The sequence below is a fragment of the Triticum aestivum genome, chromosome 7B (genome assembly GCF_018294505.1).
Source record: "Triticum aestivum cultivar Chinese Spring chromosome 7B, IWGSC CS RefSeq v2.1, whole genome shotgun sequence".
Taxonomy (NCBI): Eukaryota; Viridiplantae; Streptophyta; class Magnoliopsida; order Poales; family Poaceae; genus Triticum; species Triticum aestivum.
Window position 1 is genome coordinate 384,467,852 of NC_057813.1, and position 144,179 is coordinate 384,612,030.

Sequence of the window (144,179 nt, forward strand, 5' to 3'; positions counted from 1 at the left end):
CCCTCCTCGTCTTGAAAGATTTCCGGTCCAGCAGGACGTAGAAAAGCAAGTAGGCCTACGTTGGTTATTCTGCAAAAAACAAAATAGCTGAGCTAGCCATTTTCAGAAAGGAAAAAAACTAGGTTGGTCATGTGGTAAACATATGAAATAAAAGCCTGGGCTAGACGGGCCACAACTCCCACACAACCCAGTTGATACCCTTCTCCATCCCAAAAAAAGAAAAAAATACTGCGCGCGCTGCTGGGTCTCGGGTGTCTGCCGCTCCTTGTGCAGTTATCTCGCTTATTGACTACATTGATAGTGGCGTGCGACCCAGTTGTCAGGAAACCATTAGGAGGAACCCTTTTTTTTCTTGTAATAAAGGAGGCACTTGCTTGGCTACTTCCATGATCCTGGAGGGTCCCTACTGTCATCTGTCATCCTCACCATGTACATTCATCTCCTTATTTCTCTCAATTGTTGACCATGTTCACAACACCGGAGGCGGTGCTGCGACGAATGAACCAAGGTGGAGGATGATGATGAGGCCTCGGACAGGAATGAACAAGAGCTGGGGAAGATGCACAGAGTTTTGGGGTGCGATGCGACCATGATGCATGCGCGGCAGCACAACCAGCCGTGCGAGGCGGGAGCAGGCAGTCCCGTCGGTGCTGGTTTGGCTTTGGCGACTGGAGGAAGAAGAGACCGAAGAAACACGCCAGACGTTGAATGTCAAACCAATGGTCAAGGTTGGCACAATCGTTTGTTGACTAAGCCGACACCAAGTAGCATACTTTTTTATATATAGGAAGAAAAGAAAAACTGGGTTCGTTCGCCAGATAACATTCCCGAAGTTGCAACTGTTTGATCTTGTGTCGCAACTAAAACTGTGAGGAAAATGCGTTTGTCTACCGCCCTCCTCCCAGGGAACATTCGCCACATAAGTGACTAGCACCCTTGGTCTTCAACCGAGAGGTCTTGGGTTCGAGTCCTAGGAACAGTCAATTTTGTGCTCCTTCCTTCCTCGCAGAAAAAAAATCGACTTGAGAAGGCATACAGAACAAGCTAGTGTACCAGTAAAGAGGCATTGCTGAGTTTTTGAAAAAACAGAGACGTGCTCCTGTAGCTGGTTCGAATCCAAACCTAGACTATGACTATATATGGTGCTATGCTACTCTGCAATTAATAAAATGACATATCTACCGTTCGCTTCTCCTCTTCTCTACTTACTCTGCCTAGCATCAGAAGCTCTGGCCGTAGCAACCATGTCCGCTCGCGGCTCATCCACCTACTCTTCAACAGGCAACAACCAGATATGCACCAAGTCACCACCCGTACCATCGCCTGTGGGTCTCATCACACCCCGTCGGCGCACGCACCATAGGCAGTTGCTCATCACAACCTACTGCCGTTGGTGTGGTGCCACTGCTGCAAATCATGCAGAGTCATCCATCGCGTCTCAACCACAATCCTCAACCCTAGCCGAGTCTTCTAGAAATGCCCGAATCATGGGGTAATAATATGTTTAAGTGTTTTTCCGTTGCTTTCAGTTGCTGATTTTTTTAATAGTTTGGTTGATGATCTTCCAATTTGATTCGTGCAGAAATGGGAAGATTCGTGTGATTTTTATTTTTGGGAAGTTTCTGATGTGGGGAATGCAAGTATGCTGATTATTTGGTTAGCTGAGGAATCCCAATACCAGCGGGTTGGGGTGTTGGACAAGTAACTGAAGGAACGACAGAAGAGGAAGATGTAGAGCAGAAGGTTAAAGATGTAGTTCCTCCGATCATGGCCAAGCAACAGCTGTTGAACGACCTCGACAGCAATGAGGAGATGAAAGAGCTTGTGAAGATAATGGTCAAAATCAATGTGCTCTGTAGGATAATTGTCTCTTTATTTGCAGTGTATGTAGCACTCGTGATGTATTCAGTGGCTATGACATGAGCACTTTGCTGAAACTAGTAATGAATGAAACCTGTTTAGCAGACTGGGCATAGTGTTGTGAACATCTAATGATTTCTATTAATGGAAATCGGGGGTATCCCCTTTTGCTCATAAATAAATAAATAGAAGAGGCCCTTTTGCTAATAAATAAATAAATTAGCAGAGGCCATGTCGGGTTAGCTTCATTCCCATTTGAAGACGTCGAGCAAATTGCAGTCCAACAGCAAACTATGTCATCAAATACAAGTTTCACAGCCAAATATGAGTACAACTAAACAATAACGTCGTCAGGTTTTAGTCGTCATACAATCACCAAACACAAATCAACATACATAACAAGTGATGTTCTCACAGCAAAAAGCTAAACAACAAGTTCATCAGGTTTCAGTTGTCATAGCAAACACAATTTCACATAGTAGATAAAAAAACGTCTTCTGACAAGCAAATACAACAAAAGCAATCTAATCATCATTCGCAGTAGCAGTGCCAACTTCCTCGCCTTGTGTGTCAGTCTGAATCGTAATGCCCCGCCAGTGTCATCTTCTTCTTCATCCTCAACGTCTCGAATATTGGCGTCTTATTGATCAACTCTCGTATGTCCACAGCCTGACAGGCAATATTTTCGCCAGCGTCATTGACGTGATGGTTCTCAAAGATATTAGGAACATATGTGAAATCTTCTACATCTGGAGCAGTATAAGTATCTTCGTGTTGTGCAACTTTACTAAAAGAATTCCTCTGCTCAAACCTTTGCAATACTCTCCAGTCATCGCTACGTGCAAATGTGTCTTCCAAGAAAGAATTTCTGTGTTGCTTGATTTGCCAAAATAAAAGGCCCGTAGGTCTGGTACGCCGCCCATTGATGGATTTGAAATAATCATCAACTCTAGGCTTTGCGATCCTGGAAAATAGGTTATACCAATGACAGTACAACAGAACCACACACCAATGAGCCTCGACACTGGAGATATAATGCAACTGAACAATGTCTGTTATGTTAGCATACATTTCACTTGTCTCTTCATCGTACTTATCCGTGCTCATTATGGCACTATTTTGTGCCTTCCTGCCTTCGTCGTGTGCAAGGGTGTTGTAGCGCACATCTCCAACAACGCAAGATTCATAATGTCTTACCCAAGTATCAGTACCCATTGCTAGTGCGTAAAGTGCATCATTAAGTGCATGCCCATTCCCTTGCATCTTCTTAACATATGGTTAGAAAATAGACAAGCTGATCATCTTATGTTCTCAATATATTAAAAAACTGAGAATGCAATTCAAAAGCTTACATGGCTCTTGAACCATTTCGCAAATCCTGCCATAACCCGTTTGTCAATTTTTCTTTGATTTTGTGGCAGTAACTCCTTTTTGTAGATGCTGCACAACATAGTGATCGCGTCAAACATCTAAATATATAAGAATGTGCTACAAGTTTAGTAGATTACGATGTATAGGCTGCAGTACTTAGCACTTACTCAATATAAGGTAGAATCTCAGGACAATTATTCACCACATACCAAACCATTTTGTCCAAATCTTTAGGTTTGTCGTCTTGTCGACTCTTCCCTGTAACTCGAACAGAACAATTGAAAACATTGAGCCCGAGATTGTCTTGACCCACCTCTTTGCTAAGCTGATCAGCTATTTCAATGTATTTTGAGCAGAATGTCAACGCTTCTGTAGCAATGTAGGCCTTTGCAATGGAACCCTCAGGTTAGCTCTGTTCCTAACATAGCCCTTGAAAGTGCCTAGCCACCTTTCAATAGGGTACATCCAACCATACTGTATTGGACCCCTAAGTAGTGCCTCGTCAGGTAGATGAACATCCAAATGCACCATAACATCAAACAAGGTTGGAGGATATATCTTCTCAAGGTCGCATAGGATAGTTGGTATCTTGTCTGTAAGACGCTCCAAAGCATCTATCCTAATATTTCTACCGCAGAGTTCCCTAAAGAATTGTACCAACTCTGCAATTGCTCTGTATAAGTCAAGGTGGCCCAATCCTCTAAGGATAACAGGTAAAACCCTTTGAAGTAGGATGTGGCAGTCATGAGTTTTCAACCCTTGTACCTTGTTTCCATCTGCACTGACTCTCCTTTCAGGGTTGGAAGCAAATCTATGTGGGAATCTCACACGTGACATGACCTCGCATAATTCTTTTGTTTTTACCTTCTCCAAGACGTACACAACTGGTGCCATATCCCGTGGTTTACCTTCATCTTCCACCTGCAAATCCTTTTTGATACTCAGGTGTGTCAAATCAATCCTAGATTTTAAGGTACCTTTCGTCTTGCCTTCAATATTAAGAAGTGTGCCGATAATGCTGTCACATATATTTTTCCATCAAGATTATGCCGCATATCCAAATATTTCAAATACTCCAAGTCCCACAAAGTGGACCTGTGGGTAGACAATAATCTCTCTTCTGCCCTGCCACGCATCCTTTTCCCGCTACCATTACCAGGATGGTTTCCTGGTGTAATATGCCCGACCTTCTCTAATTCCACTTGCATCTCATCGGCGGTGAGCCTCTTTGGTGCATCACGATTTTCATGCTTTGCATTGAACACATGTATTCGGTATTTGGTAGCACTACAAAAAAATACACTTATGTGATGATACTGTTTGTCACAATAGGTCACGTTTTCTGTCATGCATGTACATCCATGATGATTTTATGACAGAATCAAGACAGTCATACATGTGCTGTCGTAGAAGTGTTCCATGACATTACCAAAATTATCATCACGGAAGTGTCCACTTCCATGACGATAAATCATGCGTCACAGAAGTGCTTTCGTCAAGGGTGACCGACACGTTGCATCCACCGGAATGGAAGGACGTTAAGCTATCAGGTCTGGTTTTATCCGATAACCCGTTAGCAGCCGGGACCAATGGGGATTTTCCATGTGTAAAATCATCATTGGCCGGAGGAAACACATGTTGCCTCACCATTGGGACGGATGTCATCCACTCATTAGACAGGAGGCGCCTATGATAGGTCGACACGTGGCATGGCCCAACAGTGGCCCATTCAGGTGAAAAAGGCCGGCCCAGTAAAAATTAGTAGGCCGACCCATATAAGGCCTACTTGTGTCAGGTCCATTCAAGCCCACGGCCCATACGAGATGTGGCAATTCGGCCTATCAACGACCCGTTAAACATTTGACACCATTGCAGCTCATCATCAGTTCGGGCCCATTAATAGCCCGCTATATATTTGGGCTCAATATTGGCCCAATGAGATTTTGGCCTATTAACGGCCCATTCAAGGGATGGGCCAATTTTCAGGATGTACATCTTTTGGCCTTTTAGCAACCCATTTAAGTGTTGGGCTAATTTCCGGCTGATGTATCTTTCAGCCTGTTGACGGCCCATAAATCAGTTGGGCCATTTGTAGTCGGACCTGGTTTTGTCCTTTTAGCGACCCATTTAAGTGTTGGGCCAATTCCCGGCCCCGTGTGTCTTTCAGCCTGTTGACGACCCATAAATGAGTTGGGCCATTTGTAGTCGGACCTGAGTTTTGGCCTTTTAACAGCCCATGCCCTTCATGATCCAATACCAGCCCGGTTTCTCTTTCGGCCTGCTAAAGGCCCACAACACAGTTGGGCCATTTACAATACGACCTGACTTTCGGCCTCTTAGCGGCCCATGATCTTCATGGTCCAGTACAAGCCTGTTGTCTCTTTCGGCCTGCTAAAGGCCCACAGTATAGTTGGGCCATATGTAGCCTGACCTTAGTAACGACCTGTTAACGGCCCGTGAAATCTAATGGGCCCACCTGTTGCCCGCTTTGATGTCGGCCTATTAACGACCCGGGAGGTAAGAGGGTCGACCATTAATTTTTGGCCTGGTAACGGCCCATTAACTTAATGGGCCAACTAAAGTTGGTAGATGTCTTTAGGCCAAATTAGATAATTTGAGCCCATTACGACGAGAAATTATGCACAGGACCAAAACCGATCAAGCAAAGGTATGACATACAAGGAAAAACATTGCACATCCAACATATATTACAGGAAATTACATCCATTGGGCTATCAAAGATTGATGCCAGTGCAAATAAATGAACAAAACCTAACGATCGAGAATGTCACAATGTGCAACCTCAACACGGATGACGCCCATAAGCATGTGGGCAAGTACTTGCTGCTTTGCTACACTGTCTCTGAAAACATTGATCAGTCGTTGTTGCACACGAATCTGCACCTCTGATTCCTCCACCATTTCCATCATTGCTTCAGCCATTAATTGGTTCACAAACATACATTTTTCCATTGCATTCGAGATAGAGGAAACTGAACAGATTCAGATGGCGATTTTGGCAGGCTTGTATTATTGATAGTGGAGAGTGTCTCGACAACTGCATCATAACATAAATTAGGAGGGGAGCCAAACAGATTAATGATGAGTTATTGCCATATTTCATGGCCTAGATTTATTGGAAAGAAACAATGGGGTTGCCTTGCTGTTTTTAGAGTTTGTCTTCTTATCTTCAGCAGCCCGCACCAAATTAACACACTAGCATTGCTATCATTGGCCAAGTCAGATAATGGGAAAGCAACATTGACACAACGAACCTTTAGGCAACTAGCCTACACCAAATTAACACAATATGGAACAGCTATCATGATCCAGGTAAGGTAATATGAAAGCAACATTGACGCAATGAATGAATGGGCAACCAGAGCAGCACTACAATTCAGTAATGTGCATGATATGAGATAGTACACTCATGCAACTCAGTATGCAAAACTACCAGGCAGTTTTCCTTACAAAAATCAACATTGGCGCCTTTAACATTTTGCTACAACTAATTTTAGATCAGATAAAGGTTGGATTCATGCCGATTAACAAAATACACGTTGATGTAAAAATATAGTGATATACAATAGGTACTTACATCAGCATTGGAGCATAGAGAATTCCTGCAAGATATTTTCCTCGAATACAATCCCAATGGAGGAAGTCTTCTATCATTTAACCTTATTTTCTAAAAGAGAGATGGGTAAGATACATGTAGAAAATATGATCAGAATGCTATAAAATTTCATGATGCAAGGATACGCACACGCTTCTTAGAATGGAGTTGACATTCTTTTGCTGGACTGGAGCTGACTAGTTCTTTGGCCACTGGAATCTGCTTATTATCAGTGAGAGTTGGGTTTCTCTGTGCTAGAGCAGTATCTATGAAAAATGGAGTTGGTTTATTATCTCCTGGCGTTTGGATCTTTTGCAAAGACCTGGTTTGTAACCCTTCAGATTCTAACATAGTCGTCTTCCCCTTGCATGCCTTATATAGAAGAATGGTGCTTCAACTATAAAACATGCTATAGCAGAGATGGAATAGGTACCGAAGAAAAGAAAGGCATGACATATTGACATGTATTCCCTCCATCTGGAAATAAATGGATGGGTCTAGGCGTATTTCAGTTCTAGATACATCCAATTTTATCCATTTTTGTGACATGTAATTCGGACGAGGGGAGCATGATGTAAGAGCTAGGGATACGACATGACAACATAGTAAAAAACACTGAAAACCCACTGCAGAACCAAAGTATTCAAACCCAATGATATGAGATAGTACACTCATGCAGCTCAGGATGCAAAACTACCAGGCAATTTTCCTTACAAAAATCAACATTGTGGCCTTTAATCATATATTTTGTTATAACTAAATTTAGATCAGATAAAGGTTGGATTCACGCCGATTAACAAAATACATGTTGATGTAAAAATATAGTGATATACAACATGTACTTACATCTGCATTGGAGCACAGAGAATTCCTGCAAGAATCTTTCCTCATAGATGATACCAGTGTAGAAATTCTTCTATCTATTAAGCTTATTTTCTAAAAGAGAGATGGGTAAGAAACATGTAGAAAATATGACCAGCATGCTATAAAATTTCATGATGCAAGGATACGCACACGCTTCTTAGAATGGAGTTGACATATTTTTGCTGGATTGGAGCGGACTAGTTCTTTGGCCACTGGAATGTGCTTATTATCAGTAGGAGTTGGGTTTCTCTGTGCTGGAGCAGTATCTATAAAAACTGGAGTTGGTTTACTATCTCCTGGCATTTGGATCTTTTCCAAAGACCTTGTTTGTAACCCTTCAGATTCTAACATAGTCATCTTCCCCTTGCATGCCTTGTATAGAAGAATGGTGCTTCAATTATAAAACATGCTACAGCAGAGAGATGGAATAGGTACTGAAGAATAGAAAGGCATGACATATTGACATGTATTCCCTCCATCCGGAAAAAAAATGGATGGGTCTAGGCGTATTTCAGTTCTAGATACATCCTTTTTTATCCATTTTGGCAACATGTAATCCGGACGGAGGGAGTATGGTGTAAGATCTAGGGATACGATAGGACAACACGGTAAAAAACACTAGTTGAATGTAAAAATGTATGCTAGTGGAATACGTACAGAAAAAACTAAGGCAACATACAGGTGTATGATTGGGAAACTAAGATGGCATTGTAACAGAGCACTAGAACAACACTTCAATGTAAAAAAGCATGAATAACAATGCACAAGATATTCAGAAGCAGGATGTACAAATTAAGCAGATGGCATTGCGATAGAGTAGAATGATAGTACTTGAATTTGAAAACATGTTATCATGAATTGAATAGCTACTAAAAAACGGGAAGGCATGACATATTTACATGCATGATCAGCTTGGTAAGCACATGGCATTGCAACAGAGTAGATACACTCCAAGACATTATATGCATGTTGTACCCATATCATGGGCCAAGTTAGAGCAAGGACCTTGTGGGGTGTAGAGGATTCATCATCTTTCTACAAGTCTTCTGAAGAACTGCCTTTACATGTTCCATCATATTGGGTATCATTGACATCAAGTTTATTGTCCTTTACATTGCTACGTGAGGTTCTTGTTGATATATCAGTGTGTGCAATTATATCTGACATGCATGGAAGACAACTAGTAGTTAGATTTATGTAATGAGTGCCTGTAGGAGACGACATAAATAGTAGGACTGGGGTTAACTAGAAGCAACAGGTCTCAAAAACTAAAGGGAGAACACAGATGAAAGCTACAGAAGATGTATCGTTTGTACTGGATATTAACTAGATGGCACACAAAAGTATTGAAGAACAACATAGGTAATACTAGAAGTGGTATAATACTATAATCACTAGCTTGTGGGATATCATTGTCTGATGGATGATAACTATGGAACAACGTTACCTAAAGAACAAGTCTCTTAGCTGAACTATGGAACAACTTTAACTCCTGAACAAGACCCGTAGGAGATCAGCATGAATATACAGTGAAATGTGATAATCTATTTTCCATGCTTAGATGAATAGCAAAGACATAAATTGTTGCACACAAGTAATATGAGGGTACAACCTATCTGGCCTCCATCCATAGGAGTGAGCATCACGTGCTAACTTGTCGATGGCCCTGCAGTTGTTGTGGCTGTCCATGTCGGGCATGCGCATTCGATGCAGGGAACTGTTGAGTGGGGACTATAGCTCCCTTCTGGTGTATGCTTCCCTTGTTGGAGCAGTTGCGGTGAGTCAGAAGACAGTGTGGCTAAAGATGCAATAAACGCATAATGTTAAGAACAACACATCACTTTGATCTAAAGAAATACCCTAAGAGATCAACAACAAGGTACGAGAGTGGTCACACGTCTGTTGACTGAAGACTAAATTGGGGTCACACGATTTTATTTTATTTTGGTATTGTCCGATCTACGCCGGATGGCTTGATGGCCGTCTTGTGCCTCCCGGCTGACACTATTTGGAATCTTCCCCGAAGAGCCAGCGACCAATGGCAGAGCAGCCTGCCTCCGTCGTCCGTGCCCCTGACCAAAACCCCTCTCCCCGCCCCACCGCACTGCCGTGGTTGTGCCGCCCCCGGGCCAATCCACAAAGAGTCGCCGTTATCCAGATCTGGCGGCGGCAGTACCTTCAACCCACACAACTCTAAGATAGCCATGTAAGCGTTGCTTCCGCGACGAACTTGCGCCCCACACCCTTATGTTAGACACCAGCCAACCGGCAGCTTAGGAGCTCCGCCGCCTCGAGGGGTGCTGCTTCCCATTGGGAATCGATTGGCCCAGAATAAAAATTCAGATAACTGATGCCTAAATAAAGTGATTTGAGATGAGGGTGCGACCTATCTGGCGGCACGGTGAAGTAGGCAGCTCCAACTGCCGAGTCAGTGAGGCCGGCGCGGTTGCGATGGCGACCAGCGGCAGGGAAGTGGAGATGTCGCGGCAGTTGATGGCTACGGGGAAGCAGCACCGGGACTCTGGACAGATCCGAAGTTGGAGTCGCTCCAGCGCCGTGAACAATGGCGGGGTGAATCAGCTCCGGTATGGTTCACACGTCCGTCATCGAGGCAGCTCCATCATCACGGAGTAAGAGCCACACGGCCCAGTGCACGATGGCAAATGGACAACGTCTCCAGCATTAGGGAGGATGGCGGCTGTGAAATTGGTGCGGTGGGGGCGCCATGGAGGAGGGGCTGAGGTTTCGCGGCTCGGGAGAAGGGAGCTTCCAGGGAGAAGGTGATTTGCTGCCCACGAGGTATGAATGGGGAGGGAATTGGGAGGGGAGTGGAACCATGTCTTACGGACGCATTTGTCTGAAATGTGTGTGTGTGTGGGGGGGGGGGGAGGTTACAATTCTACCCCTGCCTTTAGGCTTCTCGGCTTGGGTCTGTGTACTGAGGGTCGGGGATAGTAGAGTAACTTTTCTTCTCCCCAAATAGTGGGCGGGAGCAATTTCGGGCGAGGAGGGCGTGTTTTGAAATATAGTGGGCGCGAGCGATTTCGGGCAAGGAGAGCGTGTTTTGAAATAGTGGGCGCGAGCTATTTCGGGCGAGAAGAGGGTGTTTTGCCGACCATGGTTTATGAATTATTCGGCACATGTCATTTCGGCCGAGAAGGCACGCTTGGATGAAGTTACGAACCTACCCTCGATGTACAATGGGCCAATTGATGCGTGTCCCACATAGGCCGGTAATTTCGCGTCTCCCATTTATTTGCTCGGGCAAATTCCACCGAGTAGAGGGTGTTTAACGGTTCGTTCAAATTTTGGGAGAACGAGCATCCACGTCTACCTTACCAAGTCGATTCGAATCAATTTTTGAAATATTAGCTTGCCACTTCTTTTTTAGATGGAGAGATGATGCTCGGGAGTAATGTGTTTTTACATGCTCGTTGCTAGTGATTTACTATATGACAAATAGTTGACCCACTAAAAAACGGGAATCAAACCCAAAATGAAGTATCTCAATTCAATGAAATAGCTCGTTCACCAGGTCAAAATAGTGAACTAAATCCAAAATTGAACACCTCAATCGAGTAGCATGTTGTACAGTATTATAGTACTCCATGAACATGTTGAAAGTCAAATTAATGAACTTGTTTGATATACGCATATCTCCGTTCATGTGTGGATTGCAGACAACATGTTCTCCAATTAAAATATTTGAATGCAAGTTTATATCGAAACATGGTTTATATCAGTATTTGATGCATAAAACGCGACCTCCCCCTCTCCGGGACTCCTCTCTCTCTCTCTCTCTCTCTCTCTCTCTCTCTCTCTCTCTCCCTCTCTCTCTCTCTCTCTCTCTCTCTCTCTCTCTCTCTCTCTCGCGCGCGCGCGCGTGCCGACAATCTTCAATTCTGTCGCACGCATCCAACTCACAAACCTTGTTGGTCCCTCTCCATCTCTCTCTCTGTGTGTGTGTGTGGGGGGGGGGTCTTTGTAGTTCGCATGCATATATACTCCATCTATAGTCCAAGCTAGATATCTTGGGTGCACTCATCGTACGCACACAAATTCCTTGGCTCGTTGCCCGTAACTTCTCACGCGCCACTCTGTCGTCTCAGAGCTCTTCCCTCTCTCTCTCAAACTCTCCATCTACCTAGGTCACACATACACATGCATATCTCACTCGCACTCGATAGACCCATCTAAAACTCTATTTCTCTCCCTCGTTCTCTCTCCATCTCACACGCACACACACACACAATCTCATTCCTAGTTAGCCAAGTATGATGGTCTCTCACTTAATTATAGGCACACGCAGTCCCCCCTATATGTATATGACTGGCCAATCTTAGTCCCCATCACAAACATGTGCATGGTCTATCTCGATTTCTCTCAGACCATCTTTCTATCGTGCACGCACCTCCCTCGATCTCCAACCCATATAGTCCCCTCACGATCTCAAGGGGATATCTCTATCACAAACACACCCTCTCTCCCTCCCCATGCGTCCATGTTCTCCATGTGTCCCTCTCAACCTTTGTTCCTTGTTGGCCAGACCTCTATTGGACATGTGTTATAAGGGTGTCCTTCTCCGTTGCAAACAATCACGCACTAGCTATCTTCGTGTATCTCCTCGCCTCGCTTTTCTATCTCGGAGATGCATGCGCGATATGTTTGCATAAGAAACGAAAACACACACACTCTCTCTAATTTACCATTTGTTGTCACTTTCTCTTTCACACGCATACTCTTTTTTGCACACTCACTCATTCTCCTTCACACGCCCTTGATCTCTCTCGACTTAGGCACTCTCTTCGGTCCATAGCATATAGATTTATTGAAAAGTCAAACATCACAAAGTTTGACCATGTACATGGAGAAAAACAATGACATCTAGAATGGCAAACATATACCATTAGATTCACCATGAGATGTAGTTTCGTATGATGTATATTTGGTAGTGTAGATATAAATAACATTTGCGTAAACCTGATCAAAGTTTCCAAAGTTTGACTTCTAAAAAATTTACATGCACTGCATTATCGAGCAGATGGAATATCTCTTTCCCCCTCTTAGCTATCTGACTCACCACTCAGCCTTATCAGGGCTCCTTTATCTCTCTCAAACTTTATATCTCCCTGGTTCACACATACACATGTCTTGCTCGCGCTATACATATAGACCCATCCAACACTCTCCGCCCTTATTCTCTCTCTATGTGACACTCACCCCCCCTAAGTACCATAATCCCTCACTCCATCATAGGCGCAAGCACTCCCCCCTAAGTATGGTTATCTCTCACTAGCCATCAGGAACACACGTATTGTCTCCTTCCATCCATACATCTATCTCGATATCTCTCGGGGTATCTTCTATCGTGCACACACCTTGTCACTCGATCTCCCATCCATGTAGTCCCATCACGATCTCCATGGGATCTCTATATGACAAACATACACTTTCTCCTCCCCATGTCTGCATTTTCTCCGTACGTCTCTCTTGACCTCTCTCCCTTGTTTGTCAGACCCCTCTTGGCCACTTGCTAGGGTCTTTCTCTCTCGGTTTCAAACAACCACACACTATCTCCTCACCTTGCTTCCGTTGTTGAAGATGCATGTGTGATATGTTTGCATAAGACACACACGCTTTTTCTCTACTTTTATCGTGTGTTGTCCATGTCTATTTCACACACGCACACACACTTTTTTCGCTCACTCTTTCTATTTCACACACACACCACTCTCTCTCTCTCTAGTTAGGGACTCTCTCACGTCCATAAGCATATGGATGTTTTCAAAAGTCAAACCTCAGAAAAGTTTGACCATGTATATGTGGATAAAAACATTTACATCTGGAACGATCATTAGACTCATCACAACATGTACTTACTTCATACTATCATTTATCTTTGGTATTGTAGATATAAGTAATTTCTTTATAAACTTGGTCAAAGTTTCAAAAGTTTGACTTTAAAAAAATGTTGGAACTACATTATCGAACGGAGGGAGTAGCTCTTTCTCTCTCTCTCTCTCTCTCTCTCTCACGGGCCTCCCCTCTCACTCGAACTCTCTATACCGATGGATTATCTGCTCACTGTGTCAGCGTATAGCTCCGTATATTGTTTAGTTGACTGGTCAACTAGTCCACATGCTGCCTTGTCAGCTCGTGTTCTCTATCTTCGTGTGCTGGCCCATGTGGCAGTGGGTCAAAATAAGTAAACTAACGGCCCATCTGACACGCGGTGAAGTAAACAAAGTTGAAACCACTCGGGGTAGCACCCCTCATGCTAGTAAATTGAGGGCGCATTGAGGAGACACTTCTTCCGCGTGAAGGACGCATTCGTGCACAATTCACCACTGCGCGGCGGCATGCACAGAAGGACGCACTCGCACAAACCCAGCACACAACACACACCGGCACATGTGTACACCAGCGTTGCCGCCGGTTGAGATGGACGGCGAGGTAGCCAACAAGCGGAGGCGGCTCGAGTCAAAACCACATCCGGCGAGCCTGGACTTCATCAGCAGCCTCTCCGATGACATGCTCCTCATCATCATCGGCCTCCTCCCCACCAAATCTGCCGTGCGGACCGCCCTGCTCTCTCGGCGGTGGCACCCCCTCTGGCGCCTCATCCCCCCCAACCTCAGCATCGACAACTGCCTTTGTGACGGGGATTGCAAACGCATGCCCGTAGTCTCCAAGATCCTTTCATCGCACCCTGGGCCCGCCAGACGCCTTGACATCCGCATGTTTAGTACCAACTGCAAGGTCCAAGCCAAGTTCGACGAGTGGTTCTTATTCCCCTCCCTAGATCAGCTCGAGGAGCTCAGCTTTGAAGCTAGACAATGTCGCTCTCTGTCGCCGTCCGCGGTCCACCGCACGCCAACGCTGCGCCGCGCCAGCTTCAGCTCCTGCTATCTTCCCCAGATTAATGTTGCGCCCGCCCTTCTTCTCCCTCAACTCAATCAGCTCGACCTCTTCGACGTTGTCATCTCGAAGAAGGCTATGGAGCACTTGCTCCACAGCTGTACTGCGCTCGAGTACCTTCGTCTTGAGCAGATCCACGGTTTCATTAGCCTCCACATCGCCTCGACGAATCTCTGATGGATTTATGTGTCTTGCTGGCCCTGCAACAAGACATCAATTGGGAAGAGATCACTCTATCTGTTCCACATTATGGTCATTGAGAATGCGTCTTTCATTGAGAGATTGCTTGTATCGGATCTAGAAGGTCCAACAAAAATCAGGGTCATTGATAGCGTTGGTGTACTTGTCTGCCAAATTCTTTGAACTCTTTATTCGATCCATAATCGTTCAGGTACAACACTCATCTTCTTTTCCGTCTTCTTGAAATTCACATTTTTAAATTTCTTCTTGATGTATTTAAGACCATCTTCTAGAAAATGATTCCCACAAGCTTGACCCAGTCTATGCGCACAGTGAAGATCTTGGCAATAAAATCTATCGTCCCCAATTTGGATCAAGTTGTTGGATTCCTTACATGCTTTCCGTGCACGGAGAAGCTACTCATCGAGGTGAAACTTCTTTCCTATTAGTAAACGGTAATCACAACGTAGCTCAATTTTTTCGTAATTTTCCCAAATTACGATGACAAGTGTAGTGTTCAAAACTGCATCTATGCACTGCACCGAAAGAAATGTTTTTAGTATTTTTTGCTCACGTGATCACCTGCATCATTTTGTTGTTGTACTACTATAGTAGCCTAGGTTAGTCATAGTGGAAAGTAACTTAGACTAGTGACTCTATGGTTACCCTAAGAGCAAGTACTACCTCCGTCCTGGTTTACTCTACCTATTTTGTAGTATCAAAATCTGACCATAGATTTAACTGACAAAATTTTAATGCATGTCACTAAGAACTATATCATTGGATTTGTATTTGAACATAATTTCAAATGGTATAATTTTTAGTGACATGCATTGGAATTTTCTTAGGTAAATCTATGGTCAAAATTTTATACTAAATACGAGGTAGTACAAAAGTGGGCTATAACGGCCCTCCACTATGTAGGCCAAAACATGTGACAAATTCACTTGTGATGCATTTGGCATCGATGCCCCTCCATTGCTCACATGGTGCCCCAATCTGGATCACCTACTTTCCTCTGGTGCCAAATTAACTCACGCAGTGAAAAAACACTTGCGTGGGAGAGAGAGAGGACTGAGGTAATACAAAAACACTTGTTTGGGAGAGGGAGAGCCTGGTGTAGTTGGTTTGATTGATTTGTTTATACATGTGGGTGTGTGTGCACAGCGGTTCCAACTCTCTCACATTGCGAGAGCGGTGCCAAAATCTTTTGATTTGACATCGATGCGTATTATGTGGCATACTTTTGAGAAATATGGCATCGACCACATAGGGAAGGCAACAAATGCCCAAGCTCTTCACGTGCTCCTAGGTAAATGAGAGGAAAGAGAAAGAGATAGAGAGTGAAAAAATATCACTAGCTAGCCAACCCTATTGTATGAGCGAATGATATTGGTACCTCTTGATGACACGGCAATCTTATATAGCCAGCTGCTCTAGTATGTTCTCTTCTTTTGCAGATAAAAAAAGACCCGAAAGTGAAAATGTGCTGCACTATAACAATCTCATCGAATGCCTTGATCTCCATCTTACAAAAATTGATTTGATCGACTATCGAGGCAGCACATCTGAGATTAAAGTGGCCAGGTTCTTTGTTCTGGAGGCAAGTGTGCTCAAGGTAATGAGGTTTGGCGTTCTCTGCCACAACAATGAATGGCGTGCAGATCACCGCAAGCGTCTAAGCTTAAATGACAAAGTCTCCATGGAAGCTGAGTTTGTTTTTCAAACATCAAGTGGCCAGAGACTCGAAAACTTATTTGCCCATTAGTGACTTGTCAGGGCGGTGGATTTTAGTTTGTATGATAATATTGCATCCACCTAAAGTAACAAAAGTTCTTACGTAAACTTCCTAGTAATTCCCTCTTCATAGGTGCAGCATTACTCCTAACATTTGTAATATCAGTTTGAAACTTGTAATATTGTCGTGTCCTATTCCTCATTTTCAAAATCCTGTGAATCAAACAGGTCCTGAGTTGGTGATGATGTTGTGCCTGCCATCTTTCACCAATAGCCGTCGGATCTAGATCTGACGCATACAAACCAAAGTTCTTTAGTTTTGCAAAAAGATGCCCGCACTTGTTCCCTATTTTCAAACAAATCCTTGTCTCTCACAATCAGCCTTATCTCCTCCCCACCACATCTAGAAGGCCATGGAAAAATCTGGCGCGATGACCGCTGCCGGCGCCGTCCACCCCCAATCTTGGCGTTCCTTGCAATGCACGGACATCTACGCACGGGAAATTATGTCGAACACGGCTAGTTTTAAGCAGGCTAGCTCCACAACCATGATGATAGTGACTGCAGATGGTGAGGCTGACTATGGTATGCCGAACATGACGCTTATACTCAGGTGTCATCTCCGGTGCAGGTTCTTGTCACTTCACTATGAGGAGTAGCACGTAATAATTTGACCAATGGGTAGTACAGTGCTACTACATTGGTAGTACTACTACTAGTACTAGCACCACCGCCAGGATTTAGTAGTACTACCACGTTCATCTAGATTTTAGTATTTGACTAGTAATATCTAGTAATGCATGTCACAAAAAATGTACTACTCCCTCTGTAAACAAATACATGGTGTATTGTTTTATTCCTATCGGTGAGAGAACTTAATGTCTTTTTGCTAATTAATAGGATTACATGCAATGAACTAACCACTGCATGTCATGTTGGGTTGTCTCAAGTCATTGAAAGCATGCACGACCCACATCTCTCTATTGGTTGATATGTCACGAAATAAGAAACGAGGAGGGAGTTAATGTACCATGCCTAAGTGTTTTGGGATTATTTGGTTTTCGTAAGGTGACTGACACAACATTTTTTGTTACATGCATTAACATTTTATTAGTTAAATCAAAGGTCAAAACTTGGTGCGAAATGCAAAGGGGACCAATAAACCAGTAAACATCAAAGTTCTCTCGTTTGGCCCCAACTAGAGGTCCGGTGAGATGAGTATACTGCACTGGCACGGAGGGGGATGCAGCTTCATTGACTTAGTATACCTGCCTTTGGCTGCATGACACGTGGGCCCAATGGGTGGCTGGCCCACCTGTCATACAGCCAAAGGCAGGTGCAGTAGAGGGCCGAGGAGTAGATGGCCAACATGCATGTGAATTCAACGTAGTCTACACTTCTCATATAAAGTCTCCCGCTAGTCCAATCTAGTATGAAATCCTACGCACCTACACATGCTAACCAAGGGCAAGGGTGATCACTTGAATCGCAAGATCAGTTGACTAGAAGCTAAGCTAGACCCATGGAGGCGATGAGTGCGAGCATCAGCCGGCTGTGCCAGATGGTCCACAACGCCGGCCTGCGGCTCGACACCGAGGAACGCCTCCAGGTAGTGCTTGAGACTGCCAGGGCGAGGGGCCACCTAGACGACTCATCTCCTTGTTTGACGACGTCCTCATCGGCTTCCTTGACAAGTTCACCATCGTCAAGAAGCTCGTGGACGACCTTGCCGTACGCCTCCAGCCCACGCGCCCAGGCTCTGCGATGCCCACCACCCTCAACGGCCACTATGGTGACAACCTCTTCGACGCACTGGTGGCCCTGCGACTACCCGCCGTCGCGCCGGAAGATGTCCACCTCGAGGTCACGCTTGCCACGCAGCACCTGGCGCAGCAAGACACCATCTACATAATCACCCACGTCTACACGCAAACCGTCCACAAGGACTACTACATGCGAGAGGAGGATGATAGGACGCTAGCCTTCTTGGACCGTAGGGCAACCTTGGACGACATTGTTCAGAAGCACGTTGAGCTCGCCGCCAACGCCGCTGCTCCTCACACGTCGGTTGATGACCCGGCGCACTAGGGTGTGAGGATGTCGTTGATGGATCCATATGTATTTTTACCTTTCCGTCAAATCCATGTAGTAGTATATGGCACTAATTGTAAATATCTTACCTTTCGCATCAATTTCATAATTTTCATACGTACTCCATGCATGAACTGCGCCAGAACCAAACTCCTCATTACTCTAGGGAAAATCGTTATTTCCATCTATCGGTCGCGTCATGGAGCAGAATCAAATTTTACAAGTTACAAGTTCATAAGGAAAAGCCTGCCGTGTTCGCGTCACACCCCCACACGGTTGGTTTGGCACGCCTCTCAAGGGGGGAATGCGTGTTGTGTTGCATTTTTCCTTACAAGTGGGACCGCAGTTGAGCAAACCGACTATCGGCAAACCCCCACCCCGCCCACCGCGTGATGGCTGAGAAAACATGAGGGAGAAGAGATGGCTGTAGCATGGACTCCAAGAAAATTGGTGTCGGATGGGACTCGTGTGGGTGGCATGTGCCGTACTGCTAGACATGAATGCTAGTTATGGCCCATGCCACCGCACTATATCAAGCCTATATAGAGGTGTTGGTTACGTAGAACAAATTTCCTGGAGTCCATGCTCATCCCCCCTCTATCTCTCTTCTCAGTCAGCCAGCAGACGCATGGAGCCCATCGTCTGTTTGCTCATCTGCGGTCCCACATGTCAGTGAAAATGCAAGAGGACCCACCAAACCTGCACATCTTTCACATCGACGTGCTGGTGATGAAAAACAAATCCAATAAAGATCTTCAACTACCACTCAAGAGTAGTAAGATTCTATTTATAGTTTAACCCAAGATGCACATCACGTGGCTTCAACTACCACTCCATTTTCTTGCATGACACGACCTAGATGCTGGGTGTCTCACGTGTCGGCAAAAGGAGGAAGACCTCGACCAAATCTTCGTTTGTGCTATCGTATTAGACTAGTTGTGCGAACTTAAAATTTTATTGTGTAGAATGGATGCAAGTTTTGGTATTGGGAAGAAGAGTACATCGATATATTGATAGAGCGCAATTTAGTAGATATTCTAGCACTTTTAGCTAGCATAGAGGCTAGAGATGAGACTAGTGCACTTGTTGATAGAATAGAGGCTAGACATGAGACTATATGTGAGGAAGCAACATCTACTTCTTTACACTCGAAGAAGAAAGAAGCACGCAAGATCGAGCCTCCGCAGATCAACAATGAAAGTAGCAAGAAGGCACCAATCCAACTTACAGGAGCAGTTATGGAAGTTGGATATCTTCTAAAATGTATTCTTGTGGTTCTTGTTTCCTTTGGTCTTGCTTTTCTAGTCAAATTTTGGTGATGTATTTCCATGTACCCAAAATCAATGAAGAAAAAAAGATATGTGTTTGCAAAGAAAAATGTACGCGGCCGGGATGCGTCCGCGCATTCACTACCAGGGAAAAGCTTATACACAGGCGCTTACTACTAGCATGGGTTTATACCCCTCACTACTGCTACTTACTAGTAGTGCGGGTTTTTATCCCTCTCTACTACTAAGTTGATAGTAGTAGCGCGGGTTTTTAACCCTCTCTACTACTAAGCGGTCTCTACCGTGCCCCCGGGACATGCCATAGTAATAGCGAGGGTTATAAACCCGCGCTACTACTAAGTTGATAGTAGTAGCACGGGTTGTTACCCCTCGCTACTACTAAGCGGCCTCTACCGTGCCCCCCGGGACATGCCATAGTAGTAGCGAGGGGTAAAAACCCGCGCTACTACTAAGTACTGGGTTTTTTAACAGCCCTGAAATCCCCATCTCCTCGTCCAAATCAGTCCTCTCCCCCAACCCTCACCTCCTCTCTCTCTCTCCATGGTGCTCTGCTACGTCTTGAGCTTGCGTTGGTTTTCCTTGAAGAGGAAAGGGTGATGCAGCAAAGTAGCGTAAGTATTTCCCTCAGTTTTTGAGAACCAAGGTATCAATCCAGTAGGAGGCTCCTCAAAAGTCCCACGCACCTACACAAACAAACAAAGAACTCGCAACCAACTCAATAAAGGGGTTGTCAATCCCTTCACGGGAACTTGCGAAAGTGGGATCTAATAGAGATAGTAAGATAAGATAAATATATTTTTGGTATTTTATAATATAGATGCAAAAAGTAAAGATGCAAATAAAAGTAGATTGGAAGCAAATATGATAAGAGATAGACCCGGGGGCCATAGGTTTCACTAGTGGCTTCTCTCAAGATAGCATAAGTATTACAATGGGTGAACAAATTACTATCGAGCAATTGATGGAAAAGCGAACAATTATGAGATTATCTAGGCATGATCATGTATATAGGCATCACGTCCGTGACAAGTAGACCGACTCCTGCCTGCATCTACTACTATTACTCCACACATCGACCGACTCCTGCCTGCATCTAGAGTATTAAGTTCATAAGAACAGAGTCCAACACCTGCTTTAGTTTCTGTTTGTGGTGACATAAGTCCCTCCCTATAACTCTTGAATTAAGAATTCTCACAATAACAGGGTCTACTCGATGTTAATTAGGCGTATATGAAACTTTAGCAAAAATCTCGTCAAACAATTCGAAATTTACAATTTTGTAATGGGACCTTCCCCTTTTGCTATTTGCAACTTTAGAACATATACTAACTCATATCTCTTTCTCAACAATTTCAATTGGATTAGATATAAATAGATTTAAATGAGAAACCCTTCTATATATTTTATATTATTAAAAAACAAGTATAAAATATATAAAGAAAAAATGTTAAAAAATTCTAACGCATTAAGCAAGATGACATGATGTAGAGGGATAAACTCAAGCAATATGATATAAATCCCATCTTATTATCCTCGATGGAAACAATACAATACGTGCCTTGCAACCCTTTCTGTCACTGGGTAAGGACACCGCAAGATTGAACCCAAAGCCAAGCACTTCTCCCATGGCAAGAAAGATCAATCTAGTAGGCCAAACCAAACTGATAATTCAAAGAGACTTGCAAAGATAACTCAATCATACAGAAAAGAATTCAGAGAAGATTCAAATATTATTCATAGATAAACTTGATCATAAACCCACAATTCATCGGATCTCGACAAACACACCGCAAAAAGAGTTTACATCGAATAGATCTCCACAAGAGAGGGGGAGAACATTGTATTGAGATCCAAAAAGAGAGAAGAAACCATCTAGCTAATAACTATGGACCCGTAGGTCTGTGGTAAACTACTCACAACTCATCGGAGGGGCTATGCTGTTGATGTAGAAGCCCTCCATGGTCGATTCCCCCTCCGGCAGAGTGACAGTGAAGGCTCCAAGATGAGATCTCACGGATATAGAAGGTTACAGTTGTGGAAATTGTGTTTCGTCTGCTCCCTAGATGTTTTTGGGGTACATAGGCTTATATAGGAGGAAGAAGTACGTCGATGGACGCCCCAGGGGCCCACGAGACAGGGGGCACGCCCTATAGGGGGGGCCCTCCTATCTCGTGGAGGCCTCGGCTGCTTCTTGACTTGCACTCCAAGTCCTCTGGATCACGCTCGTTCCAAAAATCACGCTCCCGAAGGTTTCATTCCGTTTGGACTCCGTTTGATATTCCTTTTCTTCGAAATACTGAAATAGGCAAAAAAACAGCAATACGGGCTGGGCCTCCGGTTAGTAGGTTAGTCCCAAAAATGATATAAATGTGTAAAATAAAGCGCATAAACATCCAAAAGGGGTAATATAATAGCATGGAACAATAAAAAATTATAGATACGTTGGAGACGTATCAAACATCCCCAAGCTTAATTCCTGCTCGTCCTCGAGTAGGTAAATGATAAAAAGAGAATTTTTGATGTGGAATGCTACCTAGCATAATTCTCAATGTAATTTTCTTTATTGTGGCATGAATGTTCAGATCCAAATGATTCAAAATAAAAGTTCATATTGATAAAAGAAATAGTAACACTTCAAGCATACTAATCAAAGTAATCATGTCTTCTCAAAATAATCATGGCAAAAGAAAGTTCATCCCTACAAAATCATATAGTTAGGCTATGCTTCATTTTCGTCACACAAAGATGTTCCCAACTTCTATACCCCCGATGACAAGCCAAGCAATTGTTTCATACTTAAATAATCTCAAAAAAAATTCAACCTTCACGCAGTACATGAGCGTGAGCCATGGATATAGAACTATGGGTGGAATAGAATATGATGATGGGGATTGTGTGGAGAAGACAAAAAAGAAGAAAGTCTCACATTGACGAGGATAATCAACGGGCTATGGAGATGCCCATCAATTGATGTCAACATGAGGAGTAGGGATTGCCATGCAACGGATGCACTAGAGCTATAAATGAATGCTCAACAAAAGAAAACTAGTGGGTGTGCATCCAACTTGCTTGCTCACGAAGACCTAGGGCATTTGAGGAAGCCCATCATAGGAATATACAAGCCAAGTTCTATAATGAAAAATTGCCACTGGTATGAAAAAGACAACTTACGAGACTCACTATATGAAAAACATGGTGCTACTTTGAAGCACAATATATGAGACTCACTACATGAAGAACAAGGTGCTATTTTGAAGCACAAGTGTGGAAAAAGAGATAGTAACATTGCCCTTTTATTTATTTTCTTTCTTTTTCTTTTTTTCTTTTCTTTTTTTTTGGGCCTTTATTTTTTTGGCCTTTCTTCTTTTCTTTTTCTTTGGGCAATTCTCTAATAATGATGATCATGACACTTCTATTGATTACAACATATGAATTTCAACTCGAAACTAGAACAAGATATGACTCTATACGAATGCCTCCAGCGGTGTACCGGGATGGTGCAATGAATCAAGAGTGACATGTATGAAAAATAATGCATGGTGGCTTTGCCACAAATACGATGTCAACTACATGATCATGCAATGGCATTACGACAAAAGTAAAGTATGTCATGATGATAATGAACGGAACGGTGGAAAGTTGCATGGCAATATATCTCGGAATGGCTATGGAAATGCCATAATATGTAGGTATGGTGGCTGTTTTGAGGAAGATATAAGGAGGTTTATGTGTGATAGAGTGTATCGTATCACGGGATTTTGATGCACCGGCGAAGTTTGCACCAACTCTCAAGGTGAGAAAGGGCAATGCACGGTACCGAAGAGGCTAGCAATGGCGGAAAGGTAAAAGTACGTATAATCCATGGACTCAACATTAGTCAAAAGAACTCATATACTTATTGCAAAAATTTAGAAGTCATCGAAAATCAAGTACTACGCGCATGCTCCTAGGGGGATAGATTGGTAGGAAAAGACCATCGCTCATCCTCGACCGCCACTCATAAGGATGCACAAGCTAGGTACACTTCATGTTTCAAATTTTTTACACAACTTTAACCATACGTGCATGCTACATGACTTGCTAACTTCAACACAAGCATTCTTTAAGTTCATAATCACCCAACTAGCATGACTTTAATATCACTACCTCCATATCTCAAAACAATTATCAGGTATCAAATTGATCATAGCATCCAATTCACTTCCTATGATAGTTTTTATTATACCCAACTTGGATGCCTACCATTCTAGGACCAATTTTATAACCATAGAAAATACCATGCTGTTCTAAAAGACTCTCAATATAATATACATGAAGCATGAGAGACTAGAAATTTCTTCAAAATTGAGACACCACCGTGCTCTAAAAGATATAAGTGAAGCACTAGAGCAAAAACTATCAATCTCAAAAGATATAAGTGAAGCACATAGAGTATTCTAGCAAATTCTAATCAAGTAGGCTTCTCCCAAAAGGTGTGTACAGCAAGGATGATTGTGGTAAACTAAAAAGCAAAGACTAATATAATACACGACGCTCCAAGCAAAATACATATCATGTGGCGAATAAAAATATAGCTCCAAGTAAAATTACCAATGAACGAAGACGAAAGAGGGGATGCCTTCCCGGGGCATCCCCAAGCTTAGGCTTTTGGCTATCCTTGAATATCTTGTAGTGCCTTGGGCATCCCCAAGCTTAGGATCTTGCCACTCCTTATTCCATAGTCCATAAAAGCTTTACCCAAAACTTGAAAACTTCACAACAGAAAACTCAACAGGAAATCTTATAAGCTCCGTTAGTGAAAGAAAACAAAAACCACCACATAAGGTACTGTAATGAACTCATTCTTTATTTATTTTGGTGTTAAACCTACTGTAATCCAACTTATCTATGGTTTATAAACTATTTTACTAGCCATAGATGCATCAAAATAAGCAAACAACACACGAAAAACAGAATCTGTCAAAAACAGAACAGTCTGTAGCAATCTGTAACTAACGCAAACTTCTTGAACTCTAAAAATCCTACAAAAATAGGAAGTCCTGGAAAATATGTTTATTGAGAAGAATAAAAAAGAATCAATGCAAAATCACGTTTCTGTGATTTAACAAAACTAAATTCATGCGCGAAAAGTTTCTGTTTTTCAGCAGAATCAAACCAACTTTCATCATAGGTTATCCTATAGGTTCTACTTGGCACAAACACTAATTAAAAGATAAAAACACATATAAAAAGAACGTAGATGCAAGATTTATTACTAAACAGGAACAAAAACAAAAAACATAAAGAAAATTGGGTTGCCTCCCAACTAGCGCTATCGTTTAACGCCCCTAGCTAGGCATAAAAGCGAAGATAGATCTAACGGGTGCCATCTTTAGCACTAAATTCATAAGTAGCCCGCATGATAGATTCATAAGGTAATTTGCCTTTCTTTCTTGGAAAGTGCTCCATGCCTTTCTTTAATGGAAATTGGAATCTAATATTCCCTTTCTTCATAGCAATAATCATGCCAATCGTTCTAAGGAAAGGTCTACCAAGAATAATAGGGCAAGAAAGATTGCAATCTATATCAAGAACGATAAAATCCACGGGCACCAAATTTCTATTTGCAACAATGAGAACATCATTGATCCTTCCCATTGGATTTTTAATGGTGGAATCCGCAAGGTGCAAATTTAAAGAGCAATCATCAAGATCATGGAAACCTAGAATATCACATAAAGTTTTCGGAATGGTGGAAACACTAGCACCCAAATCACACAAAGCAAAACACTCATGATCTTTAATTCTAATATTTATAGTAGATTCCCATTCATCATTAAGATTTCTAGGTATAGAAACTTCCAAATTAAGTTTTTCATCATAAGATTGCATCAAGGCATCAACGATATGTTTGGTAAAAGCTTTATTTTCACTATAAGCATGAGGAGAATTAACAACGGATTGCAACAAGGAAATACAACCTTCTAAAGAACAATTATCATAATCAAAATCCTTGAAATCCGAGATAGTGGGTTCAATGATATTTAAAGTTGTGACCTCTCCAATCCCACTTTTACCTAATTTAGCATCAAGATCTAAAAACTCTGAATTCTTGGGATGCCTTCTAGGTAAAGTTGACTCATCATCAGTCCCATAATTATCAGGATTCATATTGCAAAACATAGATCTAATAGGAGACTCATCAATAACTTTAAGATCTTCATCATTATTTTCATGGAAACTACAAGAACACGCCTTTACAAATCTATCTTTTTTAGCACGCCATCTAGCGGTTCTTTCCTTGCACTCGTCAATGGAAATTCTCATTACTTTGAGAGACTCATTGATATCATGCTTAGGAGGAGAAGATCTAAGTTTAAGAGAATCAACATCAAGCGAAAGTCTATCAACGTTCCTAGCCAAATCATCAATTTTGAGCAATTTTTCTTCAAGCAAAGCATTAAAATTATTTTGAGAAATCATAAATTCTTTCACACTATTCTCAAAATTAGAGGGCATCTTATTAAAATTACCATAAGAATTATTGTAGGAATTTCCATAATTATTAGAGGAATTACTAGGGAACGGTCTAGCATTAAAGTTTCCTCTATAAGCATTCTTTCCAAAACTATTCCTACCAACAAAATTCACATCCATAGATTCACTATTATTCTCAATCAAAGAAGACAAAGGCATATCATTGGGATCAAGAGGAGTATTTTTAGTAGCAAACAACTTCATAAGTTGATCCACCTTTCCACTCAAAACATTGATTTCTTCTATAGCATGCACTTTTTTACTAGTAGATCTTTCGGTGTGCCATTGAGAATAATTAGCCATAATATTATTAAGAAGTTTTGTAGCATCTCCTAACGTGATTTCCATAAACATGCCTCCCGCGGCCGAATATAAGAGATTTCTAGAAGCAAAGTTCAAACCGGCATAAAATTTTTGTATGATCATCCATAAATTCAAACCATGAGTAGGGCAATTGCGAAGCATCAATTTCATTCTTTCCCAAGATTGGGCAACATGCTCATGATCAAGTTGTTTCAAATTCATAATATCGTTCCTAAGAGTGATAATCTTAGCAGGAGGAAAATACTTAGAGATAAAAGCATCTTTGCACTTGTTCCAAGAATCAATACTATTTTTAGGCAAAGATGAAAACCAAACTTAGCACGATCTCTAAGTGAAAACGGAAATAACTTCAATTTAACAATATTGTTATCCGTATCTTTCTTCTTTTGCATATCACACAAATCAACAAAGTTGTTTAGATGAGTAGCGACATCTTCACTAGGAAGACCGGTGAATTGATCTTTCATAACAAGATTCAGCAAAGCAGTATTGATTTCACAAGACTCAACATCATTAAGAGGAGCAATCGGAGTACTAAGGAAATCATTATTATTGGTATTTGAGAAATCACACAACTTGGTATTATCTTGCGCCATGGCAACAAGTAATCCAACACACAAGCAAACAGAAAAAGGCAAGCGCAAAGAGATGAGGAGATTGGGAAAAAGAAGGCGAATAAAACGGCAAGGGTGAAGTGGGGGAGAGGAAGACGAGAGGCAAATGGAAAATAATGTAAATTCGAGGGTGATGAGTTTGTGATGGGTACTTGGTATGTCTTGACTTGAGCGAAGACCTCCCCGGCAACGGCGCCAGAAATCCTTCTTGCTACGTCATGAGCTTGCGTTGGTTTTCCTTGAAGAGGAAAGGGTGATGCAACAAAGTAGCATAAGTATTTCTCTTAGTTTTTGAGAACCAAGGTATCAATCCAGTAGGAGGCTCCTCAAAAGTCCCACACACCTACACAAACAAACAAAGAACTCGCAACCAACGCAATAAAGGGGTTGTCAATCCCTTCACGGCCACTTGCGAAAGTGAGATCTAATAGAGATAGTAAGATAAGATAAATATATTTTTGGTATATTATAATATAGATGCAAAAAGTAAAGATGCAAATAAAAGTAGATTGGAAGCAAATATGATAAGAGATAGACTCGGGGGCCATAGGTTTCACTAGTGGCTTCTCTCAAGATAGCATAAGTATTACAGTGGGTGAAAAAATTACTGTCGAGCAATTGATAGAAAAGCGAATAATTATGAGATTATCTAGGCATGATCATGTATATAGGCATCACGTCCGTGACAACTAGACCGACTCCTGCCTACATCTACTACTATTACTCCACACATCGACCGACTCCTGCCTGCATCTAGAGTATTAAATTCATAAGAACAGAGTAACGCATTAAGCAAGATGACATGATGTAGAGGGATAAACTCAAGCAATATGATATAAATCCCATCTTGTTATCCTCGATGGCAACAATACAATACGTGCCTTGCAATCCTTTCTGTCAGTGGGTAAGGACACCGCAAGATTGAACCCAAAGCTAAGCACTTCTCCCATGGCAAGAAAGATCAATCTAGTAGGCCAAACCAAACTGATAATTCGAAGAGACTTGCAAAGATAACTCAATCATACATAAAAGAATTCATAGAAGATTCAAATATTATTCATAGATAAACTTGATCATAAACCCACAATTCATTGAATCTCGACAAACACACCGCAAAAAGAGTTTACATCGAATAGATCTCCACAAGAGAGGGGGAGAACATTGTATTGAGATCCAAAAAGAGACAAGAAGCCATCTAGCTAATAACTATGGACCCGTAGGTCTGTGGTAAACTACTCACAACTCATCGGAAGGTCTATGGTGTTGATGTAGAAGCCCTCCATGGTCGATTCCCCCTCCGGCAGAGTGCCGGCGAAGGCTCCAAGATGAGATCTCGCGGATATAGTAGGTTACGGTGGTGGTAATTGTGTTTCGTCTGCTCCCTGGATGTTTTCGGGGTACGTAGGCTTATATAGGAGGAAGAAGTACGTCGGTGGACGCCCGAGGGGCCCACGAGACAGGGGGGCGCGCTCTATAGGGGGGCGCGCCCTCCTATCTCGTGGAGGCCTCAACTGCTTCTTGACTTGCACTACAAGTCCTCTGGATCACGTTCGTTCCAAAAATCACGCTCCCAATGGTTTCATTCTGTTTGGACTCCATTTGATATTCCTTTTCTTCGAAATACTGAAATAGGCAAAAAACAGCAATACGGGCTGGGCGTCCAGTTAGTAGGTTAGTCCCAAAAATGATATAAATGTGTAAAATAAAGCCCATAAACATCCAAAAGGGGTAATATAATAGCGTGGAACAATCAAAAATTATAGATACGTTGGAGACGTATCACGCTCCTGCGCATGCGCGTCTCCTCCTTGATGGCAACTGTCGGCCTTGCGCCGCGACGTCTCCCTCAAATCCGGCGACCTCCTCTTCCACCATAGCCCCTCCTTCCTGCTCCTCCTCCTCCGCTGCTGGAAGGAGAGGAATATCCAACAGAGCGCCGCCCATGATGATGGCCAGATCTTTGATGGACGCAACCCATGGCGTCATCTAGGGTTTCGGCTCCAACTCCGGCGGCCACTGGTGAGTTACTGCACCTACTCCTCTCTATCTCTCTCTTCCTCTTCTAATTCTTGTCTCTTTTTTTGTAGCAGCAACAAAGGAGAGGTGTGGAGAAGAGTTGGATGGGGAAGCACCATCTCCATGGACGACTTCATCCCCTCCAGGATCAGCATCGGCCATGGATGAAGAGGACGATGACGCCTAGCAGCAGCAGCCATGGCTGGAATTTATCTTTTTATTTCCTAATTAGTTAGTAGCAGCGAGGGTCCAGAACCACGCTACTACTAGTTAGTACTAGCGTGGGTGGTATCCACGCTACTACTAATGGACATAGTAGTAGTGCGGGTGGCACCCGTGCTACTACTACCTGTTAGCTGTAGCGCCATATCAGTAGCGCGGGGCACCCGCGCTACTGATATACCTTCACAAGTTCCCACTCACAATTGTACCCAATATAAACAAACCAATCTCCATTAGCGCCAGCCCAGGCCTTACCCTTAAGCGATGGCATGTTGACATCACACGTATTATTATCAAGCAGCATCAACTTGCACAAGGCGAGGCCTCCGTCGTCTGCGTCCATGCGAACAGGCTTATAGCGAAGAAGATAAGGGAGATCAAACCGCTCCTGGACCCTTGGGTTCCTTGTAATGATGTTATTAGTTGAGTCGAGAATGATCTTGAACGAACCTACCGTGCTAGCCGAGGTGATGACGTTGCACTGACCAATGAGTTCCTCCACCATGTCATCTTTCAGATCGGGGCAAGAATAACTGGGTCGTTTCTGGCTTGTTCCCCCCATGGAGACAGTAGAACAATGGCAGAAGGAAGGGTGAAGGCAAATGGAGGAGGGAGGAAGAGCGTGCGACAGCATTTCCAAATCAAGAGGGGAAGGCGAAGAGGTGGTGGACGGTTGCCACGGTACACGAAGAGGCGCCCCGGCCTACATAGACGTCCGTTCGGAAATTGTACAAAAGGACTCACCATCGTCTCACTGACATGTTGGAATGGGACCACTAGGGATGGCAACGGGGCCCCATACCCGCCAAACCCATGGGGATTTCATCTATTAGGGGGTGGGGATGGGCGAAAAACATCCCCATGGGGATATTTACCAAACTATTTTATTCCCCACAGGGTACAACGGGGATGGGGACAATATCCTATTCCCCAGACCCAATACCCATCGGGGACCCGGTTAGTAACTGTGATACTACGGTCAACCTTAAAATATTCACAAACAAACTTGCGAAAACAAAAAAAGCTCTAAAAAACCTTAAACCTATCTCACATCATCACCTCAGCTGCCACCATGACCAAGAAGTCAATACAACCTAGATAGGCATTAGCAGGACAAGGACAACACCATGTATGTATGTTGATTATAGGGTGTCATATTATGTATATGAGTATTTGTTTATGGGGATGGGGACCCTAATGGGGCCCCGTTCCCCAGTGGGGCATGGGTATGGGGAAATTTCATCCCCAGTCATGTAAACGAGGATGGGGATGGGATGATAGGAAATAGATGGGGATGGGGATGTTCTAGGTATCCCCATAGGGGATTATCCCCATTGCCATCCCTAGGGACCACATGTCAACAAAACATGGTGTGTCATTTCTCGTGCAAAATGTGATCTGGTCGCGTTGGCTCGAAGTGCCGCATTATTTCTTGACTTTATTTTTTTAATGGCGTGCCATTCAGTTTTGAAGCACGACTAATTGGTACTATATGCAGAGAAAATATAAACTACTCTACCACTACTCCACCTATAGTACTAGTAGTATAAAAAATATATATAGGCTGGAGTTTCAGCGCTTTCTTGCTAAGGGCTGCCCACTTGCTTCTCACACTATCACCCTCTCTCTAGATCTAAAAAAGACGGCCTCTCTCTCTCCCCCTCCTCACTGGTGGTCACAGATCCGCTGGAGAAGAAAAGGACATGCAGCATTGACGCACTCGTCATCAGCGAGCGAGGTCACGCACTGACGACAAGGCCGTCCTCAGCGCCCGCGCGGGATGGCCTCCATCCCCAAGCTCGCTGCCATAGTGTGTGTGGAGGGTGACGACCACGAGCGAAGCCACTACCCGCCGACCCTCAGGTATGCTACCTCTTTTTGAACCATACCCTTGTTCTATTGCCTCTTCTTCCACGTCACTGCATGTGGATCTTTTTCCACTCCACCATCTTCCCAATTTGTTATCCTCTGCTCTGCTGGTGATGCAGACGAAAACCTTAATTTGCACTATAAAAGGAAACCCCACTTCATGCAGACTAATCCATGTATGGGTTGAATAAGGAAAGGAAGGGAGACTGTACTGTCCAAGAGAGTAGGCATCGAACCCGCATCTAGGTTGAAAAGGGGAAAATCAGTAGCTAAGGAACGAGTCTCGTGTTTCTTGGTTGAAGAAGGGTAGAAAGGAATGACAACGCAATAGAGAATGACCAGGTCGATTGGTTTGTTGTCCTCACATAGGGAAAAGGTGGCTAAAGAGAACAAAAATGGGACATAATCCACATATGCTGCCTGGATATTTGTTGCTCTGGGCAACCTTACCTCCCTCACCATTCTATGCATCCGTGGAGGTACATCGTACTGGTGCGACCACTGTCCGAATGGGCCTCCCATGCTCTTATTGCCACTTTTTTGCTATTAGTATAACGCTAGCAGTCAAGTCAAGCAATGCTACTACTAAAGTGATGCCACATTTAACTAATGCTGCACTTAGTGTAATGCCACCGATAAATTTAAGCAATGCCATTTAATGTCACTGGACTATTTTAGGGTTAGCTGTTGATTGTTGATGTATTAAAGATTTTTCAGCTAAGGCATTCTAATGTTGTTGCACAGCCAGTATACCAACAATGAATCTTGTTACTACCTTCAGATTTTTGCACTGTTAATGCTTATAGATTACATACCACTTTCATGAGATAAGTCAATTGTTTTTGTACAGTGTCAAGAGGAAAGGTCAAGACTGGGCACCTCCTCCTCCGGCTGTTCTCTTGATTCGTTCGATCAAGTTTTTATGTTTGACCGATTATCAAGATTGGGATAGCAATTTTTAGGCCCCCTCGAGTTCGAAATGATATTTACCTTGAAGGTACATGGTTTGCAATTTTTTATACTGTCATTAGTTAATAACGCTAGTTACCTTCAGACTTTTGTATTTGGTTTAATGCTCATGCATAGCTAGTACACCAATGTTGAAACTTGTTACCTTTACATTTTGTATTGTTAATTCTTATAGAAATCTTCCAGTGCTAGAGTTTATTGAAATCTGTTCAGTAAAACCATTGTACTGTACCCTGTAATAAAATAACTACTCTACTATTGCACTAGCCACTGGATTAGTGTATATTTGTACTATTCGAATGGTGTTGCATTAGCATTTGGACATAAATAAAGTGTGGCAAGCTTTCCCAGATATGTGCTCAAGAAAACTACTACCTGTTTTTCTAAATACTACACGTTTGGGTACTTTAAATTGAACTGTGAAAACGTCTTATATTAAGGAACAAACGGTGTAGAGTTCACTCAAATTATCCCGGTAGATCTAGTCACACCTTTGTTAAAATTAATGTTCATTATGTTATCGGAGGAGATTTGTATGTTTGTCTCTAATGCCTGTCGTCTACATACCTGACATCATGATGTAATGTTAATTCATTTCCTTTTGTACAGTGTCCCTGAATTGTCAAGGTGGTGATGGCATTTTGTTTTAGTTGAACTGTAAAAAATATGCTTAAAAGAAGAGGAAAGGTCAGGAATCGATCATTTTTCAGAAAGAACTATATATGCCTTCCTGACATCAGCCATTGTTGCCTTATTTATTCCTTCAAACGGGTGGTTAGAAACAGTCTTGCTACCTTTTCCCATTAAGAAATTGGAATGCTTATATTTGTGAGTCTATGCTTCAACTAGTGCCACTTTTATAGTAATCACACTTTCAATATCTATGCAAACATGGATGCTCGATTTTAGTGGAACTGCACAAAAGGTCCAAATGGTTCAACATTAGGAGCATGTTTTCTTCCAAACCTTTATATCCGATTGGTGGCACTATGAGTTGTTCATTATGAAGGTACATGGTTTGCTACTATCTTGCTACTCTTTTTGTACTGTCATTAGATAGTAATACTAGTGGTTTGCATGTGAATTTATTGGCAGGGTGGACCTACATTGGAGGTGCTGGACTGGATTCAATGATTGGATGCTCAATTTTGGTTGTATCGATTTCACCTCTTCCATCACTGTGAACATGGATATCCTTGGCCTGATGAAGAATAGGCACTATATTTCTGCTCTGAACCAACAAATCAATTCAGTATGAAGTTATCCAGGGCAAAACATGACTGTATCAAATTGTACAGTGCAAAACATGACATATGCTAAGCGGAAGAGACGTGTTTAAACCGAAAATACAAGGTGGGGTATATGTTTACTAGCTGCTTGATATTTGTGCAGACAGAGATGTCTGCCTATTGCTATTTGGCAAACAAACAAAGTGATCGCAATTTTGGTTGAATTGGACAAGAGAATAGTATAGTCATTGCATGCAGTGCCATTTGAAAATATACAAAAAAAGATTGGATAGTCACTTCATGGACTGTAGAAAAGTAGTACTATACTATTTATTGGCCAACACTAGGTGCTTCATTGCTTTGGTCTGATTATACAAAGGGCATCATTTTGCCTAAGTTAAAGTTTTTATTCTGAAAATAGTCTCGCCATGTGATTGAGAGAAGACCAAATCATATTGCAGTGGATGTTCCTCCATCATGTGTGGTTCATTCTCATGGTTCCAGCTGTTGGTGAAACCACTTACGTTTGCAAGAGGAATTTTAGACTTCACAAACAAATTTGTCTTTCAGTCTATACTGAATGTTGGCCAAGAGAAGCATCCATGTTGGTAGGAAGAACATATGTTTTTTCTAGATCTTTTCTTTTGGAGCTACATATTTGTATATTATCTGTGAATCATTGAGATGCATTAACATGTTAATCTTATGTATGGGAATCGTACTAGTTGGTTTTGAATTTGGGCTACTAATGTGAACATATTACAATGCCAGGCCTGTGAGTCTCGTGTGAACATTTCGAACGGATCGACTCTTACTGCTGTGCACAGCATGATCCTTATTTTTGTGTTCTCAGTGTTTACAAGTTACTAACAGTTCCTTATTTCTGTTCGCTCAGTGTTTACAAGTTACTAATCAATCACTAGCTAGCCTACTAATGCGCTCATGGCAGTTTTAGTTGCGACGCAAGATCCAAAGTGGCAGTTTTTTGAATAAAAATGCCTACCTCTGAAGAAACTGACAAGCTGCTCTGAAGAAAATGCCATGCAAATCTGAAGAAACTGCCAGCAAAAACGTTCACAAATGCCTTATCTCCTAGCTAACGTTCATCGGCTAATGCGATCGTACATGTACACCATCCGACCTACTCGATCCTACACGTACACTATCCGACCTACTCGATCCTACACGGATAAATAGCGAATCACGCACGTACTACCTCCTTTTTGGTTTGCAGGGCTCAATTCAAGAAATGACCTACTCGATCCTACATGAATAAATAGCGGATCACACACGTACTAGTACCTCCTTTCCGGTTTGCAGGGCTTAATTCAAAAATCTCACCAACCAAGGTACTCCCTCCGTCCAGGTTTATTAGTCCCGTGAGCCAAAGTAGCAAGACCAAGGCATGGCAATAATTAGCTGCATGCAGAAGTTTAAGCCTAATTAATTCCAGCGATTTAAGTGGCTGCATGTGTGCCCTCGGCTACGACTCGTTGCATGCTGCTCCGTGTACTGGCTGCGAGTGATTCTGAGTGGCTGCATGCAGACGGCCGTAATTAAGGCAGCTAACTAATGTGAAAAAAGATGTGCTTTCATTGTTGTGGGCCTTTTAAATCCGTGGAATCATTATTGACAAGGAGGGAGTACCTCATCTAGATGATTCGAGTGCACCCGTTTGACCTCATGCCGGCGTGCGACTCAGCACAAATGAGACGGGACGGGACGACACAGTCATAATTTCAGTTTTTCTAGTTTTCCACGGCAAGCTGGCGTGCTAAGCCATGCCTTCTTATGCATTGAATTCTGATGACCGTCACGCTACCTTTCGCCTATAAGTACTGTTTCCCGGCCTTCTCCGGTGGCACCATGACCCAACTCGCCCTATCCTCATAAGCCCCCACCGGCCCGATGTCGCTCGCAACTTATCCTCGCTCTCGCCACGTCCGCCATGCCCCCGCCCGTCCGCGATAGGCGACCCCGGAGGCGGTCACCACCGGAACTAGTGTTCGGTTTTTCACCGGAAGGCAGACGGGGGGAGGAGGCATTCTATCGGTGTTTAGATGGCAATATGGAGTATGAGGAGTTGCTGGAGCGTGACCGCCTGGTAGAGGAGCAGGAGTTCTTGGAGCGCGGCTGCCTGGCGGGGGAGCAGCGTATCACCGATTTGTGCCGCCAGCGGGACATGGAGTAGTAGCGCACCAACGCTCTGAGTCGCGAGTAGAGCACCCGCAACTGGGCCGACTACGTGGAGCCGACGCCCGGCAAATAGCCTTGGAGGCTATTGGGCATGCACGCTTTGCGACACCAATTTTTACCACCAGCTCATCAAGTGGGTTCCCCGCTTAGAATCCGGAGCTTCGGTGGACCACGCCAGCATGGAAAGGGCCAAAGCGTGCGAGCAACGCGCCCTATCACACCTCTGGAAAGTCCGAGGCGAGGCGGAGGATGCCGGTGCCGGCGTTTAGCGTGTACCGTAGATGGCGCTGGCATCATCTAGTTAGCTAAGAGTAAGTTGGTACTTGTATGGTACTAGATTATTAGTGGGAGTAGATAGTTAACTTGGCTATGATGGTTGTCAACATGGAAGTTCAGTACTATATATCTGGATCAGACCTGTTACTTTGCTCTGAATGTTGAACTTTCCGTTTGAACATATGGAATGGGCTGTTATTTTTTAAATGGGTTGTATTTGTCCGCCACGGGTTTAGAGGCTGACTTGTGGGCCTACCAGGTTGACGCGTACACAATCATGAGATGATTGTACATGGAGAGGATGACAGCAGGGACCCAGCAAGGTCATGGCAGTACGCAAGCAAGTGCCTCCTTATTTCAAGCCAATAAAAAATGGCTCCTCCTAATGGATTTCTGACATCTGGGTCCCAGACCATTGTCAACTTAGTCAATAAACGAGAGAATTGCACAACGAGCAGCTGACAACAGGGACCCAGCAGCTCGCCCAATTATTTTTGTTTTGGGTTAGTTTGATAAGTGCCACTCCAAATCTGGTGATTCCGAGAAATGCCACTGTAATTACCAAACTTTGAAAAATGCCATTTCATGCAATTTCCAGTGGCATTTTTCGAAGTCTGGAGTGGAATTTTTCAAAGTTTGCAAATTGCAGTGGCATTTTCAAAGTTTGCAAAAATTGCATTGGCATTTTTCAAAGTTTGGAAATTGCAGTGGCATTTTTATGAATCGCCATAATTGGAGTGGCATTTATCTAATTTGTTTTTGAGATAGAAGCAGGGTGTCAACTGGGCTGTGCGGGGCACTCTAGCCTGTCTAGACAACCTTTTCTTTTATGTTTACCACAGACCAGCCAAGTAGTTTTTTTTTTTCTGAAAATGGCTAGCCTAGATTTTTGTGATTTGTCAAGTAAGTCGCTTTGTGAGGCCTGTTGGGCTGCAAATCTTTCAAGACGAGGAGAGCTTCATTTGGTTGGCCGAGAAAATGGCCTATCAGTAATGAGAAATGGCTTGTACATTTTTAGAACACATCAAGCCGCCAATTAGTTTCAAATTTCTTTTTTTCATATCGAGGTTTTAAATTGCATTGATTTTTATGCATGGACAATTTGTTGGATTTTATATTGATATAAATTTATTTTTAAGATCAGTTTGAATGTGACTCGATATTTCGGGATTAAATACAGTTTGGACCGCACCGAAATATGCAAAATTTCATATAATTTTTTAATCGTGGCCACAATTGGGGATGTAATGCTAACAAAAAGAATATGGGCTCCAAAAAAACCTTAAGAATTAGCAAATGGGCTGTAAATTATTAGAAATAATGGCAGATGGGATGTATGATGTTTTCCACAGATTTGAGGCTTTCCTAAAAAAAGGTTGACGCACAAGCAGTGACTGTTTGATGTCCATCCAACGGCCGTCGTGCTTCTACAATCTCTGCTCTTCCTGCTCCACCCGCTCAAACAAGCGCCGGCGGGACTGCCTGCTCCCTCCTCCTGCGGCCGGCTGTGCTGTCGCGTAGGCCTCACCGCCTCACCATACTCCCATCGCTGGCCTAGCCATCCCTCTACTCGCCCACACCTGCTATTATTCTCCGTGACGGCAGACAAACCAGTAACCCCTCATATAGTCGTACTCCCCTCCACATGGGAAATAACTGTCGACTCTTCCCTGTCTCCGTGTTGTTCCCTTTCTAGGCCTTGCGGTTGTCCACCGCCCTAGTGCTCTCGGCGCGGTGTGGTCAATGTGGTCAACGACCAAGATGCATCTGAAGTGTACTATACGTGGAGAGGCTGACAGCTGGGTCCACGGCCGCACGCAAGGAAATGCCTCCTTATTACGCGCAAAATAATGATTCCTCCACCTGACATCTAGGACCCACCGAAAGGGCCTCTGTATTTTGTGAAAAAAATGTTACCACCGCTGATAGCTTGGACCCACCAGCTATATCTTCGCACGCAAGGAAGTGCCTCCTTATTACGCACAAAATATGAATACTCCCCCGGCTAGCTGGGACCCAGTATAATGGGAGGCTGACTTGTGGGCCTACTAAGTTGACGGGGACGGAGAGCTTTGTCAACTTAGTTAATATGAACGATTCTAACTCCAATGACCGTACGATGTCCATCCAACGGACGTAGTGCTTCTTCAACCTCTGGTCTTCTTGATCCAGCCTCCCAAAGCAGCGCCGGTCGTGCTGTCTACTCCTGCCTTCCGTGGTCGGATGTGCTGCCGCGGAGTCCTCATCACCCCCTACTACTCCCACCGCTGGCCAGGCCATCCCTCCACTCACTCACAGCCCCTGTTATTCTGCAGCGACAGCAGCCTCACACCGCAGCCGAACCAGTGAACCCTCGTACTCCTCTTCGCTTAGCCAGCCACTGCCGCGTCTTCCCCGGCTCTGCGTCGTCCCCTTCATAGGCCTCGTCGTCGTCCACCGCCGTGGTGCTCTCGGCGCGGATGGTCAATGTGGTCAACGACCGACTTCCATCGGAAGAGTACTGTACGTGGAGAGGCTGACAGCTGGGTCCATGGCAGCCGCAAGGAAGTGCCTCCTTATTATGCACAAAATAATTATTCCTCGACCTGACAACAGGGACCCATCGGACGGGCCACCGTATTTCATGAAAAAAAAGTTTTCCCCCTGACTGTTGGGACTCACCGGCTACATCTTCGCACGCAAGGAAGTGCGTCCGGGCAAAAAAACGATTCGCCCCCCTGACTGCTGGGACCCACCAGGTACATCTTCGCAAGCAAGGAAGTGCCTGATAGTCGGGACCCATCTAGTCGAAGCGTATGTAGCATTGTCATTCTGTTCGTGAATATGTACGTAGTCAATGTAGAGGTGCGCACGTGTCGTAGTAAAGGCCCGCACGTAGCATGTACATGTACGTACATCAGCCAGGGTGCAAGAAAGTAAATAAGGCCACGTACGTACATATGGGCGGGGTCTCGAACGCCTACTCGCGCATACGTACGGCCAGGGCTCGTGTACATGGCTGGGTCGGAAAGGAGAAACTGCGTCGTCGTCGTGTTCACGGGAAGCCAACCGGCTGGGTCGGAACGGAATGCGTCGTCGTGTTCATCGGGAGGGCTTGGATGGAACAGCCAATGGAAACAAGGCCTAGCGTATCGGAGAACGGAGGAAACGGCCTTGTGTTCGACTGGCCATAGTCGAAACGGGATCCTGTTCATCGGGAGGGGTCTGGCGTACCGCAAAACGGAGGAAACGGACTTCTGTTGGACCTCCTACGGTCGAAACAGGGTCATGTTGATTGGGAGGGGTGTGGCGTGCCGCAAAACAGAGGAAACGGACTTGTGTTGGAGAGCTACGGTCGAAACGGGGGTCCTGTTCATCAGGAGGGGTGTGACGTACCGCAAAATAGGACTCCACGGGATACTGTTCATCTCCACCGTCGACCTCCTCTAGCCTCCATGGGCTACTATTCATCCACCATCGACCTCCTCCAGCCTCCACCTCCGACTGGTCATCCACGGGCTTGTGTTCATCCAACCTCCACCGCGCGCTCCTCCATCGGCTACCGTTCAACCAGCCCTCTCCACGGGGTCCTGTTCAACCACCCCTCCACGGGCTATTGTTCATCCAGCCCTCCACAGGCTACTGTTCATCCAGCCCTCCACCGGCTATTGTTCAACCTTCCCTCCACGGGGTCCTGTTCATCCACGCCCAACCGGCTCGATCGATCGGGGTCCTGTTCATCCAGCGGGAACACCACGGGGTCCTGTTCATCCACCCCACAGGGAACTGTTCATCCCCCCCCCCACACAATGCTCACTGTTCATCAAGGGAAGAGGCAGCAGGGTTCGATCGACTTCAGTTAGCAGAAGTAGCAAAGGAATCACTCGGGTTCAGTAAGGTAGCTAGTCCAATCACTCGGGTTCAGTTAGAGCCCAACGCCTCGCTCGGGTTCAGTTAGAGCCCAACACGTAGACACGCGCATACGTGTACGAGAGAAACGCGCATCGCTCGGCCCCCGACCACCCACCGTAACCGGGAACTCCCTGAAATTTTCCTCGCCCTCGCTTCTATCACGGTTTTTTCCGTCATGGACGGCCCAAAGAATGTCATGCAACTCCATCTCCAGCCCACCCAAGACGAAAAGCCCATTTTCTATCATGATTTTTTGTCATAGAAGTAGGAGCCCACCGAAGGGGAGCCTTGGAGCAGTGGTAAAGCTGCTGCCTTGTGACCATGAGGTCATGGGTTCAAGTCCTGGAAACAGCCTCTTACAGAAATGTAGGGAAAGGCTACATACTATAGACCCAAAGTGGTCGGACCCTTCCCTGGACCCTACGCAAGCGGGAGCTACATGCACCAGGTTGCCCTTTTTTTTAAGTAGGAGCCCACCACATCTATGATGATACCGAGTTTTGTCACAATTATCGTCATCGAAGTGTCATAAGTATGACAGATTTTTTTTTCGTTCGGCCCAAAATGTCACGGATGTGACCTTTTTTTGTATTGTAGGACATGGCTTGTCCCTGGCAAGGAAATGAAGGTGTCCAATGTAACAGATTTTGCTAAGTATTGCGTATGACAGCGGATTCTTGTCATAGCATACACATGCATTGTAACCATGTGTCGTTTGGCCTGACATAGTGCCCAAAGCCGGATAATCATGGATGCACTAAATTATAACAACACACAAAAAGAAATCACCTGGTGGTCTGCTATATAGATCTCGAGTGAGAACACCCCTCCATAGCTATTGATGTTCCTCCACAAGAGGCTCCATGAATAAATCAAAATCCTTTCCAGGACTTTTTGGACCTAGATGAGCAAGGCTATCATGTAGTTTGATTATTTGGTGCAGACATTTGGAGGCATGTTGTAAGGGATAACAAGCACTGGACACATGCTATATGTGGCGCTGTGGTGGCCAAATGGGTTAGGTCCATCTGAAGCTAAGCCAAGTCTAATGTTTCTCGGGTCAGCAGCAAATTTTTGTGTTTCTAATTGAAGCTTTTCCAGTCACTACTAGGAGATGGATGGCTCATTACATTCTGATCTCTATACTCCTGGTTCCTAGAATGCCATAGTACATCCTCTCTTGTTTCAGCATCATGAAACAACCTCTGAAATCTTGGTATAATTGGAAAATGTCTTAGAACATTACGAGGAATCCTCTTCACAACATCGCCATCTTTCCATCTTGATGATTTGCATTTTGGGCATTCACTTAAGTTGGCATAATTCTTCCGGAACAGAACACAAATATTCTTACAAACATGGATCATATCATATCCAATTCCAACTGCATGAAGGAAATTCTTCATTTTACTGTAGGTGTGTGGAAGCTCAGACGCATCAGGGAAAGATTTGCGGAAAGCAGCCAACATCGCATCGAATGATTTCTTGGTCATCCACTCAGATGTCCTCCCCTGAAGAAAGGTGACCATAGCTGAGAATACTGATAGCTTATTTCCTTGGGTGACAGCCACGTTGCATTGTTCCAACATGCAGACCCACCATTTTTCTTCTGCAGGTGAAAGTTCACGAAATGCGCGAGCATTTCGTAGAATTGTTTCAATGTTGGTTAAACTCACAGGCTTCGCCACCACCACCTCATCATCCTCTTCCACCTGAGCATCAGGCATATCAAGATGGTGATCTGCTGCTTCCGCATAGTTAGTAACATTGACGTTCACAGCTTCATCATGATGAACCCATCTAGTATATGTGACCGACATCCCATACAAGTGTAGATGATGTTGCATAGACTGGGGTCTTGTAACTGAATTCATACAACTGCTACACGGTTGGAGCAAATCTGATTTCGGACCATCGTACTCAGCTTCGATAAAGTTCATGAAGTTTTCAACCCGCTCAACATATGCAGCGGGGAATCTTCGAGCAGAAGTTATCCAAGTCCTATGCATCTATTAGACATACAAATTAGTTCTTCTACTAGATATTATCGGAAAAACATATATGCTTTTTTATGAAGTCTAGAAAAAAATACCTAGGTCAATGTCTAATGCTATGGCAAGATATTTGGACAAGCAGATCTAAGTAACGAAATATATGTAAAGCTAATTCAGCAAAAAGATTTGAGTGGTAAATTATGGCAGGCTGTTTTAGCAGTTAGTGAGGCCAAGAACACAGCCATCGGAGGCCATCTCAACAACAAAGATCGAGTATAAAATGTTGTAGAGCTATTTCACCTAACAGATTGTCTACTAGACCATGGCAATCTATGTCACAATAAATATATGGCAGGATATTTTAGCAACTAATCGGGCATGGCATGCCATCTCAGCTAAGCATATTGAGTACAGAACATGGAAAGGAAGCTTCTTAAGCAAAGCATATTGACTGCAAACTACTTCGGCAAACAGTGAGATTAACTGTGTCTATCGGCTAACATTCAGCGCTACTCCGACATGCACGGGGCCTCACTCTAGAATGCGCGTACCGTGGGAGAGCTGACTGCCATGCGTCTCCACCACAATGTCGCCAGCAGTGGTGGCGCGGCTAGAGGACGATAGTCTACGAGAGCGTACCATGGGAGCGAGAGGATCGCCATGTGTCCCCTTGATGAACCGTGGCGCCGATGTATCGGTGCGGCGGGGAGGGTGGCTTTGGTAGTGCGAATGAAGTGGAGGGGGCCAGGGGGGAGGGGTTTTGGGGAATATTGTTGGCTGGTTTGTCGAAGGGCGGTTGAATTTGGGATTTGGGGGGAATTTCGCGCGATGGGCGGGTGAGTTTGGGCATGGTCGGTTTCTCCAAGTGCGGTCTCACGTGTCAGTGAAGAGGCAAGCCGAAGTGAACCGACTGTATGAGGGGTTCAATGCGATCTCAACAGGTGTGATGTGAGTGTATAGCCTTTTTTACTTTTAAACTTGGTGCTTCGCGCGATCCATCGATACTACTACTAGTAATACGGTAATCCCGACTAAAACGGCGCGGCCGGGTCTTTTCCTGCACGATATGCTGGGTGGTTGGCTTAGTTGGTTTTTTTAGGACGAGTAAAGCTACACCTATGTAATCCCAGTTATGTAATTAACGTAATGTGAAATGTGTGGGCTATTGATTGGAGATTGGGGAAGGGAGGGGCCCACCATGATGAAAATCAGGGGGAGAGAGAGAGAGAGGCAATTTATGTTAACCCTTTCATAGGTTCCCATAGATGTAAAATATGTGAAATGCGTGAATGGTAGTGGACGTATTATTGGAGTACCTAAGATAAATTGTGAATGTAGACCCCATGTGTTTATTTACTTCGCATGTTAGCTTTTTCTCGGGTCAGACCTTCTAAGTTTATACACACAAAAATGAATCATCATTCCATATATTTTCATACTAATACAATATGTCTTACTATTATTGTGAAAGTTCATATACACCGGATGAGATTCATGCAAACACGGTAGATTTTCATTACATTTCGAACTTTTATAGGACAGAAAAATAAAAGAAACCCGACCCTAAACCTATTCTATGGCGGCGATCGACGCCCTCCATCTACCATCTCCATGTACGGGGGCGGGGTTCAAGACCCGTGAAGTGAAGGTGCAGTCTCCGGCGAGGAAAAGTAGAACACGGGAGATGAACCGGTCAGTTGGCACAGCATGCCCTGCCGCCTCCCATGCCATACTCATCCTTCGAGGAGTCCCCGACCTCGGCGGTGCCGGTGGATGTGAGGTCGATGATGATGGACGTGGACGGTCTGCCGCTTCACCTGCCACATTCACCACCATATGTTGGACGGCGGCAAGTAGGACGTGTGGCTGACGGTGTGGCCACCGCTTGTGCGGTCGCGTCCACATCCTGCTACGCCGCTATTGTGTTGCGAGCGGCGACTTGAGCGAGGGCGGTGACCTCGAGCTTCATCCCCGAAGACAAGCTCTCCCGCAAAGCGTTTGCCCTCGCGGCCATGGCAGATGTGGTGCCAGGTAGCAGGAGGATGAGCTATGGTGTGGAGTTTAGTTGGGCGTTGCCGCTTTAAGTAGCGCATTCCGGTGAGGCCAAGCGTCCGGCTGCGTCATTAAGTCACCGGAGTTGGTTCCTTGGGCACCGAGCCTCTTAATGACAGCATACAGATGGGCGACATGAATGCAGGCAGCTGGCGCCGGCTGGGAACGCACCGCGCGACGTTGCAAGGGACGTGAGTTTTGAGTGTGCCAGGGTAGTCAGCTGCGGTCGTGGCAACGTTGGAGATGCCCTTTGCTCACATGCGATCCCCACATGTCATTGAACAAGCAAGACGACCTGGCATGGTCTTAGGTCCTGGGGATGCAGTTGGCCGTGCTAGAACACTCTGCGGACGCGTCACGGCACGCGCACACTTTGGTGCCCCGTGCATCCTCGACGAGCCGGGTGTTGATCTGCTAGTTGTGCCATAGCGCTAATGCCACCATCGGAACCCTAAAGCCGAGCGTGTCCAGCGACGATGAACGTGTCTCTTACCACGGTCGCCGTGTCCAAAGGCGGTGCGGGAGTTGCGCCACATTGCTGGCCCCCACAACCCACATGAATGGTTGCTGGTGGCATGGAGGTCATGGGCCAGCTCCTCCATTGGACTAGTCTGCGCCACGTCATCCCGACAGGTGTGCCCCACATGTCGGTTTCCCTGTTTTCTCGGCAAAATTCGAGCGTCAGTGCTCCGCTTTGCGCATTAGGCATAGAACATGTGGTTTTTGTGCCCTGGTTCAAATGTGGTACAATACCAAGTTGTTACCCTAGCCCTAAGTGTGGTGGTTTTGGGTACGGTACCACCCTTTTCCTTTTCAACTAGTGAAGTGTAACACTTGATTAAGTAGCCAAATGGTGTGCTAATGTAGGTGTCCGGCTGTTTGAAGGAATAATTGAAGTGTGCCTGGTCCGTGCCCGCATTTAGGGGTCCAACATACCATGTTCCGGCAGTAGTAACTATACTAGTCCCTGTGTACTCCCACTGTTTTTATTTACTCCGCATTTTAGCTTTGCTCAAAGTCAACTTTGTAAACTTTGACAAAGTTTATAGAAAGAAATAATAACATATACAATAACAAATCAATACCATTAGATTCATTATTGAATATACTTTCACATCATATAGATTTGCTATTGTAAATGTTCACATTTTTTTCTCAATTTGGTCAAATTTTATGAAGTTTGACTTCAGCCAAACCTAATATGCAGAGTAAATAAAAACGGAGGGAGTATCTTACTCTGTGACCAAGACGGAAGGGAAAACGAGACAACTTATTGTTAATTTAGCCGTTCAAGTATAATCATGTGGCGTTGCTTATTTCTCGTTCCTCTCCAACCCTCTTCTCCATCGATCATGCCGCCCTCCGGTCGAGTCGATCCTCCTGCATGCCTCATTTGAACATTCCACCGAGTATCATTCGCATGTGGGCCTAGACCATGCTTGTATCCAATGTTGTAATTTGTCCGACATGCATACAGACAAATGGTCCGTTTAAAGTTTCACTTTGCCTCCACTCGTGTCGCTTCCCATCTTAGTTTTGACATCCCATTCGGTTCATGCCCCGACACATCTTGATGAGATCGATTCATGTTGAGAGATCAAGTGCGTGTCGTGCAAGGAGATAAAGGTTTGTTGTGTTTCTATGATAGAAATGACCCCGAGGGTCTGTGGGGATCGAAGGGAGTACATTGTAAGTTCAAAAGAGAAACGAACATACTGTACCCACCCTAGTCCTCTTTCAATCGATCTCCGGACCCTGAGATGAAACCAATAGATAACGAGTGGGTGCATCTGTGATACCTAAGGCAGATTCAAAATTTTGAACCGGTGATCATAACATCAACAAATCATATATAAAGGGTATTCAATGTTCATTTCTCTTTTGAACATACAATATACTCCCGCCAATCCTTTCTAATTTACATATAAGTTTTATTTGTAGTCAAAGTATCTCTACTTTGATCAAACTTATAGAAAAAGGTATCAACATTCAACAACGCCCAATCAATATTGTTAGATTCGTACGTACTCCTAGATTTGTATTCAAACAGAGATGGTTTCCAATTTGTTTTTAAACATGTGAATCTTCTTGTTCTCGCGCATGCTCTTCCTACTAGGTTTCACCATGTATAGTTAGTCCAATAGTGCATTTTTAAGGTCCATGTCCAATAGTACTAGTGGAGTACTTACAACATCTGCAGTAGAGTAGGCAGTGCTCATAGTACTAGTAGTATACTCCCTCTGTTTTTATTTACTCCGCATAAAATGGAGGGAGTACTAGTAACACTCGGCCGACCTCTCTCTCTTCTAGTAGTCAGTTTGCTCTCAACTGCGGTCCCACAAGCGAGCGAAAACGCAAGACGAAGCGTGTTCCATTCGTTGAGCGACGTGGAGGGTCCAGCGTGCCGGGGTGCAACGCGAATGCGACAAGAGTAATGTACAGTCAAAACCGATTAACCGGTCGTCAGCAAAACCACTATTCACACCAGAACCTTCGCTGCTCGGCCTACACCAGCTACTTGCCGGCCGGTCACCACTGCCCCAAAACTACACCTCCTCTCCGGCCCATTTCCCCACCTTTCGATCCCCTAGCCCGCATAACCGTCCCCTAGTTCGCCGGAAAGCCATGGTGCGCCGCAAGATCATGTACTACAAGATGCTGACGCCGAAGCGCGGCGAAGAAACTACGGTGGTGGTCGGCGCCACAGACCTCCATTCCCAAGATCGCTTTGCGGTGGGCCAATCCCCGAGTTCTCTGGAGCCAAGCTCCAGGAGGAGGAAGCCGATCCAATGTTCATGGCGGAGGTTGCAGTGTAGAAGGCCCCCGATGCATATGAGACGATGGACGTCGACTTCGTGCCGGCATCCGGGTCCACCATGGTGCAGGCAGACCTGCGGTTCAACCTGGCGATCCTAAAGGAGGACCGAGAGGCGAAGGCTCAACTCGACGCGGAGCGCGCGGATGCTCCTGCCATCGAGGCCCTCTTGGAGGCGGAACTAGATGTCATGGATGTGAACCGGGCGGTGGAGGCTCAACTTGAGGCAGAGCACGTGGATGCCGCTGCCACCGAGGCCCTCCTAGAGGCGGAACCGGACGTCCTACACTTGAACCGGCTGGTGGAGGCTCAACTCGACGCGGAGCGCGCAGATGATGCTGCCATCGAGGCCCTCCCGCAGGCGGAACCAGACATCCTGGACTTGAACCGGGCGTTGCTCGCGTCCATGCAGAGCGCTCGCATGCTCCGCGTGAACGAGTAGCTGGAGGCCGAGGACAACAACGGTGAGGAGATACACGTCGGCTGCTACGGCTGGTTTGTGCCTGCAGCAAAAGATGACAAGGCCGTCTCGTTCCGCGAGCAGTGATAGTTTTTCTTTATGTTGTTGTTTTTAGGGATCTTTTGTTGTGTAAAAATGTATATTTATGCAAGTCGCCTGACTTTCATCATTTGGGTTAGTCGTCCATTTCAGGCGGTTGGATGAATATCCTACATCTCCTAACTCTTCTTCTTCTTCCCCAGCAGACCACCACACGGGCCGTACGGATCTTCCCCAACATGCGGTTGGATAGACATACTGTATGAACAAAAATTATGTGTCAGCGGTAGGATGGCTGAGTTTGGTTTGATCACATGCGGTAGCACGTGTCAGTGAGGGTGCGTTCCCTTGGTTGGGTTTGCGACATGCAGGAGTGACTGTGTGAGGGTGCGGTACGACCGCGACAGCCGTGGGCAAGTGTACCTCCTTTTCATTTTGAAAACTTTAGGCAAGCTTGGCAAAAATGTGTGGTGAAGTATGGCAATGCAAGGCCTAGACCCTAACAGGATACAAGTACGTACGTACTACTTGTGTTAAAAAAAGAAAGGCGGGGTTTCCTTCACGGGATTGATTGATACAAATCCTCGTTTGACGTGTCAATTAATGCATTTTTTTCTTCAACGCCTAAAGAGCTAACCATCTCACTCCTCATCGCTTGATTAATGCAGTGCCATGCAGACCAACCTTCTCACTTCCGCATGCACGCAAGGGTATACTAATGCCCTTGGTTGCTAGTACGAGGCAAACCCCATCAATTTTTCCTTTATTAGTGTTAGTGGCCTTTTGTGAATTGTAATTTTGATACTGGCCTTGTGTATAAAAAAATGGGGGTAGTAACTATTTGACTTCCTTCCCCAATGCGGTGACGTTGATGATATCTCGAATGTTGTGGTTTGGCGAAGTGCGTTCGACGGAGAACACCATTGAGGGGGACCACGGTAAGTCATTCGCAAGTGTCGCCTGCAAGCTGAGACAACCGCCTTCTTTGCATCCAGGAAGTCTGTTGAACCAAAGGATGCGTAAATGTACTCCTTCTATTTCTTTTTAGTTTGCATATAAGATTTGCTCAAAGTCAAACTTTGTAAAGTTTGACTAGCTTTGTAGGAAAAGATATCAACATTCACATTATGAAATCAATATTATTAGATGCATGATGAAATTAATTTTCATAACGTATAAATTTAGTATTGTAGATGTTGATATATTTTTCTATAAAGTTAGTCAAACTTTATAAGGTTTGACTTTCACCAATTCTTATAAGCAAACTAAAAATAAACAGAAGTAGTACTAGTACTACACAATAGCATCGTCCGTCCAGCTTAGTGCGGTAAGGTGGTTTCCCGAAGAAGATGATGGAGAAGCGGAGTCAGCGAAGAGTGAAATGATGGTTGCTTTGTCCGTGCTTTGTAATTTGACGCCTCACTACTTTGTGATTTGTGATAGAAGGGACACGGGAGTAGACTCTGTGCTCTATACTGTACATGCGTCCAAGCACGGGAGAAAGAGGAGAAAGGTTGCATTTTTCTATTCCTTCAATCAATCAATTAGGGAGCTTTGGTTCCATCTTTTTGGCTTTGGCAGCACCGTCCACAATGGTTCCCATCAATGCCAAAAGCTATTTTCACATTTGGATACACATTGTGGATGCCATTAACCGTAGCACTTGGTTTTGCTCCTATGTGCTATCTATACAAATCTCGATTATATTGATCTAAAAATTTATAGTACCAGGATTAGTAAAAAGGAGGTTATTTTGCCGCGTGGAAGGCGGGGGATGTTTCTTATTTTTAGAGGACGTTGGCATGGAGGTTTGCTAACATGCCGTCCCATGTGTCAGTGCTTTACCAAGCTGGTCCGCATCCCACATGAGGCAGAACAACGGTAGAAGCAACACGTGGTTAACTTGAAGAAGATGAGGGGGAAGCGGATTCAACAACGAGTGAAATGATGGTTGCTTCGTCCGTCCAACTTCTTTTTTTAGCATTACTTCGTCCCTCCAACTTAACTGCGGGAAAGGTGCAACTTTGTGATTTGACGCCTCATTGCTCATTACTACGTCGGCGTCATGATTGGGGTGCTTCACCCCTGCTGCTCTGCACTATTATTTCGGTATGGCACGTGGACCCGGTTGCTTGATGTCCCACATGTCGGCTAAGGGACTATAACATTTATGAAAGCGAGCGCTCCACTCTTACGATGTAGGAGTACACGACACGGCGGCCCAGTGAACTGTATTGTACTGTAGTGCTACTATAGTATTGTTGTTTTGCACGATCCATCGACACAAACCCGATTAAACAGGCAAGGGCGGGATTTTTCTCACGCGGTAGGTGATACTAGTCATGCATTTCAAAGGCAATTTTAATGTATGCAAACTAAATAATTAAGTACCAATATGAGATCTAGTAAAACTAAGAACACATATAATTTATTGTGTTAGAGTGTAGTAGTAGTGTTGTATTGCATAGTTGTTATATGTAACATGCAAGAACGTGTAGAGATATACTTTTGGAGGGCCTACAGAGAGAAATTGGGCCTAAAGTGGATTCAAATATTTGTATTCGTCCTCATAGCATTTGTAACTCATATCTACAGTTTGTACAGTAGACGTGAATGCTTGTTCGCTCTTAGGAAACCAGTACAACAATAATGGGGTGGCGGGCGCCAATTTAGGGACTGGCACGTTGGCCAACTCGGCTCCATAGAGAGAGCGAGAGAAGAGATAAATACACGGGCGGTCAGTGTATTTGAAGCGAAAAGCGCAATACGGTCACTGGACTTCAGAATACACTCATTACGGTCGCTATATACGTTTTGCGGTGATTATATGGTCACTTGCTCACCGTTTAGCATCGGATTGCACTCTATTGACCGGCCAAATAGTCTACGTGGCACTATGTTGACTAGTTAAATTGGCCACGTTCCTTGTGGGTCCCACCTGTCAGTTCAGATAGGAAAAAGGTCAGATAAATTTACGCAGGCGCGACAAGACTCCACCCCGTGCGCGGGAACCACCTGGTTGTGTATGTGTCTATCACGGCCTGATGTGTGCGCATGCACGTGTAGGTTGAGCACTTGAGCATGAGAGTGTGTGGTGGTCGTGTGGTGTGTGCATGCATGCGTGCGCGTGTGCATGTGAGTGTTGCGTGTGTGCATGGCTATGTGTGTACGTGTGAGTGTTGCATGCATGCGTGGTTGCGTGTGTTCATGTGAGTGTTGTGTGCATGCAGTTCATGTGCATGCGTGCATGTGTGTATAATCACCACACCCACTCCTGTGTGTTAAAACAGATGGCTCAGCATACCAATACAAGGCCACCTTGTCCGTTGTGCCCGCGGTCATGACTTCGAACCACCGTCCAATATTTTTTCACCATTTGTTTTCATTCTTATACACGCCGTCAGGTGGGCCCAATGGTAGTGAGATAATGTGATGCAACACTAGAGGTGCCACGTGGAGCATTTAACTAGTCAACTAGTCATGTCTTGAGCAAATACAAAGCTGTACGGTGAGCCCGTGACTATATAATAACCACAAAATGTGAATGGTGACCGTAATGAGTGGATTCTGAAGTCCAATGTACGTATTATGCTTTCGCTTCAAATACAATGATCGTCACTGTATATATCACGAGAGACAGATGAAACATGTGTGAATGTGCTGGGGGCGTACTTTTAGAGGACCTGGAGATAGTTTGTGTGCGTACATGAAAGGAACATAGAGGGGGTGTATGTGATGGAGAGAGAGATGCTCTTCATTTCTCTTTATTATAACTAACTTTATATATAGTGTAAAATATTAAAATTCACAGTGCGGAATAAATATCATTAAGTGCACCATGCAATGCAAATTAACGTTCATACTCCTCCATATAACTTTGTAATGTTGTATATATGTAGAAATTCTAAAATAATTTTTTGGCCACACTTTGTGTGGTTTTATTCAAAAGGAATGTTGTATGCAAAATAAACGTGAAGAGAGGGCTTTTTAGATCAATGGGGTACGTGATGTAACATGTGCAAAGGTGTAGCTGACGTATTTGGCAGGGCCTACAGAGGTACGTGTTTGCATTACATATTCGAGAGAGGCATGGATAGAGGGGCCGACAGGGGACGTGGGATAGATAGCATCAGAAATGAGAGTGGTCTAGAGAGAGAGAGAGAGACGAATAGGATGTCACGGCAAGAGATGCCCTTTAGTGTGTATATGCAAGCGGGAGGGGATAGAGGCACGAGGAGAAATTTTTTTGTGTGGTGTCTGTGTTGGTATGTGTGGGTGTGAGAAGATAATGAGACTTGGGGGCAGAAGGTGTGTTACCGCATGAGGTCTGGTGGGCTGAGGTGAGGCACTTGGTTCGGTTCCGTCCTACGCCACATTGGTTGGCCCGTGACGCATGTAGGGAGACCCATGGAGGACTAGTCGTATAAGAAAAATATAACAGAGTAGTGAAGGAATCTGTGTCCATTGACAAAGCCGGCTAGGATTTGTAATCCTAGGTCCTCGGACTAGGTAACCCCTTATCTCTGATATTACCATTCATCCAATATAACTTTAAGGGGCATCCTACAGAATGCTCTGGAATCACACTCGTCAATTAGGAAGAGAGGTGGAGACAATGCGTGAGAGACATGCCTAAAGATAATGTGCGTGCGGGAGACACGTAGGCATGTCTATGTGTATAGAAAGGGTCGATGGGGATTGTGCATGTGTATTCTTGTGAGAGGAAGAGTACTTGTGATAAGGGTTAGTGAAAACAGTCATAAATGGTTGCGAGAGGGAGGGAGGGTTATATCGAGAGCATGTCTGCGAGAAAGACACCTCGGGAGAGAGTGTATGAGCATGTGTGAGAGACCACCGATGGTTATACACCGTGTGCGCGTATGTGTGAGAGACAAAGTCAGTGTGTGTGTGTGTGAGGAGGGGCCTATGGAGAATGAAACTACACGTAAAAGACTGATGTACACATTGATTAAAAATATAAATTGTATCCAAATATTAGGATGGGATCATGATATTTGTAATTCGCGTAAGGAACGGTCATTGATCCATCAGACACCTATATTCTATCAAATTTGAGTATGTCTATGTTATTATTCGACATAATTGATCCACAGAGTTAGTATTTTGAACTCCAGACAATGCATCTCTTTAGCAATCGAATATAAATGTGAGTATACATTGGTACCATATAGTGCTATGCAAACCGTTTTTACCCCCTTCCGCGATGGCATTTGGAACTATCGCCAAGTGAGTGTGGGCGATAGGGGGGGTCCTTCCCACATGACCCAGAAATCATCGGGGATGGGCGAGCGGCTACTGAAGATCACCATAGAATAAACGTATGACAAGCCTCCCCAGTCCCACACGTTACATCTTGACATTACGTTTCTGATCAGAGAGACGTCCCAAACGATTACGCCGCTATAGTTGTGTGAAAAAGGTGGACATCAACATTTAATCTGCCGATGTGTTTGTGATAGGTATGTTATCGCACACGGTTCAAGAATATAAAATGTGTGCGGTGCCTCTACTAACACCAACGTGTACATTTTCATAACTGTGTGCGATTAGTATTCCTATCACACATGCACACTAGTTTGAAACATTTGTCGTATTACCATGAATCGCACATGCATATGAGACAAAACCGTGTGTGCATCCGTCGGGATCGCAAACGTTTCACGTCAAAGAACCGTCTTTTTTCTTTTTTCATCGCACACGCTGTTTTCTTTCTAACCGTGTGCACATCATTTTATTCGCTCCTGTACAATTTTTTGCTGTAATTTATTATTCGAATTGGAAATTTTGAAATATGAAACGTGCAATTCAAATTCTCAGCACACAATGGTTCAACCACGAATCCATAAAGAAAATTGTCAGCACAATATGTTCAGTAATTAGAGGATTAGATAACAATTAACTATGATGAACCACAATATTTACAGGATGTAGAGGTGAAGAGACAAGTGTAAATCATTTCGACTGCTGATGGTGTTGAAGAAGCAGAATGCCCATAATGTGCCTTCCTGTATGCCATAGGCACGAACAACTTTTGTCTAGCCCCTTGTGATGATTGTCCGCCCATCCTTCACCGCCTTTAGGAAGGCTTCTAGAGCATTATCATGGTAGCATGAATTATATACGTTAACTCTTAGTTGCCTCCACTCTGGTCATGTAGTTTGCAAGGTAATCATCAGTAAATAGCTTCGAAAACCACTGAAAAGAGAAAAATATCAGATCATGAGGTCTAATAGAGTAACTTGTTGTGGGCAGGGGGAAAAGGCAACACATTATGTACCATCGTAAAGTTCACTGTTGTCTTGGACAAGGTGTAAATAAAGAGCTTAATTCCCGTCACCCGTTTCTTTCGCCTAGCAATCTTTCTTAGTTTCCTCACTTGACACTTGTTCAAGAATGTCCCATTGTCCCATACACAAAAGGGATTGAAGCGTGGATCAGCAACCAGTAAATGTTAGAAGCTAAACTGAGATTGCACAAATGATGTAAAATACAACTACCTGCATTCCTAAGTACAAGTATTTTTAGAGATTCCAATGAACTACAAATGGATGTATATAGAATTATAGATATAGTTTAGATTAGAATCTAGATCCACTCATTTTGCTCCTTATGTAGTCTATTATTGGAATCTCTAAAAATACTTAAATTTAGGAATAGATGGTGTATAAGACATGGGATGCAGCTAACCTCAACGGCAAACAACAACCTCGCCCATTGTAGCCCTGTGTAAATACATGGAAAGCCAATGTTAACGACAACAGGGTTAACATCCACCAAAAATAGCAAATGGTAATAAAACGGCAGCATCTGTAGCGATATCTTCATTGCAAAATAGTAGCACGGTAGCAAAGGGATGGATTAAAAAATGGATATGAATGTTAATTGCAACAGGCTTAAAGCATCCTAATTCATGTTTTGTAAGTTTGTAGCCATTGAAATACAACTGTTTAAAAATGGATTCAATTGTTAATTCCAACAGGATTAATGGCCATTGAAACCGGTACTGATAAAAATGCAATTGGCAGAGTTAAACATCACAAGGCAGGTGCTGCCAGAGCAGATAATACCCAGTTGTCTATAAAAATGTAGGGAAAATAGCTAAAACGTGCTAGGCATGTTTACTACAAGATGCTTAAGACATCAACCATACAAAACATAGCCATTAATTGCAACTGGTGTTGGTAAGATTGAACTGATGAGTTCATACTTGGTAAGTCCTGAGAGGTAGTTGCTGGGGCAATTCATCTTGGCCAAAGCATGCCCAAAGTCAGCGGCGGCGGAGGCGAACTCTTCCTCCGGGTCGAAGCATGGATCAGTGCCCCCGACATGTGTACCTACAAGAAGCGGGTAAATTTCAGAAGCCAAACTACAATTGCACAAATGATGTAAAATACTATAAGACATGGGATGCAGCTAACCATGATGACAAACAATAGCATCGCCCGTTATGGCCCTATACAACTACATGGATAGGCATGTTAAGTACAACAGGGTTAGCATCCACCAAAAATAGCAAATGGGCAGCACCTCCAGTATACCTTCATTGCGGAGAGTAGCACGGGCAGCAAAGGGACAGGTTAAAAAATGGATACAACTGTTAATAGCAACAGGCTTAAGCATCCTAAGTCATATTTTGTAAGTGTGTAGCCATTGAAATACAACTGTTTAAAAATGGATTCAACTGTTAATTGCAACAGGCTTCAGAGCCATTGAAACCGGTACTAATAAAAATGCAATTGGCAGAGTTAAACATCACAAGGCAGGTGCTGCCAAAGCAGATAATGGCCTAGTCACTACAAAAAAAGACACATCTGTGACATTTTGGCCGAAATGATTTTTTTTTTGTCATGCTTATGACACTTCTATGACGATAATTGTGACAAAAACCGGTATCATCATAGATGTGGTGGGCTCCTATTTCTATGACAAAAAATGGGCTTTTAGTCCTGGGCGAGCTGGAGACGCAGCTGCATGAAATTCTTTGGGCCATCCATGACAGAAAAAACCTTGGTAGAAGCGAGGGCGATGAAAATTTCGGGGAGTTCCCAGTTACGGTGGGTGGTCGGGGGCTGAGTGATGTGTGTTTCTCTTGTACACAGACACGCGTGTGTGCGAGGCATTGGGCTCTAACTGAACCCAAGCAAGGCGTTGGGCTCTAACTGAACCCGAGCGATTGCACTAGCTACGTTACTGAACCCGAGCGATCAATCCCTTGTTGTTAACTGAACCCAAGTAATTCCTTTGCTACTGCTGCTAATTGAAGCCGATCGAACCCTGCTGCCTCCTTCCCTTGATGAACAGTGAGCATGGTTGGGGGGTTTTGGATGAATAGTTCCCGGTGGGGATGGATGAACAGGACCCCGTGGTGTTGCCTCTGGATGAATAGCACCCCGATCGAGCCGGTTGGGGGTGGATGAATAGGACCCCGTGGAGGGCTGGATGAACAGGATGACCCCGTGGATGGCTAGTTGAACAGTAGCCGGTGGAGGGCTGGATGAACAGTAGCCCTTGGAGGGGTGGTTGAACAGGACCCCGTGGAGAGGGCTGGTTGAACAATAGTCGGTGGAGGAGCGCGCGGTGGAGGCTGGATGAGCAGGATCCCATGGATGAACAATCGCAGGTGGAGGCTGGAGGAGGTCGATGGTGGATGAACAGTAGCACGTAGAGGCTGGAGGAGGTCGATGGTGGAGATGAACAGTATCCCATGAAGTCCCATTTTGCGGTAGACCACACCCCTCCCGATGAACAGGACCCCCGTTTTGACTGTAGCGCTCCAACACAAGTCCGTTTCCTCCGTTTTACGGTACGTCACACCCCTCTCGATCAACAGGACCCTGTTTCGACCATAGGATGTCCAACAGAAGTCTGTTTCCTCTGTTTTGCGGTACGCCGGACCCCTCCCGACGAACAGGATCTCGTTTCGACCATGGCCGGTCGAACACAAGGCCGTTTCCTCCGTTCTGCAGTACGCATGCCTCGTTTCCATCGGTTGTTCCGTCCAAGCCCTCTTGATGAACACGATGACGCATTCCGTTTCGACCCAACCGGTTGGCTCCCCATGAACACGATAACGACGCAGTTTCTCCGTTCCAACCCAGCCATGTACACGAGCCCTGGCTGTACGTATGTGCGAGTAGGCGTTCGAGACCCCGTCCGTATGTACGTACGTGGCCATATTTACTTTCTTGCACCCTGGCCGTTGTACGTACATGTACATGCTACGTGCGCGCCTCTACTACGACACGTGCGCGCCTCTACTACGACATGTGCCCGCCTCTACTACGACATGTGCGCGCCTCTACATCGACCAGTATGTACGTACACGTTCGCGACCAAAATGACAATTCTACATACGCTTCGACCAGTGGGTCCTGACTGTCAGGCACTTCCTTGCATGCGAAGATGTAGGTGGTGGGTCCCAGCAGTCAGGGGGCGAATCATTTTTTTGCCCGTAATATGGACGCACTTTCTTGCGTGCGAAGATGTAGCTGGTGGGTCCCAACAGTCAGGGAGGAAACATTTTTTTCACGAAATACGGTCGCCCGCCCGGTGGGTCCCTACTGTCAGGTGGAAGAATCATTATTTTCCATGTAATAAGGAGGCACTTCCTTGCTGCGGCCATGGACCCAGCTGTCAGCCTCTCCACGTACAGTAATCTTCCAAATGGAAGTCGTTCATTGACCACATTGACCATGCCGCGCCGAGAGCACCAAGGCGGTGGACGATGGCGAGGCCTAGGAAGGGGACGACACAGAGCCGGAGAAGACGCGGCGGTGAGGATGCCCACGCGGAGAGGAGTGCGAGGGTTCACTAGTTCGGCTATGGTGTGAGGCTGCCGTCGCTGCAGGGCCTGGCCAGTGGTGGGAATAATAGGGGGCAGTGAGGCCTCCGCGCCAGCACAGCCGGCCTCGAGAGGCAGGAGCATGCGACATGATCGGCGCTGCTTTGGGCGGCTGGAGCAAGAAGACCAGATGTTGAAGAAGCACTACGGCCGTTGGATGGACATCGTATGGTCACTAGAACTAGACTCGTTCATATTGACTAAGTTGACAAAGCCCTCCGTTTCTGTCAATTTAGTAGGCCCACAAGTCAGCCACACACTATGGTGGGTCCCAGCTAGTAGGGGGAGTATTCATTTTTTTTGTGTAATAAGGAGGCACTTCCTTGCGTGCAGAGATATAGCTGGTGGGTCCGAGCTGACAACGGGGGGAATGGTTTTTTCGCGAAATACAGAGGACCTCCCGGTGGGTCCAAGCTGTCAGGTGGAGGAATCATTATTTTGCGCGTAATAAGGAGGCATTTCCTTGTGTGGGCCCCTACTGTCAGCCTCTTCTGATGGTTGTTGTTTGTTGACTATGTTGACCTCGCCGCGCCGAGAGCACAAATGTGGTGGACGAGGGCGAGGCCCAGGAAGGGAACGACCCAGAGCTGGCGAAGCCACCGCAGCGGATGCCCACGCTGAGGGGAGTACGAGCGCTGATTGGTCGGCTGCGGGGTCAGACTGACGTTGCCGAAAAATAACAGGATGTGTGCATGGGTAGAGGGATGGCCTGGCGGCAGCACAGCCAGCCACGGGAGGAGGGAGCAGGCAGTCCCACCGGCACTGGTTTGGGCGGCTGGAGCAGGAAGATCAGAGATTGAAGAAGCACGACGGCCATTGGATGGATATCCAACAGTCACTGCTCTGTGTTGACTAAGTTGACAAAGCCTTGTGTACGCGTCAATTTTTTTTGACGACAGCATCATCATCAACCTAGTAGGCCCAGAAGTCAGCCACCAAATCTGTGGAAAACAACATAAAACCCATTAGCCATTTTTTCAATAATTTACAGCCAATTTGCTAATTCTTAAGGATATTTGAAGTCCATATTGTTTTTATTAGCATTACACACCATATACTCTAGGCAGTGCTAAGAAATTCAATGAAATTTTGCATATTTCAGTGGGGTCCAAACTCTTTTAATCATGATTTTGAGTCACGTTAAAAATAATTTTCAAAAAAATTTATATCGAAATAAAATTCAAAAAAAAATCAGCAAAAAATGAATGAAATTTAAAATCTTAACTAGCAAGATGCCCGTTCGTTGCACGGAACATGAAGATGCATTTGTATGAGTAGTTTATCTTGTGGGAGAAAAGATGATATTTTAATGTAATTGCCAGCTCGCTTTGGTTTTTATAAGAGTAGAGAGTAGAGAAATCCAAAAAAATGATATTTTAATGTAATTGCCAGTTGGCTTTGGTTTAAAAATTTACAGCCCATTTCTTACAACTTATAGCCCATTTTCTGGGGAAGCCCATTTCTTACTACTTACATCCCTCCTCGTCTTGAAAGATTTGCAGCCCAGCGGGGCTGAGAAAAGCAAGTAGGCCTCGGTTTTGGTATTCTAAAAAAAGAGTTGGGCTAGCCATTTTCAGAAAGAAAAAATATATCAACTGGGCTCGTCATGTGCTTCAATAAAAGTGTAAGCGTGGGCTAGACAGGCCATAGCCCACGCATAGCGCGAAGTTGAGCTCTGTCTCTGAAACTAAAAAAAACTGGACGAGCTGCTGGGTCCCTGGTGTTATCCGCTCATTGTGTAATTTTCTTGTTTATTGACTACATTGACAATGGCGTGGGACCTAGTTGTCAAACAATTAGGAGGAAGTATTTTTTGGCTTGTAATAACGAGGCACCTGCTTGCGTAATGACGAACCGGACGTCCCCGTAGATGGCGCAAGCCTCCATGCAGCCCAGTGTGTGCGCATGCATGTGTTATTCACGTGCATTCTATGGCCGAGTGTGTGTGCATGCATGTGTTGTGTGCGTGCATTGTGTGCTCCATGTTGTGCGTGTATGTGCATGAGTTGGATCGGAATGAGTTAGTGCGTTGGAGTGTGTACATGCGTGGATGCATGCGTCCTGTACATGCATGGCTTCTTGCGTGGTTATCAATATAAACTATAAAACATCTTCAACTTAGCATCCTGATGTATCATCTCTAGTGGTTAGCGAAGAGTTCATGTTATTTTATTTGTTTATAGGTGGGCAAGCGGCAAAAAACAGGGGAAAACGTGCAAGGTTCCTTGCAGACGCTCCACCGCGAGGTTCCTTGCTCCTTCTCGATCATCGGGAATCTATGTTCTTCAACTCTTTTTTTACGTGAGCTTTCTTCATCCTTTTGCCAACACGCGAGACATCTAGCATCAAGGTGCACGTGTCATGCAAGAAAATGGAGAATTGGATAAGCGGTGCGTAAGTGAGTCATGCACTTTGATGGCACCTACTACGCCATATTTTTTTCTCCTCGATGGCACGTGAATAGTGCACGTACTCAACGATGGAGCACGGGATGGTAGCCAAGACATGGTCAACCCTTTTTTGGAGAGAGTACATACTAAATAACTTTGATGTGTCCCGTGAACTCGCAGAATGACGAGAAACTTGCTTACTATGCCTTCTCCCTCGCCAACGTGTGCGCGGTGGCTCGCAGCACGTGGAGAAACTTTTGCTTACAAGCGATGGACGTGCAGAAGTTCATTTGGTGTCAGACTGCCAGAAGTATTACTGTAGAACCATCATTATTGTTCGACTTTCGGAAGAGGCAAAGAGCCAAGCGCAAGGTCACCTACTAACCTTGGGATAGGCATAGTGGGAGAAACATAAGTAGGGGTACCGCCTTTTTTTATTCTAGAAACAACCACATGCGAATATTGGACTGTAGCAGCACAACAACTGAAGCTGAAATAGCCCTAAAGTATCCAAGCATGAGGGTTAAAGTGGAGCAAGTTGCACCGAACCCACCAAACAAAACTATCCCACCCAAGACGTGCTAATATGAGATAGTTCTCATTGGGCCAACTGAAAAATCACTTTTCTCTCTCCATCAAGTGCACTTATTGTCAATCTAACCCTGTCACTCAAACACCTCTTTGGCTACGGTTAGTTTAGGGTTAGTCATGAGTTAGTCTAACCTCTAACTAAGTTAGAGTATCCAGACAGGAGCAGTATAGGACATGCAAGTTGCCCAAAGCATACAGTCAAATTCATACATGAAAGGATCTTTTTTTAAACAGAACATGAAAGGATCTTCGAATGATATAATTTTCAAATTATATAAAATCTTATCAATAGTCAAAGGCATCCTCGAAGAATACATTAGGCCCTATATAAAATCTTATCAATAGTCAAAACCAAGTGTTCTAAATGAGTTCAAAACGAGAAATTGGACCCACTCACGGCACGACACGCCTGCCTCATTTGGTTTGTCTGTCAAAGCTCTTCCACTTCTTAGCATAACAATAGAGTACAATATATTTTTAGAATGTTCTTGGCATGTCGCTAACATGTGATGAGTTAACCGACCTCAATAGACGACAAAAACGCCAGCCCGCCACACTTTGAGAGAGACGAGGAGCGAGCGATACGGGCTGCTGGATTACAAGAGCTAGTTGTCGCACGGAAGCCAAGAAATATGGTGATAGCGTGGGTTATCCATGTAGTATGATGTAACTACACTAGGTTGTCGTGTTTCGTACTCTTCCAGTCCACTGTGGAGATGATTGGTTGATTTTATATCGCTGAATAATATAAAATATTATGAGTGCAGACGCTCCACCACGAGGTTCCTTGCTCCTTTTCGGTTGTCGGGAATCTATATTCTTCCACTCTTTTTTTTGACATGAGCTTTGTTCATCCTTTTTCCAACACGCGAGACATCTAACAGCAAGGTGCACGTGTCATGCAAGAAAATGGAGATAATCAGATAAGCAGTGCGTAAGTGAGTCGTTCACTTCAATGGCACCTACTAAGCAATATTTTTTCTCCTCGATGGCACATGAATAGTGCATGTACTCAACGACGGAGCACTGGATGGTAGCCATGACATGGTCAGCCCTTTTTTGGAGAGCGTACGTACTAAATAACTTTGATGTGTCCCGTCAACTCGCAAAACGACGAGAAACTTTGATTTGTTAATATGTACGCATAATTTTAATGAAATTGTACAGTGATGCTATGAAGGTTTCAACTTTGGTTTCCGCAGGAAAAAAAGGTTTCAACTTAGGATTCATGTCTCTTGCCTCATGATTATCTTGTTACAACATTCCATCAAATACAAATGAAACTACCATGGCTGCTAATGCATCTCAATGGTTCGCAGATCAGCGCCAATATTCACATCACAACTAAAGACAAAGTTGTGAGAAGGTGTACAAACAAAGAAAAATATAAAATTGATCGATGTTGTTCGTAAGCATGGCTCCATTTCCTTGGCACCGTGTTCATTGCTTGGCAGCTAGTTTCACCCAGCTCTTTAGACAAAAAAGAGGTGTATGGAGGATACCACAATCCGATAATTTTGTGCAGCTCCACTAAAATCGAGCGGACCATCCCTGTTTGCAAAGATATCCAGTCAGTGTCATTACAATAATAGTGGAACTAGATGATGAAACATAACACACACAAATAGAAGCCGATCACCTCTACGATCTCTCTTTTACACTAACTACTTGTTGGAGAAGATTAGGCACGAAGTTGGATGAGGAGGATAGAAAAACCAATCTCCCTTTTTGCAGTCCCACAGAAATGTAAAAACGTTGCCCGTGTGACATTTTGGCGGAATTGCACAAAACAATCTTAAGAAAAAAGTGATTTGTGCAGTTCACCAAAAGGTTGCAATAGCAATGAGGTGAAAATGGATAGCCCTATTTGCAAAAGGAGGTAGAAAGGAAACAATTACTGCCCAATAACATGAGTTGAATACACATACACCGACAAAAAAGAAGCATATTCCATGTAATAAGGGAAAGATAGCACATGGTGGTTTATCCAAAATGGTTTGAGGATGAGATTGCAAGATGGAAAGTACGCCGGCCGAGATACGTTTTAAGCAAACAACTAAAGAAGATCCACATGTAGCAACATGGGAAGATGGACAGTGGAGCAAGGTCAGAGGAAGTTGTACCTGAGGGTCGTTGGGATGTTACTAGGAGGGCGTCGGCGGCCGGGATCTGCCCATACTACGGCAGCGAGCAAGTGGCGAAGGCCCTACCACGCCAGAGCTTGGTCAGAGAGAACGATGGGTACCACAAATTGGGATGTGCTGCCTCAACACCGTCGAATGGAGAAACGATGCACATCCTCCCTTTCCGCCGGCGGACGGGATGCGGCCAGATCACTGACCAACGGTGAGAGAGAGAGGCCACTGCTGCCTTGTGTGAGATGGTGTAACGAGAGACAAACCCATTTTTCCATTTTCCCCACGGCAATCGTTTTATATTCTGTACGTGCCATTGAGGAATATACAACTTTATTTGATACTAACATGTCAAGTCGAACTTTGTTCTGTCTAGGCGTGGTACCCGACCCTCCTTCGAGTAAACAACCGCTACACGCATCAAATTATCACGTGGGATGCCTTTTCATATAGAAACGAGCTCCACCGTGTACCCGCGCGGGTGTGGCCGAGAACAAGACGTGAGTACGTGCGTCCTGTGTGCACCTGTTCTTTAGGTGCAAGTACGTACATGGGTGGGTGTGTGAGAGATGGTTTGTGTGAAACAGAGGCAATGTGTCGATGATATCTCAAACAAAAAAATAACATATGCAATGTGTGTGAAACGGAGTCATGGACGTGAGATATCGATAGAATTGAAAACATGGATGAAGTGTGTGGTTGCACGATCGATAAAGAGAGCCATCGAATTGGTGTTTGCCCACGTCAAAGCTACAGGGCGACTAGCCTACTGGAATTTGAGAGTGTAGAGGTGCAGTTTTTCTCTGTGGCATGGATACCTACCTACAATATTCGACTAGCGGTGTGTGGGGGGGAGGGGGCAGCGATCGATCGACTAGTATATGTGTGGGGAAGGAGAGAGACCTAGCTATGTATTGAGGGAGATCGATTAGCATCCATGGATATGTGTAGCGGAGGAATAAGGTTGGGAGAAAGACAAAGGTAGAGTGTCGGAGGGTTGGTGGTGGAGTGGCATCTCACAAATTGTGGGAGAGGCCTTCTAGACAAACGGAGGGTACGAGTGCAATATCAATAAGAGAGGGCGGGGGATGTCTATCTGTCTATGCACGTGCGTGTGAGAGACGGGTCGGGAGGTATGCAAGGATAATGATGGGAGACGATATGGTTGTGGTGAGTATATGTAACTACATAGGAAGATCAACTGTCATGTGTCCGAGAAAGGGAGAGACATAACTAGCGAGGTAAGTGTATCGGTGCATGGGGAAAACAAATTATAGTCGACCTGGCTATATGTAGGGAGATCGGTATGTATACATGCATGCATGTGTTAGAAGCAAATAAGGTCCGGAGAGATAGACAGGGGGAGAGGGGTGCGGCTAGGAGGTGGTGCGAGAGGCCTACCATGTCGAGGGGGAGGAGTGTGCGACTGTGAGATCAATGAAAAGAGGGGCAGGAGTGTGCACCTGCGTGGAACCGTATTTGACACAGGGGGAATGGACGGTGAGAAGAGAAGAGGGGAAGTATGTATGTGTTTGTGGTAGGCACACTTGGCTAGAGAGGTATATTGACCGGTGTGTGCCGGAAAGAAGGAGCTGGGGGGCCTACACACACCGCGGGTGAACGACCTAAAGAGAAATAACGAATGTGCGTGATGGAGGGGACGCTGAGGGAGGGTGAGAGGGGGTCGGGCATGTGCATGCATGATAGAAACTTAGCGCTATCCAACTACAAATAGAAGAGGATCGTGAAGGTGTAGAAGACGAACAAAGATCATAATTCATTATAAAAAAGTGGATACAGATACTTGAAGAAGATATTATAATGTAGAACATTGATTATAATTTGGGCTAATGTGTGGCTTTTGCAGCTCAGTGCTAAATACTTGTCATAATGTAGGGGGCGGGGCACTATACTTTGTGTGATAAATACGGTGTACATATGCAACATGGTTTAGATTATGAATATATAGTTAGTACATCAAATATACTATTATTTGGAATCAACATCAAGTGTATTCAAAAAATAGAATTCGAGTTCATATAGTACACATAGTTCATATCTATCTCTATAGTAATCATGTGGTGTGTTATTAAGGTAATACATGAATGATGGTTGAAGTTGGCAACAATCATGATTGTAGATTCTTATTGAAATAGAGAAACGAATTCAAATTCAGTTCGAATTGCAGTAGTAGTTTAGACATTTGGAATGCACTAAAATGTTGGTATGAGTAGGTTACATGTCACATCCTAGTTAGCCATGCATTAGAGTGTTGCATCATGTTTACTCTTTCATCAGAAACTTGAAATGGGGATCTGTGAAACCCTCAGAATCATTTTGAAAATGACCCAAATAAAAATTTCTCCAAAAGGGTCCAAAAAATGCTCATGATGCCCTCTGAAAATATTGGACAGAGATAAAAATCAAACCAATATTTTTAGTGGCTCATGGACATTTATTTTGGGCATTTGGAATTAATGCATAAATAATTGCATTGGAAATATATTAATTATATATATTAATATATGTCCAAATATTATGCCAATTATAAAAGAGCTCTGGAATAATATATATAGCTCCTGCAAAAATTGGCATAAGTTAAATAAATGATTTAATATATTATTTAAATCAAAACAAATGTCAGAAATTAGAAAACAGAAAAATAAATATCAGGAGGAGCTTACCTGGGCTCCTCCACTGTGCGGCCCAGCCAGCTGGCTGGCCCAGCCAGCAGCCGGCCCATCCCACCTCCCTCCTCTGTCGTCTTCGTCCCGACAGAGGGAGGGGAGTGTGGCCGGCGCGCGCGCGCCACCGCGCCACGCCACCTCTCTCCCTGCCTGCCTGCCCTCCCTCTCCTCGCCTCAATGCCCTGGACGACGCCACGCCTCCCCCCCTGCTCTCTCTCACTCTCCCCCGGCTCTCCCCTCCTCTCCCTCGCTCTCTCTCTCACACGGCCGAACACCACCGTCGCCGCCGTTCGCCACAGCAGCCGTCTCCGGCCACCCCTCGCTCCCCCGACTAGCTCAGAAGCTCCGCCACGACCCCCTCTTCCTCCCCACCGCTCCACGGTCCTCCGGAAGCCCTGCATCGCCGCCACGTCGCCGTTCCCCTCTTCGGGATCCGACCATCGTCGCCGTCGAATTCGTCGTCTCCAGCGCGTCCCCGAGCCCGCTAACCATCCCTGCAGCTCCGCGATGAGCCCCCGGATCGTTTCCCCCTTCTTCCCTAGTCTCTCCCGACCTCTAGGCCCTAGCCCCACCTTGGCCGAGAGCTCCACGCCGCCGGCGATGTCGCCGTCGTGGCCACGGTCACCGTAGCACCCAAACGAGCACACTATCGTGCTCCACACCTCACCAGGAGCACGTAGCACGCACCAACACCTCCCCTAACCCCCTGCAACATCGATCCCGACCGCACCCGAACTCCGGCGGCCGCAGCCGAGCTCGCCGCCGTCGACTCCGGCCACCCCAGGCCCAGCCACGGCCACCGTTCGACGCGCGGAAGCAAGAGCTTTCTAACGAGCCCAAGCACGGCCTCGCCCGTGCCCTGTAGCGCGATTCCGCGTCGCGCCGCCGTCTCGGGCCTCGCCGGCGTCACGTCGCCGGTGGGTTTGACCCACTTTGACCACGGCAGGACACCCCCTGAGTCCCTGACAGGTGGGCCCAGCCCTGTAGCTAATTAGGATTAGTGCTAACCACTGTTAGTTAACCCCCTGACACTGACCAGTGGGCCCCAGCGCCACTAATCCCTAATTAGGATTAAACTAACCCTGTTTAACCCCCCTGTCACTGACGTGTGGACCCCACACGTCAGGTTTGACCCCAGACTGCCGCAGTTGACCACTGACGTCATGCTGACGTCATGCTGGCGCAATAATTATAATTTCTGGATTTAATTTAATCTGGAAATTCCAGAATATTATTTAAACTTCAAAAATTCATAACTTTTATTCTGTAACTCCAAATTGGACAAATTATATATGAAAAATGATCAGAAAAATCCAATCTATCCATCTGTACTATTTTCATGCATGACCAAACAAGTTAAATTGATGTTTTAAGCAGAACAAGGAAAAGCACTTTAAAAGGCCATGTTTGAGTTTGAAATTTGAATCTTTGATTCAAATTTGTTCAAACCCTTCTGGTTTTAGTTGCATTAGCCCAACACACTCATATTGCCATGTTTCATGCATGCATCATATTGTTGCACATTGTTTGGTGATGCTTGTGTATCGGTGTCCCTAACGAAGAACCGTATCAGTGCATCGAACCATCAGGCAAGCAACCAACCATTTGATCATATCGATACAATCCCATGTTCTCGCTCCTGCTCTCTTTTACTGCATTAAGACAACGCGTTTCAAACTGCTGTGTGCTACGGTAGTTGAACCCATTTCCTCTGCATGACCTGTCATTGCCACAGTAACTAGATGAAACCCACTAGCATGTGTAGGAGTTGCTTGAGCCATATGTATGTGTTGTTCCTACCTTGCTATGCCTGCTATGCTTAGAGTCGTGTCAGGTCTGGTTCATCGGGGTGATGGGCTAGAGTGAAATGGTTATGCCGGTAATGAGAGTGGTGTGATGAACACGATTTGGTAAAGGTATCGATGAGAGGCCATGTAGGAGTACATGGTGGGTTGTTTCATTGAAGCCGACCTTAAGCACTGAGATCTGTATGTGTGATTTAAGAATCAGCTACTACCATGCATTGGGCCCGAAACCAATGGACCCTCTCGGCTTCTTATTCACCCTAGTTCTCCGTCCAGGAGTTGCAAGTAGTTTCTGGTGTTTGTAGCCTACTGGAGGCCGTGGACAGCGCTGACCGTAGGGGTGGGCTGTGATGCGGTAGGTACGTGGCCGGGTGTACCGAATACCCGTTAGGTATCTCGGGAACCCTGTTCACATCGTTCGGGGCCGTATGGGAAACCTCGGCCGGACTCCCTGCGGATGGAACCTGAATAGGCGATAAACCTGGACTGGAGGCTTAGGTGATTAGGTAGGTCGTGGCCGACACCCACGTTGGGCTTCCGCTTGAAGGTTGCCGAGTACATGTCGTGTAAACGACGGTAAGTGGTGAGAGCGTGTATGAAGAAGTACACCCCTGCAGGGTTAACATGATCTATTCGAATAGCCGCGTCCGCGGTAAAGGACTACTTGGTTGCCTATACAGTTCATAGACAAGTAAATGGAAACTACTAAAAGCCTCAAGATAAGTGTGAGTGCCGAGGATGGCTCTTCCGTAGGAAGACGGAGGTGGATCCTCGGTAGTGTATTGAAGTGGTGAGTAGTGGACTCGTGTGCGCAAAACCATTTCAAGTTGGAGTATCGTAGGATAGTCTAGCCAAGAGTCAAAGCTGGCTTGCTGCAATAACTCCACCAACCCTTCTTGATAATATGCATGTATGTAGGATCTGATGTAAGTCTTGCTGAGTACCTTTGTACTCATGTTGCTATAATCTACATTTTTACAGAAGACGCTGCAACCCCTTCTGATGGGTTCTATGTAGACGTTGACATCAACGAGTAGGCTAAGGACCCAGGTGGTGACCCTGAGCTTGTGATGGACCACGTAGTATAGCTAGGCTTTCCAAGCCTCTTTTATTTTACTAGTCGTCTGTACTCAGACAATGTACTTCCGCTGCTGGTTTGTATGACTGTATGACTTGTATGTTGGGTCGTGAGACCCGTACCTTTGTGTATGATATGTATGGCTCCCTGAGCCTTAAATAAAGTACTTGTGTCGTAGAGTCATGTTGTGATGCTTCGTTGTATTTGCACATATCGAGCATATTGTGTGTATGATTGAAATGCTTGGTATGTGTGGGATCTGACTATCTAGTTGTTTATCTTTAGTAGCCTCTCTTACCGGGAAATGTCTCCTAGTGTTACCGCTGAGCCATGGTAGCTTGCTACTGCTCTGGAACACTTAGGCTGGCCGGCATGTGTCCTTCTTCGTTCCTGTGTCTGTCCCTTCGGGGAAATGTCACGCTTTGAGTACCGGAGTCCTGTTAGCCCGCTACAGCCCGGTTTACCGGAGTCCTGCTAGCCCAGCGCTACAGCCCGGACCCACTTGCTGATGACCGACACGTTCGAAGCTGGGTCATGGATGCCTGTCCCTGTAAGTCTGTGCCACTTTGGGTTTACGACTAGTCATGTCAGCCCGGGCTCCTTATCATATGGATGCTAGCGACACTATCATATACGTGAGCCAAAAGGCGCAAACGGTCCCGGGCAAAGGTAAGGCGACACCCGTGGGATACCGTGCGTGAGGCCGCAAAGTGATATGAGGTGTTACCGGCTAGATCGATGTGACATCGAGTCGGGGTCCTGACAGCGTTGGCATCAGAGCCGGACTGCCTGTAGGTTCTCCAAGCCAAACTGGTCGATGTTGAGTCTAGAAATTCTTTAGTTATATGTAGGGGAATTGTTTGTGGGTTGGAACGTAAGGCTCTTTTTACTCCTTTATCTTATGACTTTCTGATCTGAGTCAGTCCATTCTTCCACCGGGGGTTAAGGAATTAGGATCTATTCTCTCTATCAGGATCACGTGTTACTAATCAGTAGTACCTTATAAGTTTGATGGATACAAGCCTAGTTCAGTTCTACTACCACATTATGTTGTTAGAATGGATTCAGAACTTTGATATGATGATGTTGAGTGTGTACGAAATCCTTTGTCAAATGTCTCAAATCCTTCTTGAGCATTTACAGCTGTTATGCTGCCGAAATTTTGCTAGAAGTTCTAATGCCTTTGCATTATGATTGTGCTTTCAGATGGCCACTCGCGACCTCAATCAAGTGGTTCGCCTGACTCGATGCCTAGATGTACCCGGCCATACTGCTAAGTTGGTCAGGGTAATGACTGAGGCTGGATACCGCTGGTATCCTGAGTACACGGTCGAAGAGCAATTTCGGGACTTCAATCAAAGCCAGTATCTCTGCACTGTCAGGATATTTCCATCTTATCCTGGATCCACCGAGCCTCTTCACTGCTCCTATGGACTCGGGGTTACTATTGAGATGGCTGTGCAGGACGCCGCCTACTCTATGATGACCATTATGCGAGTCAGATCTGGTCTGTTTCGGGACTCTGATTTCCGGTATATGCCAGGATCACTTCCGGGAGCACAAGGGTATCTCCAGGCTATTTATGCTGACCCCACTCAGGAGGATTCACGGACTCGCACCACTGCTGAGATGCTCGAGGATAAGGACCGTGAAAATCGGGCCTTAAGGTTAGAGCTCTTCAATACCCGTGCTGACCACTGGGCTACTTTGACTCGGTTCGCACCGGCGGTGCAAGCTGGATATTCAGATATGCGCGATCTCTATCCTGTGAGATCTGCTCTGCCAGACGTGATGGTTTGGCGTGATGTAGGAGGCATCACCCCACCTCGCGGTCCCCGCAGGCCACCGTCTGTTGGTCCAAGGCCTCATCCTAGCCCCTATGGTCCACAAGCTCCGCGAGACCGTCTGTTTCCGGATGATCATGTTGAACTTCCAGGCTATGGAGGCGACTTCTACGAGGACTACTACGGATCGGTCTGAGTTAGTGGTAGTATCACTAGTTCGCACTAGCTGTGTCTTCTATCGTCCCGCGTGACTCGTGGGATATGACCTAGTTTGTACTCTTTCCGGAGGTGTAGAAAAATAATGTATAGGAGCTTGGGATGCCTCCGATGAGATGTAATCCTCTTTTCACCGTATTAGTACTTTGTTTGGTCTTGTACTAAACCCTGTATGGTGTGTATGACGATGGAATAAAAGAAGCAGTTACTGTATCTACCATGTCATACGGATGATCATCTTGCATTCCGAGTTATTCCTTACATTATGTATCCTATGTCGGAAATTTATCATCCTGACTAAATCATTGTCTTGTTTACCTAGGATGGTCAACACGCGCACTAACCCTGCTCCTCAAGAGCAGGCCGAAGGCAGTGAAGTCAGGGATGCAAATCTGCCTCATCCTCCTTCACTAGCCGAGGTTATGATGGAAGCTGAGAGAAACAAGCGGGAGACCAACCGTTTGTTGGAGCGTATTGAACAGAACACAGCACACCATCAGAGGACTAACGTGGTGTCACTCAGTGATTTTATCAAATTACATCCACCCACGTTCCACCACTCCGTCGAGCCTCTCGACGCTGATGACTGGCTTCGCAGTATCGCTCACAAACTGCGTTCCGCGCTGGTAGCGGAGGCTGACAAGGTCACCTTTGCTGCATATCATCTTGAAGGCCCCGCCAGTCTATGGTGGGAGAATTATGGAGCTATGCGCCCAGCGGGCCATGTCACTACTTGGGCTGAGTTCAGCGAGGCTTTCCGTGAACATCACATTCCGGAGGGTCTCATGGACCGTAAACGTGAAGAATTTTGCAGTTTCACCCAAGGCCGACTTTCTGTGGATGCTTACAGCAGGGAGTTTGGTAATCTCGCACGATATGCAACCGAGGAAGTTTCTACTGACGCCAAGAAGCAAGCAAGGTTCCGTAAGGGACTTAGTCCTGAGCTTCGCCGCGACCTCCGTCTGCATGAGTGCACATCTTTTCAGAAACTTGTCAATAAAGCTATCAGTGCTGAAACTGGTCAGACTGACTATGACGCAACACGCAAGCATGGCCGTGATATGGGTTCCTCATCCGGTGCTGGTCCTCAGAAGCGCCGCGTGTGGGTACCCAACACCGCCCTGCCACCCAGGTTCACACCGAGGCCATCTTTCCAGGCGCCTCGCCCTGTTCAACAGTCTGCTCCAGCCAAGCCCTATGGGGGTCCAACCAACAATGCTCCTCCACGTACCAGTTCCGTGACTTGTTTCAAGTGTGGGGAATCTGGTCACTATATGCATGAGTGTCCCCAGACCAACCCCAATCAATCTGCTAAAGCTGCTGGCCGTGGCAAGCCGACAGGAAAAATATTCCACGCCAAACCGGTCACCGCCTCACGTGGCCATGTCAACTGTATCTCTGCCGAAGAAGCTCAAGAGGATCCCAACGTCGTTCTCGGTACGCTTCTTGTTAATTGCCACCCGGCATCTGTTCTTTTCGATACAGGAGCCTCTCATTCTTTTATATCTGAAAATTATGCTCGTTTGCATAACGTTGCATTCTGTGACATGCCATCCACTATGGAAATTTCTACCCCTGGTTCTAGATGGCAGACCTCTAGGGTAAGTTATGGAAATGAAATCCAAGTCGACAGACTTGTTTTCCTCGCGTCTTTGATAGCCCTTAAATCTTCAGATATTAATATCATTCTGGGTATGGATTGGATGTCAGCTCATCATGCCCAAATTGATTGCTTCTCTAGGACTGTTCAACTCACCCATCCTTCGGGGAAGATAGTCAATGTCTTGACCCGAATAGCCAAGCGACAATTATATTCTCTTAACGCCAGCCCTTTGCCAGACCTTGAGGACATTCCGGTAGTCCGTGACTTCCCGGATGTCTTTCCAGAGGAATTGCCAGGTGTTCCACCTGACAGGGATGTTGAGTTCGTAATCGACCTCATCCCCGGAACCGTTCCGATTGCTAGAAGACCTTATAAGATGGCACCACTAGAACTAGCCGAGCTTAAGAAACAACTCGATGAATCCTTGAAAAAGGGTTTCATCCGCCCTAGTTCATCTCCGTGGGCTTGCCCCGTCCTATTCGTCAAGAAGAAGGATGGTACGGACCGGATGGTTGTAGATTACCGACCTGTCAATTTGGTCACAATCAAGAACAAATATCCACTTCCCAGGATCAACGATCTGTATGATCAGCTCGCTGGATCCTCAGTCTTCTCCAAGATGGATTTGAGGTTGGGCTACCATCAAATCAAAATCAGAAACGGGGACATTCCTAAAACGGCCTTTGTTACTCGTTATGGCCAATACGAGTACACCGTCATGTCCTTCGGTTAACCAACGCTCCAGCCACCTTTTCTCGGTTAATGAACTCAATCTTCATGGAGTATTTGGATAAATTCGTCGTGGTTTACCTCGATGATATACTCATCTACTCCAAGAACGAGGAAGAACATGCCGAACATTTAAGGCTAGTGTTGAGGAAACTTCGAGAGCATCGCCTTTATGCCAAATTTTCTAAATGTGAATTCTGGTTGTCAGAAGTGACCTATCTAGGTCATGTAATATCTGGTAACGGTATTGCTGTTAACCCTGAGCGAGTTCAAGCCGTTCTTAATTGGACTCCACCCGAATCGGTCAAGCAAGTTCGGAGTTTTCTAGGCTTAGCGAGCTATTGTCGTCGCTTTGTCGAGAACTTCTCCAAAGTTGCTAAACCTCTAACCGAACTCCTCAAGAAAGATAAAAGTTCGAATGGACTCCACAATGTGAGCACAGCTTTCAGGAACTGAAAAGACGCCTGACCTCTGCTCCCGTGCTGGTACCGCCAGACTTTTCCAAGGATTTTGTTATCTACTGCGACGCCTCGCGACAAGGACTAGGTTGCATTCTCATGCAAGATCGACACGTAATTGCCTACGCTTCACGGCAATTGCACCCACATGAGGAGAATTATCCTACTCATGATCTAGAGCTTGCAGCCGTAGTCTATGCACTTAAGACCTGGCGACATTACCTCCTCGGTAATCGTTGTGAAATATTCACTGATCACCAAAGTCTGAAGTACATTTTCACCCAACCGGATCTGAATCTCCGGCAAAGACGTTGGGTTGAGTTGATCACAGACTTCGACTTAGGAATAACCTACACCCCAGGGAAAGCCAACGTCATGGCTGATGCGCTAAGTCGTAAATCTTATTGTAACAATCTGATGTTACAACAAAGTCAACCGCTTCTCCATGAGGAATTTCGGAAGCTTAACCTTCACATTGTACCTCAAGGTTTTCTTTCCACCTTGGTGGCAAAACCTACCCTTACGGATCAGATTATCAAAGCACAGAAGGTAGATCCGGGAATCTCACGCATCAAGAGAAACATCCAGAAAGGAGTTGCGAATTGTTTCTCCATTAATGATCAAGGGGTAGTATACTTCGGGGATCGACTAGTGGTTCCCAAAGTGCGAAACCTGAGGCGATTGATCCTTAAGGAAGCTCACGAATCTCCTCTCACCATTCATCCCGGTAGTACTAAGATGTATCAGGACCTACGCCAGAGGTTCTGGTGGACTAGGATGAAGAGAGAAATTGCTCAGTTTATTGCTAATTGCGACGTCTGTCGTCGTGTAAAAGCAGAGCACCAACGGCCTGCTGGCACCCTTCAACCCTTAGCTGTTCCTGAATGGAAATGGGATAAAATTGGTATGGATTTCATTACCGGTTTTCGCAGGACCAAGAGAGGGAATAATGCTATTTTCGTCGTGGTCGATCGTCTTTCCAAAGTAGCCCATTTCTTACCTGTTCGTGAGAGTATAACCGCTAGTCAGCTGGCAGATTTGTACATCTCCCGAATAGTGTCTCTCCATGGTGTTCCTTTGGAAATTAACTCGGATCGAGGAAGTCTTCTCACCTCTCGATTTTGGGAAAGTTTCCAAAATGCTATGGGGACTCGTCTCTCCTTTAGCACGGCCTTCCACCCTCAGTCGAGTGGTCAAGTGGAACGCGTCAACCAAATTCTAGAAGACATGCTTCGAGCCTCTGTTATCTCATTCGGAATGGACTGGGAGAAGTGCCTTCCATTTGCCGAATTCGCTTACAACAACAGCTATCAATCTAGCTTGGGTAAAGCCCCTTTTGAAGTTCTCTATGGACGACGGTGTCGAACACCCCTTAACTGGTCAGAGACCGGGGAAAGACAATTCTTTGGCCCGGACATGATTCAGGAAGCAGAAGAACAAGTTCGCATCGTTCGTGAAAAGTTGAAAACAGCCCAATCTCGTCAAAAGAGTCAATATGACCGAAAACATAAGGCTATGACTTTCGAGGTTGACGAGAAGGCTTATCTTCGGGTCACCCCTCTGAAGGGAACCCATCGTTTCGGTATCAAAGGCAAATTGGCTCCTCGTTACATTGGACCTTTTCGCATTCTCGCCAAACGAGGAGAAGTTGCCTACCAGTTGGAACTACCTCCGCACCTCTCCAGAGTCCACGATGTCTTCCACGTTTCTCAACTCAGGCGTTGCTTCTCGGATCCTATCCGTGAAGTGGACCACGAAACGCTTGATCTCCAAGATAATCTTACATATCGAGAGTACCCCATTCGTATCCTCGATCAAGCCGAACGTACCACCCGGCGTCATAATATCAAGTTTCTCAAAGTTCAATGGTCGCACCATTCTGAAGATGAAGCAACCTGGGAAAGGGAGGATCGTCTTCGACTCGAGTATCCCGCCTTCTTCCCGGAGGAACCCAAATCTCGGGACGAGATTCTTTTGAGTGGGGGTGAGTTGTCACATCCTAGTTAGCCATGCATTAGAGTGTTGCATCATGTTTACTCTTTCATCAGAAACTTGAAATGGGGATCTGTGAAACCCTCAGAATCATTTTGAAAATGACCCAAATAAAAATTTCTCCAAAAGGGTCCAAGAAAATGCTCATGATGCCCTCTGAAAATATTGGACAGAGATAAAAATCAAACCAATATTTTTAGTGGCTCATGGACATTTATTTTGGGCATTTGGAATTAATGCATAAATAATTGCATTGGAAATATATTAATTATATATATTAATATATGTCCAAATATTATGCCAATTATAAAAGAGCTCTGGAATAATATATATAGCTCCTGCAAAAATTGGCATAAGTTAAATAAATGATTTAATATATTATTTAAATCAAAACAAATGTCAGAAATTAGAAACAGAAAAATAAATATCAGGAGGAGCTTACCTGGGCTCCTCCACTGTGCGGCCCAGCCAGCTGGCTGGCCCAGCCAGCAGCCGGCCCAGCCCACCTCCCTCCTCTGTCGTCTTCGTCCCGACAGAGGGAGGGGAGTGTGGCCGGTGCGCGCGCGCGCCACCGCGCCACGCCACCTCTCTCCCTGCCTGCCTGCCCTCCCTCTCCTCGCCTCGATGCCCTGGACGACGCCACGCCTCCCCCCTGCTCTCTCTCACTCTCCCCCGGCTCTCCCCTCCTCTCCCTCGCTCTCTCTCTCACACGGCCGAACACCACCGTCGCCGCCGTTCGCCACAGCAGCCGTCTCCGGCCACCCCTCGCTCCCCCGACTAGCTCAGAAGCTCCGCCACGACCCCCTCTTCCTCCCCACCGCTCCACGGTCCTCCGGAAGCCCTGCATCGCCGCCACGTCGCCGTTCCCCTCTTCGGGCTCCGAGCATCGTCGCCGTCGAATTCGTCGTCTCCAGCGCGTCCCCGAGCCCGCTAACCATCCCTGCAGCTCCGCGGTGAGCCCCCGGATCGTTTCCCCCTTCTTCCCTGGTCTCTCCCGACCTCTAGGCCCTAGCCCCACCTTGGCCGAGAGCTCCACGCCGCCGGCGATGTCGCCGTCGTGGCCACGGTCACCGTAGCACCCAAACGAGCACACTATCGTGCTCCACACCTCACCAGGAGCACGTAGCACGCACCAACACCTCCCCTAACCCCCTGCAACATCGATCCCGACCGCACCCGAACTCCGGCGGCCGCAGCCGAGCTCGCCGCCGTCGACTCCGGCCACCCCAGGCCCAGCCACGGCCACCGTTCGACGCGCGGAAGCAAGAGCTTTCTAACGAGCCCAAGCACGGCCTCGCCCGTGCCCTGTAGCGCGATTCCGCGTCGCGCCGCCGTCTCGGGCCTCGCCGGCGTCACGTCGCCGGTGGGTTTGACCCACTTTGACCACGGCAGGACACCCCCTGAGTCCCTGACAGGTGGGCCCAGCCCTGTAGCTAATTAGGATTAGTGCTAACCACTGTTAGTTAACCCCCTGACACTGACCAGTGGGCCCCAGCGCCACTAATCCCTAATTAGGATTAAACTAACCCTGTTTAACCCCCCTGTCACTGACGTGTGGACCCCACACGTCAGGTTTGACCCCAGACTGCCGCAGTTGACCACTGACGTCATGCTGACGTCATGCTGGCGCAATAATTATAATTTCTGGATTTAATTTAATCAGGAAATTCCAGAATATTATTTAAACTTCAAAAATTCATAACTTTTATTCTGTAACTCCAAATTGGACAAATTATATATGAAAAATGATCAGAAAAATCCAATCTATCCATCTGTACTATTTTCATGCATGATCAAACAAGTTAAATTGATGTTTTAAGCAGAACAAGGAAAAGCACTTTAAAAGGCCATGTTTGAGTTTGAAATTTGAATCTTTGATTCAAATTTGTTCAAACCCTTCTGGTTTTAGTTGCATTAGCCCAACACACTCATATTGCCATGTTTCATGCATGCATCATATTGTTGCACATTGTTTGGTGATGCTTGTGTATCGGTGTCCTTTGCGACAGGTTCTGCCCCCGAGGAGTACCGTGATTACCCTAACGAAGAACCGTATCAGTGCATCGAACCATCAGGCAAGCAACCAACCATTTGATCATATCGATACAATCCCATGTTCTCGCTCCTGCTCTCTTTTACTGCATTAAGACAACGCGTTTCAAACTGCTGTGTGCTACGGTAGTTGAACCCATTTCCTCTGCATGACCTGTCATTGCCACAGTAACTAGATGAAACCCACTAGCATGTGTAGGAGTTGCTTGAGCCATATGTATGTGTTGTTCCTACCTTGCTATGCCTGCTATGCTTAGAGTCGTGTCAGGTCTGGTTCATCTGGGTGATGGGCTAGAGTGAAATGTTTATGCCGGTAATGAGAGTGGTGTGATGAACACGATTTGGTAAAGGTATCGATGAGAGGCCATGTAGGAGTACATGGTGGGTTGTTTCATTGAAGCCGACCTTAAGCACTGAGATCTGTATGTGTGATTTAAGAATCAGCTACTACCATGCATTGGGCCCGAAACCAATGGACCCTCTCGGCTTCTTATTCACCCTAGTTCTCCGTCCAGGAGTTGCAAGTAGTTTCTGGTGTTTGTAGCCTACTAGAGGCCGTGGACAGCGCTGACCGTAGGGGTGGGCTGTGATGCGGTAGGTACGTGGCCGGGTGTACCGAATACCCGTTAGGTATCTCGGGAACCCTGTTCACATCGTTCGGGGCCGTATGGGAAACCTCGGCCGGACTCCCTGCGGATGGAACCTGAATAGGCGATAAACCTGGACTGGAGGCTTAGGTGACTAGGTAGGTCGTGGCCGACACCCACGTTGGGCTTCCGCTTGAAGGTTGCCGAGTACATGTCGTGTAAACGACGGTAAGTGGTGAGAGCGTGTATGAAGAAGTACACCCCTGCAGGGTTAACATGATCTATTCGAATAGCCGCGTCCGCGGTAAAGGACTACTTGGTTGCCTATACAGTTCATAGACAAGTAAATGGAAACTACTAAAAGCCTCAAGATAAGTGTGAGTGCCGAGGATGGCTCTTCCGTAGGAAGACGGAGGTGGATCCTCGGTAGTGTATTGAAGTGGTGAGTAGTGGACTCGTGAGCGCAAAACCATTTCAAGTTGGAGTATCGTAGGATAGTCTAGCCAAGAGTCAAAGCTGGCTTGCTGCAATAACTCCACCAACCCTTCTTGATAATATGCATGTATGTAGGATCTGATGTAAGTCTTGCTGAGTACCTTTGTACTCATGTTGCTATAATCTACATTTTTACAGAAGACGCTGCAACCCCTTCTGATGGGTTCTATGTAGACGTTGACATCAACGAGTAGGCTAAGGACCCAGGTGGTGACCCTGAGCTTGTGATGGACCACGTAGTATAGCTAGGCTTTCCAAGCCTCTTTTATTTTACTAGTCGTCTGTACTCAGACAATGTACTTCCGCTGCTGGTTTGTATGACTGTATGACTTGTATGTTGGGTCGTGAGACCCGTACCTTTGTGTATGATATGTATGGCTCCCTGAGCCTTAAATAAAGTACTTGTGTCGTAGAGTCATGTTGTGATGCTTCGTTGTATTTGCACATATCGAGCATATTCTGTGTATGATTGAAATGCTTGGTATGTGTGGGATCTGACTATCTAGTTGTTTATCTTTAGTAGCCTCTCTTACCGGGAAATGTCTCCTAGTGTTACCGCTGAGCCATGGTAGCTTGCTACTGCTCTGGAACACTTAGGCTGGCCGGCATGTGTCCTTCTTCGTTCCTATGTCTGTCCCCTCGGGGAAATGTCACGCTTTGAGTACCGGAGTCCTGTTAGCCCGCTACAGCCCGGTTTACCGGAGTCCTGCTAGCCCAGCGCTACAGCCCAGACCCACTTGCTGATGACCGACACGTTCGAAGCTGGGTCATGGATGCCTGTCCCTGTAAGTCCGTGCCACTTTGGATTTACGACTAGTCATGTCAGCACGGGCTCCTTATCATATGGATGCTAGCGACACTATCATATACGTGAGCCAAAAGGCGCAAACGGTCCCGGGCAAAGGTAAGGCGACACCCGTGGGGATACCGTGCGTGAGGCCGCAAAGTGATATGAGGTGTTACCGGCTAGATCGATGTGACATCGAGTCGGGGTCCTGACATTACATGCATTATACAGCCAGCAAAAAAAACTTAATTGGACATAACATGGATTCATACTCCCTCCTTCCATCTATTTAGGGCCTAATGCATTTTTTAAGACCGCCTTTGACTATTGACAAGATTAATAGTACATGACATGCACAATGTGAAAATTATATCATTGAAAGCTCCTTTCACACACTAAGTTAATGGTGTGCTTTGTGTAAGTTGCATGTCATATATTATTGCTCTAATATTTGGTCAAAGTTAGCCTCGAAAAACGCATTAGGCCCTATATAGATGGAAGGAGGGAGTAGCTTTGAATAGCATCTGTATAGTAAAACGGCACAAGACTCTCTCTTTGTGTGGTGTGAATAGTTTTATTTTTTTTGTTTTTTTTTCTTTTTTTTGTTGAGGGAAGTGCGAATTGATTTGGTACGTACAAGTACAATATTACACGTTAGGCTTGTCCCTAAAATTCAACCCGCACCTTGTTATATCCCGAAAATTCAGATATCATGCTCCCAAAACTGGCGCCTTCACAACCCGCGCCTTGCTATCCCGAAATTACAACACGCACGAAAACTCCCTCCAGCTGCCAAATCCCGACATGTGAATTCCCCCTTATAACCTAGAGCCGAAAGGGCCGCTAGTTCAAATCGGTGGGGGTACTTTTGTAACACACCCTACATTTTGGACAAGCGTGTCCCTAAGTCATGCTTCCCCCTCCCATCGCCTCCTTTTCACCATTCGAAATCCTAGGCCGCCATAACCTCTCCGCTCCAGCCGCGAAACCCCACCCTCCTCCGTCCGCCACCTCGCCACTGCCTAGCCAGAGCCTCTTCCCCGACGACGTCGTCCACCGCAACAGCTCGACGTCCCTCATCCACCTCCCTGGATGAGGATCCGTCATCCATCTCCTCATCCCGCCGCTTCAGCCGCCCCGTCCTCCACCTCCAAGGAGCTGCTCCGACGATCGCCTCGTCTATCATGGCTGCTCCATCCCCACAGCGCCGCCTTAACCTGCTCCACCGGAACCGCAGCATTCTCACTGACTCCTTGGATGAAGCCGAGGTCTACTCGGCGCCACCGAAGAGGTTGTACACTCATCGCATCGCACCTTCTCCTTAACTCGACCTCCCGGCGCTGACGGTGCTCCATCCCGCACCCCCATGGAGCAGCTACCTCGAAGTCGGCGCCACGGGCGACATCTCCATGGCGGCTTTCTCGCAGTGTGAGGCCCCTTCGGTGGCGGCGTTCATACCAGCTAGATCTGTTGCTGCTGCTCTGGCTCTCGCTCGCTCGGGCTACTGCTATAGCTCCTGCTCTCACTCGCTCGCCTAGTTGCTGCTGCTCCGGCTCTCGCTCGCTCACGCTGCTGCTACTACTCTCCCCCAGGCTCGTGCTGCTGCTCTGCTCCAATTTAGCTACACTTCAGTCGACTGAATCGACTTTTGGGTCAGTCAATTTTTAGGGGGTGGGGGGCTTGCCGGAGTTAAGGAAGAACCACCCGCAGCAGGGATGGGGGCTCGTCAGAGAGGTACCCCACTATCTATCTTAGGGTTCTGGTGGGGGGCGGTGGTCGTTGGCAGTGGTGACGCGGTGGTGTGTCAGTGGTGTGGGAATTGTTGGAGAAAAATCTCAACAGGGGGGGGGGCTAGAGGGCTGGCCGGGGCTTTGGACTGGCGGTTCGGCCGGTGGTGGCTAGCGGCTCAGGGGGTGCAGGTTGAAGATGAACTGCAGGCCCTCCCTAACTACATGTCAAGTGCCTCTTTGACACCATTGCGTTTAGTTTTGACAGTAACATTCAGATTCCACAGTAAATTTCAGTTTCGACAGTTAAGTTCAGAGTCAACAGTTTTTACCTCATCTATTGTAGTTAGGTTGTTTTTGGTGATGTAAATTTTACATCTATTTTACATAATCTATTGGAGATGCTATTAGAATCCCACTTGAGATTAAGATGTCTGTCTTGTGCTGCTTCAGCCTTGACGTCTTACGGCTCACCGGAGCTGCTCCAACGACAGAATGATCCATCACAACAGAGCAGTGCCCTGGATGTCTACAGATTCCTCAGATCTTCCTCCACACCTCTGATAGCCACCTCTGCCTCAACTTCTTCAGTGACAAACCCAATGATGTTGAGGTCGACACGGCTATGGCAAAGAGGTTGTACACTTGTTGCATCACTTATTACTCTACATTCATGTCGATCCATTAGGGCTATTTTGGTTCAACGGAAAAACATAGCAATAGGGAATTTTCCTATGGCACTCTACTATTCAATTATTCATGCATTTTGTTGAAAGGAATGGAGCAAAACATTCACCTGGACCTACTTTTCAAAATACTATGCATGAAAACAAGACCAAGTGCATTAGTGGAAGAATAACATTCTAACTGTACATGCTTTCATATGGTTTCACTTTATTTTGGCCATGTTTCTTTGCATTCCTCTACTCTTCCAATTCCTGTGAACCACACACCCAAGTTGACAGAAATCCTGTGTTTACAAATGCTCTGTTTACCATGTGCATTCCTATCATATTCCGGTGTTTTTCATATCCCTGCGTTTTTAGAATCATGTAAGCCAAATGAGCCCTTACAGAATTACTTCAGTTCTAGGTAGGTGTCGAAGGGAACTTTGTGTGGTTTGTCCTGCTCCTGCCGCGACGTCGTTCACCTCACCTGAGATGCTCCATCGATAGAAGCATCCACCAAACCAGACATCATGATTCCTGACCGTCTTTCGCCGCCTCAGATCTCCTTCCCTACCGCCGACACCCACCGCAACGGCATCACCATCATCGACTCAGCAGATGAACCTGAGGAGTACATGGGTCCACAAGAGAGGTCGCACTCTTCTGTTTCTGCTTATGTTATGCATTGCTTAAAATTACCTGCTACTTTATCGTCCTGTTCACCTCTTAGACTCCAAGTCAGGTCCAAATTAATGTTCAAACTTGAGTTCTAAATTAGTTGTGGGGCACATATCAAGGCAGCAATGAATAGTATCTCTGTTTAATATCTGGTCCACCTAGGGTATGCCTATGTTGTTCACCTTGGGTGGGAAACAAATAGTAAATCAATCATCATCTGTCTTTTTATTAAATTAAAGCAATCATCAGCCTCCTATCATTATTTTTGGATCCATCCACTGGTTGTTACCATCACTCTAAATTTTTGCATGCTCTCCTTACATAATCTCACCATATTTTTTTCGTATGCATGTCAGATATTGTACACAGTCATGTTGAACATGTAGAGACAATGTCATGCAGACATCGCTCCATGGTGCGTTCAATGGCAAAACCTCCCCCCTCTCCAGATTGTAATCCGGAGGAAGATATCTATTCTGAGGCGGATTCAGACGCAGCTGACCACTCCTATTTACCCCCCAAGGTGTTTTCTCTACCTTGGCATGATGATGTTAGTCATATCATGCATATGTTGCCTTGCAGTGCCTACTTTTGACATCATATATGTCATCTGCTTAGTTTAGACATGTTCTGTAATGCCACCTGTTTAGTTTCTATATCGTATATGGGAATTATGCAGTCTCATGTCTTTTAGCCAGCTATAATATATGTGAAATGTGCAATGTCATCCTGTTTAACCAGGCATCATATATTTGAATGATACCTTTCCCATCCTTTTCTTCATTTCATTTCCATTTTTCGACAATGTTTGTACATTAAACTACTCTTCCTGTGAATCAGCATTTGGGTGGGAGATGAAAAAATCTGGAGTGAAAACAAGGTCTTCGGAGTAGATAGTGCTATCTGTCGAAGCAGATCTCTTGTTGGGTCCCAATAGCTCCTCAAAGATGGATTCAGAGACAAATGACCAGTCCTATTCCCCCATCGAGGTGTATGCTCTAACTTGGCACGGTTATACTGCTCATATCATGCATATGGTGTCTTGCATTGCATAGTTTAGACATCATATACACAATATTCAACACCATGTTATTAGTTCACACATCATATCGAATGCCCTCTGTTTAGCATATAAATCACATATGTGAATTAAATCATGCGATCCTGATTACTTAGATAACATGTAGGTGAATTATGTCATACGATCCTATTTCGTTATTCATCATATCTTTGAATTATGTTATGCTATGCTATCCAGTTTAGATAGACATCATATATGTGAAATTATGTCATGCTATCCGTTTTAGTTAAAAAAATATACATGTCAACTATTTCATGCCCTCTTTTTCCACACTATCTATTGCATTTGTCTCTCGTACAATGTGTGTACATTCAACTACGTTTCCTATTTATCAGCCGTTTGAATTGGAGCGGGTGATGCCAGTATCTAGCGGAGTAAAAACATGGTCTTCAAATAAAACAGTGCTACCTCTTGGTGGAGATAGCACCCTGATTGTACATGCACGAGAACCAGCCCTACCACACATAACCTAGACTCTCGCATATTGTACCCCTACTGCGATGGATAGAGAACCAGCTTCACCCAATCTAACCCCAACCCCAACAGATAGTAACCCAGTTCTTGTTGACACAACACCATCTCCACCATAGAGCCCCCAAACAAGAGCAGTTAGTAAGGCAGCTCCAGTGCCCAAAGGGCCAGTACTACCACGGCGAACCCTAACTCCACAAGTTAGTACGCCTATTCCTGTGGAGGAAGCACAACCAGCCAGTCGTAGTTTAGCATCTATCGCATTTGATGTTGTTAAATCCTATGTGCGTATCTTCCTATCTTGGAAATATTATACTGAAGATTAAGGAAAATGCCAGTTGCAGGTGTTTGTCCAGGAGTTATGTGTAAGTAATGTTATTCATGACAATTACTTTGCTTTGTCCCATACATCCTACCTCCATGATGGTTATAATACAGCAAATTTTCCCATTTTTCTCTATAGAGAAGGACCGATTTGAAAACTCGGGATGAGGTAACCTGTGCTAATACCTCTGCTATCTTCCAGAATGCTTGGTGGCAGTATCGGAATTACCTGAAGAAAACGTAGTTCACTGGCAAAGAAACTCATCAAATTCCCTTATGTTCTCCTGAGACACATTTATTGGACGATGACTGGGAACGCCTTGTTCTGTACTGGTCCCGAACCAAGAATGTGGTAAGGTCTATGAGCTCATTTTCTATTTTGAAGTACTATATTCTTGCGTCTTACTATACTCTGTGAATGTAGAACAGGTGCCTAAACCTGAAGAACAACTGTACTAATTTAAGATTCCATTGCTATCGTGCATACTGCTTTGCTCTTGTATCACTGTATTTACTCATACAAACTTACTTTTAAATTGAAGGATCCAATCGAAACTCCAATGGCACAGCAGGTATGTTCACGCATGTTTCTTTAACAGGTTTGCTCTTATCAATAGCTCTGTTGATTTCAATTTCAGTTGTGTATATAGTTGACTTCTCATATCATGCACAATACTAGCATCACAACAGAGCCAATAGTGTTGTTGTACATGTAGACCCGTGGTACCCATCTGAAATCTTGTTGTGCCGTGTAGTTTCCCACGCTTTGTATTCTTTCATTGCTGCTTTGTCTTGAACTGATATGATTTTAACCGTGTCTCTATTTTGATTTGGCAAGACAATGCAGTGACCATAGGACATAGATATATGTTTGTTTGATGCTTTTATTATGTACTAGTACTTGGCAATAGAAGACTTGGTAGTTTAATCCCGTCCACCTTACTAATGAACTGGTTCACCGAAATGAGTTTCATATACTAGTACATGCTAAACATGTTATGTGTCTTCTTGTTTCTTCTTTTAGAATGCTAACAGAATATTGGGGAAGAGTTCCTTATTAAGCAATGGTAAAGGAAGTAATGCAGATAAGGTTCAGGATAGTGAGACATCCTTGTTGGTCTCCAACAAAGCTGATAAAAAAGCTAAGGAAGACTATCTTGAAGACAGTGAGACAACCCCAAAGTCCTATCTTGGTTTAGTGTTTGAGTTACTGGCCACTACCGCTTGCACAAGCTATTCAAACTCACTGTCTGAATCAGTTCGGCTTCTTGAGTCTCAACTACAAGCTGAAAGACATCGATCAGATGTGCTGCAACAAGAAGCGGAAGGACTGCGGAAGTCCCTGGAGCATTCAGATGCATACTTTCTCGTGCAACAGCAAGTGTTGGAGGATTTTAGCGCCAAACAAGACAAAGCTAATAAGCTTGCTAAGATTATTGCTAGCATGGTGGATACCCAGGGTAACATTTCTTGAGCTCTTCTGAAGTTGTTTCAGTTATGCTCTTATTTTGCTGCCACGTTTATTTGCATCGGTGGCCAATTTTGACGGCCAGTGTATGTAATATGCTTCTTTGTTCCCTATATTTGCATCAGTGGCCAATTTTGGCGGCCAGTGGATATAATATGTCTAATAGCGGTAATAGGATAGCGTTAGTTGCTTGCTTATTTATTTCCTTATTGTCTTGTTTAGTTGTTTGCTCGTAGTCACTGCAGTTCTTTTTCCGTGTTTTTCTAGTGGCCACAATAACCTATTTTTGGTAACTAGGCCACAATAATCATGGCAACACACGGACTGTTGTAACCATGGCCCTCCTGCGGGCCATAAGATCCATGAGCCATAGGATCCATTGGTCTTTTATACTGGTCGTAGGATCCATGGGTCTTCTACGGGCCGTAGGATCCATGGGCCTTCTACGGGCCATAGGAGCCATGGACTTTCTATGGGCCGTAGGATCCATGGGCCTTCGGCCATAGGATCCATTGGTCTTCTGCAGGCCTTAGGATCCATGGGCCTTCTACGGGGCGTATAATCATTTCGCCAATCATGGGTCATACTATTTGTGGACCATAATAGGCCGTTAATAAGCCGTATTTGATAACTCTATGAAAACATCCCAACGGTTTTTTGACATGAAAACAGCCCAACGGGTTAACGGGACACAAACGGGCCGAATGTAACCACGGGCTGAATTTGGCCAACAAACGGAACAGGCTAGTAACGGGCCGTAAGTAACCGAATTCTAGAAATGAGCCCAAGAATAAATGGGCCCTTAGAAGGCCGAAAGTTAATGAGCTGGAAACGGCGGACGGAATAATGGGTCGTTAATGGGTATAAAGCGATACACTGTTCATTATGGGCCAGTTTGATCTCAGGCCTTTAATGGGACCAGAGTTACGAAGGGCCTCATATGGGCCGAAAGACATCATGGGACATACATGGGCTGGAAGTTACAACGTGCAGGAATCATATTGGACGGCCCAGATGAAGCTACTGGGCTTAATTCCGATAGGCCGTAACAGGCTGGGTGTTAGCGGGCCATAAATGGGCTACGAACAGGCCGTTAGCAAGCTTTCCATGGGTCGGCCCGTTACCTTTTGACCAAGTCAAACGGGCCGGCCTTTTCACCGGAAATGGGCCTCTATTGGCCGTGCCACATGTCGACGTATCATAGGCGCCTCCTGCCCAATGAGTGGATGACATCTGGCCCACCGAGGAGCAGACACGTGTTTCCTCCGGCCAATGAGAATTTTACACGTGGAAAATCCCCATTGGTCCAGGCTGTTAATGGGTTATTGGATCCAAAACCGGACTCGATAGCTTAATGGCGAGCCGTTATGGTGGATGCCATGTGTCGATCACCCTTGATTAAAGAACTTCTATGACACGCAATTTATCGTCATGGAAGTGGACACTTGCGTGATGATAATTTTGGTAATGTCATGGAACACTTCTACGACAACACATGTATGACTATCTTGATTCTGTCATAAAATCATCATGGATGTACATGCATGATAGAAAACGTGACCTACTGTGACAAACATGTATCATCACGGAAGTGTTTTTTTTGTAGTGAGTTGTCTATAAAAGGGTAGGGAAAGTAGCTAAAACATGTTGGGCATGTTTACTAGAACATGCTTAATACATCAACCGTACAAAACATAGCCATTAATTGCAACTGGTATTGGTAAGATTGAACTGGTGAGTACATACTTGGTAAGTCCTGAGAGGTAGTTGCTGGGGCACTTCATCTTGGCCAGCGCCCGCCCAAAGTCAGCGGCGGCGGAGGCGAGCTGTTCCTCCGGGTCGAAGCGTGGATCAATGCCACTGACATGTGTACCTACAGGCAACCAGTAAATGGTAGAAATTAAAATGTAATTGCACAAATGATGTGAAATGATGTAAGACATGGGATGCAGCTAACCTCGACGGAAAACAACAACATCGGCCGTTATGACCCTGCGTAAGTACATGGACAACCATGTTAAGTACAATAGGGTTAGCATCCACCAAAGATAGCAAATGGGCAGCATCTCTAGTGATATCCTGAGTCATGTATTCTAAGTTTGTTGCTGGTATTGGTGAAATTGAACTGGACAGTTAATACTTGAACATCACACAATGTGTAGTACTGAAATAAACAAGGCACAAACATGCTTAATATATCGACCGTACAAAACATAGCCATTGCAAGTGGTATTGGTAAGATTTAGCTAGTCAGATCATACATGTTAAGTCATGGGGGGTAGTAGCCGGGGCACTTCTTCTGGGCCAGAGCCTGCACCATGTCGGTGTTGGGGAACGTAGTAATTTAAAAAAAAATCCTACGCACACGCAAGATCATGGTGATGCATAGAAACGAGAGGAGAGAGTGTTGTCCACGTACCCTCGTACCAAAAGCGGAAGCGTTAGCACAACGCGGTTGATGTAGTCGTACGTCTTCACGATCTGACCGATCCAAGTACCGAACGTACGGCACCTCCGAGTTTAGCACACGTTCAGCTCGATGACGTCCCATGAACTCCGATCCAGCACGACGGTGTGATGACGGTGTTGATGATGCTACCGACGCAGGGCTTTGCCTAAGCACCGCTACGATATTACCAAGGTGGAATATGGTGGATGGGGGCACCGCACGCGGCTAAGAGATCAATGATCAACTGTTGTGTCTAGAGGTGCCCCCTGCCCTCGTATATAAAGGAGCAAGGGGGAGGCGGCTGGCCAGGAGGAGGGCGCGCAAAGGGGGGAGTCCTACTCCCATCGGGAGTAGGACTCCTCCTTTCCTTGCAGGAGTAGGAGAGGGGAAGGAAGGGAGAGAGGAGAGGAAGGAAAGGGGGGAGCCCCCCCCCCCCTTCTTGTCCAATTCGGACTAGATGAAGGAAATATGCCATAGAGGCAATAATAAAGTTATTATTTATTTCCTTATAATCATGATAAATGTTTATTATTCATGCTAGAATTGTATTTACCGGAAACATAATACATGTGTGAATACATAGACAAACAGAGTGTCACTAGTATGCCTCTACTTGACTAGCTCGTTAATCAAAGATGGTTATGTTTCCTAACCATAAACAATGAGTTGTTATTTGATTAACGAGGTCACATCATTAGTAGAATGATCTGATTGACATGACCCATTCCATTAGCTTAGCACCCGATCGTTTAGTATGTTGCTATTGCTTTCTTCATGACTTATACATGTTCCTATGACTATGAGATTATGCAACTCCCGTTTACCGGAGGAACACTTTGGGTACTACCAAACGTCACAACGTAACTGGGTGATTATAAAGGAGTACTACAGGTGTCTCCAATGGTCGATGTTGGGTTGGCGTATTTCGAGATTAGGATTTGTCACTCCGATTGTCGGAGAGGTATCTCTGGGCCCTCTCGGTAATAGACATCACATAAGCCTTGCAAGCATTACAACTAATATGTTAGTTGTGAGATGATGTATTACGGAACGAGTAAAGAGACTTACCGGTAACGAGATTGAACTAGGTATTGGATACCGACGATCGAATCTCGGGCAAGTAACATACCGATGACAAAGGGAACAACGTATGTTGTTATGCGGTCTGACCGATAAAGATCTTCGTAGAATATGTAGGAGCCAATATGGGCATCCAGGTCCCGCTATTGGTTATTGACCAGAGACGTGTCTCGGTCATGTCTACATTGTTCTCGAACCCGTAGGGTCCGCACGCTTAAGGTTACGATGACAGTTATATTATGAGTTTATGCATTTTGATGTACCGAAGGTTGTTCGGAGTCCCGGATGTGATCACGGACATGACGAGGAGTCTCGAAATGGTCGAGACATAAAGATTGATATATTGGAAGCCTATGTTTGGACATCGGAAGTGTTCCGGGTGAAATCGGGATTTTACCGGGTTACCGGGAGGTTACCGGAACCCCCCGGGAGCCATATGGGCCATCATGGGCCTTAGTGGAAAGGAGAAAGGGGCAGCCCAAGGGGGCTGCGCGCCTCCCCCCTTCCCCTAGTCCTATTAGGACTAGGAGAGGTGGCCGGCCACCCCTCTCCCTCTTTCCCCCTTGGGAATCCTAGTTGGAATAGGATTGGGGGGGGAGTCCTACTCCCGGTAGGAGTAGGACTCCTCCTGCGCCCCTCTCTCTTGGCCGGCGCCCCTTCCCCCCTTGGCTCCTTTATATGCTGAGGTAGAGGCACCTCTAAACACACAAGTTGACACAAGTTGATCCATGTGATCGATTCCTTAGCCGTGTGCGGTGCCCCCTGCCACCATATTCCTCGATAATACTGTAGCGGAGTTTAGGCGAAGCCCTGCTGCTGTAGTTCATCAAGATCGTCACCACGCCGTCATGCTGACGGAACTCTTCCCCGACACTTTGCTGGATCGGAGTCCGGGGATCGTCTTCGAGCTGAACGTGTGCTCGAACTCGGAGGTGCCGTAGATTCGGTGCTTGATCGGTTGGATCGTGAAGACGTACGACTACTTCCTCTACATCGTGTCATCGCTTCCGCAGTCGGTCTGCGTTGGGTACGTAGACAATACTCTCCTCTCGTTGCTATGCATCACATGATCCTGTGTGCGCGTAGGAAAATTTTTGAAATTACTACGAAACCCAACAGTGGCATCCGAGCCTAGGTTATTGATGTTGATGTTATATGCACGAGTAGAACACAAGTAAGTTGTGGACGATACAAGTCATACTGCCTACCAGCATGTCATACTTTGGTTCGGCGGTATTGTTGGACGAGACGACCCGGACCAACCTTACGCGTACGCTTACGCGAGACCGGTTCCCTCGACGTGCTTTGCACAGAGATGGCTTGCGGGCGACTGTCTCTCCAACTTTAGTTGAACCAAGTATGGCCACGCCCGGTCCTTGCGAAGGTTAAAACGGAGTCTATTTGACAAACTATCGTTGTGGTTTTGATGCGTAGGTGAGATTGGTTCTTACTTAAGCCCGTAGCAGCCACGTAAAACATGCAACAACAAAGTAGAGGACGTCTAACTTGTTTTTGCAGGGCATGTTGTGATGTGATATGGTCAAAGCATGATGCTGAATTTTATTGTATGAGATGATCATGTTTTGTAACCGAGTTATCGGCAACTGGCAGGAGCCATATGGTTGTCGCTTTATTGTATGCAATGCAATCGCGATGTAATGCTTTACTTTATTACTAAACGGTAGTGATAGTCGTTGAAGCATAAGATTGGCGACACGACAACGATGCTACGATGAAGATCAAGGTGTCGCGCCGGTGACGATGGTGATCATGACGGTGCTTCGGAGATGGAGATCACAAGCACAAGATGATGATGGCCATATCATATCACTTATATTGATTGCATGTGATGTTTATCTTTTTATGCATCTTATCTTGCTTTGATTGACGGTAGCATTATAAGATGATCTCTCACTAAATTATCAAGAAGTGTTCTCCCTGAGTATGCACCGTTGCCAAAGTTCGTCGTGCCCAGACACCACGTGATGATCGGGTGTGATAAGCTCTACGTCCATCTACAACGGGTGCAAGCCAGTTTTGCACACGCAGAATACTCAGGTTAAACTTGACGAGCCTAGCATATGCAGATATGGCCTCGGAACACGGAGACCGAAAGGTCGAGCGTGAATCATATAGTAGATATGATCAACATAACGATGTTCACCATTGAAAACTACTCCATCTCACGTGATGATCGGTTATGGTTTAGTTGATTTGGATCACGTGATCACTTAGAGGATTAGAGGGATGTCTATCTAAGTGGGAGTTCTTTAGTAATATGATTAATTGAACTTAAATTTATCATGAACTTAGTACCTGATAGTATCTTGCTTGTTTATGTTGATTGTAGATAGATGGCTCGTGCTGTTGTTCCGTTGAATTTTAATGCGTTCCTTGAGAAAGCAAAGTTGAAAGATGATGGTAGCAATTACACGGACTGGGTCCGTAACTTGAGGATTATCCTCATTGCTGCACAGAAAAATTACGTCCTGGAAGCACCGCTGGGTGCCAGGCCTGCTGCTGGAGCAACGCCAGATGTTATGAACGTCTGGCAGAGCAAAGCTGATGACTACTCGATAGTTCAGTGTGCCATGCTTTACGGCTTAGAATCGGGACTTCAACGACATTTTGAACGTCATGGAGCATATGAGATGTTCCAGGAGTTGAAGTTAATATTTCAAGCAAATGCCCGGATTGAGAGATATGAAGTCTCCAATAAGTTCTATAGCTGCAAGATGGAGGAGAACAGTTCTGTCAGTGAGCATATACTCAAAATGTCTGGGTATAATAATCACTTGATTCAATTGGGAGTTAATCTTCCGGATGATTGCGTCATTGACAGAATTCTCCAATCACTGCCACCAAGCTACAAGAGCTTCGTGATGAACTATAATATGCAAGGGATGAACAAGACTATTCCCGAGCTCTTCGCAATGCTAAAAGCTGCGGAGGTAGAAATCAAGAAGGAGCATCAAGTGTTGATGGTTAACAAGACCACTAGTTTCAAGAAAAAGGGCAAAGGGAAGAAAAAGGGGAACTTCAAAAAGAACGGCAAGCAAGTTGCTGCTCAAGAGAAGAAACCCAAGTCTGGACCTAAGCCTGAAACTGAGTGCTTCTACTGCAAGCAGACTGGTCACTGGAAGCGGAACTGCCCCAAGTATTTGGCGGATAAGAAGGATGGCAAGGTGAACAAAGGTATATGTGATATACATGTTATTGATGTGTACCTTACTAGAGCTCGCAGTAGCACCTGGGTATTTGATACTGGTTCTGTTGCTAATATTTGCAACTCGAAACAGGGACTACAGAATAAGCGGGCACTAGCAAAGGACGAGGTGACGATGCGCGTGGGAAACGGTTCCAAAGTCGATGTGATCGCAGTCGGCACGCTACCTCTACATCTACCTTCGGGATTAATATTAGACCTAAATAATTGTTATTTGGTGCCAGCGTTGAGCATGAACATTATATCTGGATCTTGTTTAATTCGAGACGGTTATTCATTTAAATCAGAGAATAATGGTTGCTCTATTTATATGAGTAATATCTTTTATGGTCATGCGCCCTTGAAGAGTGGTCTATTTTTATTGAATCTCGATAGTAGTAGTACACATATTCATAATGTTGAAGCCAAAAGATGCAGAGTTAATAATGAAAGTGCAACTTATTTGTGGCACTGTCGTTTAGGTCATATCGGTATAAAGCGCATGAAGAAACTCCATACCGATGGACTTTTGGAACCACTTGATTATGAATCACTTGGTACTTGCGAACCGTGCCTCATGGGCAAGATGACTAAAACACCGTTCTCCGGTACTATGGAGAGAGCAACAAATTTGTTGGAAATCATACATACCGATGTATGTGGCCCGATGAATATTGAGGCTCGTGGCGGATATCGTTATTTTCTCACCTTCACAGATGATTTAAGCAGATATGGGTATATTTACTTAATGAAACATAAGTCTGAAACATTTGAAAAGTTCAAAGAATTTCAGAGTGAAGTTGAAAATCATCGTAACAAGAAAATAAAGTTTCTACGATCTGATCGTGGAGGAGAATATTTGAGTTACGAGTTTGGTGTACATTTGAAAAACTGTGGAATAGTTTCACAACTCACGCCACCCGGAACACCACAGCGTAATGGTGTGTCCGAACGTCGTAATCGTACTTTACTAGATATGGTGCGATCTATGATGTCTCTTATTGATTTACCGCTATCATTTTGGGGATATGCTTTAGAGACGGCCGCATTCACGTTAAATAGGGCACCATCAAAATCCGTTGAGACGACGCCTTATGAACTGTGGTTTGGCAAGAAACCAAAGTTGTCGTTTCTTAAAGTTTGGGGCTGCGATGCTTATGTGAAAAAACTTCAACCTGATAAGCTCGAACCCAAATCGGAGAAATGTGTCTTCATAGGATACCCAAAGGAAACTGTTGGGTACACCTTCTATCACAGATCCGAAGGCAAAACATTCGTTGCTAAGAATGGATCATTTCTAGAGAAGGAGTTTCTCTCGAAAGAAGTGAGTGGGAGGAAAGTAGAACTTGACGAGGTAACTGTACCTGCTCCCTTACTGGAAAGTAGTTCATCACAGAAAACTGTTTCAGTGACACCTACACCAGTTAGTGAGGAAGCCAATGATAATGATCATGAAACTTCAGATCAAGATACTACTGAACCTCGTAGATCAACCAGAGTAAGATCCGCACCAGAGTGGTACGGTAATCCTGTTCTGGAAGTCATGCTACTAGATCATGATGAACCTACGAACTATGAAGAAGCAATGGTGAGCCCAGATTCCGCAAAGTGGCTAGAAGCCATGAAATCTGAGATGGGATCCATGTATGAGAACAAAGTATGGACTTTGGTTGACTTGCCCGATGATCGGCAAGCGATTGAGAATAAATGGATCTTTAAGAAGAAGACTGACGCTGATGGTAATGTTACTGTCTACAAAGCTCGACTTGTCGCAAAAGGTTTTCGGCAAGTTCAAGGAATTGACTACGATGAGACCTTCTCACCCGTAGCGATGCTTAAGTCCGTCCGAATCATGTTAGCAATTGCCGCATTTTATGATTATGAAATTTGGCAAATGGATGTCAAAACTGCATTCCTGAATGGATTTCTGGAAGAAGAGTTGTATATGATGCAACCAGAAGGTTTTGTCGATCCAAAGGGAGCTAACAAAGTGTGCAAGCTCCAGCGATCCATTTATGGACTGGTGCAAGCCTCTCGGAGTTGGAATAAACGTTTTGATAGTGTGATCAAAGCATTTGGTTTTATACAGACTTTCGGAGAAGCCTGTATTTACAAGAAAGTGAGTGGGAGCTCTGTAGCATTTCTGATATTATATGTGGATGACATATTACTGATTGGAAATGATATAGAATTTCTGGATAGCATAAAGGGATACTTGAATAAAAGTTTTTCAATGAAAGACCTCGGTGAAGCTGCTTACATATTAGGCATTAAGATCTATAGAGATAGATCAAGACGCTTAATTGGACTTTCACAAAGCACATACCTTGACAAAATTTTGAAGAAGTTCAAAATGGATCAAGCAAAGAAAGGGTTCTTGCCTGTGTTACAAGGTGTGAAATTGAGTAAGACTCAATGCCCGACCACTGCAGAAGATAGAGAGAATATGAAAGATGTTCCCTATGCATCAGCCATAGGCTCTATCATGTATGCAATGCTGTGTACCAGACCTGATGTGTGCCTTGCTATAAGTTTAGCAGGGAGGTACCAAAGTAATCCAGGAATGGATCACTGGACAGCGGTCAAGAACATCCTGAAATACCTGAAAAGGACTAAGGATATGTTTCTCGTATATGGAAGTGACAAAGAGCTCATCGTAAAAGGTTACGTTGATGCAAGCTTTGACACTGATCCGGACGATTCTAAATCGCAAACCGGATACGTGTTTACATTAAACGGTGGAGCTGTCAGTTGGTGCAGTTCTAAACAAAGCGTCGTAGCGGGATCTACATGTGAAGCGGAATACATAGCTGCTTCGGAAGCAGCAAATGAAGGAGTCTGGATGAAGGAGTTCATATCCGATCTAGGTGTCATACCTAGTGCATCGGGTCCAATGAAAATCTTTTGTGACAATACTGGTGCAATTGCCTTGGCAAAGGAATCCAGATTTCACAAAAAGACCAAACACATCAAGAGACGCTTCAACTCCATCCGGGATCTAGTCCAGGTGGGAGACATAGAGATTTGCAAGATACATACGGATCTGAATATTGCAGACCCGTTGACTAAGCCTCTTCCACGAGCAAAACATGATCAGCACCAAAGCTCCATGGGTGTTAGATTCATTACAGTGTAATCTAGATTATTGACTCTAGTGCAAGTGGGAGACTGAAGGAAATATGCCCTAGAGGCAATAATAAAGTTATTATTTATTTCCTTATAATCATGATAAATGTTTATTATTCATGCTAGAATTGTATTTACCGGAAACATAATACATGTGTGAATACATAGACAAACAGAGTGTCACTAGTATGCCTCTACTTGACTAGCTCGTTAATCAAAGATGGTTATGTTTCCTAACCATAAACAATGAGTTGTTATTTGATTAACGAGGTCACATCATTAGTAGAATGATCTGATTGACATGACCCATTCCATTAGCTTAGCACCCGATCGTTTAGTATGTTGCTATTGCTTTCTTCATGACTTATACATGTTCCTATGACTATGAGATTATGCAACTCCCGTTTACCGGAGGAACACTTTGGGTACTACCAAACGTCACAACGTAACTGGGTGATTATAAAGGAGTACTACAGGTGTCTCCAATGGTCGATGTTGGGTTGGCGTATTTCGAGATTAGGATTTGTCACTCCGATTGTCGGAGAGGTATCTCTGGGCCCTCTCGGTAATACACATCACATAAGCCTTGCAAGCATTACAACTAATATGTTAGTTGTGAGATGATGTATTACGGAACGAGTAAAGAGACTTACCGGTAACGAGATTGAACTAGGTATTGGATACCGACGATCGAATCTCGGGCAAGTAACATACCGATGACAAAGGGAACAACGTATGTTGTTATGCGGTCTGACCGATAAAGATCTTCGTAGAATATGTAGGAGCCAATATGGGCATCCAGGTCCCGCTATTGGTTATTGACCAGAGACGTGTCTCGGTCATGTCTACATTGTTCTCGAACCCGTAGGGTCCGCACGCTTAAGGTTACGATGACAGTTATATTATGAGTTTATGCATTTTGATGTACCGAAGGTTGTTCGGAGTCCCGGATGTGATCACGGACATGACGAGGAGTCTCGAAATGGTCGAGACATAAAGATTGATATATTGGAAGCCTATGTTTGGACATCGGAAGTGTTCCGGGTGAAATCGGGATTTTACCGGGTTACCGGGAGGTTACCGGAACCCCCCGGGAGCCATATGGGCCATCATGGGCCTTAGTGGAAAGGAGAAAGGGGCAGCCCAAGGGGGCTGCGCGCCTCCCCCCTTCCCCTAGTCCTATTAGGACTAGGAGAGGTGGCCGGCCACCCCTCTCCCTCTTTCCCCCTTGGGAATCCTAGTTGGAATAGGATTGGGGGGGGGAGTCCTACTCCCGGTAGGAGTAGGACTCCTCATGCGCCTCTCTCTCTTGGCCGGCGCCCCCTCCCCCCTTGGCTCCTTTATATGCTGATGTAGAGGCACCTCTAAACACACAAGTTGACACAAGTTGATCCATGTGATCGATTCCTTAGCCGTGTGCGGTGCCCCCTGCCACCATATTCCTCGATAATACTGTAGCGGAGTTTAGGCGAAGCCCTGCTGCTGTAGTTCATCAAGATCGTCACCACGCCGTCGTGCTGACGGAACTCTTCCCCGACACTTTGCTGGATCGGAGTCCGGGGATCGTCATCGAGCTGAACGTGTGCTCGAACTCGGAGGTGTCGTAGATTCGGTGCTTGATCGGTTGGATCGTGAAGACGTACGACTACTTCCTCTACGTCGTGTCATCGCTTCCGCAGTCGGTCTGCGTTGGGTACGTAGACAATACTCTCCTCTCGTTGCTATGCATCACATGATCCTGTGTGCGCGTAGGAAAATTTTTGAAATTACTACGAAACCCAACACTAGAGGGGGAGGGGGCGCGCGGCCTGCCCTGGCCGCCCCTCCTCTTCTCCACTAGGGCCCATGAGGCCCAATAAACCCCCCGGGGGGTTCCGGTAACCCCCCGGTACTCCGGTAAATGTCCGAAACCTCCCAAAACGCTTCCGGTGTCCGAACATAGTCATCCAACATATCGATCTTTACATCTCGACCATTTCGAGACTCCTCTTCATGTCCGTGACCTTATTCGGGACTCCGAACTACCTTCGGTACATCAGAACACAAAAACTCATAATACCGATCGTCACCGAACTTTAAGCGTGCGGACCCTACGGGTTCGAGAACTATGTAGGCATGACCGAGACACGTCTCCGGTCAATAACCAATAGCGTAACCTAGATGCTCATATTGGTTCCCACATATTCTACGAAGATCTTTATCAGTCAAACCATATAACTACATACGTTGTTCCCTTTGTCATCGGTATGTTACTTGCCCGAGATTTGATCGTCGGTATCTCAATACCTAGTTCAATCTTATTACCGGCAAGTCTCTTTACTCGTTACATAATGCATCATCCCGCAACTAACTCATTAGCTACATTGCTTGCAAGGCTTATAGTGATGTGCATTACTGAGAGGGCCCAGAGATACCTCTTCGACAATCGGAATGACAAATCCTCGTCTCGAAATACGTCAACTCAACAAGTACTTTTGGAGACACCTGTAGAGAACCTTTATAATCACCCAGTTACATTGGCACGTTTGGTAGCACACAAAGTGTTCCTCCGGTAAGCGGGAATTACATAATCTCACAGTCATAGGAACATGTATAAGTCATGAAGAAAGCAATAGCAACATACTAAACGATCAAGTGCTAAGCTAACAGAATGGGTCAAATCAATCACATCATTCTTCTAATGATGTGATACCATTGATCAAATGATAACTCATATCTATGGTTAGGAAACTCAACCATCTTGATCAATGAGCTAGTCAAGTAGAGGCATACTAGTGACACTATGTTTGTCTATGTATTCACACATGTATTATGTTTCCGGTTAATACAATTCTAGCATGAATAATAAACATTTATCATGATATGAGGAAATAAATAATAACTTTATTATTGCCTCTAGGGCATATTTCCTTCAGTCTCCCACTTGCACTAGAGTCAATAATCTAGATTACACAATAATGTTTCTAACACCCATGGAGCCTTGGTGTTGATCATGTTTTGCTCGTGGAAGAGGCTTAGTCAATGGGTCTGCAACAATCAGATCCATCTATATCTTGCAAATCTCTATGTATTCCACCTGGACTTGGTCCCCGATGGAATTGAAGCATCTCTTGATGTGCTTGGTTCTCTTGTGAAATCTGGATTCATTTCCCAAGGCAATTGCACCGGTATTGTCACAAAAGATTTTCATTTGACCTGATGCACTAGGTATGACACCTAGATCGGATATGAACTCCTTCATCAAGACTACTTCATTTGCTGCTTCCGAAGCAGCTATGTACTCTGCTTCACACGTAGATCCCGCCACGACGCTTTGTTTAGAACTGCACCAACTAACAGCTCCACCGTTCAATATAAACACATATCCAGTTTGCGATTTAGAATCGTCCAGATCAATGTCAAAGCTTGGATCGACGTAACCATTTACGACTAGCTCTTTGTCACCTCCATAAATGAGAAACATATCCTTGGTCCTTTTCAGGTACTTCAGGATGTTCTTGACCGCTGTCCAGTGATCCACTCCTGGATTACTTTGGTACATCCCTGCTAAATTAATAGCAAGGCACACATCAGGTCTGGTACACAACATTGCATACATGATAGAGCCTATGGCTGAAGCATATGGAACATCTTTCATCTTCTCTCTATCTTCTACAGTGGTCGGGCATTGAGTCTGACTCAACTTCACACCTTGTATTACAGGCAAGAACCCTTTCTTTGCCTGATCCATTTTTAACTTTTTCAAAACTTTATCAAGGTATGTACTTTGTGAAAGTCCAATTAAGCGTCTTGATATATCTCTATAGATCTTGATGTCCAATATATAAGCAGCTTCACCGAGGTCTTTCATTGAAAAACTTTTATTCAAGTATCCTTTTATGCTATCAAGAAATTCTATATCATTTCCAATCAACAATATGTCGTCCACATATAATATTAGAAATGCTACACAGCTCCCACTCACTTTCTTGTAAATACAGGCTTCTCCAAAAGTCTATGTAAAACCATATGCTTTGATCACACTATCAAAGCGTTTATTCCAACTCCAAGATGCTTGCACGAGTCCATAAATGGATCGCTGGAGCTTGCATACTTTTTTAGCACCTTTTGGATCAACAAAATCTTCTGGTTGCATCATATACAACTCTTCTTCCAAAAATCTATTCAGGAATGCAGTTTTGACATCCATTTGCCAAATTTCATAATCATAAAATGCGGCAATTGCTAACATGATTCGGACAGACTTAAGCATCGCTATGGGTGAGAAAGTCTCATCATAGTCAACCCCTTGAACTTTTCGAAAACCTTTTGAAACAAATCGAGCTTTATAGACAGTAACATTACCATCAGCGTCAGTCTTCTTCTTGAAGATCCATTTATTCTCGATGGCTTGCCGATCATCGGGCAAATCAACCAAAGTCCACACTCTGTTCTCATACATGGATCCCATCTTAGATTTCATGGCCTCAAGCCATTTTGCGGAATCTGGGCTCATCATCGCTTCCTCATAGTTCGTAGGTTCGCCATGGTCTAGTAACATGACCTCCAAAATAGGATTACCATACCACTCTAGTGCAGATCTTACTCTGGTTGACCTACGAGGTTTGGTAGTAACTTGATCTGAAGTTTCATGATCAATATCATTAGCTTCCTCACTAATTGGTATAGGTGCCATAGGAAATGGTTTCTGTGATGAACTACTTTCCAATAATGGAGCAGGTACAGTTACCTCATCAAGTTCTACTTTCCTCCCACTCACTTCTTTTGAGAGAAACTCCTTCTCTAGAAAGGATCCATTCTTAGCAACAAATGTTTTGCCTTCGGATCTGTGATAGAAGGTGTACCCAACAGTTTCCTTTGGGTATCCTATGAAGACACATTTTTCTGATTTGGGTTCGAGCTTATCAGGTTGAAGATTTTTCACATAAGCATCGCAACCCCAAACTTTAAGAAACGACAACTTTGGTTTCTTGCCAAACCATAGTTCATAAGGCGTCATCTCAACGGATTTTGATGGTGCCCTATTTAACATGAATGCAGGTATCTCTAAAGCATAACCCTGTAATGATAGCGGTAAATCAGTAAGAAACATCATAGATCGCACCATATCTAGTAAAGTACGATTACGACGTTCAGACACACCATTACGTTTTGGTGTTCCGGGTGGCGTGAGTTGCGAAACTATTCCGCATTGTTTCAAATGTAGACCAAACTCATAACTCAAATATTCTCCTCCACGATCAGATCGTAGAAACTTTATTTTCTAGTTCTGATGATTTTCCACTTCACTTTGAAATTCTTTGAACTTTTCAAATGTTTCAGGTTTATGTTTCACTAAGTAGATATACCCATATCTACTCAAATCATCTGTGAAGGTGAGAAACTAACGATACCCGCCGCGAGCCTCAATATTCATTGGACCACATACATCAGTATGTATGATTTCCAATAAATCTGTTGCTCGCTCCCTAGTTCTGGAGAATGGTGTTTTAGTCATCTTGCCCATGAGGCATGGTTCGCAAGTACCAACTGATTCATAATCAAGTGATTCCAAAACTCAATCAGTATGGAGTTTCTTCATGCGCTTCACACCAATATGACCCAAACGGCAGGTCCACAAATAAGTTGCACTATCATTATCAACTCTGCATCTTTTGGCTTCAACATTATGAATATGTGTTTCACTACTATCGAGATTCAACAAAAATAGACCACTCTTTAAGGGTGCATGACCTTAAAAGATATTACTCATATAAATAGAACAACCATTATTCTCAGATTTAAATGAATAACCATCTCGCATCAAACAAGATCCAGATATAATGTTCATGCTCAACGCTAGCACCAACTAACAATTATTCAGGTCTAAAACTAATCCCAAAGGTATATGTATAGGTAGCATGACGACGGCGATCGTATCGACTTTGGAACCATTTCCCACACGCATCGTCACCTCGTCCTTATCCAGTCTTCGCTTAATCCGTAGTCCCTGTTTCGAGTTGCAAATATTAGCAACAGAACCAGTATCAAATACCCAGGTGCTACTGCGAGCTCTGGTAAGGTACACATCAATAACATGTATATCACATATACCTTTGTTCACCTTGCCATCCTTCTTATCCGCCAAATATTTGGGGCAGTTCCATTTCCAGTGACCAGTCTGTTTGCAGTAGAAGCACTCAGTCTCACTCTTAGGTCCAGACTTGGGTTTCTTCTCTTGAGCAGCAACTTGTTTGTCGTTCTTCTTGAAGTTCCCATTTTTCTTCCATTTACCCTTTTTCTTGAAACTGGTGGTCTTGTTGACAATCAACACTTGATGCTCCTTCTTGATTTCTACCTCTATAGCCTTTAGCATTGTGAAGAGCTCGGGAATTGTCTTGTTCATCCCTTGCATATTATAGTTCATCACGAAGCTCTTGTAGCTTGGTGGCATTGATTGAAGAATTCTGTCAATGACACTATCATCCGGAAGATTAACTCCCAGTTGAATCAAGTGATTGTTATACCCAGAAATTTTGAGTATATGTTCACTGCCAGAACTATTCTCCTCCATCTTGTAGCTATAGAACTTATTGGAGACTTCATATCTCTCAATCCAGGCATTTGCTTGAAATATTAACTTCAATTCCTGGAACATCTCATATGCTCCATGACGTTCAAAATGTCGTTGAAGTCCCGGTTCTAAGCCATAAAGCATGGCAAACTGAACTATCGAGTAGTCATTAGCTTTCCTCTGCCAGACGTTCTTAACGTCGTCAGTTGCATCTGCAGTAGGCCTGGCACCTAGCGGTGCTTCCAGGACGTAATTCTTCTGTGCAGCAATGAGGATAATCCTCAAGTTACGGACCCAGTTCGTGTAATTGCTACCATCATCTTTCAACTTTGCTTTCTCAAGAAACGCATTAAAATTCAACGGAACAACAGCACGAGCCATCTATCTACAACAACATAGACAAGCAAAATACTATCAGGTACTAAGTTCATGATAAATTCAAGTTTAATTAATCATATTACTTAAGAACTCCCACTTAGATAGACATCTCTCTAATCATCTAAGTGATCACGTGATCCAAATCAACTAAACCATAACCGATCATCACGTGAAATGGAGTAGTTTTCAATGGTGAACATCACTATGTTGATCATATCTACTATATGATTCATGCTCGACCTTTCGGTCTCTGTGTTCCGAGGCCATATCTGCATATGCTAGGCTCGTCAAGTTTAACCCGAGTGTTCTTCGTGTGAAAAACTGGCTTGCACCCGTTGTAGATGAACGTAGAGCTTATCACACCCGATCATCGCGTGGTGTCTCGGCACGACGAACTTTGGCAACGGTGCATACTCAGGGAGAACACTTTTACCTTGAAATTTAGTGAGAGATCATCTTTTAATGCTACCGTCAATCAAAGCATAATAAGATGCATAAAGGATAAACATCACATAAAATCAATATAAGTGATATGATATGGCCATCATCATCTTGTGCTTGTGATCTCCATCTCTGAAGCACCGTCATGATCACCATCGTCACCGGCGCGACACCTTGATCTCCATTGTAGCATCGTTGTCGTCTCGCCAACTATTGCTTCTACGACTATCACTACCGCTTAGTGATAAAGTAAATCAATTACAGGGCGATTGCATTGCATACAATAAAGCGACAACCATATGGCTCCTGCCAGTTGCCGATAACTTTGTTAAAAAACATGATCATCTCATACAATAAAATTTAGCATCATGTCTTGACCATATCACATCACAACATGCCCTGCAAAAACAAGTTAGACGTCCTCTACTTTGTTGTTGCAAGTTTTACGTGGCTGCTATGGGCTGAGCAAGAACCGTTCTTACCTACGCATCAAAACCACAACGATATTTCGTCAAGTTAGTGATGTTTTAACCTTCTCAAGGACCGGGCGTAGCCACACTCGATTCAACTAAAATTAGAGAAACTAAAACCCGCCAGCCACCTATGTACAAAGCACGTCGGTAGAACCAGTCTCGCGTAAGCGTACGCGTAATGTCGGTCCAGGCCACTTCATCCAACAATACCGCCGAACCAAAGTATGACATGCTGGTAAGCAGTATGACTTGTGTCACCCACAACTCACTTGTGCTCTACTCATGCATATAACATCTATGCATAAAACCTGGCTCGGATGCCACTGTTGGGGAACGTAGTAATTTCAAAAAAATTCCTACGCACATGCAAGATCATGGTGATGCATAGCAACGAGAGGGGAGAGTGTTGTCCATGTACCCTCGTAGACCGAAAGCGGGAGCGTTAGCAAAATGCGGTTGATGTAGTCGTACGTCTTCACGATCCGACCGATCCAAGTACCGAACGTACGACACCTTCGAGTTCAGCACACGTTCAGCTCGATGACGTCCCACGAACTCCAATCCAAGAGAGCTTTGCGGGAAAGTTCCGTTAGCACGAGGCGTGATGACGGTGTTGATGATGCTACCGACGCAGGGCTTCACCTAAGCACCGCTACGATATTACCGAGGTGGAATATGGTGGAGGGGGGCACCGCACACGGCTAAGAGATCAATGATCAATTGTTGTGTCTAGAGGTTCCCCCTGCCCCCGTATATAAAGGAGCAAGGGGGGAGGCGGCCGGCCAGGAGGAGGGCGCGCTAAGGGGGGAGTCCTACTCCCACCGGGAGTAGGACTCCTCCTTTCCTTGCACGAGTAGGAGAGGGGAAGGAAGGGAGAGAGGAGAGGAAGGAAAGACCCCCCCCCCCCCCCGTCCTTGTCCATTTTGGACTAGATGGGGAGGGGGCACGCGGCCTGCACTGGCCGCCCCTCCTCTTCTCCACTAGGGCACATGAGGCCCAATAAACCCCCCGGAGGGTTCCGGTAACCCCCCCCCCCCGTACTCCGGTAAATGTATGAAACCTACCGAAACACTTCCGGTGTCCGAACATAGTCATCCAATATATCAATATTTACGTCTCAACCATTTCGAGACTCCTCGTCATGTCCGTGATCATATCCGGGACTCCGTACTACCTTCGGTACATCAAAACACAAAAACTCATAATACCGATCGTCACCGAACTTTAAGCGTGCGGACCCTACGGGTTCGAGAACTATGTAGACATGACCGAGACATGTCTCTGGTCAATAACCAATAGCGGAACCTGGATGCTCATATTGGTTCCCACATATTCTACGAAGATCTTTATCGGTCAAACCGCATAACTACATACGTTGTTCCCTTTGTCATCGGTATGTTACTTGCCCGAGATTCGATCGTCGGTATCTCAATACCTAGTTCAATCTCGTTACCAGAAAGTCTCTTTACTCGTTACATAATGCATCATCCCGCAACTAACTCATTAGCTACATTGCTTGCAAGGCTTATAGTGATGTGCATTACCGAGAGGGCCCAAAGATACCTCTCTGACAATCGGAGTGACAAATCCTAATCTCGAAATACGTCAACTCAACAAGTACCTTCGAAGACTCCTGTAGAGCACCTTTATAATCACCCATTTACATTGTGATGTTTTGTAGCACACAAAGTGTTCCTCCGGTAAGCGGGAGTTGCATAATCTCATAGTCATAGGAACATGTATAAGTCATGAAGAAAGCAATAGCAACATACTAAACGATCAAGTGCTAAGCTAACAGAATGGGTCAAGTCAATCTCATCATTCTTCTAATGATGTGATCCCATTGATCAAATTATAACTCATATCTATGGTTAGGAAACTCAACCATCTTTGATCAATGAGCTAGTCTAGTAGAGGCATACTAGTGACACTATGTTTGTCTATGAATTCACACATGTATTATGTTTCCAGTTAATACAATTCTAGCATGAATAATAAACATTTATCATGATATGAGGAAATAAATACTAACTTTATTATTGCCTCTAGGGCATATTTCCTTCACTCGGTGGCAGCAGAGGCGAGGTGTTCCTCCGGGTCAACACGCACAGCGGCCATCGTGCCATGGACCGCCATCAGCTCCTCGACCTCCACGTGATATGTGGTTAGGCTTACGCGGCGATGCTCTAGAGGTAGGGCGGTGGGGATTTGGAGGCATGAGGATTTATCACAGGCGCCATTTAAGCAACTATGCTGGGGCCATGATAGAGATTGGTGGGTTACCCGACTGGATACGAGCAGAACATAGATGTGGTTGAAGATGTGGTTGCGGCGGCGGCGCTTTGAGCTACTGGTAGGCGGAGGCGCGGGGGGAGGTGGGGGTGGGAGATACTGAGGAAATTTGATGGGTGGGGATGTGGTTGGAGGAATAAATTCTGAAATTGCGTGCCTAATGAAAATTTCGCTGCGAAACTTGAAACTTGGACGGGGGAAACACACAATGCAGATGAAGCACGTAAAATACTCGTGTGCGAGAAAACAGAAAATTGGCAGATCCCATCTCCAAAAAAATGTACATGTGTAGTTGATTTTTTTCGGTCAATGGTATGTCTGGTTTATTAGGAACCATCGGATAGGCAACTGACTTATGGATCATTAATGCAAAAACACGCACACGGGTACGTCATAGAAACCATCTGTTTTGTGATCTTCTAATGATGAACGCAAAAAAAACACGGGCACACATGCTAATCAACACTCAAAGCCCTCAAAGGATGCTCTTACCGACATTGTACATTAATACTACAAACTTAAAGTACTACTGGTAATTTGCTCTAATACTACAAACTTAAACTACTTCTCGCATGCTGCCATCGGGGCATGCTCGCCAGACGCCGGCGTTCTCCTTCCCGGTCTTGTAGGTGGCAGCCCACTATGCTTTGATCTTTGCCACTCTCCTTAGCATGGCGTGCGGCCTATTCTTTCATGCGGTGGCGGGACTCTCTTTTCTTGACTGCTCTCTGCCTTTTCTGATCCTCCTGTGCGGCTTTGGCCGCCTCTAGATCCACCGCCCATTCGGCCATGGTAGCCTCAAAGTCTGCCCATGTAACTGTGTGGTTGCCGGCGGTGATGAACTCAGCGCGGCGAGATGCCATTGCTTCCTTACCATGTGTGCAGTCGCGGGCGGCGAGGAACGTGACGCGACGGGATGCCATCACTTCCTTACCAGTTACTGTGTGCCGCAGTGCCATGAATGATGCTTGGAGAGAGCTCAAGGATGGAGGGGTTGGGCAGCCATACAGTGCGGTTGTTTTTAAGAGCTCAATGACAAATAACAAAGGAAATTTGGCTTCCCTTACAATTTTGCATGTTCATTATCGCACACGGTTCATCTCTGTCACTTCCAAAAACAGTGTGCGCTGAGGCTATTGTGTGTTGCGTTATGATTGGCCGGAACCCCAGCCACACGGATCGCGTGCGTGCATCATAGGATGCGCCACAATCGAACGGCAATCCATGTCCCTCACATCACGTCCGTGCAACTGCAGCTGGATTGGATTTATATGCGCCAAATGCCTAGAAAATGCACATAATCCCCTAAATATGGTAAATGAGCCCGGAAAAATGCCAAATTTGAACACGGTGATTTGCAAGGTGCATGTTTGTCGTAGTAAAAAAACTCCATGGCAAAGAACGAAGAAAATTTGGATTCCCCTTCAATCTTGGTGATTTCCCTCTCGAAAGCATGGAACTTCCACGGCGATGGTTCGATTTATGAAGGGCGTGCATGACGACATAAGCCAAACCTTCTCCAATTTTTACCAGGGCATAGTGAGGTCATACCATGGCACCATGCCAGGTGTCATGTTTTTCAAGCATTTATTTCATTTTTTCTATAGTTGAAAACCCAATAAACAAAAGTTTGTGGTTGACTATTGCCACACATTTGATCGAAATATTTGTCCATTCCTTGTAAAAGGCATAATAATTTACTAAATGGCACGAGCATTGTTTTCCAGGCCGTTCTTGTGCACCCTTTCATGCACCTATTTTTTGAACTTGAATTATGTGCATTAAAGCCTAGAAAATGCGCATAATCCCCTAAATATGGTAAATGAACCCGGAAAACTGCCAAATTTGCACGCGGTGATTTGCAGGGTGTATGTTCATCATAGGGAAAAACTCATGGATAAAGGACAAAGGAAATTTGGACCCCCCCCCCTTCAATCTTGGTGATTTCCCCCTCAAAACCATGAAACTTCCTTGTTGGTGGTTCAATTTATGAAAGGCGTGCATGACGACATAAGGAAAACATTCTCAAATTTTTACCAGGGCACGGTGAGGCCATACCATGGCACCACACCCGGCGTCATGTTTTCCAAGCATGTATTTCATTTTTGTATAGTTGTTAACCCAATAAATGACGCATTTATGGTTGACTATTGCCACACATTTCCTTGAAATATCTTCCCATTCCTTGTAAAAGGCATGAGAATATACTAAATAGCACGAGCATGGTTTTCCAGACCGTTCTTGTGCACCTTTTCATGCACCGATTGTTCCAATTTGAATTATGTGCATTAATGCCTAGAAAATGCAAATAATCCCCTTAATATGGTAAATGAGCCCGGAAAAATGTCAAATTTGACCACGTTGCATCTGAGGCAGTATGTTAATCGTTGGAAAAAACTGAATGACAAACTAGGACGGAAATTTGGATTCCCCTTCAATCTTGATGATTTCCCTCTCGCAAGCATGGAACTTCCTCGGTGATGGTTCGATATATGAAGGGCGTGCATGACGACATTAATCAAACCCTCTCAGCTTTTAACCAGGGCACGGTGAGGCCATACCATGATGGCACCATGCATGCCAGGCATCATGTTTTTCAAGCACGTATTTCATTTTTCTATAGTTGCTAACCCAGAAAATGACGCGTTTGTGGTTCACTATTGCCACGCATTCCCTTAAAATCTCTGCCCATTCCCTGTAAAAGTCTTGAGAATTTACTAAATACCATGAGTATGGTTTTTCCAGACCGTTCGTGTGCACCTTTTCATGCATAGATTGTTTGAATTTTAATTATGTGGATTCATGCCTAGAAAATGCACATAATCCCCTAACATGGTAAATGAGCCCAAAATGCCAAATTTGAGCATGTTGCATTTGAGGGGGTATGTTGATTGTAGAAAAAACTAAATGACAAGCTAGGAAGGAAATTTGGATTCCCAACCCCTTCAATCTTGCTGATTCCCCTAGAAACCATGAAATTTCCTCGGTGATGGTTCGATTTATGAATGGCGTGCATGACGACATAAGACAAACATTCTCAATTTTTTACCAGGGCATGGTGAGGCCATACCATGCCACCAAGCCAGGGGTAATATTTTCCAAGCATGTATTTCATTTTTGTATAGTACCCAGTAAACACATTTCCTTGAAATATATGCCCATTCCTTGTAAAAGGCATGAGAATTTACTAAAGAGCACGATCATGGTTTTCCAGACCGTTCTCGTGCACCTTTTCAAGCACCGATTGTTTGAATTTGAATTATGTGCATTAATGCCTAGAAAATGCACATAATCCCCTAAAAATTGTAAATGAGCCCGGAAAAGTGCCAAATTTGAACATGGTGATTAGCAGGGTTTATGTTCATCATAGAAAAAAACTCATGGACAAAGGACAAAGGAAATTTGGATTCACATTCAATCTCTATGATTTACTATCGCACGGGATTCATCTCCGTCGCCTCTGCGAACCATGTGTGTTCACTCACACATGCAAAGGGAAAAAAGAAAACCCTCGCCCCCTTCATCCCCACCCACTCGCCGCGGACTCCTCCGCAACTCTGCACCTCATCAACTTCTATCACGGTGGCCACCCTAAGCTCGACGGTGCTGTTGTCGGCGAGCGGAGGTCGCACTCCAAATGGCACGGGATTTCGCCCGTACAACTTTCCGCCGCCTATCTGCACCAACATTCTAGACTCTGGTCGACTGGGTTTTTCTGCGGGATTGGGTCAGGGATTTTTCTCATGTAGAAGGTAATCAGCTTAGCAAAATATTCACTCATCTCTTATCACAGTCCGTCCGGCGCTGTTAATCAACTGGCGAAAATCACCGTGGAATCATTTTTGTTCTAGCTGATTCGTGGGTGACCATTCATGTGTCCACAGTGCGAGCACAAATCGGGCAAGTGTGGTCGTGGCCAGTCGGAAACGAAGTTCTATCTCACCATTCCAGATGACTTAAGGGAGCACTCAGTATGTTCAATCTCAACCTACCACGGTCGGCATGGCCTAATTTTGTGAACATATACCGTCTGCTGCTACATTATTTATATATTTGCGTCGAATCTTTGTTACATTATCTATTGTTAATTATATATTTTTGTACTTTGCTTTCATCTATATATTAATATGTTCTATCAGTTACTCCCACATTTGCATCTTGCTCTGTTATTTCAATATATCTAATTTATGATCTTAATTTTCATTTCAAGAAGTACATCCCTTGCTTTGCAAGAACAGAAGTAGAAGGAAATCTTGGGCTTTACTTTGTTGATGACTCCCAGGATGTCATATTGACAACGCAACATGGACATACAATGACGGTTAGCATAAAACTTGATAAAGATGGTCACTCCTATTTTAATGCGGACCTTTGGAGAAAAATGTCTAAGGGTTATGAACTAAAAGCTAGCAATAAAATTCTAGTGCATGCACCACAGCCTGGTCTAATTAACATGGATGTTTACTTCCCCAACGTCATCAGCCGATCAAAGTCTGATCGAGGTTAGTGTCCTTTCAACTTTCTCCATACTATCATATTACTTAGCAAAATCAGGGTATTTGTTGTGACTAATTGATCACTATTTAAGCAACCAATTGTGATTTCATTTTCTAACTCCGTTCCTAGGCAGTAACAAATTCTATTTACCAAATTATGCGCACTATATATTCTTCTGTCATGTTTGGAATAAATAATACCTTTCCACCTTTTAAGCAGGATATGTTGGATGCATAGTGAATGATATGTATGTTACTAAGCGTACCAAATTTCACTGGAAGAACTTGAAGCATGTCATAAACTTTGTTGATAATCTGACAAAGATAGCACAGCGTATGAAGCTGGATTTTGGATGGGATTGATTATACCTATGGTGCACACACTGAACAAGACCAACTATGTGCACAAAACGCTGGTAAAAAGTCTTATTTTAATGTTGATGCTCATAAACTATATATATCTTCAACGATATGTTACAAATTGTTTTTATTCTACATTTCAACAGAAATTGCTCACTGTAGCAGTTCTTGTTTCGATTTCCCAGCATGGTCAAATTACACTTGTGCCTGCTAATAACACCAAAGTGATTGCAAGGTACTCGCACACGAACTTACTGTATTAACCGTTTGTGTTGTAATTTCTCATCGAAAATAGTTCATCCGAGTCGGTTGTTAGCCACGTATCACACACATCTTGTTTACAGGACTCATTTGTGTTCTTTTGGCTCATCGCAAACAATTCATCCATGTGAACTATATGCCGCATATCACACACATCTTGTTAAGTTGAACTATTTTTGTTGTGTTCCTTAATCAAAAACAGTTCGCCCGAGTGAACCGTATGCCATATATCACACACACCTTGATCTGGCTAACCGTTTCTGTTGCACTCCCTAATAGCAAACAGTTCATCTGAGTGAACTGTATGCCATATATCACACACACATTGATATGCCTGCCAGTTTCTGTTGTTCTGCCTCATCGCAAACAGTTCGAATGGACTAACCGTGTGCCCTGCATCGCACACGTAACTAAAATCGGAACCTCGTTTGATGACTCCTCCATCACAAACGTTTTGCACCTTTTTTGAGGATTCTTTTACACCATCGTCTATGATTAATGCATCGCACACAGTTTTGTCGAAGGGTCTCTAAACATAGTGTCACGTTAGCAGCATCCTGCAGTAGTGATAGTTCATGTTGTGTGTGTAAAGCACATTATACATACAAAAGTTACACGATGAACATTATAAATAGCTAGCTATGAACTAGCATACATTTGAATTCAACTTAAGGTGGTTTAAAAATTCAAATTCAACATGAAGTCCATTCAATTATTTGAATTCGATATCATGGCATTTGTAAATCATACCTAAATTATGGGTCACCAATCTTTGCTCTGCTTTTGTACATAATAGCATATATAGTCATGTACAAAATAGATTCAAATTTACCTCCTCCATTCCAAAATAATTGTAGTTATAGGATTTTCATGTGTCAAAATTTCAAAAATAAGCGCATAATTTAATGAGGTTTGCACACATACAAGGTCAAATTTAACGTTGTCTGTTTAGGTCAATCCTCAAAGTTCAAGAGTACTCTAAATGTGAGTGCTTCTGTTTCAAAATTTCGAAATAAGCGCCAAAAGACCTCTACTCGCCCAAAACCACGTGAGACCAATTTTTGGTAGAAGGAAATTACTTTTCTAACTGTCACCCATGAAACCTACCGGCCCGACGTCCAAAGGTCTAAACCTGGGTAGGTTTGTAGCTTCATCTAGACGCCACACAACCGCCTCCGAAAAACATTCATACACCATGGTCGCCTTAGCACACATGCGCTCAGCCAAAATCGCTCCCTCCCAGTATTTGGGACACCTGGGATTACGGTCCTACCCCCGACCCGCAGTAGGTCCAAAATTTAAGAGAGGGGCAATGTTTGTACTTTCCCCAAATTTCAAACAAGCGCATCCCATCTGTTAAAAAAACCAAAAACAAGTGCATCCTAGACCGAAACATAGTTCCCCCTTAGCTCCCCCCCATTCAATTCCCCATTCGTACTTCGTGGGAACCAAAACTACCTCTCCACCAGCCGCGAAACCCTGCTACTTCTTGATCTTGCGTTGGTTTTCCCTGGAAGAGGAAAGGGTGATGCAACAAAGTAGAGAGAAGTATTTCCCTCAGTTTGAGAACCAAGTTATTAATCCAGTAGGATACAATGCACAAATCACTGAATACCTCCACAAACAATCAAACAACTTGCACCCAACGCGATAAAGGGGTTGTGAATCCCTTCACGGTTACTTGCAAAAGTGAGATCTGATAGAGATAGATAAAAGATAAAGTAAATATTTTTTGGTATTTTTGGTTTATAGATCAGAAAGTAAAAGATTGCAAAATAGTAGATCAGAAACTTGTATGATGGAAAATAGAAACTTGTATGATGGAAAATAGACCCGGGGGGCATAGGTTTCACTAGAGGCTTCTCTCAAGATAGCAAATAATATGGTGGGTGAACAAATTACTACCGAGCAATTGATAGAAAAGCTCAAAGTTATGATGATATCTAAGGTAATGATCATGAATATAGGCATCACGTCCGTGTCAATTAGACCGACTCCTGCCTGCATCTACTACTAATACTCCACACATCGACCGCTATCCAGCTTGCATCTAGAGTATTAAGTTCATAAAGAACGGAGTAATGCATTAAGTAAGATGACATGATGTAGAGGAATTAACTCAAGCAATATGATGAAAACCCCATCTTTTTATCCTCGATGGCAACAATACAATACATGCCTTTCTGCCCCTACTGTCACTGGGAAAGGACACCGCAAGATTGAACCAAAAGCTAAGCACTTCTCCCATTGCAAGAAAAACCAATCTAGTTTGCCAAACCAAACCGAAAATCCAAAGAGAATTACAAAGATATCAAATCATGCATAAAAGAATTCAGAGGAGATTCGAATAAAATTCATAGATAAGCTGATCATGCGTCCACAATTCATCAGATCTCGACAAACACACCGCAAAAAGTATTACATCGAATAGATGTCCAAGAACGTCGAGGAGAACATGGTATTGAGAATCAAAGAGAGAGAAGAGGCCATCTAGATACTAGCTATGGACCCGTAGGTCTGTGGTAAACTACTCACGCTTCATCGGAAGGGCAATGGTGTTGATGTACAGGCCCTCCATGATCGAATCCCCCTCCGGCAGTATGCCGGAAAAGGTCCCTAGACGGGATCTCACGGGTACAGAAGGTTGCGGCGGTGGAAAAGCGTTTTCGTGGATGCCTCTAGTGGTTTGGGGATATATGGGAATATATAGGCGACAGAATTAGGTTAGGAGGTGCACGAGGAGCCCACAAGGGTGGGGGCGCGCCCTACCCCCCTGTGTGCGTCCTCCATCCTTGTGGCCGCCTCGTGGCTCCTCCGACTTCATCTCCAAGTCTCCTGGTTGTCTTCTGGTCCAAGAAAAATCAATGCGAAGGTTTTATTCCGTTTGGACTCCGTTTGGTATTCCTTTTCTGCGAAACTCAAAAATAGGGGAAAAACAGGAACTGACACAAGGCTCTAGGTTAATAGGTTAGTCCCAAAAATAATATAAAATAGCGTATTAATGCATATAAAACATCCAAAACAGATAATATAATAGAATGGAACAATCAAAAATTATAGATACATTGGAGACGTATCAAGCATCCCCAAGCTTAATTCCTGCTCGTCCTCGAGTAGGTAAATGATAAAAACAGAATTTTTGATGTGGAATGCTACATAACATATTTGTCCATGTAATTTTCTTTATTGTGGCATGAATGTTCAGATCTATAAGATTCAAAACAAAAGTTTGATATTGACATAAAAACAATAATACTTCAAGCATACTAACAAAGCAATCATGTCTTCTCAAAATAACACGGCCAAAGAAAGTTATCCCTAAAAATCATATAGTCTGGCTATACTCCATATTCATCACACAGAATATTTAAATCATGCACAACCCCGATGACAAGCGAAGCAATTGTTTCATACTTTTGATGTTCTCAAACCTTTACAACTTTCACGCAATACATGAGCGTGAGCCATGAACATAGCACTATAGGTGGAATAGAAGGTGGTTATGGAGAAGACAAAAAAAGAAGGAGGTAGTCTCACATCAACTAGGCGTATCAACGGGCTATGGAGATGCCCATCAATAGATATCAATGTGAGTGAGTAGGGATCGCCATGCAACGGATGCACTAGAGCTATAAGTTTATGAAAGCTCAAAAAGAAACTAAGTGGGTGTGCATCCAACTTGCTTGCTCCGAAGACCTGAGGCAATTTGAGAAAGCCCGTCATTGGAATATAAAAGCCAAGTTCTACAATGAAAATTTTCTCACTAGTATATGAAAGTGACAACATAGGAGACTCTCTATCATGAAGATCTTGGTGCTACTTTGAAGCACAAGTGTGGAAAAAGGATAGTAAAATTGCCCCTTCACTCTTTTCTCTCATTTTTTTCTTTTTATTATTTGGGCCTTCTCTCATTTTTTTTAATTTTTCGTCCGGAATCTCATCCCGACTTGTGGGGGAATCATAGTCTCCATCATCCTTTCCTCACATGGGACATTGCTCTAATAATAAAGATCATCACACTTTTATTTACTTACAACTAAGGAATTACAACTCGATATTTAGAACAAAATATGACTCTATATGAATGCCTCCGGCGATATACCGGGATGTGCAATGAATCAAGAGTGACATGTATGAAATAATTACAAACGGTGGCTTTGCCACAAATACGATGTCAACTACATGATCATGCAAAGCAATATGACAATGATGGAACATGTCATAATAAACAGAACAGTGGAAAGTTGCACGGCAATATATCTCGGAATGGCTATGGAAATGCCATAATAGGTAAGTATGGTGGCTGTTTTGAGGAAGGTATATGGTGGGTGTATGGTACCGGCAAAAATTGCGTGGCACTAGAGAGGCTAGCAATGGTGGAAGGGTGAGAGTGCGTATAATCCATGGACTCAACATTAGTCATAAAGAACTCACATACTTATTGCAAACATCTATTAGTTATCAAAACGAAGTACAACACACATGCTCCTAGGGGGGTAGATTGGTAGGAAAAGACCATCGCTCGTCCCCGACCGCCACTCATAAGGAAGACAATCAATAAATAATTCATGCTCCGACTTCGTCACATAACGGTTCACCATAAGTGCATGCTACGGGAATCACAAACTTTAACACAAATATATCTCAAATTCACAATTACTCACTAGAATGATTCTAATATCACCATCTTTATATCTCAAAACAATCATAAGAAATCAAACTTCTCATAGTATTCAATGCACTTTATATGAAAGTTTTTATTATATCCCTCTTGGATGATTATCATATTAGGACTAAATTTATAACCAAAGAAAATTACCATGCAGCTTAAAGACTCTCAAAACAATATAAGTGAAGCATGAGAGTTCAACAATTTCTATAAAATAAAACCAGCGCCGTGCTCTAAAAAGATATAAGTGAAGCACTAGAGCAAAATTGCCTAGCTCAAAAGATATAAGTGAAGCACATAGAGTATTTTAATAAGTCACGATTGATGTGTGTCCCTCTCAAAAGGTGTGTACAGCAAGAATGATTGTGGAAAACTAAAAATTAAAGACTCAAATCGTACAATATGCTCCAAGCAAAACACATATCATGTGGTGAATAAAAATATAGCCTCAAGTAAAGTTACCGATAGACGAAGACGAAAGAGGGGATGCCTTCCGGGGCATCCTCAAGCTTAGGCTCTTGGTTGTGTTTGAATATTACCTTGGGGGGCCTTGGGCATCCCCAATCTTAGGCTCTTGCCACTCTTTATTCCATAGTCCATCAAATCCTTACCCAAAACTTGAAAACGTAACAACACAAAACTCAACAGAAAATCTCATAAACTCCGTAAGTATAAGACAATAAATCACCACTTTTGGTACTATTGTGAACTCATTATTTATTTATATTGGTGTAACATCTACTGTATTCCAACTTTTCCATGGTTCATACCCCCCGATACTACCCATAGATTCATCAAAATAAGCAAACAACACATAGAAAACAGAATCTGTCAAAAACAGAACAGTTTGTAGTAATCTGTAACTCTGGAATACTTCTGTAACTCCAAAACTTCTGAAAAATTAGGAAAACCTGGGCAATTTGTTTACCAATCAGATGAAAAAATAATCCGATCAAAATCACGCTTCTGTAAATTATGAAAATTAGTTTCCTGGGTGTAAAAGTTTCTGTTTCTCAGCAAGATCCAAACTACTATCATCGTAAGCTATCCCAAAGGGCTTACTTGGCACAAACAATAATTAAAACAAAAAACCACATTTAACCAGAGGATAGAAGAATTATTTATTGTAAAATAGAACCTAAAAATAAAAAACAAAAATAAAATTGCGTTGCCTCCCAACAAGCGCTATTGTTTAACACCCTTAGCTAGGCATGAAACACAGATAGATCTAGGTATTGTCATCTTCGGTATGCAATCCATAAGTAGCTCTCATAATAGATTCATATGGAAACTTAATTTTATTTCTAGGAATGTGTTCCATGCCCTTCCTTAATGGAAACTGAAGTCTAATGTTTCCTTCTTTCATATCAATAATTGCACCAATCGTCCTAAGGAAAGGTCTACCAAGAATAATAGGACATGTAGGATTGCAATCTATATCAAGAACAATGAAATTTATGGGCACATAATTCCTTAACAATAAGAACGTCATTAATCCTTCCCATAGGTTTCTTAATAGTGGAATCCTCAAGATTTAGATTTAAAGAACAATCATCAAATTCACGGAAACCTAACACATCACATAAATTTTTTGAAATCGTGGAAACACTACCACCCAAATCACACAAAGCATGGCACTCATAATCTTTAATCTTAATCTTAATAGTAGGTTCCCACTCATCATAAATTTTTCTAGGGATAGAGACTTCCAATTCAACCTTTTCTTCAAAAGATTGCATCATAGCATCAATGATATATTTAGTAAAAGCTTTGTTTTGATTATAAGCATGAGGAGAATTCAACATGGATTGCAACAAGGAAATACAATATATTAAAAAGAAATTATCATAATTAAATTCCTTCAAATCCAAAAGAATGGGTTCATCGCTACTTAAAGTTTTGACCTCTCCAATCCCACTTTTATCAACTTTTGCATCAAGATCTAAAAACTCTGAATCATTGGGACACCTTTTAATTAAAGTCGACTAATCTCCAGTCCCAGCCTTATTAAGATTTATATTAGAAAACAAATATTCAGTAGGATTCACATCAATCACTTTAAGATCTTCATCATTATTTTCATGGAAACTAGAAGAACACGTTTTTAGAAACCAATCTCGTTTAGCACGCATCTTAGCGGTTCTTTCTTTGCACTCATCAATGGAAATTCTCATAGCTTTCAGAGATTAATCAAAGATTCTTGGGTGGAATAGATCTAAGTTTCAAAGAATCAACATCAAGAGAAATTTTATCCACATTCCTAGCCAAATCATCAATCTTAAGCAATTTTTCTTCAATCAAAGCATTGCAATTCTTTTGCAAACTCATAAATTCTTAACATTATTCTCAAAATAAGAGGGCACCTTATTATAATTTCCATAAGAATTGTTGTAGGAATTACCATAATAATTAGAGGAGTTACTAGGAAACGGCCTAGGAAAATTACCTCTATACGCGTTATTACCAAAATTGTTCCTACCAACAAAATTCACATCCATAGATTCATTATTATTAGGATCAATAGAAGCACTCTTCCTAGCAAAAAGTTTCATAAGCTCATCCATCTTTCCACTCAAAATATTAATCTCTTCAATCGCATGCACTTTTTTTACTAGTGGAAGATCTTTCGGTACGCCATCGAGAATAATTAACCATAATATTATCTAGGAGTTTAGTAGCTTCTCCAAAAGTAATTTCCATAAAAGTACCTCCCATGGCCGAATCTAAAAGATTTCTAGAAGCAAAATTCAATCCGGCATAAAATTTTTGTATAATCATCCATAAATTCAAACCATGAGTAGGGCAATTTCGTATCATCAATTTCATCCTCTCCAAAGATTGTGCAACATGTTCATGATCAAGTTACTTAAAATTCATAATATTGTTCCTAAGGGAGATGATCTTAGCGGGAGGAAAATACTTGGAAATAAAAGCATCTTTACACTTATTCCATGAATCAATACTATTGTTAGGCAAAGATGAAAACCAAGTTTTACCACGATCTAGAAGTGAGAACGGAAATAGCTTCAATTTAACAATAGCATTATCCACATCTTTTTTCTTTTGCATATCACACAAATCAACGAAATTGTTTAGATGGGATGCGGCATCTTCACTAGGAAGGCCAGAAAATTGATCTTTCATAACAAGATTCAGCAAAGCGGCATTAATTTCACAAGATTCCGCATTAGTAGCGGGAGCAATCATAGTACTAATAAAAAGTTCATTATTGGTGTTGTAAAAATCACACAATTTGGTATTCTCTTGAGCCATCATGACAAAGCAAGCAATCCAACACAGGAGCACACAAAAAGCAAACGAAGAAGACGAACAAAAGAGGGGCGAAGAAAAGGCAAATCTTTTCGGAAATTGTTCTAGAAGTGGGGGAGAGGAATACGAGAGGAAAATGGAGAATAATGTAATGCAAGAGATGAGAGTTTATGATGGGTACTTGGTATGTCTTGACTTGGCGTTGGTTTTTCCCTTGAAGAGGAAAGGGTGATGCAACAAAGTAGAGATAAGTATGTCCCTCAGTTTGAGAACCAAGGTATCAATCTAGTAGGAGACAACCACTACAAAAAAAGACACATCCGTGACATTTTGGGCCGAACAAATTTTTTCCTGTCATGCTTATGACACTTCTATGACGATAATTATGACAAAACCCGGTATCATCATAGATGTGGTGGGCTCCTACTTCTATGACAAAAACTCATGACAGAAAATGGGCTTTTTGTCCAGGGCGGGCCGGAGACACAACTGCATGACATTCTTTGGGTCGTCCATGATGGAAAAACCGTGGTAGAAGCGAGGGAGAGGAAAATATTAGGGAGTCCCCGATTACGGTGGGTGGTCGGGGCTGAGCGATGCACGAAGGTTTCCACATTTCTCTCATGTACGCGAGTATGTGCGAGGCGTTGGCTAACTGACCCTGAGCGATCGCACGTTACTGAACCCGAGCGGTCGATCCCTTGGCTGTTAACTGAACACGAGTGATTCATTCACTGCTGACTGAACCCAAGCGATTCCTTCGCTGCTGCTGCTAACTGAACCCGAGCGATCGATCACTGTTGTTGCTTACTGAAGCCGGCCGAGCACCCGTGCGAGACGTAGCCAACCGGTGTTGGGTTGCCTCTCGATGAACAGTGACCATTGTGACCGTGCGCGCGGTACGTAGAATGAGTCGAGACGTGGTGAGTCGAGCTAGTTGGTTGGCTGTGGATGAACAGTTCCCTGCGGGGGTTGCATGAATAGGAGCCCGTGGTAGTAGGTCGTTGCCGTTGTATGAACAAGACCCCGAAGAGGCCACCGCACCCCAGTCAGTTGGGGTTGGATGAACAGGACCCCCATGGAGGTTCTATGAACGGCAGTCATTGGAGGCTGGATGAACAGTAGCTGTGGATGAACGGTAGCCCGTGGAGGCTGGAGGAGGTCGACTGTGGATGAACAGTAGCCCATGGAGGCTGGAGCGAGGCAGTAGACGGTGGATGAACAGGACCCCGTTTCGACCATAGGTGCTCCAACACAAGTTTGTTTCCTCCGTTTTGCGGTACACCACACCACTCCTGATCAACAGGACCCCGTTTAGACCATAGGCACTCCAACACAAGTCTGTTTCCTCCATTTTGCGGTATGCCAGACCCTTCCCAATGAACAGGAGATGGCCCGTTTCCTCCGTTCTATGGTACACCAGACCTCGTTTCAGTTGTTCCATCAAAGCCGGTTGGCTCCTGATGAACACGATGTTGTTGTTGTCGTCCGCTGCCTCTCCATGTACACGAGCCCTGGCCGTTCGTATGCGTGAGTAGGCGTTTGAGACCCCGCCCATATGTACGTACGTGGCCGTATTTTTTGGCATCTGGCTGTACGTGTGTGTACACAGTTTAGAAGGTACTGCCTGAACTACTACATTTGGGGCATGCCAAGTTTTCCCCCACCGCCAACTCGACATCGTCTACTACAAACGTGCCGCTGCTTGCTCGGCCACAGTTCATCATTGCAGAGAGACTGATCGACCAATATGTACATACACGTTCATGACAATGCTATGTATGCTTCGACCGGGTGGGTCCCAGCTGTCAGGGAGGATAAGGATGCACTTCCTTGCGTGCGAGGATATAGCTGGTGGGTCCCGGCTGTCAGGGGAGGAATCATTTTTATTTTGCGAGTGATAAGGAGGCACTTCCTTGGTTTTGAAGATGTAGCTGGTGGGTCTAGTTGTCAGCCTCACAGCATAAGGTCCACTTCCGATGGTTGTCGTTCGTTGACCTCATTGACCACGAGGTGCCGAGAGCATCAAGGTGGTGGACGACGATGAGGCCTAGGAAGGGAAGGACGAGGAGCCAGAGAAGATGAGGCGGGTGGATGCCCACGCGGAGGGGAGTACGAGGGTTCACTTGTTTGACTGTGGTGTAAGTCCGCCATCGCCAGAGAATAACAGGGGTTGTGGGTGAGTAGAGGGAAGGTCTAGCCAGACGTAGTATGGTCGGTCCATGAGGCCTGCGCGACAGCACAGCCGGCCATGGGAGGCTGGAGCAGGCGGTATGGTGGGCCTGGTTTGCGTGGCTGGAGCAAGAAGACCAGAGGTTGAAGACGCAACACGATCGTTGATTTAACATCCAAAGGTCAATGCAGCTAGAATCATTTTGACTAAGTTGACAAAGCCCGTACGCGTCAACTTAGTTGGCCCACAAGTCAGCCTCCAAATCTGGTGGGTCCCAGGTAGCACTGGGAATCATTTTTTTGCTCGTAATAAGGTGGCACTTCCTTGCGTGTGAAGATGTTTTCTGGGTTTTTAATTTCTTCTTTTTCGAGTTAGAATAAAAAGAAAACTATTTAGAATCTTTGGTACAACCTTATTTTTGTGAAATGGATCATAATAAAGCTGGTGGGTCCCAGCTGTCAGGGAGAGGCAACTTTTTTTCCACGTAATAAAGGAAACACTTCCCTGAGTGCGAAGATGTAGTTGGTGGCTCAAACCTATCAGGGAGAAATCATTTGTTTTCACATAATAAGGAGGGACTTGCTCGCGTGCGGCCATGGGCCATGCAGGTCCCTACTGTCAGCCACTCCATCTTCATTCCTCTTCCGATGGTTGTCGTTTGTTGACAAAGTTGACCATGCCGCGCCAAGAGAACCAACGCGATGGATGATGGTGAGGCCTAGGAAGGGAACAACCCAAAGTCGGCGAATACACAGTAGTGGATGCCCATGCGGAGGGGAGTACGAGGGTTCATTGGTTCGGCTGCGGTGTGAGGCTGTCATCGCCGGATAATAACATGCGGTGTTGGTGAGTAGAGGAATGTCCTGGACGGCGATGGGAGTAGGGTGGGGCGGTGAGACCTGCGCGGCAGCACAACCGGCCATGGGAGGCGGTAGCAGGCGGTACCGCTAGTGGTGGTTTGGGCGGCTGAAGCATGAATATCCGAGATTGAAGAAGCACCATAGCCGTTAGATGGACATCCAACGGCCACTACTAATAGAATCATGTGTTGACTATAAGTTGACAAAGCCTTCTGTACGTGTCAACTTAGTAGGCCCACAAGTGACCATCACATCTATGGTAGAGAACATATAGCCCATTTGTGATTTGTTATGTACAACCCATTTTTTAATTCTAATGGAATTTACTCAGCCCATTTACTGTTTGTTAAAATTACAGGCCATTTTCTAGCCAGGACTTTTTTAATAATTTCAGCCAATCACTCAAAAAATTTCAAGAAAATTTCCAACATTTTGATGGGATCCGAAATATTTTTGAACCCAAAATTTAGAGTCAGATTAAATATAATTTCAAAATAAATTTGTGTTAGGTAAAAGTCCAACGAAATTTTGCAAGCACAACAAGTAATGAAATTAAAAAATGTACCTTTTTAGAAGAATTAAAAAATGTACTTGTTCCGTGCGTTTTTTATATTTACACCCAATTTTTTAATTGCAGTCCATTTATTATTTCTTAAAGCCCATTTTCTTGGCAAGTCTAATGCGGCCTGGAGAATAACAATTTGACCTAGGTTGGGTATTTCACAAAAAAAGAATAGCCGGGCTAGCCATTTTCACATTTAAGTATTAATATCTAGGCTGGATATTTGGTCGACATCAAATAATAGCCTGGGCCAGACGGGCCATAGCCCGTCCAGTTGATACCCTGCTCCTCTGAACAACAACAAAAACACCGCTCAAGAAAAACTCTGCTCCACCTCAAAAACACAAATATTGCTCGAGCTGTTGGGTCCCAGCTGTCGGACGCTCTTTGTGCAATTCTCTCGTTTATCGAATATATAGGTTGACAGTGGTGTGGGTCCGTGATGTTAGGAGACCAGGAGGAAGCAAAAAAGTTATAGTTGTATATACTAATAAGGAGGCACTTGCGTACGTGCGGCTATGGCCCTGGTGGGATCCACTGTCATCCTTTCCAATTAAAGTCATCTACTGATTCCTCTTGTTCGTTAATCATGTTGAAAACGCGAGACGTCGGTGCCATGGCGAGTGCAACAAGACGACAGAGAGGGCGTCGTGGGCCCTACGGATGGTCTGATATAGCGCCTGCTGCTCATTCAGGAAGCCAAGATCATAGGGCCACATGTCCTCGATGGCATTGTCATTCACTTGTTTGCCGGTGATTCGTCAATTTGCAAGCTGGTGCTCATTGAGGAGACGGAGGTTGCAGCATAGCTCCTCCTGCACTGGTAGCTCTTCCGCCATTAGGGTGTCGAAGTGCGGCCGCACCTGCTCTATGGTGAACACGGGATGAATCGGCTTGGGCGGTGGCGCCGGCTCCTGGTCGGAAGCCACGTCCATCGTCTGATTGTCGTTGCTTAGCTCCGTGAGCTCGCTCGCGAGCCAGCATGTCTGGCTGCTGGATTGAACCGCTCCCAAGCACGAGTCTGACCGCCCTAGCCCACCCAGACCGCCTCCCTTGCCCGCATGTGCTTTCTGCCTGAAACAGTCAGCACCGCCAGTGCCGCTTCCCGGTGTAGGCGATTGCTCCGCATTCAAATGACACAAGTGTCGTCCGTCCGTCCGTCTGCTGCCCACATTAATGATATGCGATTGCCAAGGCGACTACTCCGGCGCCACCCATTCGTCCCTCTTTGCCCACATTGCTCTATACACTGCTGCACCGGCCATTGCCGCAGTCATCCGCCTCCGTTCCCTTTCTCCTGTCCATACCACTACTGTCCACCATGGCTTCCTCGTGCTCTAGCACTCTTTGGGATGGGAGAATGATGGACCAGAAGGAGATGGTAGCCATTGCTTCCGACTGGCTGGCTGGCAGGCAGCCGGAGGACGATGACGTCCCAATGAAGAACATGGTAGTCGACGTCCGTCACCAACCCCCTCCTCCATGCCATCCTCACCGGTGCATTGCACCATGAGCATCGGCGAGGTCCATGCCCAATACATGGACACGGTGAGGCAGAAGCATGAGGAGCAGTTCCGGGAGGCGCAGGCCGACGCCGCTTACAACCACCATCTCCTCCAGGAGCACCTGCAGGCGGAGGAGCAGATCACCGTGGAGCGGGCGGAGCAGGAGGCGTTGCTCGAGTCATACCGCTCCGCTCGTGAGAGCCGCCTCATGCACTGGCAGTGCCGCATGCGGGTGGTGGAGGTTGCGGCCACCTACAAAGAGGACAACGAAGTGTGTGAAGCGCTGTTTGGCGAGACCGACGACGAGGATGAGGACAATGCTGGCTCCGTCGAGGCCCCGCCCCGCCGACACCGAGGCCGAGGACTTCGCCGGCATCGGCGAGGCCCTGCTCCGCCGAGGCCCTGCCCCGCCAACAATGAGGCAGAGAACATTGCCGGCTCCACCGAGGCCCCGCCCCGCCGGCACCGAGGCAGAGGACTTCGCCGGCTTCGGCGAGGCCCTGCTCCGCCGAGGCCCCGCCCCGCCGACAACAAGGCAAAGGGCATCGCTGGCTTCGCCGAGGCCCCGCCCTGCCGGCAAGAGGGGGAGGATTTCCCCCGCTCTGCCTAGGCGCCGCCCCGCCAGCAACGAGATAGAGGACATTGCTGGCTACGTCGAGGCCTTGCCTCGCTGCTAACGAGGCCACACCACAGAAAACGAGGAAGAGTAGAACATGGTAGGTCGCTGCCGCTCGGGTCCAGGTAAGGCAACCACTGCTACCCTCCGGTTGAAGCCAAGCTTGGCGGGTTGACCATTGACGTCTGATTAGCTTCTTGGCGGTGACATGGAGTCGGAGAGCTGTGTTGGAGAAGGACGCTGCTTCAGTTACTTAACTGCAGTTGCAGTTGGGTCACTAACATGTGGGCCCAACAGGCATCTGGCCCACATGTCAGTGACGCAACTGCACCTGCAGTTAAGTCACTGAAGCTTAGTCCACTGGAGAAGAAGCTTCTGTCCGGCTCAGCCGGACACGGGTGGGTAGCTTCGGTTAATTAATTATACCTCCAGCGCACCCCTTTTTAGTTGAAGAATGTATGAAATGTAATAAAATCCGGCAAGTTTATATCAAATCTGGCCGTGTATGAATGAATTTAGTTCGAATTCTTGTATCACTGGCATTGGATGAACATGCAAAAATTTACGTACTAGCATTATTCCCAGGGTGATCACCTCGTTTGCAACTGTTTCACAAGTACTCGCTCCGGTCCTTTTTAGTCTACACATAAGTTTTATCTGAAGTCAAAGTATCTCTATTTTGACCAATCTTATAGAAAAAAGTATCAACATCCACAATGTAAAATCAACTGACTTGAAAGAAATCTAATATGCGAAGTAAAAAGGAATAGAGGGAGTACAAAAAGTTTCAGCAGCTTTTTAGCGTTCCTGTACATTGCAATCAAACACACATGTCTGGCAATTCATAGAGAACATTCAAAACAATCGATGATTATGCATCTTAGCGATTCACATGTCAGAGCCAATATTTAATTCACAACTAAAGATTAGAGAAAAATCGATCGATGCTGCTGACAGCAAAGGGCGTCCCATTCAAAAATATCAAACGCATGTCTTCTTGCTAACATTAATGAGAAATATTTGACAAGGTTTTCTCATTCCAAAATGTCAAATGTGTTGTTTTGTGTACATCAATGAGGAAACTTTAACAAGGTTTTCCCATTCCAAAATATCAAATGCCTACGATTGTGGAATGGGCAGGGTTTGCCATCAATTCGGACATTGACATGGCACCTCATGCTAAATAAACTAGTTGTTCTTTTTGTGCAATTCCACCAAAATCAACCAGATTCGCGCGTAGCTTGTATGATTTTGCCTTTATATGTTGCAACTCCTTGAACATATCGGCACCTCCTTTCTTGTGGTGGAAATGAATGATTCGAGAGTCCTTCTGAGCTAAGTTAGTTTGTTCTTGTGGGCAATAATGTAACCATCCTTCAACTGCTCACTTCTGGTTAGAAGAGAGGCCTGGCTTCTTCATCCTGGCATAATCGGAACTAGCCACTTCACGTACTCCATATTCTTCTTCAGAGGAGGATGATCCTGTTGTGCAATGCTCGAAAAAAGGAAAGGAAATATTTAAAATAGCACAGATGAAGCACTTCATGAAAGTAGCTAAATAGTAGCACAACACCAATAGAGATGACAAAGCTCAGTCATATGGATGAAATCCGTGGGCCGGTACCAACCTTGGTCAAGAGGCTTATTGTGTAGAGCATACAGATGAAGCATTTCTCAGGAACCATCTATTGTTATCTACTGTGGTTGCCATGCTTACTATATACTCCTCGATTAGTTTAATGTTCCAACATCTTCTTGTGAAGTTCCACTAAAATATATGTTATCTTCAAAGAAGATACCTGTTTGCACAAGTAGAGATAACTACATATTACATTAAGAGTGGCATCAAATCAGTGGCAAAACATTTGCTCGTTCCAGCCATAGCAATAAATTAAGATGCAAAACTATATCATTACTTGTGTCATCACAGTTCCAGTGCTTCATTATAGCACCAGGAGTTGATTTTTGTTTTTCTTTAGATTGTTCTTCCCCTTCATCACTTGGTTCAATAACAGACAAGCTTTGCCTTCAATATAAGATTTGGCATGTCAATTAGGGAGCACAAGTATATCACTAAACAATGACATTAATTTTCTGATGACAGTAGCAAAATACAGGCTAACAGTTGTGAAATATCATTATCTTACCTCAATGGGATATTACGGTGCACATACATATTGGAAGTCTTGTCTCCTTTTGTGCAGTTCACTAAAATCAAGCAACATTACCATATAAGTAGCACAACATATGAAAGCACACTGCACAATCATGTGAAAGAAGGCTAGTACTGACCTCTCATGACGTGTAATTCAAACAACTCACAAGAAGAAGATCTGAAACAAAGTTGCCAACACATATAGGAAGTCAGATCTCCTCTTGTGTAGTTCCACTAAGATCAAGCAATCAAGCAACATTGTCGGTGTGACATTTTGGTTGAACTGCACAAAACAGTCTTAAAACAAAAGTGTTTTGTGCAGTACAACAAAAGGTCGCAATAGCAACGAGGTGAAGTAGATAACCCTGTTTACACAGAGGTGCAAAGGAAATAACTTCTAGTCAATAATGGTGGATGACACAGATGCCCACACAAAAAACATCTAACTTATCTAAATGGGAAAGAAAGCAAGACAGTAGCATTTCTCAAACAATGGCATTGATTCATATTAACAAAGAGATTATATTAACAATAAAATTCGTTAAACATGTAATTTGCTTTTAACTATGGCACTGCTTCAATTTCCAGCAGCATTATTAGAGGGTGTTTGTTCACAAGGACTTTTTGGTGTAGGGAGTAAAAGTCCCTTTAGTCCTATCTAAACCAAACAGGAGGGACTTTTAGGGACTAAAAGTGGGCATTTGGGACTAAAGAAATAAGACCTTGAGGGAGAGTATTTTTGGGACTTTTCCAACAGTTACCCTGCCCTACATCACACCTTATCTCTATTAGTTCATTACTAGGGGTAACATGGTCTTTTAGCATGTCATTTAATAACCTCTAGTCCATGTTTAGTTCCTGGAACCAAACGGGTAGGTACTAGGGACTTTGTAGGTGGGACTAAAAAAAGTCCTAGGACTTTTTAACCAAACAGGGCCTTAGATTAACAACAGCTAATGAGTTGTATGGGACAGTGGACGCACCAGCACCATGTGCATCACTGGTACAGTGAGGTGCTACACAAACAGTTTTTAACCCCTTTCTGCGATGGCATTTGAAACCGACGCCAAGTGAGTGTGGGCTATAGGGGGGTCCTTCCCACACGACCCAGAAACCATCGGGGATATGCCCTCCTGGCACACACGCTCAACAAAATGAGGTCGTGTGCGATCGGCGAGCGATCAAATACGGTTATACGTACATTAGTGCTAAAAATAGAATTATACAAGCGAAATCATTTCCGGTCGTAAGTACATCCCACACAGTCAGTGCCCCCTAAATGTTTCTGTTCATATGAACATCCCACACAGTCGCTCCAAGGAAAACGTTTCCGTTCGCAAGTACATCACACACAATTTTCCCCGTTAAATCGTTTGTGATAGTGTTGCCATTGCACACAATATTAACAATTTTATCATTTGGGTTATTGAACGCATCACACATGGAGCGTAGAAGAAACTGTGTGGCAAAGGCTATCCATCACACACAATTTTTATATGGTAAACGTTTGTGCAAGGTGGCCTAACGCAAACAGTTTTGAAGAGAATGTCGTGTGTGATTTTTCAATGATCCAACATGATTTATTCCTAGAAACTATGTGCGTTATCTGAGGTCCTCACCCACGGTGTTTTCTGAATAACCGTCTGCAATAGAAAACCCCAATTAGAAGGCTAATTGGCCCTGCTAATTGGCCATTAGCAGGCTAATTTCCCTATTATTAATAATCCATTTATTATTCTAATTGACATTCATATTAAGCACATAATATATTTCATTTCTATATAACGGAAGCAAAATTTCATAATTGAAATACATCAGAGTACAACATGATATAGCTTCAGCACTTAGCTACCCCATTACGCAACTGCACCAGCAGCAAGTTTCGCATGCAACATCTAGAACCTTTCAAAATTAGCATCATAGACGGTACATAGAAAGATGCATCTCATCTGGAAAACTACTAAAGCGGAAGGCGAATATTGAGCCTTCATTCATGTTGAAGGTGTTTGCAACTTTAGGCTAGTGCCTGTGGATGATTAACCGTCCATCCTTCGTCCTCTTCAGGAACACTTCAATATTGAACCGTGGGTGTTCTATGAAAACCTTACTCGCCTCCTAACCATGGAGGTGGTTTGAGAGGTAATCATAAGTGAACTAGTTTGGAAAGGCCTGAAAACAAGGATGTGCATAAATATCTTCTCTATATTGTAAATGGGGCAAAGGAATAAAAAAGGCAAGGTATAATAGTTAGTACCATCTTGTAGTTAACTGATGTCTTCTTCATTGTGGAGACAAAGATCTTATTGTTTTTTGTTACTAATTTATTTGTCCTAACAATCTTCCTGAGTTTCTTGACTTGATTGATATTCATGGACAACACATTTCCCCATATGCAAAAAGGGTTGAACAGTGGGTCAAAACCTCTGACAGCAGGACCTACATGTGCAAGACCAAATAGTTAAAAACGTAAATATTAGAATGGTTCCTACAATTGCACAATAATGTGCTATTAGACAACGGACCATGCATGTATTAACCTTGATTGTAAACCTCAGTGCTTCCCATTGTTTCCCTGCAACACATATAAGGTAGTTAGTCATCAGGTTAAGTAAGGGTTCGCATGCTATCAGTAAAAATATGTTGATAAAAAATAGGGATAATTAGATTTATGCCCCTAGTTGTGTCCCACTCGGCTGTTTTACCCCTAATTTCCAAAAGTCACCGGATCTGTCCAAGTCACTTCACTCCTCTTATGTTTTTGCCCTTTGACTGTTTGACCGTCAGTTTGAAAACTTCATAACTAATTCATACTAAATCAGAAAAATGCAAATAAGATACCAAAATGTTCGGAAAAACATCACCTATATGTCAGCGTCATTTGCATTCACGACAAAAGTGTTGGAAAGTACCCATCCAAGTTTTAGCTCTTATGGCACCACCTTGAACAGTAAAATCTAAAAAAGTTCAAAAATTCCAAAAGAAATTTGGTGGCAAAGAATGACAAATGTTTTAACTACTTGCCAGGTTTCATCAAGGAATGACATTTGTGGATGTCTTGGCAAAAAAACAACAATCAACACTCCAAAATAGATTGTTTTTTTGCCACGACGTCCACAAATGTCGTTCCCTGATGAAACTTAGCAAGCACTTAAAACATTTGTCATTCTTTGCCACCAAATTTATTTTGGAATTTTTAGAATTTTTTTAGATTATACTGTTCATGGTGGTATCATAAGAGCTAAAACTCGAATGAGCATGTTCCAACACTTTTGTCATGAATGCAAATGACACTGACATATAGGTGATGTTTTTTCGAACATTCTGGTATCTTATTTGCATTTTTCTAATTTAGTATGAATTAGTTATGAAGTTTTCAAACTAACGATCAAAGGGTCAAAGGGAAAATGCATAAGAGGAGCGAAGTGACTTGGACAGAACTGATGACTTTTGGAAATTAGGGGTAAAACAGCTGAGTGGGACACAACTAGGGGCACAAATCTAATTATCCCTAAAAACTAAGCACATTGCAGATTCATCAGATTAATTCAAGCCACATGGAAAACCCATTTATCCAAACCAAGCATGATTAAGAACTAGGACATATAGCACTCGTATATGTTTCTCATGTATTAAGTGCATCCAAATTCGATTTATTCCTCACATGCACAACGATACAAAATTCTACCCACGACAATTGGACATCGCATTGCAGAATTGAACCAAGCAATTAACTAAACACCACAACAAATGAACCAAACATTAACTAAGCACCACATTGCACAATATAACATACTCCTAATAGAAGATCAGACAGTTAACCAAACCAAGCATGCTAACAACCTGGAAATATAGCAATTGTATTTGTTTCTCATGTATTTAGTACAGTTAAATTCAATTTATTCCTCACATGGTATACAATAACAGAATGTACCCACAACAATTGAACATCGCATTGCAGAATTGAACCAAATAGTTAACTAAAATACCACAACAAATGAACCAAACATTAACTAAGCACCACATTGCACAATATAACATACTCCTAATAGAAGATCAAACAGTTAACCAAACCAAGCATGCTTAACAACTTGGAAATATAGCAATTGTATTTGTTTCTCATGTATTTAGTACAACCAAATTTGACTTACTTCTCACATGGTATACAATTACAGAATGCACCCACAACTATTGAACATCGCATTGCAGAATTGAACCAAACTGTTAACTGAACACCACAACAAATGAACCAAACGTTAATTGAGCACCACATTGCACAATGTATAACCAAACCAATCATGCTTGACAACTTGGAAATATAGCAATTGTATTTGTTTCTCATGTATTTTGTAAAGATAAATTCAATTTATTTCTCACATGGAAGACAAAACAAAATTGCAGCCTGAAGAATTGAACATCACATTTGCAGAATTGAACCAAACAGTTAACTGAAGACGACAACTAATTAACCAAATAGTTAATAAGTGAGCACCACATTGCACGACATATAGAACATATACACTAGAGCAACATATTGCATGGTAAAATTAGATAGCACAATGCACTAGAATTTGTTAAGGAAAGGTAGGAGCAGCACACGCACGGGTAAACCGAGCATGCCGGCATAGCTAGCAAATGGCAAGGTGCTCCTCCAAGATTTGGGGGTCAGCACGAATGGCAGACATCGCGACCTCATCTGCGCGTGCAGCCATGATTTTCTTCTCCGCCGCCAAATGCTCCTTGAGATCCTAGCTATATTGCGTGCACCATGGCTTAGGGTGGCGCTTATTTGGTGGAGGGGTCGGTGATTTGGCCGGAAGGTGTCGCGCCAGTGGTCGGGGCATGTGGGATGTGGAACGAGGAGGAGGATGGGGGTTGGGTGTGGATTACCTGCCTGGATAGACGAGGCCGAGCAGCGTGAAGGAGGGTCGCCGGCGAGGAGGCGGTGCTGCATGCAAGGAGTGAAGGTTTCAACTTGGAAATGAAGGAGGAAATAGGGGAAATGTGGCTTTTGGTAAGGGGGAGGGGGCGGGGGGTAGATATTTCTGCGGAAGCCGAAAATTTGGAATCGGTTCAGCGAAAAAACTGGCGCGCAAAGTGTCATTAGACACGGTCCCTTATTCAGAACTGTGTATGATATGTGAATATCACAAACAATTCAGATAGCTTAACCCGTGTGCGATGAGTTTGAACGTCAAAAAATTGGTTTGAATTGCCCTGGTTACAGTGGTCATCCACATCATTGCATAATTTGGGTACACAAAGGAGACTACAGCACACCAGTAATTAAACAGAGCTAGCTGACCTAAATATTACTCTAACAAATTAAAGACCATCGCTCTTAATTAAACAAAACAAATAGTACTACTACGGCTGGTGCTCGTCAATCTCCGCCGCTGCCTCCATGTCCAGCTTGCGCCCGACGGTCTCATGGGGAAGGGGCTCCATGGCATCCATCGCACCATACTCGGCAAGCATCTCGCCATCCATGTTCGCCATCTCTTTGGAAAAGGCCACCAACAGTTGGGCGTGGGCAGTCGCGATCTGGGCTTGGACGGGCTCTGTCGTGGCAAGGTATGCGACGGAGGAACGGACGGCTGCTCGAACTCTCTCGATGATTGCCAACTCTTCGTCCGTGGGTTGCCGACTATTGTCGGAGAAGCTTAGTTTGATTTTTGTGGTGACCGCCATGAGCTAGGCGTGGGCAGTGTCGACATGGTCATGGGCGACCTCCATCAGCGCTAAGCCCGCCGCTGTGGAACGGACAGCTGTTGTGCCACTCTCGCCAGTTGCTATCCCTAAGGTAGATGTTGTTTCCGCCGCCTAAGAAGCAACAGCGGCCGTTTGGGCTGCGCTGGCCGCCCAGTCGTAGATTCCAGCCGTGCTCATGCACCTTGTTACCACGCGCATGACGGCTGCGACCGCGCTCTCGCCAGAGTGTGCCACTTAAGTTGCCTTGACGATGCGGGTCCACGTCCCCATCTTTCACCGCGATGATTGAAAGTGAAATGATATTTGGGGAGTGAGCTAGTGTGCTTGACACGCCGGTTGTGGACCGTAGCCAATGCACCTTCTTGCGTAAGCCATAGGCGTACTATACACCGATGATGCTCCAAGATATTTTGTACTACATCTCACACGGTTGGTGATAATAAACTATGTGGGATCAACTTGATTTTTCATCTTGATTTGAATGAGATGATGGGGTCACAGCGGCAATGGACGGTGTTTGAATTACTAGAACTTTTATCTGCAACGAACATGCAACCAGTGGCGGAGCTAGCATTTGACATTAGGGTGGCCCGCCCTAATTTTTTTTTGATAACTACTATGACATGTGAAAATTCTAACTAATTATCAATAGCACATAGAAATAGATTAATATGGTCTTACGAACACACTAAATTTCTCAATTAATTCTCAGTTTTGCATAAAGAAGCCTACATAGTAAATAGTACATGGACCATAGCACATACCTTGAGAAGTTCAAAAAGACTATCTTTTTGGCCTATGTTTTTGCATTGCCATGAAGGTGTCAATTATGTAATCTTCATTCACCTCGGAGAAAGCATCCCTCTCAATGTATGTGACTAGGCAATCATCCATAAGATTATCACCCATCTTATTTCTCAACTCGTTCTTGACAAAACTCATGGTAGAAAATGCTCTCAAAACATTTGTCATTGCCACTGGGAGAATCAATACCAATTTTAAAAGCAAGTACACCAAATGATTAACTATATGTCTCCCTGTTTGGACAAGCTTAACCAACACAACAAGATTTCCAAGGCCTTGGAAGTTCTCATCATTTCTCATGTCATCAATATAGTTATCAAGTTATAGTTCAAGGCGTATCAAGTCGACACTTGAAAAGTCTTTGGGATAAAAATCAGCAAGCCTTTGTACCTTGTGTGCATCAAAAGAAACAAAGGAATTAAAGAGATTATGTACCAATTTTGAAAGCAATACAAATTTTAGAAGCAAGTTTGCATACCTTTTGTGCATCAAAAGCAGCAAATGAGTTGGCGGGATTCAAAGCAGACATACAAGATAGCAGCTCCATATTGATCTCATCAAACCGATTTTCAAGCTCTTGACTAATTTGATCAATGACTCCAAGAAAAACTTCTCTTCTAAAGTGATCATCATTTGTTTGGGGTCGAGCAAACCGTGTTGATCTTCCATAAGGCACATAATTATCTTCCATTATAGGAACTTGAATGCCATGCTTGTTACAAAATAGTGTGACCTTTTGCAGAAATGCATCCCACCCATTATCCCTAAGCTCTTGTATTCTACTTTTTGCAGTTCTAACAAGTGCCATTGCAGTAAGAATATCTTGGTCTCTTCTTTGCAAACAATCAGACAAATCACTTGTGTATCCAGGAATGACAAGCATCAAGTGTGCATTGCAAATAAATTCAAATGACTCGAACACTCCAACAATAGTATGAATTTTGGGCCAATCACTTCTTTGTGAAGCATCTTGTCCAAGAGTTATGAGCACATCACGGATTGTGGGATGCATAGCAATAATGTTAAGAACAGTTTTGTAATGAGAGCCCCACCGAGTATCACCAGGCCTAGGTAACCCCATCTCTTGATTCAAACCACTCCTGGTTTGTAACTCACCACATTCAAGTAGTTTCAGGATATTCTGAAGTCTAGCATCTCGAAGCATGTCATGACACTTACAAGACACTCCAATAATGTTTAGTAATAAAGACACTCGATCAAAAAACCACACACAATCATCATTTCCCTTGGCCACAGCAACAAGAACTAGCTGGAGTTGATGTGCAGAACAATGAATATAATAGGTAGAAGGTGACTCTTTCATGATCAATGTTTTCAATCCTTTAATTTCTCCTCTCATATTACTAGCCCCATCATATCCTTGCCCACGAATTTGTGTTATATTCAAACCATGATCAGTAAGTGAAGTTTCAATTACTTCTTTAAGTGACAATGAAGTAGTGTCACTTACATGAACAACTCCAAGAAAGTGCTCAGACAGCCTCCCTACTTTTCAACAAAACACAATCATAAAGCTAGTTGTTCTTTATGTGATACATCACTGACTCATCAGCTAGAATAGCATAGTGCTCATCACCAAGTTCATCAATAATTTGCTTTCTAGTAAGTTGTGCACAACATTGAATAATCTGATGTTGTATCTGATGAGATGTCAATTGGCGGTTACATGGTGCATTCTTCAAAACATACTTATTCGCCTCCTCACTATTTGCTGCTAGCCACTTCAATAGCTCAAGGAAGTTTCCTCTATTGCTAGACTGTTCACTTTCATCATGCCCACGAAATGCCAATCCTTGATGAAGAAGAAACTACAAGCATCTAAGTGAATACTTCAACCTCATCTTGTAAAGATGCAGATCCTCACTGTTCACCTTCACAAAAAGATCATCAATAGATGCACAAGGATTCACAAATAAGTTATATCTCTCTTGAGCTGCATTATGCACACTTGATACGCAACCAACATGCTTAAGACGAGCATCCTCTCTATTCCAATTACTCCAACCACCATCAGTAAATGCATTAGTTCCCTTACCGCTAGTTTTTTCTGTTTGAACAAGTAACATACAAAGAAAAATGCAGATTCCTTCTTGATACTATATTCAAGCAAACTATGATTATGAAGCCACAAAGGATTGAATGAACATTCTCTACTCCCAATTGTTCTTTTCTTAAAGTCATGTGCATAAGGTTTGAATGGCTTTTTAAGGATATATGCTCTTCGAACTGTGTCTTGATCATTGATAGGATAACTTGCAATGGGTAGCCTGTCCCCGGGATCATGTTTAAGATGACAAAAATCATAACCGGTGGTGATGGCGGTGACACATCCTTAGTTTGCTCTATGGTCACATTTGACATAGACAATGTTGGTTCTTCAATTTGCTCTTCGGTCACAACCGTCATACACACAATTTCACGGATCTGCTCCTTAGCCACATCCGACATATTCTCTGCCTTCTTCTTCTTCCCTATCTTCATAGCTTCTCTTTGGAAAAGAGAAACAATGTCTGCTGCCCTCTTCATTCTTTAACAAATCTGTAAGAATACTACTTCAGTACCGCTTCCTATCACTAAAGCTAATTGAGGCAGAACATAGTGCAAAAAAGCAAACCCTAAATCATAAATTAGGGGTAAATCATGGATTTGGGGTATTTGTTTTCAGTACCTCACCTCACTGCAGCCGGATTTGGAGGGGGCGAGGCCGCGAGGGTAGGGCCGCCAGGCAGTCGCCCGACGAGCGGCGGCAAGGGCGCAGCCGCGCAGGCAGCCGGACTCCGGCAGGGCGGCAGCCGGTAGGGCCAAGGCAGGGGCTCGCCGCGCGCGCAGGCACAGGTAGATGCGCCCGGAGCCCTGGATCGAGGGCTGGGCGGGGCGGCGGGCGGGCTGGAGAAGAGGCGGGAGGCGGGAGCTTCCTCGACGGCGGCAGGGGCGCCAGGCGCGAACGGCGGCGAGGAACGGTGACGTCAGTGAGGCGAGGCACCTATCGGGGTCGAGGCGTCGAGCAGGTGCGTCAGGGCGTCGGGGAACTGAACCCAATTTCAATATGGACCTGGTCTGTTTATTGGGTTGTTTTTTTTTCTGGCCCATTTATAATCTATAGGTATATGGGCTGTCTCAGAATCCTAGGGTGGGTCGCGGCCCACCCTGGCCACCCTGTAGATCCCCCACTGCATGCAACTATATGTGTGTCATAACAAAATTGGAATTATTTAGGGTTCGTTTGGACATTTTATACATTAAATTGTTTTTCTAGCCATTTCAGGTGCACAATTCAAAATTAAACTACATGCACATGCTCCAGTGCACCAACATGGGTTGTAAGATCATATATGTGTCCATGGGTTTATGCTAATGTCCCATGCAAGAAATGGGGATGAATTTCGAACACCACGGCACCATGGCTCTCCGGCAAACATTGAGGTACCTACTTTTGTAAATCTAGTAAATCCAAAACTCGTCTGAAATTCATGAAACCTGGCATGCTATCATGGGGTGGCATCAACATGCCATGGTAAAATGTGTGTCCCATTTGGGGCAGGTTTGGGTATAAGCTTCTCACAAACCAGAGCTTCTCACAATAAGCCTGATGGTTTCGGTATGGAACGTGCCACCTTTGGGGATGAAACGATATCCATTGCATCTTATTGCTTTCTAAAAGTTTCTAGTGTCAACATAGAACAACAGGAGTGTTGTGTTAAATTTTGGAATTTTTTGGGGTTCGTTTGGACATTTTATACATTAACTAGGTTTTCTAGGCATTTTATGTGCATAATTCAAATTTGAACTACGTGCACATGCTCCAGTGCATATAAATTGGTTGAAAATCATATATGTGTCCATGGGTTTATGCTTAGGTCCCATGCAAAACATGGGAATGAATTTCAAACACACTGCCACTGTCACTCGTCCGCAAACATTGAGATACCTGGTTTTTTAATTCTAGTAAATCGAAAACTCGTCAGAAATTTATGAAACTTGGCATGCTATCATGGAGCGGCATCAACATGCCGGCGTAAATTTTTTGTCCCATTTGGGGCAGGTTTGAACATAATCTTCTCATAAACCAGAGCTTCTCACAACAAGCCTGATGGTTTCGGTAGGGAACGTGCCACCTTTGGGGACGAAACGATATCCGTTGCCTCTTATTACTTTCAAAAAATTTCTAGTGTCAACATAGAACAACAGGAGTGTTGTGTTAAATTTTGGAATTTTTCGGGGTTTGTTTAGACATTCTTATACATTAACTGTGTTCTCTAGGCGTTTTATGTGCATAATTCAAATTTGAACTACATGCACATGCTCCAGTGCATATAAATTGGTTGAAAAATCAAATTTGTGTCCTTAGGTGCATGCTTAGGTCCCATGCAACAAATGGAATGAATTTCAAACACCAGGGCACTGTTTATTGCTGGCAAAACATTGAGATACTTTGTTTTTAAATTCTAGTAAATCCAAAACTCGTCTGAAATTCATGAAACTTGGCATGCTATCACAGAATGGCACCCGACATGTTGTGGTATTTTTCGTGTCCATTTTGAGAGAAGGTGCACTCGAATAACAGCCAATAAAGGCATTTTGAAAAAAAATAGCTACCAATTTAATATCTCAAACATTTGTATAATCAAATCGTGTGCGTTCTGTTAACCATTCACGTGACGCCACGTGTCTTGTTTTTAATGGCTATAGGAGGTGACGTGAGGACAGCTGCTTGACTGAACGGGAGGCGTGCGAGCGGAGTCCGGTGCGCAGGCTGACCAAGAGGCGTGCAAGCTGTCCTCCAATGCGTAGGCTCATCAGGAAGCATGCGAGTTGTACGCTGTGCAGGCTCACTGGGAAGCGAGCCCTTGACTTTTATGCCCCCCCGCCGTCCTCTTCATTAATAGCGCCCGAGTCGCTGTTTAATACGGGCGGCCTTACTGTTCGCCTCCCATTCCCCTCCCTCACGCAGACCTCCACCAACGCCGGCACAGAATGATCATCGCCACTAGTCTTCAAGTTTGGTGAAGTTGACTCCAAGCCGGAGGAGGTAGAAAATAAGGAGGAATGGGGCCTCATGGACATGGCCGAAAACGAGTTGGCCGCGGCGGTTGCTACCAATGCTCCCATCCCAGCTCCCATCCCCATGCCCGTGCCAGTGACCATCCCCGTAGCATTGATGGGCTGCTCGCCGAGTACTATTGCTGAGCTGGAGGCCACATGCATCAACGAGGTCTCCACGGAACCACGCGAGCTCGTGTACATGCCAGCGCCAGCGCCCGTGTGCGTGCCCGTGCGCGCCCCTCCACCCACCGCGTCCTTGTGCCTTTGGTTGCACCCACCACGCTCGTGCCCGTGCCCATGGCCGTGCGCGCCCCTCCACCCACTGCGGCGCCGGTCCCCGTGTGTTTGGCTGCACCCGCCACGCTTGTGCCCGTGCGCGCGCCTCCCTTAGTGGCATGGGATGCCGCCATCGACCGCTACCTCTCAGCGCCGTCAGTTGCCGTCCCCCCGCTCGCCGCCCATCAATCGTGCAGCGGCATGATGTTTGATTTACAAGTGAAGAACATTTTGTGCTGCATTGAAGACTTCAACAACGGCGTCCCAGAGGATGACAACGACAACGACAGCGTGACACACCGCCTCCGCCGCCGCCGAAAATAGTTTTTTGGGGTTTAATAATCTATCTCAAATTCTCAATCATATGAATATAAATTCGCAGTGTGACTGAATGAAAGATATGTTTGAACAAACTTGCGTTTTTATCTCTTAATGTATAGACTTATCAAACGATTTTCTTTTGAAAAAAACATCAATGGTTTTTTAATATAAAACACTCATCGCAAACGTTTTAGTTAGTACACCCGTATGCAACCGACAGCTTCCCTAGGAAGCCAAGGGAAAATGTGCTGAGCAGGATTTATGCAGCTCTTGATCGCAAATGTTTTAGATAGAACTCCCGTATGCAAAGTGAGAGTTATGGTCTTCCCCCTTAAGTCAGGGAAAATTCACAGCGTGGGATTTGTGCACCCCTTAAACGCAAACGATTGTTTTGGATGACCCGCGTGCAACCACGTACAAACAAGTTGGTAAGATTTGCATCTGTCATATTGGGTATGTTGCCATTTGTCAAACTGTAAAGATTGACATTTGTTGATCTAGTAACATTGCATTGTCAATCCTTGTAACACTGCGATTTGTCAAAATATGCAGCTAAAAATTACTAGCACTATCTAATTTTTGCAACTAAAATTCAGTAATTAAGCATAAATTTCATTCATAGATTAAGTAGTCATTCTTAATTTATACAAACATTTCAACTTGACAACTGAACCGACCAAACGTTTCCCCAATTGTTTCCAACCACCTACTGAAATAGCTAGTTCAACTATATATACCAGCTAATTTTAAGTACGTTGTACAGTTCCACCACATCTATAGTCAGATGAACTAAACAAAACAGCCCCTAAATACTACTACTACTTTGGAGGGGCTTTGTACTACTTTCGGCAGCCTCTCCTCTGCCGAGCGCTCTCAGTAAGAGGCGGAGGAGGAGGAGGATCCTACCGACAAGCTGGACAACTGAAATATGGTGCTTGCCGCTGCTGCACGTTCAGCGATGCTCACCATCTCAAACGCCCTATGTCGCTCCAGACGACCCCTCTCGAAGCGGCCAGGCTGCTCGTAGATCTCCAGATTCCTCGCCTCTGCGTCGGCTTGTGCTGCAGCCACGGCTGCGGTAAGGCTCTTTGCATGCTCAACGAGGCGCTGCTCCTCCTCCCGCAGGAACTCCATGTAGCGCGCAAGGTTGCTAACACACGTGTAGGCCTCCACCTCCGCCTCCCTCCTTCGGGTGGCGGTGGCGGAGCAGGTGATTGTCCCCGCGGTGGATGGTGGGCTGGCGACCATGGCGGCCGATGATGGGATGGCGACCATGCCCACCACCTCCTGCCTTCGGGCTGCGGTGGCGGAGCGGGTGATGGCCAAGGTGGCCGGTAGTGGGGTGATGGCCACGATGGCCACATCCCGCCTTCGGGCCATGGCGACGGAACGGGCGATGGCCCTTGCTTTCGACGGTGGTGTGGCGGCAACGGCGGCTGGCAACAGCTGCCGATGGGCAGCGGCGGCAGAGCGTGTGGTGGGTGTTCCACGCACACCCAACAGGGACACCACGCGCACTACACTGCGCCGGGGACTGCGCCACCACCGCAGTGTAGCCTCCCAGCTGGAGCTGTCCTCTGATGATGGCAGAGTGGGTGAGCGACGATGACGGACCAGTGCGATTGGCGATTGTTGGAGAAGCAGACAAGATAAGCTACAGGGAGGGAGGGGAAAATGCGACGCAGGACTCGTCGACCGTGAGGGTTTATATAGCAGGCCGGTAAGCATTGGGATTTTGGGGGATTTCACTGAGTCGGGCGGGAAGCTTGCATGGGAACCTGTGAGGTTGTGCGGGAATGGGCTCACCGACGGTTCATTGGTGCCACTTCAAGCCACCGTTTGGCCAAAAGAACGCCCCGCGCGCTGCACAAGCTTGCACTATAAGATGTCTGCGGCAGCGAGGTGACAAGACGTGCGAGAGGAGGACGAAAGGACATGTACACATACGGTTAATACAAAAAAAATTGTGATTTAATTACCTACTATACCCCCGTCCTGGTTTATAAGTAGGATTTAACTAATAAAATACGAATGCATGTCATCAAAGATTATATCGTTGGATTCGTATTTGAACATAGTTTCCAGTTATACAATTTTTGTAACATGCATTACCATTTTGTTGGTTAAATTTAAGGTTATATACCAGCAAGCATTTGCCCGCAACACACATGGCTTATTCCATCAGAAACAGCTCAGATGGATCAACTATATACCACGTATCGCACACGCAACTCTAATCTGATTCGTGCTTGATGTCTCCGACATCGCTCGCACTGTTCGTCTTATTTGCCACGTATCATGGTGCCAGCCTCTGCTCGCGTCCCTCAGCAAGCTCTGCTCGCTGTTAAGCGCTGCAGCATGCTGTGCTCGCCGTCAGGCGCTACGGCGCGCTCTGCTCGCGTCCGTCAGCATGCTCGGCTTGTGGACAGCTTTTCCTCGCGGGTTCAACTGCTATATCCATATATATGGTTGCTCGCCGTTGAAGCGAATGCGGAGCGCTCTGCTCACGTCCCTTCGCGCGCTGTGCCAGCGGTTGGGCATGAGCATGATCATGTCGGAGGCCCCATATGCATGCGGTTGTGCCGCGTGTGTTGCCACGCGATGCAGTTACGTGCGGGGCGATGGAGTTACGCGCTGCAAATTAGAACTACCATCAGGGCCTGCCGATATTCCAGGCCATCCGGCTTCCCCTTTAATTCCCGCGGCCATTATAACATTAGTCTCTTCAACCTTTCGATCGTGCCCCACAACACAACAAGCACACCCATGACGACAGATAGAGAGGGGATGTCTAGCGGCACTCCAATGGAATTCGGGGAGCATATAGTGGAGACCCGCGTGGGGGAGATGGATCTCTCGGTAGTGTACACCATCGTCCCGTCCATGGTGGATGACTACATCAACACCCTTGAGCAGTTGCTTGCTCGAGACAAGTACAAGGTGGTCGGCATCGACCTCCAGTACACCGCCAGTCGTCCCGACATAGATCAGAAGGTTGTCATCGCCCAGTTGTGTGTGCGCCGTCATGTCCTCATCTACCAGTACTGCATATCCACAGAGCGTTGCGACCGTTTCACCAGGTTTGTCAACAGCACCGACTACAAGTTCTCCAAGGTGGAAACCACCGACGATGTAAAAGCGCTCAGGGTTACGGGCTTGGCCTGCCAGAACCTTGTCGAAATCCGAGAGCACTACAGGGTCTAGGGAAGCACGAAGAAGGACTCCCTGGTTGAGCTCGCCTCGGCCATCATCGACCCATAATACGAAAATATGAAGCAGGATGCCAATAGAACACGTCCCGTATCCTGGCACGGGGCCTGGATGCGGCAACTGGATGAACCTCACCTCAGGTTCACGACCAAGAGCGTGTACACATGCTATGAGATGCACAGGCGGATCGTTGACAAGAGGAAGTGCCTTGTTACGGAGATCGATGAGGCCAGATCGAGCCACAACCAGAGTAAGCGTCACAAGAAGTAGATGATAATCAGATGATCGTTTATCATAGTTAATCATGCATGTAATATATAGTTTACTTTGGTGTGTGGAAATGTCATGTGTGTAGTAGCCACCCATGGAATTATGCATGTAATAGTTTACTTTGGTGTGTGCAAATGCGATGGTTATAGTAGCCACCTATGTAAGTGGATGTTTAATTTGGTTATGCAACCATGTCCTTATATGTATGTATGTATGTATGTATGTATGTATGTATGTATATGTGTTGTTGTTCTATATGCAATCCCATCGCACAACGCACATGTCTTATTAGCAGCAATCGTCTGTGTTATTATCGGTCTTCGCACATATTTCTGATTACAAACATGTTTGCCGCGTATCACACACATCTTGTTATATTCAACCATTTTTGTTCTCTTGTCTCAGTGCAAATAGTTCATCCGAGTGAACCGCATGCCGTATATCGCACACACTTTGATCTCGTTGACTGTTTCTTTTGTGTTGCCTAATCACAAATAGTTCATCCGAGTGAACCGTATGTTGTATATCGCACACACCTTCATTTGGCTGCCCGTTTCTTTTGTTCCTCCTCATCGCAAACAGTTAATTGAACTGAACCGTATGCCCTGCATCACACACGCAACTAAAAATATGAACCATGTTTGATGCATCCGTCATCGCAAATGTTTTGCACCTTTTTTGATGATTTTTTACACCACCGTTTGTGATTATTGCATCGCACACAGTTTCGTCGAAGGTTCTTTGATCATAGTGTCGCATTAGCAGCATCCTGCAGTAGTGCATCTACCGATGTATAAAGGGGTGATGCATAGTCTATTGCAACAAAGAACAAACAACCAAGGAGCATATTTGTGTTGGTCCCAGTTTTTTTATCTTTAGACACCTTTCCCTATGTGAGGGCAGCAAGTCTACTCCTGCTCAAACTCTACAGCCTTGTCCCCCAAAATAGAAAGATCAGTTTGTTACAGATGTGTGTCATTGTTTTCCCTTTTCGACCAATGTAGGTGCTGGATAGCCAGTCTATACTACTTTCCCGCCTTCCTTTCCTCTTTGAACCATGTCCTAGATTCATGTTATACAACTTTCCCCACTACTTTCCTGTTTGATCCAACACCTATATTCGAGTGCAGAAGCAGAAAAAGCCCACATGCAGCTAGAGCAATGCATGTGGAATAAGTAAATTATACCTTAAGGATCTCGGGGTGTGGCTTAGTGGGTGGGCGGAGGCCGATCTGCCCACACTATGTACGGCAGCAACGAAGAAGGGGTCAGAGGCCCTCCCGCTGTCGGTGTAAAAACCGGCAGATCTCGGGTAGGGGGTCCCGAACTGTGCGTCTAAGGCTAATGGTAACAGGAGGCGGGGGACACAATGTTTACCCAGGTTCGGGCCCTCTCAATGGAGGTAATACCCTACTTCCTGCTTGATTGATCTTGATGATATGAGTATTACAAGAGTTGATCTACCACGAGATCGTAGAGGCTAAACCCTAGAAGCTAGCCTATGATTATGATTGTTCTTGTCCTATGGACTAAACCCTCTGGTTTATATACACATAGGAGGGGGCTAGGGTTATACAGAATCGGTTACAGGGAAAGGAATCTTCATATAAAAATCGCCAAGCTTGCCTTCCATGCAAAGGAGAGTCCCATCCAGACACGGAACGAAGTCTTCTACCGTGTATCTTCATAGTCCAACAGTCCGACATATGCATATAGTCCGGCTGTCTGAAGACCCCTTCATTCAGGACTCCCTCAGTAGCCCCTGAACCAGTCTTCAATGATGATGAGTCCAATGCGCAGATTGTGTTCGGCATTGCAAGGCGGGTTCCTTGTCCGAACTCTTCAAAGTACCTGTTGTAAATAGCGGTGTCCGGCTTCCCATTTAATGTTACGCTCATCGGCTTTTGCACCTGAATAATATCAGCCTCCACGTGTCGGACGAATGCGAGAAGTCGGGGCATTTTTACATTTGCCACCCTAACCATGTAAATAAATTGTCTATTAAAGAGAGGGGGATCTTCAGATCCAATCTACACCATCTTCCCCAAGCGAGGAATCATAAGAGCGTGCCCGAAAAAACCACTCCAACATGGCCGACGCTCGCAGCTCTTCCTCTCGCTCTCGCAACACCAAGCCAGGAAATTGGGAGAAGTGTACCGTATCCCACGACCGATTAGTGAAGTTGCAGACCCAAGGGTTTCTACCTCCTGCATATCTAGTCCCCGTTGGAGCCGGATTGGCTTCCTTCGATGGCGGGGACCAAGCAGAGAACTTTCCCAACTCATCCAGGGGGAGCGAGTATGCCTTGTTTCCTACTTACTAAGGGGTGTCGGATTTCCAATCCATCCGTTCCTACGCGGGCTTCTGGAGTTCTACGGCCTCCAGATGCACAACTTCACACCTGCCTCCATCCTGCACATCGCAGGTTACGTCGCTCTTTGCGAGCTATTTCTGGGTTGCGAAGCCCATTTTGAGCTATGGAAGAAGTTGTTCTGCCTCTTCCCCCGTAATCAAGGGGGATCAAT